The sequence below is a fragment of the Haliaeetus leucocephalus genome, unplaced genomic scaffold, assembly GCF_000737465.1.
Source record: "Haliaeetus leucocephalus isolate CR32 unplaced genomic scaffold, Haliaeetus_leucocephalus-4.0 Scaffold598, whole genome shotgun sequence".
In the NCBI taxonomy this organism is placed as follows: Eukaryota; Metazoa; Chordata; class Aves; order Accipitriformes; family Accipitridae; genus Haliaeetus; species Haliaeetus leucocephalus.
This window is the reverse complement of record NW_010973034.1, coordinates 3,654,466-3,785,345: the sequence shown is the minus strand read 5'-3', so window position 1 is coordinate 3,785,345 and position 130,880 is coordinate 3,654,466. Positions and strand designations below refer to the sequence as shown.

The following is a 130,880-nucleotide window of genomic DNA, read 5'->3' as shown; positions in this document are numbered from 1 at the left end:
CCCGGTTCCGCTGCACAGCAGGAAGGCTGCTCCACCGGGAGAGTGCCCGGCGACCGGAGTCCCGGGGCGGGCAGAGCCGGTGCCCGGCCCGGCGGCGGCTGGCCCTCGGCGGAGGGGACAGCCCTCCTCCGCTTGGCGGACCGGCCGTGAAGAAGCAGTTCCCCTTCACTGGAAGGTGGTGCTGCGGGAATAACTGGGGTCAGCTCCTGGAAAAAAAAAAAAAGGCGCTCTGGTTTAGGGGGGTTGGTTGTTTTTTTTTTGGTTTGTTTTTTTTTTTTTATTTTGCAAGCTTTCATAGGGATACTGCAGGCTGCCAGGAAGAGTGAGCTATTCCGGTTGTGGTTTAACTACCTGTTGGGGAGGCTTTTCCAATCTCCGGTAGCGCCGTAGTCTTTCTCAGCAGAGCCATAAGCTTTATTTTTCTTACATAAAAGCTAAGAAAAATGCTTTCCATGGCATAAGATAACTCATATACCGTGTCATCATTTTGTATTGCATTGCTTTCTACTAAAAAAAAAAAAAAAAAAATTTTTAGCTTTTCCATTTCATACACAAACATAGCTAAAGTAGTGCGCACGTGTTTGGTCCTTTTTAAATTCAGGCAGTCTTGAAACGTGGATTTAAAATGAATTAATATTCTATTTTTTAAAGTATTAGCAGAGAGGCTGTTTTTATAAATAATGGCTAACTGATTTACTGCTCAGCCAATTTAAATTGAAGTTGGTACGTTCAGAGAGAGGAGGCAGTTGAAAAAAAGAAACCGTAAACCTGCAGTTAGGTTTTATTACACTTATCCATCCATTAGGTTAATCGGGACTCCTGCAGTGCTGGTAGTAGAAAGAATCTTGCACTAGAGGCAGACCAGTTCTGTGTTTATGTTGTGTGAAACATAAGATCAGATAATGTTATGTAGAGTTTGTGTAATTAGTAAGTACTCGAAACACAACCTTTGGATTTAACTGTAGAAAGTCTGCAGGCTTATGTAAAGCACTTGCAAGGCTCGTATTAGAACAGAAAATAGCCCTTGAGCAGGTACCATATTCTCCCCCCAAATGAAGTTGCTTCAGAGGATTAAATTGCTTCCATCAGCACCTAGGAGTATGTTGTTCCTTCAGTTACAGTGAGTATAGTCGATAATTTAGGGTTTTGAGGTACAGGGTGGCAGATGTATTCAAGATAGAGGTCAGAAAGTTAATCTGCAAACCCATCTGAATTTGGGTTCCTTTTACGTTCTGTCGTAACTCCACTGTCAGAGAGTTAACTTCTGCACTATTTCTGTACTTCCAAGATTTCAGGAGCCATTGCAGTTGTATGGAGGACATAAAAGGTAACATTATAGGATTTCTTTTAAATTAGTCTCTCTAACCTTGACAGGCTTCCTAGTAATCCTTTATTCTTTTAATTTCTGGACTTGTTGTGGAAGTTTGTAGGCATTAAGGCCTTGTTTTGTGAAGATGGTGTTTGAATAGTCTTAGGCTTGTAGAATTCCCTAATGAGCTAGAAATAGGATTAGGCAGATTTGACAAAGGGTAAGGAGGGAAATAAAATCAAAGTTACTTCTTCAGTATTGGGTGCCAAGTCAGTGAGATACAGAATCCTGCTCTTTGGTTTTCTGTCTGGAAGATCGGACTGCTTCTTCTGTTAGACCCGGCTAAGATCCCCATAGAACTGAGGAAGAAGCCAAAAAGCAAGCTGCTTAATCACCTGTTTGATACTAAATGATTGCTAACACGTCTACAATTCTGAGTGGATTTTGCAGTCAATATTGTCGTGTAAGTCACATGCAAGCATGATGGCTAACTTTCATGAGAGAGGATGTTAGATTTCTGACGAAGAGTACATGCTAGGGGAAGACTGCAGAGGCCCTGATTTTGTTTTGGTTGGCAAGGCTACTTACCTTAGTCAGACAAAGGGGACATTGAAGTTTTTGCAGGACCAGGGCATAGCTCTGTAGTTAAATGTTCTTCTCTTGAAGTTTCTTCAATACAGGAACATCCAAGAAATAAAATAAATTAAAAAAAAAATGAATCAGAAGTTCATACCTCCACATACTTAATCTTTTTCTTTGCAATTTTATCCTTGGTGTGTGACTTTTCCATAAAAAAATTAAGTTGGCTGATTAAAATGATTAGAAGCCTTTTTCCCTTTCATTCATCTCTTATTTATTTTATACAGCATCAGTTTTTACCGTTCTCAGTTAAGTCATTTACATTGGCCATATGTTGATAGTAAATTGTATCCTTTCAGTCCTGCTGTTTTATTTTGGAAGTGCCCTTTCTTTGTAGGCATACCATCTGCTTCTATGGAGTTGAACTCCTGATTGATTATCAAAAACAAAGATCAGTATTATCTACCATCTTATATAAGGAAAGGTCCAATATAACTCTTTAAGAACAGTAATTGATCTTGCAATTTAAACTTGGATTAAATTTCTCCAGTTGAATGTGATTACAAAACTGTTGTTCCATTTGTTTAAATATGACTGCCAGCTCCACCCTTTCCCACTTCCTCCTAATTCATTCAGTTTTTATAGGAGGCATGCAGGGTTGGCTTGATGGATAATTCCACGATTCTGTCAAATGTTTTTTTTGTCTTAATTGCTTACAATATGTTATGCATACATCAGAAAATTGAGAGTGCTCTTCACTCCTGGCCTTGTTTTATGTGATTATAAAATTACTGTTCTCCACTGTAAGAATAAAAAGGCATTATTTCTTTCACAACAGTAACGACTCACTAGGCTTCTTTGCCTTCCCATGGACATGCATTGCATTTCAGGGTTAACTGAGTGGCTGGTTACTTGACTCCAAACAAAAGTGTCTGGTAAAGTTGCTGCTGGTGTTTCCAAGTTCATACTCCAATCTTAGATTAGACTTTTAAGTATAAAGTAAAATGAAGCTTTCTGCATAAACTTAGACCAAATTTATCACCTTTTCATCTCCTAACTTGTTTTGCAAATTAAAAAAAAAAAAAAACCAAAACCAAAACACAAACCAAACAAAATCTGAGTTCCCAGTTTGTAAGTGTTAGGCTGTAAAGGTGTTACAGACGAAACATTTTTTTAAACGTGAGTAGCTCTTAAATACTGTATAGTTGACATTCTGGCATTCACAGTAACTAACCTGAAGAGATGGGAAGTAAAGCAGATGCAAGTTCTGCACTTCCCATCAGGATGCTGTAAATATAGTTTGTTCGGGGTAGTCAGGATGTGTTCATCTCTGCTACCAAGCACCTAATACACTTAATTTCCTCTTCTCTTTTCCATGTACCTAAGGAAAAGGGGAATATGACTTCTCTTGGTGTGTTTTCTTTAATTTTCTAGCAGTGGGAGGAAATTGTTAGCATGTAACAGGTTCTCTTTATTCACAAAATCCCCAAGTAGCCTTGATTTTTGTCTTTGATCCAGAGTGAAACTGACTCAAGGCTTGTCTATTCTGTGTGTGTGTGGTTTTTCATTTTTCTGGAGCACAGCAGTAGCGCGTTTATATTGTAGCTTAATGCTAGATGGGAGGCGCAGGATGCTAGGGGATAAAGTGGGCAACTCCGTGTTTGTTTTGGTCATTTTTTTTTCTGTGCTTTCTGCCCTGTTTGCAAAGCTCGCTAACAGAGGCTGAAATAGGGTAAGGAAATACCTTCGTATTTAATGAATGAATGCTATTTAACTTGGTTGTAAACCAGTGGTATGTGGAATAGTTCAGTTATTTATGTATTTGATTAAAAATCTTAGTTGACAAAATTATTTTAGATCCTAGTGTTCCATTAAGGTGGCAAAAGCAGTTCCACTGTATTCCAGCAAAACTGATATTTTTCTTACAGTGTTTTTTGAGCAGTGGTTATCAGTCTGAAATAGAAATAGTTGAAATCAAAAGCTATCAACCATTCAAAGTGAGACAGGCTGTCAAAATACCGTCTGTTTAAAACAGATCTTACCCAAAGCAGATGTATTCTTACAGCCACTCTTGGTGCCTGTTGAGGCAACATAATAGTGAGAAAAAGAGCTGAAGATAGAGAGATGGATAGAGAAATATTACATAAGCATGGATTGCATGAAAGTAGAATATTTTCCTACCTGAACGTAGTGTGAAGTTCTGTTTTTTTTCACGACTGTCGAAGGTGGCAAGTCCGGTCTTCTGCAGCACTTATTTCAGTAACTCCTGAAAAGGAATTTTTTTCTGAATAATGGCTGCAGGCCCTTTTCCATACTGATGAATGAATCTGTTGCACTGAAAACTGAGGGCAAATAATATTGGCATGTTCAATTAGGTACTGTATAAACAAAAATGAAATGTGGTGTAACTTGATTTTAGTGTATGAGGTTTCTGTTTAGCAGTTAATGTGGTTAGCAGCTAAACTTTTCTAGATAATAAATTTCTTTATTAATTCCTGTTCTCTACAGAAGGGAAACACCTTATTTTTCTAAAGCTGATAGGTAGTGTACGGATTTGGCCACTTACAGAACAGATCTGAATAGAAATCTGGTTTTAGCTCTGGCTGAATGTGTGGTGTTAGAAGTGCTGTCTTAAATGAATGGCTAAAAGCAGCAGAGTAAAATTGTGCCTAACCATATATAGGAAGTGAAGCAGTAAGTAAACGGAGTATGTTAGGTACATACATAAATGAAAGCTTCAGATGAAGAAAACCAGAAGTAGAACAGCATTCGATGCCGGAAAAAGTTTGAGGAGGATTTTTCAGTAGTTCAGTCAATATTTCTTGTTAACATCAGATGATGTAGTTTAGTTTAAACAGTGAATAGAGTCTCTCGATCTGCGCTTTATCTAGTTTTTATTTTGTGTCATATGTTGACTCCCAGAACTTCAGTGTGGGACTTATACACTTCATTTACTGGCCTACCCTATTGCAAAGCATAATATTGTGCCGTATATATTCACCTTCTCTTGTCTTAATGTTTTGTGGCTGGAGAGTGGGGAGGAGCACAAGTTTAATCTGTGGGGCCATGGGTCTCTTCAGTGTTGGACCCTATCTGTTGAGTCAGACATAAATTCTTAGGACTCCTGTAGTAGTTTCCCTGTTGCTCACATATCTTTCTTTCTCCTTTAACAAAACCAAAAAATATCTTGGCATTTGTCTCACTGATAGGTGCAGTAGGAAGGAGGAGAAGGCATTTTGTTTTAACGTTCTTTTTGTGCTGCATGGAAGTATTGCAGCGAAATGATGATGCGTTTCTCTGTGTCCTTCCAGAGCATGGTCAGTACTAATAACATGTTACCAGTGCTTGACAAGTTTTATATACTTGTCCCATTTTATATACTTTTATATATTATATAAAGACTTCAGGCAGTCTTCAGTATTTTTTATTTTTATGTAAAATATCTGCTCTATCACTCTGGAGCAGAAAAAAGTTGAGTCTGTCTTTAAATTATGTTTTGTGTTGAAGGTGGTGAGCAGTAGTCAGCATGGATTTATGAGGGGGAAATCGTGCTTAACCAACCTAACAGCCTTCTACAATGAGGTCATCGGCTCAGGTAGAAAGGAGGAGAGTTTACCTCAACTTTAGTAAGGCTTTCGACACCATCTCCCATAGCCTCCTCATAGACAAGCTGACAGCGTACAGGTTAGATAAATGGGCAGTGAGGTGGATTGAAAACCGGCTGAACAGCCGGGCCCAGAGGGTGGTGATCAGCAGCACAAAGTCCAGGTGGAGGCAAGTCACTGGTGGTGTTCCCCAGGGTGTACCCAAGGGCCAATACTGTTTAACATTTTGATTAATGACCTGGATGCTGGGACAGAGTGCACCCTTAGCAAGTTTGTAGACAATGCAAAACTGAGAGGAGTGGCTGAAACACCAGGTGGGTGTGCTGCCACCCAGAGTGACCTGGACAGGCTGGAAGATGGGGCTGCCAGGGATCTCGTGAAGGTCAACAAAGAAAATGCAAAGCTGTGGCACTGGGGAGGAGTAACCCCAAGCACGTGCTGGGGGCTGACCAGCTGGAAGGCAGCCCTGCAGAGAAGGACGTGGGCATCCCGGTGGGCAGAGCCAGCAATGCACCCTCATGGCAAAGGCAGCTAACAGTATCTTGGGCTGCACTGGGAGGAGCGTTGCCAGCAGCTTGCAGGAGGTGGTCCTTCTCCTCTGCTCAGCACTGGTGAGACACATCTGGAGTGCTGTGCCCAGTGCAGGGCTCGCCAGTACAAGAGAGACATGGACTTACTGAAGTGGGCCCGGGGCAGGACCACCAAGATGATGAAGGAAATGGATCGTCTGTCAGACAAGAAGAGGCTGAGAAAGCTGGGACTGTTCACCCTGGAGAAGAGGCAGCTCGGGTGGGTCTTATCCATGTGTATAAATACCTGATGGGAGGGAATGAAGAAGAGGGGAGCCAGACTGTCCTCTGTGGTGCCCAGTGATAGGGCAAGAGGCAATGGAAACAAATTAAAGAATTTGAAATTCCATCCGAATAAAAAAAAAAAAGAAGCCTTTTTTTATGGTGGGAGTGGTCAAACAGTGGCAGATGTTGCCCAGAGAGGTTGTGGTGTCTCCATCATTGAGGATGTTCATTACCCAAGTGAACATGGCCCTGAGCAACAGCTGTAGCTGGCTCTGCTTTAGCAGGGTGGGGAGAGAAGGTTGGACTAAATGATCCCCAGCAGTCACTTCCAACTTGAGTCAATCTGTATATGTCCAAATATACTATTTATAGTTGAGGATCAGTGTTACAGGACCTATTTGCTGGAAATTGTTACTTGAAGTAGAAAGGAATAATGTCAGAGGCAGTAGCTAATAGGGAAGACTTTAAAGGAAAGGACAAGAAATCCTTAGGATCATAAACAGAATATTTCATTATTTTTTTATGTAGCAGATCTCATAATTTCTGCTGTAAAAGCTCAAGAATTTGCCTGTTGAAAAAAAGAAGTCTTTCTAAGGTAGCTAGCAGTGCTGCTTAAATATTTAATAAATTTGCTTGGAATATCTACCTTTTCCTTCTAAAGTATGTTTTTATTACAATTATTAATGTGTACAAATTAATGTATACAAACTAGTGTTGCTGAATTAAATTGAAAGCTCCAGTCAGTGTTCTGGTAAGTTAGCAGTCTGATTCTTGTGATGATCAGGCCCTAAAAAAGTCATTTTCATCTTCAGTGTTTGGTATTTGCAGCTGCTTCTGAGGCCAACTTCATACCAAATCAATTCTTTTTGTTAGGGTTTTCTCTTTTGTTAAACTGAAATAGCAATAGTTGTTCATCCTCAAGTGCTAATTTTTTTTTCCAAGTATACAGTTTCATCAGGGTTGGAATATATAGAATCATAGAACCATAAAACAGCCCAGGTTGGGAGGGACCTTGAAAGATCATCTAGCCCAGCCTTTTGTGGGAAGGGGAGTGTAGCTGAGATTATCTAGCAGCCTGTCCAGTTGCATCTTGAAAACTTCCAGTGAGGTTTTCCTCCTCCTTGGGGAGGTTGTTCAAGTGAATGATTGTTCTCACTGTAAAAAAAAATTAACTACTGGAATAGTGTGATGAGGTCCCCCTGAGCCTTCTCTTCTTCAGGGAGAAGAGGCCTAACTCAGTCTTTCCTCACAGGGCGGGTTCTCCAGCCCTTTGATCATCTTTGTGGCCCTCCTGCGGACCCTCTCCAGTCTGTCTGCATCTTTCTTGAATTGTGGGGACTGGAACTGGACACAGTACTGAGGGTGCAGCCTGAAAACTGGTAGAGTGGGTTGATCACGTCTCTACCTCTGCTAGCAATGCCCGTGTGGGTGCAGCGCAGGATCTGATCTGCCTTTGCTGCTGTAGTGGCACGCTGCTGACTTCTGATCGTTCTGTTGTCCACCAGGACCCCCAGGTCCCTCTCAGCAAGGCTGCTCCCCGGCCACACGGATCCCAGCCTGGACGGGGCTCTTTGGTTATGTCATCCCCAGTGCGGCACATTGCACTTGTCTTTGTTAAACTTCATACAGCTCTTGCTAGCCCACGCTTCCAGCCTGCCCAGGTCCCTCTGTAGGGTGGCTCTCCCTTCTGACGTGTCTAGCTCACCACCCAGTTTGGTGTCATCAGCAAACTTGGTGAGGGTGCTTTTAATCCCATCATCCAGCTCATTTGTGAAGATGTTGAACAACGTGGGGCCAAGTGTCAATCCCTTGGGGACCCCACTCGTGACAGGCTGCTGGCCAGAGTACAAACCACTGATCACCACGCTCTGAACCCAGCCCGTGAGACAATTTCCTTCCGATCTTGCAGACCACCCATCCAGTCTGTATCTTGCCAGTTTGTCCAGTTAATGTTAGTGTTGAGATGTTAACTGTATGTAATTACATGTGAAGAAGTTGAGTATGTAACTACATGGGACTATTTAAAACATTACAGTTTTCTGTTAAAGATTACTGTCATTGGCTCAGCAGGGGTGGGTATGTGATTTTCTTATTAATAGCTTCTTAAAGATATTTGGACAAGTTCTGTGAACTTCCCCTTGCAAAGTACACTGCTTTCTTTTCTGGAGTAGTTTCCAGAAATCATCTAGGTTTAGCCAGCCTTTGATAATCAGCCCAGGAGTTGTATGGTAATTCTGTGTAGATTTGTGGAAGAAGTTTTTCTCAAGTGTTGGTCTTTTTTTTTTTTTTTTTTTTGATATTAAGATTTTACGTCCACCTTTTGCTTTCCATAAAATTATGCATATGTACATAAATGTTCAGCTGTATGTAGGACAGGCGCAAAAGGATATTCAGTCTGTGGCTTACTCATTGGGTTTTGTATGGTTATTTTACAGATAAATTGCATCATCTTTTTCTATACATAAAATTAAAGAGTAACCATAAATCAATCAATTCCTCTTTTATATTGCCATCTGTTAGAGTAACGTTAGAGACATTACAAGATTCAAGCCCGGATACTTGCTTAATCCAGAAGATTAAGGAATTGCTTGCGTTATCTTGTTGAAACCACACCTTTTCCCCAGAATTTTTCTTGCATAGATTTTTGTGCTTTCTGAGCATCTGTGGAGACATTTTTTTTGTTGCTGTTCTTTCTACTCCTTGGCAATAAAAGGGATGCTAGATAAATTTATTTATTCTTCCAAAAGCAAAATGTTACCAAGCCTCTGTAGTAATCATCCCGTTCTATATTCAAGTATAGAAATAGGTTTTTTTTTCCTGCCTTAGTTGTACACACAGTGTTTTTATGCCACACTGTTGGATCTGTTGTGTGTGGATTGTACTCTCCAGGTTATACTCCCTCACTGTTGTTCCTAGTGCATGTGGGAAGAATTGGATTTAATCCAGGCATTGTATCTGTCTTTGATTCCTAGCGTATAACTGTCAGGGTTTTCTCATTATAGAAACAGTTATCTATCCATGGGTGCGATGCACTTCTTTAGAGAGGCCTTCCAGCTTGCAAGAGGAGGTGAGCATGGAGCACAGAACAAAACCCTATGCTTGGTTAGAGAGGGTGAGGTGAAAGGAGGAGGAGAAGGAAGGTGATGGAGCCTCTGGCACATTTAATGAGGTTAATGGCAGACAAGATGAATGTCTTAGAAATTTCTCAATTATTGCCAAAGAGTATCTGCTGATTTGTGTAGCAGTATTGTTTCTGTAGTAGTTACTCTTAGTTCAAACAGAAAAAGGCATATTTTTTACTTGAGGGCCCAAGTAGGAAGCATGTGAAAATGGTAAGTTTCTTGCTAAAAGCTTTAATGAGTTCCAGAACTCACTTCCTAAGCTGATCCTTCAGGAAGAAAATGCAAGCTGTTTCAAGAGCTATTTTTCGGCCAGTTTAGCTACATTTTACCTGCTTATTGGTGGCTCTTGCAAAAATGAGATAGGCTATCAGTCTTTGTTTCAGTAAATATTTATCAGGTAGCATTGGAAGAGATCTTTTGGCTATGAGGGATATTATGCTGTTGTCACATCTCTGTCTCTTTTAAAGCTTATAGCATTGTTTGTTACAGCAGTTGAAACTTTTAGAACCTTTCTTTCCCTAGTGAAGTCATTTAAATGTATTCCTTTAACTGTATGCTTATCTTGCTCTTTCATCTTTGCATAGTCTTTTTGTTAAGATGTACTGATGTTTTTGGTTAATCTGTTTTGTTTTAGCCCAGAGTTGATGTAAACTGTGCTGCAAGTGTTCTGATGGTTTCTTTTGGGGGTGTGTGTGTCCCATGGTTAACAGGTTGTCACAGCTGCTGTACTGACGAGTGCCTACGGTAGTGACTTTCCACGGTAGTTGGCTGGTTCCTAGTCTTGAAGTGCAGCACGGTTCAGTTTTCCACATGCTGTTTCTAAGAAGTTTTGGAACAGTCAAATGAGAAAAGCAGAATTGTTCTTCATTAGGCTTACATGGGTATGCCTACATGCATTGTACGGCCTCTTAGAAAAATGCATAGGGATGCAAAAGGGATAAAACCCCCTCCCTCCATTCCCTAGAAGAGTATGTAACACTCACATACTTGGCTTCAAGTTAGTTTCAGCTCTTGTTTCATTATCTTAAAGGTGCATCCAGTGTAGTAGTTGATAGGTATTTGCAGAGCTTCTTCTGGCAGGAGGTTCTTTGTGATGTGGAGAACTGCAAAGACTTGGTCAAAAATTGGTAACTACTGAATAGTAACTAATAGGACAGAAGAAGGATGTGAATTTACTAAAGTTTGAGTGAAACTTAATTTAATCTCTACAAATAATGTGCATAAAGGAAGTAGTGCAGCCTTACAAATCTGACAGAGGAGGGGGTAAAGTGTTAGAAGGCAGAGTCTGGATAAAAATGGTAAAACTAAGAATGCTGAGAGAAACTGTAAGACAGAAATCAAAGTTAAACAGTGAATAGGAGCATCCAGTCTTCACATGGAAAGCTTGAGAGGGGGTGGTTGGTGTTAACAGGATAAGAAGAAACAAGTAAGAATAGAGGATATTTTGTTGTTTTTTTTTTTCTCCTCTGTCTTTCTGAAACTGCTTGAGATTCCTGTGTGCCATTTGAAAGTGAGGATTTTCCCAGTTCATGGTAATCGTCTTTGCTCTCTTTTGCCTCAAATGGGAACAGAGCTTGCATAGTCTCAGGGGGTGATAACTAGAATCTGTAATGTGTGAAAGGTACTAAGGCAGTGACTGAATTGATGGAGGGGAGCTCTGACCATGACTGCTAGAAGTTCTCCATTCCTCTTACACGTTTTGTTGAAGCAGCATGGTATGGCTAAGAGCCTTGGGTGAAGTGGATATGGCATTTGATGACCCTTTTTCCTGTACACCATAACTTTTTCTAGACAGAAGTAGAGAGGCCTGCAGCTATTCTCAACATCTACATTTGTACTAAGTTGCTGAAAAACACTTTTACTCCCCTTCAGCACTTTCTCCTGCATTCCCTCCTCCCTAACCTACTGTGTTCCTAACTGAAAATTGCAGCATACTGTAACAGCAGAATCCTTTAGCGGAACAACAAAGCTTCATAATATTTGCTTTTCCCACATGGAAAAAGGAAATATAATAAAAGGATTTGGTTGAACAATGTGACATGCTTCCACACACAATAGCAGCTGCCTCCTTCCAGATGGCAAATTCGCCATCTGCTGCCTCTTTGTGAACAGCCTGTGCCTTGCATGGACCTTGTGTAGTGTCCATGTTGAGGGCCGAAAGTCCCGTTACTGTACCATGAGCTTGCTAAAGGAATGCAGCGTAGTTGCATTCCTGCTCACAGTAAACAGTGCTGGCTGGGCCCAGTGAGGCTGGTGTGACTGGGTGTCTGGTACCCAGCATGTTCCATGGAGTGAAGGAGAATTAAGGAGCTCTTGTTTGCAGGCCAGAGGTAACGGCTCTAACTGCAGTGCAACTCCTTTCACGAGGTTCTTGACTTACAGTTTACGGCTGTCAGCCACACAACGTGGCTGTGGCTGTAGTGTAGGGACCATTCTTCTGCACAGCTGTGTGTTGCTTGTGTGGCTATATAAGCTGTCTGTGATGTTGTGTCTGCATTCTGTCTGTTTGCTGTAATTAAGATTTTGATACATAGGGTTGGAGTTTCGAACATGCTGCTTTCGATTTAAGCTGGCAGATGGGAGTATTTTCTTGCGCAGCTTCTGAGTAGTTTGTGAAACATGGAAGCACATTATTGGTATTCTCTTAGCAGCAAAATAAAGGTTGCAATTTAGGTAACAATTTTACAAGTTTGTTACAGCAGTTAGACAGGTGGTCATGGAAACAACCACCTAAATTGTAATCTCTAGTTAGTAAGACATTTTATGGTTGAATCACTCCATAACATTCTGTTGCAAGGCTACTTGCGCTTTCTCTTTTACTGCATCTCATAATAGCTATTGTATTATCAGGGCACTAGCTGTGATTCAGAATGTCATTTAATTATGTTTGCTCAAAACACTGTGAAAAGAGTGGATTGTCAACATTTAAAAATTTGCAAAGTTAATGTTAGAAATACAGAAGTGTTCATAGGTAGGACTAGGCAAGCAAGCAGAGGAGACTGACTAGAAATGATAGCGATCTTGTCTTTGGCAATGATGGAGGATATAAATCTAAGTTACGGTTTTGAGTGCACACATTTGGTAAGTCACAGCCACAGGGGCAACTTTGTATTTATGAACAGCTAGGCAGGCTTTTTCTTTGATACCTTTCTATCCAAACCTGAATTCCTTTCATGAGACTCCTAGTGCAGTGTAGGTAGGAGTCCCTTCTACATCTGTTCAGAAGCTGTATTTGATATAAATCAAGAGATCTGCTTAAATGTTGCTTCTGACTGTGAACATATAAAACGTCAAGCTGTTATGGTTGCAAAATGCCAAAGCTGTTGATCTTGACCTATAAAACTTTAAACGGTGCAGAGCCTCCAAAAGGGGAAGGGTAGTTTCTTGTAATGTATTTTTGCAGAAACACTGAACTCAAGCTTCATTGAGATACCTGATTGAGGGTTAAAGCCAGAGGATCTGGGATTTATTTTATTTTGGAATTTACGATGGCCTGGTCCTCTCCTTCAGAGTGTTCTGCGCTCTTTATTCTCTTATGAAATTACAACAAGTAGGACAGGTTCTGTAGTTTAGTCATTTCCGTTGTACTTTCTTTGGATAGCATTGAGAATTGGAGGGATCTACCTTTATAACTGATAGTACAGCATAAGTGATCTTAACATTTTTCACTGAATGTGCCTGTATGAATTTTTGCTCAGTACATTAACCAATATTCACAGAAAAATTCATCTATGGCTGTATTTCAAAGCAAAAAAAATCCTACAACCTTTTAACAGAAGTATTAAAAAGATAATGCCACTCCTTAATTGGGCACTTGATATCTTTAAATCAGATCGAGTGCTGCAATTTTGTAAAATAATCTTTACTGTTTGCTATCAAACTACTTGAAGATAACAATGCAACATTGCAGAGTCCATCTTCATATAATATTGAAAAAGGGTGATAGCTGGATGAAATATAAGATGTGCACTTCTAAAAATGAAGTCTTTCAACACTCTTACACTATATATTGCTTGGATGTAGTGGTTCTGTCTAGTCATGAAACTCTGCTCTCTGGAAAAATGCAGATATTTCTCAACAAGCATTTTGCATCCTCTTAATGGTATCTTAAAAGCTTGTTCTTAAGTGTGTATCCTGTTTTTTAAAGATGTGTGCTATCTACAGAGGCTTCCTGAGGATATCACTGGAGCTGTTTTCTGCTACCATTGCCCAATATTGACTACTTTACTGCCATTTGTACCTTCATATCAGTTGGTAGTTAAATTCAGTGTTAATACTTATTTCTGTAGCTAGTGGTATAGAGTAATTTGTGCATTACACTAATGCATAGCGAGCTGTAAAATACAGTGTATTTTCTGTCAGGTGTTAATATTTCAAATATGTGCATAGTGACACTGAATTTAATTGCACTCAGAAGTTAACTAGATATTTTTATTTCAGAAAACAAACCTTTTCTGAAATGGGGGAGCAAATAATTTTTAACCCTGCTTCTACTTTACCAGGTAATAAATGTCTTCCGTTAGGCTTGATATAACACTGTTGAATGAGAGAGAATATGTATAGCCTCTTCAGTGTTAGAGGAGGTGATCTCCAATATGTGGGATATAGCAATATATATATCGCTGTCACTGGCAAGGAGGGTGTCCTCTTTGTTCAAAGGTTCTGGTTGTAAAATTGGAGCATCCAAGTTCATGCTATCATTGTAAGAAATCCCAGTCCCTTACAGAAAAAATAGAATGTCTTGTTTGCAAGTAATCCTGCCTTTTTGTTTTCCTAGTGTATTTTTTATTAGTAGTTTGTATTCTTATTAACACTCCCACCTTCCCTATTTCGAAAGTGTGCCTTTAAGTTTGGCATTGTAAGGCAATGTGTCTCTCAATAGAGTTAAGATTATTCTTCTCAGGTAGATGATAAATAGGAACAAATTAAACAAAGCCTAGTGAACCTGTTGTTAGTTTAAAATAGGCTTCATGGAATGTTAGTTTCAAAGAATTTCTTGGATCAGGAAAGTTTCTTGAGTCTCTGGGGAGTTTCTTACTTCGTGAAAGTCGGTCTATCCAGAGTAGCAAAGCCCATTTGTTGTGACGTGTGCTGTGAATGAACAAACCCGTGTTTCAGCTATGCTGTGCACACTGACAAGCAGAATATTTCGTCCTACGTACTTCAAAACAGACGGTCTTGATTTTGTTTCCTTTCCTAAAGGACCCTCCTGGTAGGAGTAGTGTGATCCACTTTTTTGCAGGCCTTCTTTTAGCGCCAGGTTTCTGTCCACGAGGCTCCGTTGCTCTGCAATGGGATGAGACAGGATCTCACCAATGTAACTCGGCCTGTAGCAGCCTCAAGTGCTATATGTTGTACAGACACAACAGTGCTTTTTCTGGTTTAGCTTGTTTTGACCAGGATGAGGAAGAGAAGTGAAGGAGAGCTATACTAGCAAGCACATAGCTTTGCCAGGGTAAACAGTACCTATGCTGGTGCCGCTTCTGGTATACATGATGTTTATTGGTTTAGTTTATCTGATTTTCAGTCTGATAAAAGCTCTCAAAACTTTTGCTTCCATTTCATATTAAAAAAAAAAAAAACACCTTCCGGTCAGATTTTATGAACAGCCCAGCTATTCATGTTTTTTGGAAGTCTAATCAGTGCAATTTCTGGTATTCTTGCATATATTAGTTCAAAAGGTCATTTACATATCTCTTCCGAAATGCATTTTTGTGATTCTTGCAAGACATATGTGAACTGTTAGAACTCAAAGGCAAATCGTCTGGCATGGTGAAGGATTTAAATTGTCTAAAACAGTGGCTGTATGGAAGCTGATGTTTTCGCAAGTGTAGAAATTAAAGGTTGAATTAAGCATAGTTAGTTGATGGATGAAGAGCTAATAAATTTTTACAGTATGTAGCTCTGGAACATGCTGTGGCTTTGTGAACGTGATGAGAACAATGCTTGGCTTTATATTTGAATGGCACTCTCCCCTGCTGCTTTCTTTTTTTTTTTTTTTTTTTTAAACCTAATACTTGACGATTTCAAGTAGAACGAGTGTTCTCACAAAAGCTGTGTAAACAAACTGAGGTAAGGCGAGTGAATGCTTGAATGGTAACAGTCTAAACTTTCCTTTAGACTGAAGTGTTCCTTTGTCATATTTTGCAGTCTGTGATTTGCCAGGCATCTGCAGTTCTTTTTAATTGATAGGGTACGCATTGTGATGAGGAAAGACTGTTTTGCGGCCAGATGGTGGTCTGGTGACTGCTGTCACTCCAATTCAATGCAGGCTTTGCTACAGCAGTACCTGTGTCAGATAAGAAACAGGTTGTTACAATTCACTTCTCAATTTATGCTTTTGGAAAATCCAGCCTGAACTGAAGCCCATGTAGGCTTAAAACAGTCTTCCAAGTGAGATCAGTTACCTCTGGTTCTGTTTGTTTAAAATAAGCAAATTAGGAAGGAGAGAAAAGCTGATGATACGTATAGAGCCTCTGCCCCTTGAAATGGTTCACTGGGAGAAGCAGGTTATCTGAAAAACTATGCTGTCTTAAAAATATTGTTTATTGGAAATAAGTAAACTGGGAAGTTGAACATGTAAAGGTGTGATAAGTTTGAAACAAGGGTTTGGAGTTACATCAGTTTTGACTGAAAGCTTTTGTTAGTTTCATAGGACTATTCTGTGAAAATAAACAGAAACCTTAAATTCTAAGGACACCCATTGTTGGTTTTTTTTCAGGTGGTATCATGGAAAACTTGACAGAACAATTGCAGAAGAACGTCTTCGACAAGCGGGAAAACCTGGAAGTTACCTTATTCGAGAGAGTGATCGGAGACCAGGTTCATTTGTGCTTTCATTCCTTAGTAAAACAAATGTCAATCATTTTAGGTGAGAATTAAATGTTTTATTTTAAAATACTATAATCTGTTTATTTTTGGTTTTAGAACACAATAGAGTACAAGCAGAAAACAATCATGGTATTATAACTGAATATTTTTGACTCTTTATTCTTGCATTGTACAGCTTTTTACTTGTGTTTAATTGTTTTAAAATATGCTGCTTAAAAATGACTTCATAGGCTAAAGAACAAAAATGTGAGGAAACCAACAACATCTGGATAGAGAAGCCTGTCTAAAGCAGTTGTGAATAGACTTAAAGCAACATGCAGGTTTCATGAGTCAGTCCAGGAGATTGTTTTGAGTCTGTTCCGTAGTAGACATTGTAGGTCACAGGACATACTTAAAGTGCCAGCACATCTGGTTGCTTCCTTAATTTTGAGGGACAGCCTCCCCCCCCCGTAAAAAAAAAAAAAAAAAAAAAAAAAAAAAAAAGAAAAAAACCAATAAGAAACAAAGAGATTATCTGTTTAGTAATCTGAAGGTTTGCTGGAAACAGCTTTCACTATGTGTTAGAATTAGTTGATCAAAATACAAGTAGCTCTTTATCCAAAGTTGTAACTAGAGTTATTTTACCATTGCCAAACTGTGTACGTTAGTGAGTTCATTGTCTTTAGTGTAAATGAGATGTATTCTGAGAAGAGCTTGAAGGTTAGTCAGCAAGTGGAGTCCTGCAGTGTAGTGTTCATCTTTATGAAATAGGAAAGCAAATATTTCTTCAGCAGACGAAAGAAATCTCTGTCAGTTGTCTGGATAGCATCAAACAAATTCAAAGCAAATTCTTCAACTTCTGAAAGTGGGAATTACCCACAATACCAACATATGAGCGACTATGCGCATGGTTTGCAAATGTAGGAAGTTTTTGGTTGCATCTGCTGTGTGATGAAGTATGGCTCACAGGTCCTGATCTACCATTGACATGAAGGCATAATTCTCTTAAGTGCAGATGACATAGCACACAAATAGTATCTCATGTTTTCATCTTGCCATCTGAGCTATCAGTTTCAGCTTCTCATCTGTACTGATACTGGTTTGGGAACTGGTTACTGTGTAGCAATAGCAGAAAAGTAAACTGTGCTAATACTTGCTTTCTAGTGCTGTTTTAGAGTCCTGGATTATTTTTAATAACTTCTCTTTTTTAAGCCAGTAGCAGGCAATTGACTATTGGTTAATGCCCACCATAAGTGTTTCTGGCATCTCAGGTAGAAAAATAGTCTAACGATTTCTGATTCCCTAAGGAAAGGGTCCTTACAATATTCTCAAACCTTAAAGAATTTTTCATTCTGAGGACCATAAAACACACAGAGGTAAATATTCAAAGGGAATTAATTTGTTAATACTGTTCTTCGGAGATCAGACATGTTTTCAGTTTTGTTCTTTGACTGCCAAGTGTATTTTTTTGTTTGTTATTAGATAGGCAAGTGTTACACTCAAGAACATTGTCAACTTAAAGAATGGCAGCCTTAAAGTAATTTCAAGCAAATACAGGGATGGATCTCCTATGCGCCACAAAGTAGAAGTGCTGTTTCCACCAAAGCTTGATCTTTGCCAATTGCAACCTACCAGGAATGGGTGAAACTTCCTTTGTAAAAAATGTCCTTCATATTTTATTTCCTAAAAGGTTATTTTTCACATTAAACTTCTCTTAGAATTCTGTGCAACTGAAATCACAACATTTTAAATGAAAGTTTCTTAAACTCTTTTAATTCTTTTGGTGCCTCTTGAAAATTGCATACAGACATATATGCTCATGTAGCATATGATTGATTTATAGCATATGAATCTGTCAAAACTAAATCTTTTTTCACTGAAGAGTTACCTTTTTTTGGTGAGTCAGAGTGATACAAAATATTTTGAAGGAAAATATTTTATCTTTTAATCATGTCCTTCAGAATTTTCTGTGATTAAAGAAGTCTTTATGTATTTCCTAGCTCAGTATTCTGAAGAAAGGTTTTTAAGCTTGATGAAATAATAATCTGAAACACTGAATTTCATTTAGAACCTAATCCCCATTGAATACTTTACCAAGGAATCTAACCGAAAAGATGCCAAAAGTTCTAGCCTATGTCCTTAAAGTTAGATTGTTTTGTGACACCCCTTGCAGTGCTATATTTTTAAAAACTTTAGATTTCATCTCTGAAGATCCATCTTTGTATACATGTTACATCACTGTTTGGGAGAAATAATTTAGTTCAAAGGACTGGCTGAGAAGGAAGATTTTTGGGCAGGAATGTATGAGAATAGTGACCTGCTAAAGGATAAGAGTAAAAATGGAAGAAACCAATAAACAGTGTACTCATTTGGGATGAAGGATGAAGTTCCTTGTCAACTGAATGTTTCAGTTGGGGTTCCCCCCCCCTCCCCGCTTCTGTTTTTGAGTTGTTCGCAAGCTTTGTGAAGAGCTCAAACATGAAGTAGAATACTAGGAAGATTCAAATATGTTTATTCTTGGTACTGTAATTTATTTTGAAATATCCTTAAGATAACTTGTCTCTCTTCTGGAAACTGGAGAGACAATTAACAAGAGCTTTTAGATTTTTAAATTTTTTTTGTAACAGCAAAATTTGCTTAGCTTGGTAATAATTTGTTTCTCAATTTCTTAACATTTCATAAGAATGCAAGTGAGCTGCTGTTCGGGATTCCTGTCTGATCTCTGTGTTGCTGGAAAAATTCAGGTCTTCTTGATGCCATTGATATGCATAATGTGATAATTTCTTTGGATTGTCTGTTCATCTTAAAGTTTTTTCAGATTAAGTACTATTTGACTTTTCCAAATGACTCTTGAGTGTAACAGGAATGTTTTAAATACTGTTAACTATTTTACCTAAGTAAATTATTTCTGACTGCTTTTAGAATTTGTATTGACTAGCAATGTGGACAGACACGATACTTCCCATTTTTTTATGACAATGCATTAACGAATCTCTGTGCTTTCAGAAAAACACAACCCTTAAAGAACAAAATGAACAGTTTTGTAAGAATTCTTTGTTGTGTTAAACTACTGAAATGGTTTTGCAAGCTTTTTTCCCATTAATTAGCAAACTTCTAAATTGAGTATAAGGAGATATTTTGATTGTTCCAAAGTAATTTCTTAGCTTTTAATATGGATGCTAAAGTAACTGTAAGAAAGTGACTAATTTTTGAAGGTGTTTGTTTTCTGCATTGTATAATCAAGTGCAGTTACTTGTTGTTAAAATATTTTAATATTTTATTAAATTTATATAAGCTTGTCATAAAAGGTGTATATCCTGCCTGATACAAGTAATAATGCTGTTGTGTCTACTAGCGCATTATTTCAGTTTTCCAGGACACTCACAATTACATTTTTCTGTTTAATTTCATTTAGTTCTGACAAATATACTGGCTTTTTTTGTGAATCAGCATTTCCTTTAGAGCCTTAAAATACTGGTGTATCGTGCAATATATATCCGCAATTTTTAATGGAATACTCATTAGCTAAGATTTACTTACATGTTTATAGAGACCTTGTCTACATTCAGCAAAATGCAGTATTACATTGCTTTAAAAATTAAACATTATCTTATTTTTCTTTCTTTTAATAAAAAAAAAAAAGCAGCAGCTTGACAGAAGAAAATTTTTTGCTACCGATTTTTTTTTTAACAGGATTATTGCCATGTGTGGAGACTATTACATTGGTGGACGCCGTTTTGCTTCGCTCTCAGACCTAATTGGTTATTACAGTCATGTGTCATGTTTGCTGAAAGGGGAAAAGCTCTTATTTCCGGTAGCACCTCCAGAGGTGAGTAGTAAAATTTTTAAGTGTCATTTACTTAAATGTTAATAACTTTAATCACCGTTCATAGTTTTCTTTGGACAAAGCATTGTAGAAAGTTTTGTGTAGTTCTACATGGGCTTAGCATATGTTGAAGTATAAGGAATATAAAAATGCATTCCTACTGATACAAAGTAATGATAAAAAAAAAGAAATATTGCTATTTAATGAGAATGTGTAATGAGAAAGCTAGGTGTCAGGTGTTGCAGTTGTCTCCAAATGTAGTAACGGCCTTGTAAACAAACAGAGATAAACAAGAAAATGTGCAGTTCTTGGCTAGTAGAGAGCACCATAGTAACATAACCTCTACTGTTCTGTGATATTGTGTGTATCTAACAACAGTTTCAAAATATGCATCCTGGAAATAACCAAGATTTCTGAAAACGGGGCTTCTTTCACATGCCCATCCTTAAAACAATATAAGTAATTAAAACGAAACAAAACACAGCATAATGCCCCCGCCACCGAAACAAAACCCCAAACCTAAATAAAGATGTTTCTGATTTGTTAAACTGGAAATTTCCACTCTAGGAAATTCTTCTAGGTGGAAGAAAGTTTATGGGAATTATCTTACTAGTAAGTTATTTTGAAGATGGTATACATTATCTGTCATGCTAGAAGATGAAACAAAATGAGAGCTCTTGGAGCTAACAGTATGAATTATGCTTTTCTAGCTCTCAGTGGTTTTGAGCTTTAAAAATTTAAAACTGGCAAGGAGGATATAAGTGGCGGTTAACAGTCCTTTGCTTCAGAATAGCGTAATGCTGGGGAGAAGGATTCTACACTAGAAAGAGGGAAAGTATTATCTTTGTTCTCTTCTCTTAAATTGTAGCCTGTGGAGGACAGAAGGAGAGTTCGAGCAATTCTACCTTACACCAAAGTGCCAGAAACTGATGAAATAAGGTATGTTTTAATAATTGTACCAGTTGTGAAATTCTCAAGAGTATTTATAAATACTGATGATTTAAGTAGTGTTCATACGCAAATACTGTCCATTTGCATCTTAAACGTAACAAGATTAGGTTAAAGGATGATGCCTGTCTGGTTTTTTTGTTGGAAATAGTAAGACTTTTTTGTTCTATTTGTTAGTATTAATTGTAAGGGACATTACATTAGTTTTATAGAATTAAAATTTAGTAATGTTACAGTTTTGAAGTACATTTTATAAAGCCCTACATTTTTCTCCAAGAGGAAGAAATTCTTTGTGTATGAAAGAATTCTGTGCAGAAATGCCTCATGTGAGTGTGTGAAATAAGAGCTAGGCTTTTTTTCCTGAACTGCCACAGAACTAACTTAGAGCAGATAAATAGTTAAACTAAACCAATTCTGACCACTTGAAAGAGAATGTGAACATTGACTACTCCTAAGTGGAAGAATAGAGTATTTAATGCCACCTTTGAAATCAGAAAAAAGGAGCAATGTTAAAAAAAGCTTTACCTTTAATGTTTTAGTATGCTTTTTCTTACCTGTGCTTAGAAACTTGGTGACTAATATTTTTTAAGTTCTCTTTACTTCTCTATCCATAAAATGGAGCAAGAATTATTCTCTCGTCCATTCTCATCCCTCCCTCTTTTTGGAGAGAGTCTGTATTGAACAAATGATACTTTCAAATCTGTAATTTTAAGATCTTAAATTAACAAATTGCAGGCCTATCTCTCATATTCTCATACCCTCACTTCCTTTCTAACATTGGTACCTCAATAATTTCTTAGGGATTGTCTGTACTCCCCACCTTTCCTGCATTTTCATGAGATGCTATGTGGAAAGGAAACAAAACCAGCAGTCCCATATCCAATAGAAGAGCATGTGCTTGTTGCTTAGAATTGATACTGCTTTCTTGAGATGTCAGGGTTTGGAGGGCGGGGGGGGAGATTGTTTGTTTGTTTTTTCGTTGGTTTTTTTTTTTGTTAGAGGGAAAAGTAGGAGGATTTGGAAGAGCTTTGTAGTGATTTCTAATCTCTCTAATGAGACAGTCTCAGTTGCGTAAGTTAATTGGAAATTGGCTTGGGTTTGGAAGTATTAGCCTAAGATACAGAGAAAGGTATATGAGAGCTTTATATCCTCATTGGGATGGAAATTTATCCCAAGGCTCACAGTCCAGTCCTATCTGACCTCTTTAAAGAATGCTGTGAGGGTATTTGTCTTTGAGATTATGTTTTTCTAAGCAGATGAGAAGAGGGTGGTAGGACAGGGAAGGGACTCTCTAATTTTATATTGCAAGTAAGGCTTCCTCCTACGTGTAAGAATAGAAAGATAAGCTGAGTCCATTAAGTGCCTTATTGCACCTACAAACTTAAGAGGAAAAATCATTTTATTACTTTGCTATCATAACAAAAATTGTAGAAAATTATACCTTTTCTCCCTTTTAGGATACAGCTAAAATGCAAAGTTATGTGCTTGGGTGTTGAGATCCACACAGCTAAAATAATTCTGTTTGTGGCATAGCTGGGATGAAGGTTCTCAGTTTGTCTAGGTCATATTAATATGCTCTTGAAGACTTTATGCATTTCAGAGAATCTTGACTTAAAATTTTAGTATCATAGTTAATATTTAGAAAGTTTAAAGTATTACAGGGTTAATTTCAGCCTGTGTTCCACGCAGTAACTTAATCTGTAGTTCTTTTTAATAGAGCTGATAGAGGGTGCTCTTGCTGTCTGTCACCATTCCTTAGGATTTAGGTTCATTAGTAGCTGAATTTATCCTGTTTTCAGTAGTCGTTTGTTGGGGGTTTTTTTCTTTAATTCTTGCTGTTTGCTTTGTGCTCGAGTTAATGCCTTTTCTATTAGCTTACTTCAAATAAGAGAAACGCCGTAGAAATTTGCTGCGTAATTTTGGACTGAAATAGTAGTTAATGAGCATCAATACTTTAGTGCTATTTCCTGTACCCTGATGCATCATCAAACTTGATTGAGAAGTCTTGCTGTGCTACAGTGAAAGGTTTTCATACGATCTGAGTTTGGGATAATACTTGAGCAGTAACATATACTAACCTTCCAGAACTGAAACTCACTTAGACATGTTAATACTCCTTATTTATGCTTTTCTTGTAGCTCATTGCATGGCTTCTCTGGTAACTGTTCTGTACTCTTCTTTGTAGCACTTGTCTTCATATGTGAGAACATAAAGAATACATATTCCACAGGCTTTTATTATACAAGATATAAGGAGTATTATTTTCTTATAGACTATTAAGGGTATCTCTTGTTATTTTACTTGTGTTTAGTATTTGATCCCTCTTGATGAAAGAACAATATTACTATCTTCTAATATTGTTGTGGTTTTAATTTTGTTTTATACATCCTTAGCACACTTGTGAAGTTGACAGAACTGACGTATGTATTAGATACTAAAAGTAAATCAAAAGTATAAATACTCGATATATAGTAGCTGCTTAGTTGTGAGGAAGAATACATGTGATGTTGTGCTTGGGGTATCAACTAATGCATTTTTCACAAACAGGTTTTCTCAAATAATTTGTGGAAATTATACTCAAGATTTCATTGTGTTCATTAATCTTTATATTATGATTGTATCTCTGATTTAAATCTTACTGTAATCCTCTTCAGTTTCCTTAAAGGAGACATGTTTATTGTCCATAATGAATTGGAGGATGGCTGGATGTGGGTTACAAATCTACGGACAGATGAGCAAGGTCTTATTGTAGAAGACCTGGTAGAAGAAGTGGTAAGTCATTTTTATATTAAAATTTCTTAAATGAATGAGATTTTTTGGTAAAATAATATTGAAATAAACCCAAACTAGTGACATTTATTTGCTTCTTTTCTAGGTATGTACTTTTCTAAACCTAGTAATTGGATCTACTAATTTTAAAGTAGTGTAGCAAACCTTTAAGCCTAATTCACTATCAAAAAAGTGCTTATTTACATGTTGTCCAAAGAGAAGTACAAATGAATGGTACTGTGTATTTACAAGGCAGTTTCCTAAACTCGACTGTCCTGGTAAAGAATCTGCTACTCATTTAATTGCTTTTTATTTTTATTTTTTTGTATTTGCCATGAAATGTTCACAAACTGTACAGAATGTAAATTTTGTGGTAGGTCTTTCTCTTTTTTTAAGGATGAAGTGTGGGTTAAAAATGTATTGATGAGTTAATTATACCTGGAAGGGGTTGTGTGGGCTCAGGAAGCTAACCAGTTAACCTGCAGAGAATTCAGTTACTGTAGGGGAACAGATGGTTTAATATACTTCAGAAGGGAAGACAAAAAAAATTTTTTTTTTTTTTTAACAAGCTCAGCATTGCTTTGGAGTCAAATATTATCAAATATTTTTGATAATATTTTCCTGCATGGTACATGTGTTTTGCTGATAGCAGTGTTACCTAGAGATGCTTCTCACAGATCTCTGTCAGGATGTGAATAGCTAAATTGAATTGGCAGTACTAGACTGTTGAACTGTAGACTGATATATCAATGGTTAAGTTAACCTTAGGAAAGCTGAGATTTTACCACCCCTAAAGAAGAACTTGAAACATGACAGAAGCAATCCTCTGAAATAACATATTTTGGCTGAATTTCCACTTAGTGAATGAAGAGGAAAACTTCTTTTCATAGAACTGCAATAAGCCCTTTAGTTCAAAAATGTTTCTGACTTCTTAATGTTTTTTTCTACAGAAGGTCTTAACCTATGAAGTTTATTTTTTTTAAACTGAGCTGTACTGTTGTCATGAACTTAATATGTTAATTTTCTCATTAGGGAAGAGAAGAAGATCCACATGAAGGCAAAATGTAAGGATTTTTGTTTTGTTATTAAAAACAATCATAACTGTTTGTAAACTTCAGCTATGAGATTTCCCAATTTTTGGGAAGGTGAACCAAAGAGATTTATTTTTTCATCTCAAGACTTTTTTCTGTACTAGCTGCTGAAGATGCATGGATAATTAACATGAAAGAGTCCTATAATAGGTATGCCTATTGCTAATGGGTTTTGCAGTGTTAAAATCTTAGATGAGTCCATGTAATATTTCAGCCAAAATATGCACAATGGTGTATTTCTTGAACATAGCATTTGCCTTAGAGGTAACCTTTTTTCAGATCTGCACAACTCTAAATGCTGGAGCAAAGTACCATGAGAACAAATGATAGTGTGATAGTTACAGCTTGTCTCTCTTACTGACATGTAATGACACTTAAGCTTTAAAGAGAAAGCTGGAGGACTGTAAGATTTGTTCTGTTTGCTTAAATACTTTAATTTTTTTAAAGATTGAATACAGTTTAGAATCAACAATGAATTGATATGTCAAGCTGTTGATAGATTATTTTCAGCAGTAGAGATGAGTGGCAAAATAAAGTTCCAAAAAACTTATAGCGGCTTGATTATTTCATCTGTTCTACATTTGCTTGCCATGTTTGCACCTGCTGCTTTTTCTCTGTTGCCCAGTTTGCGGTCTCCAAAAGGCTGATGGCTGAAGTAAGCATTTCTTGTTATCTTAATAGGAGAAAAAAATCACTGGTGTATTTGTTATTTGTTTACTGTTTGCTAGTGTTCTGCTAGTCAATTTGGCAGTAGAGATGCCTTCAAGTGTAGGATTATTTATTTATTTGCAAAGTAGTTTGTAGCAGATGCTTGGAGCTCTGATACTGTCTGTCCACAGTTATTTGTGCCACTCAAAGGAATCCTGGGGAGGCAGTGATTCCTTTGAACATTCCAGTAGCCAGAAATTATGCTCCAAAGGTAGCACAGAAAGATAGAATTAGAGCTCTTTTCTGATACGTAAAAAGGCCGTATCTTTAGCTTTCCTTTAAAGGACAGTATAAGTTGTAGTATATCAAGCTGTTCTGTATAGTCCTAAGTATCAGGCTGAGACTGGACAGAGGCTGCTGAACTTTTTTAGGAAACTGCTCTGACACAGGACTCTGGGAAGGTATAAGGTGAGAGATCAAAGCAGTTTGTATTCAATAGTCTTAACAAAGATAGATTTTATTTCCACAGCTTCTGGCAAAATTCAGTTTGAGTTTTTCTGTACAGTGTTTAACCTCCTTGTTTGAGCTTTGGATTTCACAATTCAAGTAAATTGCTGTATGAGTCTGACTTTAAATAATGCCTATCAAATTATCTACCATTTAGACAACTCATTTTTATCTCTAAACACAGTTTGATTTGAATGTCAGCTCCAAATGTTAGACATTTTTATTGAAATTAATTCATTTTTATACCTGTTAATGTTATTTTTTTTCATGCTGTTGGTAGAACAGAATCATTAAGTAGCATAATCATTGATTATCTCATCTATATATATTAGGTCTTTTTAAATAAAGATCAATTCATAGGTACCAGAGCCTTGGATGTCCCCACAGCCAAAAAAGAGAGCTGGTAGTCTTGCTTTCTAATTTTTCTCTTCATCTTTGTTAAGATGGTTCCATGGGAAGATCTCCAAACAAGAGGCTTACAATTTGCTGATGACAGGTACTTGTATTTCTGATTGAAAGACAGTGGTAGTGAAATGGCACAGTGGTCCTATTTGTATTAAACTGTGGGAAAATTTCCTTTTATGTGTGAACATACATATATGAGTGTCTTAGTCTGACTAGCCCCTGTGGTTGTTACCTTGGTAGAATACTACACTGGAAGAGAACTGTCATGCCTATGAGTATTGAGTATGTTCTCAAGTACAGTTAATGTAATAATTTTTGATTGAAATTTTTTTTTAATTAATACATGTGTAATAAATTATTTCACTTACTGATGGCTTCATCAAAATGCTGTGGAGAATATGCTTTTATATACCTAAAGGAAAATACATTACAAAATCTTTTAGCCCTTTTATAGAGCAAATATTTCTTTAAAGGAAAACATCAAGATTTCTGACCCATATTGTTAAATAGCATACTTTAAATATTAGAACAGAAATTGCTAAGTTTTGAAAACTTGTCAAACTTTTTTTTTTGTATGCTCTTGTAAAGAGGTGGCAAAGATGTGGCTAGGTTGCCAGCTACAGCTTAACCATTTTGCATTAATTTTGGCAGTTAGTACTAGTTCACCTGGTTTGAGATCACTGTTGGAACTTACCTTATAGACTTTGTATTTCTTCAAGTGTGCAATTCTTGCTAATTTATGTGCAAATAGATTTGATAAGGGCTCATATATAACACTAAGAAAAGTAACACTATTGTGATATCTCTTCAGTTGGTCAGGTGTGCAGTTTTCTTGTGAGGCCTTCAGATAATACACCTGGTGATTATTCACTTTATTTTCGGACCAGTGAGAATATTCAGCGTTTTAAAATATGTCCAACATCAAACAATCAGTTTATGATGGGAGGCAGATACTATAATAGGTAAGTTTTAATGGTAAAGGGAATTGTGCATATTTTATGCTTGTGTAAAGAATTTTTATAACTTGTTCCTGATAATTATTTACTGCTATGATTGAAAGACTGTAGTTTTCTTAATAGTATACTAACTGTTTTCCCTAACTTGCTTAGTAGTTACTTGTAACTGAGCAAGTTCTCAAAGCTTGCAGAAGTCTAAGTGTGGCTTGGTTTTTTTGAAGTATTCGTCCTTCTTCTGCAAACCATTTTCTTCATGCTATAAATTGTGGATTGTATTGGATCACGTGGATCCATTAATTGTGGATCTGTAATTAAGAGAATGCTGTGTTGTCTTGGAAGCTACTATTTGTGTTCTTGTCTATTTGAAAAGGGAAAATACAAATGTTAATTTTATCTGAGACATTCAGTAGGGTTTTCAAATAAAATAAATGGGTATTTACCAAAAAAGGGGAAAAATACCTTCATTGTTGGAAAAAGTCATTAAATTGTATTGTAATATGGGCGTGATACTTGGGTCAGAAGTACAGATCACCTCACGTAGAGTGGTGAAACTTGGGAGGCATTTGTTTTGCCATTGGTACAAAAATGTAGTAATTTGTACAAAAAGAAAAAGAAATAACGACATATGTTTCCCCTTCTGTGGGAGAAGCTATCAATACAGCTCCATCCTTGATAATCTTGGTTTTAGAGTTGTTGTAGATGGAAGAGTTCTCAGTAGTGAAAACTCGCCTACCTCTTAACAAGGCTGTTGCCTGCCTCACAAAATCAGCACTTTTCCAGACTTGCTCACTTAGAACCAGGGCATTCTTCATCCCAATAGAGAATTTCTCTCACTTCCAGCTTGGCTTCTGAGTGGGTAGAGATCCAGCAGCTGGTGTGTCTGAGAAAATGTCGAGGTCTCCTAACTAAGAAGTTCATTGGACTTTTTCTTAAGACTTCAAATGGACGATGGTGTGAGGCTAAACAATTGGAACCTTATGAACCTATGCATATCCCACACCCAGGCTGCTTGAATACCTTCTACATTAATCAGTCTGGCCTCCAGGCATCCTCATTGAAAACCAAGCTAGCTGCAGTGTCAGCCTTTCATGAAGGTAAATGCTCTTTTGCCCATTCTCTAGTTACATGGTATATTAGGAGGATGATGGGCTAGGAGCCCCACCTGAGGTGATGTCAAACTAATTAGCAAATTAGTGGAACTCTTACTAGTCTCAAGCGGTTTTGCAGCATTAAATAGTATACCTTCAGAAAGTTACTACATTAAGTTAGTTACTACTTTAGAATACAGTGCTGGATTCACTTGAGGCGTGTGTATAAGTTGCATTTATCTGAAGAAGATTCTTCCTACGGTGTTGAACAGAAAACATGATTGTAAAGTTAAGTAGCACTAAGTTATGACAAAATGCTTTTAGAATTTTTTTAATATTTTAGTACCAAGTTTGCAGAGGTCTTCCTCAATGTGAAAAAGAATGTGCATAGCTTTAAAAGGTTTCGGTTTTGTTGCATGTTTTGGAGAAATACTACTATACTCCTAAGCTCACATTCAGTCTAACTTAGTATGTGCTGCAGGTTGGTAGACTTACTGGAAGTTCAGACACAGAATGAAGTATGCAATGCAAGATAATAAGGCTGCAAAATAAAGATGCTAACTGCCCAAATTCAGTGATGTAATATCTACTCCAGAAGGCAATAAATAAAGACCAGGAAAGAGGGAATAACTTTGTGGGCTTTTTAATTCTTTTATTAGTTCATTTAATGGGGACACTGTAAGAAAGAAACCTTTAAATACATGGTTTTGTTGTATGGAATAATCGGAACTGGCTGAGAAACAACAAACAGGGTATTGAATCCAGAAGAGAAATATACAAAGCATAAATTTATGCAGGATAATGAACCTATTTGTAAGCATTTCTTATTATAGAGAGTTCTGCCTTTGTGGCTTATCTAAAAATGTAGTGTTTGTCTTCAAGGTGAAAACTTCATATTTAAGAAGTGCTGCTTCTTGTTTAAATGCAGCTGTTTGACAGTTCCCATTAACTATAAGCTTTTTGTATATTAAGCTGTTTCCATAAATGCTCTCAAGGTATTTCCTTTGAAATCTGATACTAGTATTAGACTGGATCTTTGCAAAATCATCCTTGGTAGTAGAGTATTTTTAATATTCTCTTGCAGTTTTTTTGATTGTAATTGGGGTAAAAGATAAAATGAAAGCAATCTGCTCTTTGTTTGCAGAGTATTGATTACAGTTATAGTCTCAATAAATTGTAGACCAAGATTTTCCATAAAAAAGTAAGAAGCTGAAGAATACTAAGGAAATAGAAAATGAAAGATGTTTGTTTCATTTCTTGGGTATTTTGAATATCCAGACGTGGGACTGGAATAAGCAACAGTATGTCTGCTTGTATTCCAGAAGAAGTTATTCTGGGTGATCATGGGGAAGGAGGTCCCGGGTACATCTCAGGAATCTCGTATTCTGTGCTGCGTAGGAAGACTTACTTTTTCCACCAACCTGTTCCTTTTGTGTGTGCTCCCACCACTCTGTATGTAAATTGCTTAAAATTTCTGTTGATGAGTTTGACCGACAGGCTGTGTTTGCGGTCAGTCATACAGAGGTCTGCTTTCATTATTTTGTTCTCTTGTATCAGCTCTGCAGAACAGCTAACCTGTAGTCTTTTAGCTGTCCACTTGAAGGTCCCAAAATATAGCACCTATATTGCATACATATTGCAGGAATTACGTTGGTTGTATAACAAAGGAGTATTTTCCCATGGAGTTTAGTAAAGCATTTAACTTTTGTGGATCTTTCTGTTTATTCCATGGATAACAAATTACTCCACTAATCATCTTTTACATTTTCACGTAAAAATTGTCAAAGCCATTTCTTTGTTGTTTTACCAAGTCTGGCTGTGGAGTTAATTTTCTTTACAGCAGCCAGTATGGTGCCGTGATTCAGATTTGCGGCTAAAACTGTGTTGATAACATACAAGTGTTTTGGCTTACACCAGTTTTTTGGCTCTTGCTGAGCAGTGCTTGCACAGTGGTGAGGCTTTCTCTTGTTTTCCGGAGAACCAAATTGACCAAAGAGATGTGCTCAGTGATAAAAAACAGAAGGGATGTTTTGTCTTCCAAGGTAGGTGTTGCTCAGGCTATGTGGGAATCAGTCTGCTTGTGAGAGGTGGTGAGTGATTGCTTTTGCGTCACTGCTGCCCTTCCCCCTCCCTGCCCCCACCTGCTTCGGTTATTATACTGTCTTTATCTTGACCCATGGGTTCTGCAACATTTGCTTTTCCTGTTTTCTCTCCTGTCCGGAGAGCAGGGAATGAGCAAGCACTGCAGGGTGTTTAGCTGCTGGCTGGGGTCACCCCTCCACAGGCCTTTTAACATCCCCCTCTTCCTCCTCCTTTTCTTGAGCTTTTATTGCTCAGTGTGACATGATGGGGCAGGGAATATCCCTTTGGCAGGGAATATCCCTTTGGCTGATTAAGGCCAGCTGTCCTGCTGTGTCTGCTCCCATCTCCTTGTCCACCCTTGTTCTACTTGCGGGGTGGGCAAAGAGGAGCAGAGTGGGAAAAAGGAAAGTCTCAACACTGCAAGTGTGGCTCGGCAATAGTCAAAACACTGGTGTGCTATCAACATGGCATTTCAGTCGCACATCTAAAACGCGGCACTGCATGGGCTGCTGTGAAGAAAATCAACTCCATCCCAGGCAGACCTTGCACAGTCATGATTTTACGGACTGTGTCATGAGATCTCGGTCCAAAAATGTGCAATTACTCCTGTATGGCTCTTACTGTGAGGGTGATCGAACATTGGAACGAGATACCCAGCAAGGTATGGAGTCTCAGGATGTGACTGAACAAGGGCCAGAGCAACCTGCCGTCGTTGATGCTGCTTTGAGTTGAGGGCTTGGGCTTGGTGCTCTCCAGAAGTGCCTTTTGTGCTCAACTGATCAGTGAATAACTTCCATGTGTGTTTCACAGTGTTTTTATGTAAAATAGCATTTAGTAATATTTCATTCTGATTTTTAGAACATGTGGTAGGAAAAGCATACCAGGCCATTTCTCCATCCTTCTGTCCGCCTTCTTTCCAAAATTCAACCTACGTAACAGGTAGCATTCGAAAAACCTGTAAAATTAAGGATTCTTCTTTGCTTCTCATGATTCTGTGTCAAAGGAGAAGACAAAAAACATTGGCCCAGTAGTTTATAGAGTGAGCAAGCTTTTGAGTTATCTTGAATCTGAGACAGCACAATTTGAAAACTTAGACGATTGGAAGATAATTTTGTTTCAACTGGTAGCTTTATCTGTATTGTGATGGGCTGAACAATACGTGTTTAATGTTAATTCTTTGTCTTTATAATTCAACAGTGTATAGAACGGTGTTGCTTAGTTCTGCTTTCTGGATTCTCTTATTTGAAATGTCAGCTGTTAGAATAACTCTTAATTCACTTTTTAAGTATTAAAAAAATGATGCTGCTCATGATGGTGAGATTCTTTGAAAATCATGCAAGTAGCTGAGACCTGGGTAGCCTAACAAGCTCTGTGCTAAGCATTTAAAATTACTAAAGTAACTGTAATGTAGTATTGAGATCCATCTTTATTTCTATATATCAAACCAAGTTTAACCTTTTTTTTAAAAAAAAAATAAATCTATGCTTATTTATATCTTCTTTGGTGCATTTTGTGTAACTAGGATTGTTTTGCGGTCAGACATTGAGGAAGGCTATGTTTTATTTTTGTGTCCCCTAGATACGTTTTGTGGTCAGTCTGATTTCACGCTTGACGTTTTACTTGTTAGATAACTGATCACTATAGAATGTGAATCTGCAAGTGTACTTGTCTGGAGATACCTGGTATCTTTGTTTGCAGTGTTAGTGTGTCAGGCATTTTGGCTCTCGTAGTGGTAAGGCAACATATAAGTGACAATCTGAGTCAAGTTCACTTGCGGGAGGAGAGGGCTGCAGAGCCAAGTGCTTAGTCGCTCCATCAAGGCATAAACTCCTAGTCTATATAATACTCTAACTACAAAAGGAGTTTAGAAATAAAACAGAGTTTATTCTTCAGCCCATTTTACAAAATTGGAAGAAATTGTGCACCAGTTCCTTATATTCAGGAACTCCTGCTGGCATTTTTAACCAAGGAAGGAGAGGAGGCATTAACAGTCAAGGTATTCTTGATTTGATGAGTGAGAAGTTATATGATACTGTTTTACTTTTTTTACTTTTAAAAGTTATATGATACTTTTCAGTAACTGCAAAAATCAGTTAGAGCAACTGAAATGTCTTGAATTTCAGCTTGTATCTGTCACTTGTCTCCTGAGCCTTCCAAACACAATTGCAGTGTGAATCTGGTGATTAGAATGAATGCTACCCTGTAGAGGACTGCTACCGATTGAGTATTTAATTTAATAGGATAGCTCAGTGATATCCAAGTATAATCTGCATAAGCTCTGCTACTTTACAGGATGTTGGCAGCAGCTATTCAACATGCAAAATATAATGACTGAGTCATTATTTTCTGTAGTGCGGCAAAGTTTAAATTTTTATGCAGAAAATGGCATATGCAGATTGCATGTCAGTAAAAATTGAAATTATTTTATTTCAGTAATACTGAAGGAGAAATTCATGTAATTCTACATACCTGAAAAACAAAAATATTTGTGGGAAGATTAATTATTTAATCAAGCATACACTAATTCATAGCTTTAGAATGAGAGAAAGAAAAGTGAACAAAGATGTCTTGCCATAGCTTTATTTAAATGTTTTTGAGATTATTTTTGCAGTATCAGATACTGTTCCTGTGTTGGACACAACTGTATCCAATTGTAACAGATCAAAGATTTCACTGCTGCATGCCTTGTTGATTATCTTTGCATATGTGGCTAAGTATGCATGAAGGGAGAAGACACAGTATGTTTTTGTTTTCTATTTGAGTATTAAGTTCTTTTCTTATGTTGATATTTTGCATACAAATGACTAATTTCTATTGATGTTCATGTTGCTGTTCTTTATTACAGTGTAAATTTCAGTAACTGCAAAAATCAGTTAGAGCAACTGAAATGTCTTGAATTTCAGCTTGTATCTGTCACTTGTCTCCTGAGCCTTCCAAACACAATTGCAGTGTGAATCTGGTGATTAGAATGAATGCTACCCTGTAGAGGACTGCTACCGATTGAGTATTTAATTTAATAGGATAGCTCAGTGATATCCAAGTATAATCTGTATAAGCTCTGCTACAAACCTTTTCTGTTTTCTATTCCTGTCCTCCTAGAAAGAAATTGCTCTGCACTTGCTCTATCTCCCATTCCCTTTCCGTAGTTACTCTAGGACTTTGAAAATTATTGCCAATGAAATAGCAATTTTCAGCCTGGTTGGAGAGCTGGTAATGCACATGTGCTGTTTGAATGTGGAAAAAGCAGTGTCCTCAAGTGGCATTTTAAGCAACTAATTAAAATATTTTGCAGAGTTTAGAATTAATACATTCTGAATACAGTTTTGTGAACTTTCTTGACTTCAGTATATTAGTAAATTCTCATTGCTACAAATGAGATTATGATGTTTAATACTTGATTTTGTTAAAACTTTGTGAGAAAGTTTTCTGTGGTTGTACAGAAAAACAAATTCTCAAGCAGGGGGAAAACTAACCCGTTTTACATTTGAATCTTCTTTTTCTTATTGGAACAGTATTGCTGACATCATTGAGCACTATAGAAAAGAACAGATTGTTGAAGGATATTACCTTAAAGATCCTGTTCCAATGCAGGTAAGATATCATCTCTGAGCATTTGTTGTTGAAGACAGAGACCTCATCATCATTAAAACAATTTATGAACTGAATTACAGCAGAGATAACCAATGGTAGTTAAATGGCATCATCTCCAATTTTAATATTTTCAGCTTATGTGCTTCTTTTTTTTTATCCTCGCATGCATTCACTTACCAAAGGTTGGCTTTGTAGTCAACGGAAAATATAGTAAGCTCTGGCTGTCCTCTGAGGTGTTCATCCTCTGCTGTGTGCCACTGGTTCTGGTCCTTGGCTCAACCATGCTGTGCCTTAGTCTCATGTTAGAGGGAACCAGGCTGCCCTCCTGTCTTCTGTGTCTGGGGTTTTTCTTTTGCCACAGCAAATCTGTAGGCAGCGAAAAGCTTCAGGGATGATTGCAGGGCTGGGATTACAGGGCTTGTTAGGGAGTGCTCTTGACCTGTAGCAGAAGTTCATCCTAAGAGACCACCTGCAATAAGCACACCATATCATGTAGCTTTTCATAAGCTTATAGATAGTTATAAAGTATACGTGTATATTTTGTTCCCTCTCTGTTCCCACACTTTCCTGTTTCAGTGGTTAGAAATTTGCCTTTAATTGCCTCCCTAAATAGAGTTACAGTCAGTTCATACCCCTTTGTGAGATCTGTTGTATTAATATGAGAACATTTCTTGTATTCTCCTAGTCAGCTCACTTAAGCATACCAAAACTGATCCTGCCCCTTTGTAATGTTCTCGTAGTTGCCCTGCTGCCACCAATTTTGGTGCAAGCTCGCCTTTCTTGAATGTGGTGGACCAGAACAGTTTAGAGTACCATGTCATGGGTAATTCCCTTTCTCTTTGGAAAATACTTAACAGAAATATCCTAGAATAGGTGCCATTTTCTGTGGTGGGTTGACCCTAGTGAGCAGGTAAGGACCCATACCTTTGTTTGCTCACTCCCCTCTACTGTGGGATGGAGGTTAAAGCAAAAAAACTCCTGGGTTGAGATAAATACAGTTTAATAAGCAAAGGAAGGGGTGGTGGGGGTGATGCAAAGGAAATCACTTACCACCTCCCACAAGCAGACTAATGACCAGCCGTGGTCACCCAGGAAGACAACCCCCCACCACACACACAGTTTTATTGCTGATCGTGATGTTATATGGCAGGGAATATCCCTTTCATCAGTTGGTGTCAGCTGTCCTGGCTGTGTCCACTCCCAGCATCTTGCCCACCCAAGCCGTCTCATTGAGGAGTGGGGTGGAGCGAGAAATGGAGAAAGTCTTGAGGCTGTGCATGCAAGAGCCAAAACACTGGTGTGTTACCAACACTTCTGGTCACAAAACCAAAACACAGTACCATAGGGGCTGCTGTGACAAAAGTTAACTCCATCCCTGCCAGACCCACTATATTATTGTTGTAGCCACGTTATATCATAGTTTAGTCCTCCTGTGAATGACTCAGCTGTTAAAGTTTCTCATTTTCTGTTTTCTAGTGGTAAGTATCAACAGGTGTAACTTCTATGGTTTACTAGTAGACTTACACCTTGTTATTCTGATCTTCCCTATACTGCTAACTGTGTTGTGTCATCAGTGCTTCCCAGTTGTTTGCTGCTGTTAACTCAGGCTCAGTAATGTGATTGGGACAAAAAGCAAATACAAATCCTGAGACTGTTCCTTGAAAGGCTTCGCTAGTAACTTTCCTCATGCTGCATCATTCCTCTTGAATCATGACAGTAATTGTCTTCATTTTACCTTTTTGCATATGCACTTACAGTTCCTGTATTAATAATCTTCTCTGCATTGACTAATTTTCCACGTGAGACTACTTCAGATTCTTTTAAACTACTCAGATTTATTTGTGACTTTCTTTGTTTAAAAATTTAGAGGTCACTGGTGCAATTTATGTTCAGCTTTCTGTAATCTCCCTTCTACATACTACCATGCTCTAAGTTTTTGAGGGGAAAAAAAAGTCTTGCATACCTTTAGGGTCAGCCTGATTGACTTCCTGTATCTGATATGAAATTTACTTTAAAACATTTGTCACTAGATCTGTTGTTTTGTGCACTGTTCCTTGTGTAGTTATGTTATGGAGATTATCTTGAGCTCATAAAAATCTGGATGTTGTTTCCATTGTAGGTCCTGTAATTCCTGTTAGTATTACCAAAATATTTTTCATCTTGCTTTTGTCATGTTGTTCCAAATCGTAATTCTTGTAGATATATGGGCAAGAAAAAAAGTAGAATATTTAGTATGAGCTAGTTCATATGTCACTTTTCATCTCAATGCTCTTCTCGCTGCTTGACAGTCTTGCTTTTCATGTTTTCTTACGGCTAAAGAACTTTTGCTGATCAGCTTACTTGGTAAGGTTAAACTTGGCTTGCCTTTTGGCCATTCTCATTTATTACTTGCGTTTCCAGATCCTACAGTTTTCTGCGTGAATTTATCCTTTTTCTGTTTCCTGTTCCTGCTTTCTTCTCTTGTCTTGAGTTCTAGTCAATTACGACACGTGAGTTCTAATGAGATTAATGAGGGACTGTGCAACTTTGAGTGAGCTGGTTTTAATTGTGATCTGCACCATTCTTGCTGCTTCAGAGTTTATCCATGAGTACTCAGTCCCAAAAGCTTTGGTAGAAGATGGTTAGAAGCTAGATAAATCTTTAAAGACTTGCATAAATGTAACTGAAATCATGGTGAAGATGCTGCTTTAGATTTAATAAGAAAAAGACACAATGTTACTTTGTAGAAGTTGGTCTGTATTGAAAACTTGTTACTTGTATCATAATTCTAGAAATACGGAAATACCTATATAACATTTCTAACAAAGGTATTGTATCAAAAATTATATTGCTTTATTAAAATGCATGAGAGAGCAATAGTAGTGAGTTAGTAGCATTAAGTAATATGATCCCAGCTGCAGCTTCATAGTATGCAGTTTTTTAATGGTGATTTTTGAGCTTAAAATATGGTTTTTCTTACATGTTTACCAGCACCAAGAACAAGTGCTTAATGATACAGTGGATGGAAAAGAAATCTACAATACAATTCGTCGGAAAACAAAGGATGCTTTTTATAAAAATATTGTCAAAAAAGGTTATCTTCTGAAAAAAAGTGAGTTATGTTTACTTCTGTGGAACTTTCTTCTAAAAAAGAAATGCAGATACGGATCATAGCTTCATAGAATATCTCAAGTTGGAAGGGACCCATAAGCATCATTGAGTCCTTATGGAGAGAGGCTATGATTTTACATATAGGCAAATATAAAAGAGATGTTAAAAAAAAAACAACACCCCAAACTGTAGGTTCTCCAATCAGAATAAGGAAAGTAGCTCTTCTATTGCAAAGGCTGATTCTGAGAGAAGGTCTAAAGGGATGTTGTAGAGTGAGGAATCAAATAAGAATGAATTGAAAACCTTTAGCTGAAAGAGATAATGAGACACTTTAAATGTGCAAACTGGAGAACTGAGTAGGTCTAGAGAGATGCACATGGCTGCATAGAGAACAAATCCAATAAAATCACTCTTCCATCTAGGAGACAGAGTGTAATAAGTAGATGTGAGATTTGTCTCTTCAAAACAGTGCTAGTAGTATTTTGAGGCCCATGGTGTATTTATGATTATCAAAGTATAAAATTAATGCTAAAAGTTTTTTCTAAATGGTACTGTGACATGCATTAATTAGTTGCAGAAAGTTCCTAATCAATTGTAGTTCAGAGAACATTTTCTCTGAAACCAGTGGAACCAGCCAAATTCTTAGATATGGTTGTGTTTAGGATATGGTTCTGATTTAAGTTTGCATATAACTTATTCTCATTTCTTTTCTTCAGCTGTACTGTTTTAAGGTACTGTAATGCAATCTGTTAAACATTGGTCAAGTTTAGGAGTAACTTTCTCATGTCAAGAGTCTATTTGTTAATTAAAAATGTAATTAATGGGATCCACAGCATCATTATTTGCAAACTGTGTAGATACATTCTTAACGCTGACAGGAACCCACTGTCCAGGCAGCTCATATGCCCTTGCTTAATCCTGTTGAAATTAGTGAAAATGTTTAGAGATGCATATGTGATAAAGGGTCTGGTTTTAACCACATGTTGCATAAAATTGAGTATGTATACTGTTCTTATAACTTAATTGTGATTACCTGTATGTTGTTCTTCTATTTGCAATTTGACTAAAACTTTACTGCCCTCTTTTGTTTTCTTCTTTTGCAAAATTCACACATTCTTTTAAACAGTATCATAACTTTTTACTTGACTGTTCTACAGGTAAAGGAAAGAGATGGAAAAACTTGTACTTTATATTAGAGGGAAATGATGCCCAGCTTATTTATTTTGAAAGTGAAAAACGAGCCACAAAACCCAAAGGACTAATAGACCTTAGCGTGTGTTCCGTCTATGGAGTACATGACAGTTTGTTTGGCAGGTAGGACACTGGCTTTTAATTCTTGTTTTTGCAGCAGGATTGTTGACTGATAGTTTGAGGCATGTACAAGATATGGGAAATACATTAGTGGTGAACAAGTAGCCCTGGCTTGCATTGTGGCTCTTGGTTCATACCAAGAGTCTGTAGTCAGTGTAGATTGCAAGAGTGTATGTAGACAGATGCAGCTGATGAATAGTAACTTGCTTAGCAGTGGCAACTCGATTGCTAGCAACTGTACATAAACAACTTCTAGTTAGAAATTTTAGAGTTTAGTATAAAAGTTTTATTTTGAAATAAGATGTGATGATGAGTCGAGCTTTTTTGCATTGCCATTTCTTGAGTGCATTAATTGTTCCATGTTTCGTTTTACAGACGTTAGAGATTATGAACTGAGGGTTTTAATCCTTTTGAACCAAGAATTGACAAGACAAAGAATTTTGTCAATTCCAAAAGATCTACATTCTTTTGATAGGTATTTGAAAGCTAACTTGGTTAGACAAAGTCTGTAAGTGCTTTTCTATTTAAGAACAAGTCCTGTTGTTGGATTAGACCCATTTAGGGGTAAACTAGTTCATATAAGTCAACATCCTCAAATTGTTTTTGCATAATTGCTATATGCAGAGATAATTTTCATATCTAACCATTTATTGTAATATTTTGATATTAAAAATACGCCAACTGCAAGGGATGTGATTATCAGCAAAGAAGCTGAGAATCAAGTCTTTTGGATATCATTGGTAATTAACAAGAAAGAGTTTATATATTTGTTCATTGGAAGTTACAGAAAAACCTCCACCATCCTGTATTATAATGTCATATAGAAGAAATAAATACACTTATTCCTACATGTGTTAGGCACAAATTCTGGTTATCCCATGGATCTTAATATTTATTAAAAAACAATATATAGTCAACTTCTGGGTTTTTTTGTGGGGAAAAAAAAAAAAATAAAAAAGAAAGACAAGTGCTTAAAACTAGTGGTATTTCTTAAACTGCAAAGACTGGTGCTTTTGTCCTAATCTTTTTAATAATTTTGAAAAAATGCATTAAACTAATGGAACGTGGACCATAGACGTAGATGAAGAGTACTGGAACAGTAATAAATTACTAAAATGTTCCTTATGTAAGTTGGCAATTATGCAGGAAGCTTTGGTGTATATTATAAACAAAGAACATTTTGGTTAACAGCAACTGTCTCTTAAACAGCTTTTAAGAAACAGTGTGCTGTGGGTTAAAGTGTAGTTAGACAGTAAGTGGTACTGAATGTGGGTATGAGGAGAGGCATGGTTGCACTAGCTTAGGAAGCTGTTAGTGAGGAACTGTCGCTGAGACAAAGTTCCTCCTGCATTTTAAGTAGCTGTTAAAAACTGCCTTTGCCCTTTTCTTAGAAGTACAGTGAAGTCTGTAGCTTTGCATGGTTCTTCGGTGGCAGTGATTTAACTAGCCCCAGACCTGGCTCCTTGCTGCTCTCCCCCACCCTTCTGCAGCATGGCCACAGAGTGCCGTGTCAGTGTTTCTCCAGGCAGTGAAATGGATGGGGGAAATGAAGACTGAAACTGCTTTGCAAGTGAAGTAGGATCCTTCGTGTAACTCTGGTTTTGGGAGAGCTAAATTTCCCTGAGCACAGTGTGGAAGATCATGAGCGTGCACTTTAAGTAGCTTGTAATTTAACAAAACAAAGCATTTTTGATTGCCATTTTGTGTACCTCCACTCATATGCCAAAAGGTCAAAGACACTATAATTGCCTTTAAGGTTGTAGAGGTTTGTGTCACATACATTAAACGATTAGTATGTGATCCAAAATACATTTTATTGGTCGCAAGGGCTGTGGGACGCATCCAGATGGGGTATTCCATATGATAATATTGTTTCCTGAACTCCTGAAAGAACAAATCCTTAATGTATGATTAATTGGTTGGGAACCAATGGTGAACCTCTGCTGCTTTTAAAGTCTTTAGGAATAGTTCTCATTGACAAGTCTTTTTCCATTACCAGATGGCTTTTTTTTGCCTTGACTGTAAGTCAGCATACGTGCCTGTTCAGTACAGACCATTCTGAAAGTTTCTCAATATTCTGAAACAAACCAGCTGGTGGTTTTCTTAAAATGACATAATACATTCAAATCAAAATGCAATTTTGAAGGACCTGAGAAATTTTCTAGTTGAGTTCTTCCTCTTTCTGTCTGATTATGCTATGTATATACAAACAAAAATTGATGCGATGTTCAATGGTCCTTACAGACAAACAGCAGAAATGTATTAGTTCGGTGTAAACTTTGTTTTGGCACAGATCAACAGGTGAAGGTGTCCATTAATATTATGAAGATTAATAAAACTTACATTTTTTGTTTTGTTTATTTTTAAGGCCAAACTGTTTTCAGATAGTAGTTCAGCACTTTAGTGAAGAGCATTACATCTTTTACTTTGCAGGCGAAACTCCAGAACAAGCACAGGTGAGAGCTTTTGTTGGTAAATATAATTTAAGAAGTACTTTTTTGTCATGCGGTGTTTAATGATATTACCCTTCTGAAACAGGAAGCAAGTGTATTACAAATAGTTAGTGGCTATGTCTATATTAGCAGGTGTTACAATGGAGTAGTAGCGGATCTGTAGGGGGAACGGTTGGTGCTGAGAACCCAGCACCTGCATTACCTGCACTTGGGGGTTTCACTTTGGACAAGTTCCAGTTGGGTCCCATGGATTGAATTTCCATTATTTTCCATTGTCTGTTTCTGGAGAATGTAATTTTTTTGTCATAGTTCAATTCAGAAGAATAATTTACTCTCCAGGACTTTTCCATGTTATAAACCAGAGCATGGTAAGTGGGAGTTTGCCTTCAAAGGCACATTCCTGATATGAGCTAAAATGCTAGTGCACGTATGCATGCCCAGTGACCAAAGTACATTGAACAGCTGCCTTTTGCAGTAACTTGTCATGTCCATAAATCGGTGGTTATTCGTAGTCTTGGGCCCTGATAATGCACAGAAAGTAAGGTTTTCTGGTTTTGGTTGGTATCCTTTAGTTACTAGTTCTCTAGCGGTTATGTTTGCTAATTAAGAATTGTAGGATAAGAGCCTAATTCTCTGAAGTTCACTCACCAGCAGGAGAGCGTATCTAAGATGAGACAATGTGCTTATTTGTTAAGTTTAGAGCTCTGAAGTCCACAGCTCTGAAATATACCTGTTGCAACAAAAGTTAAGCTTTGCATTTGATTTTATTTGAATGGAATTAAAGCTGTTTAGAGCACTCATATTAGATTGCTATTCACCAGAGTATGAAGGCTGTATAAATTTAGTATTCTTCTTCTGCTGTATATAAAGGAAAGCACAAATTTTCCTGTTAACAAATTTATGAAAGTTTCTGAGATGACATCAGAATGATGTAGTGGCATTTGTCACACAACTCTTAATGTACTGTCTTTGAGAAGCAGAGTGCTGTATAGTAATTGAGAAAATATACATTAATTTCCACACTCATTACTGTACATTCATTTTTTGTCACATCAGCAATGTCTTTTGTGTTCTAGAAATTAAAAGAATTAAGAATGTGTAGAAGACAGAATATCCTGTCTTGTTCCATGAACATTTGGTATAATCTGCTTTTGGTTTTGATCTGCTTAACAGGCTGTTCACTGCATTTATACAGAATACAGTTGTGAGGGTTTTTTTTAATAATATGGCTTTGGCCCAGGAAAGTTTAAGATATTTCTCTTTTGAGAAAGTTCAGCTTTCTTACTCTGTAACATTTCGTAGAAGAATAGTTTTATTTGCGTATTAAGGTTCTCTTATAATGTGGTAAATAAATATCAAAGCAGTGCCATCCTATGGACTGCACGTTGTCTTTATGGTTTGTACAAAACAAAAGCAGATATAAAATGTAGCCTTACATGCTACTGCCACTGTGCTTACTGTGGCACATTGCGCATTGTCACTGCTGTAAGATTTGGCATTTAAGGGGAAAGGTTTTTCTGCTGTGAGTAAGTATAGAGGAGTACTATGCATCCAGGAAGTATTTCTGTTAGAGTATTTAGGAGGCATTTGTTCAGTTGCTACTCCTGAGAATAAGGGAAGAAGCTACTGAAACTTGATGGTGCATAGCTGAAAGCTTTTCCTTCTGTAGAAGGTTTTGAAAGCTGACACCTGACTCGCAAACTGGTGTAGCTGAGAATAGCTGCAGTACATGTTCCTGTATTTTTTAAATGTGGAAGATACTGTGAAGGGTAAGATTGAAACAGTGTTGTAGGTTTTTTAATGACACTTTGAAATTGTACTTTAAGAACAGATGGTGGTTCCTTGAGCTACAGACATAAGAAGGCTGTTGGTCAAAACCTAAACTTTGTGCTTTGCAAGAGCTATACAAATTTGATGTTGGGGGACAAAAGCTAGAGAATGAGGCTATAACATACCTTCCACCTTCCAAAGCGCCCTTGCAAAGCTCCTCTCTTAGCAACTTTCTCACGCTGCAGTGACTTTTTCAGAAGTGGCCTGGTGAGTTGGCAGTGCCTCTTAGCAGCTTATTTGTTTAAAAAAAAATACGCACAAAGGTTCTACAGTCAGTTTGGTGTTAGACAACCTCTTTATTTTCTTGATCAAAACGGAATCCATCCATCCACTCTGCTGTACACAGAGCAGACAAAGTGGGGAATGTTGGATATATGCTCTATGTTTCCCTGTTAATGTTGTTTTAGTTTGTTTGAAGTATACACGGTATTATGACTGCCATACAGAAGTACTGGAGAGAATAATCAGAACAGTTTGGCTTGTTAACTGTAATTTTCTCAGAAGCAAACAAGTTTTGCTTCATTTTATGTACCATTTGTAACTTCATGTACTATTACTTGACTGGAAAATTGCTAAAGGTCACGCTGTATATCCATTAGTAATGCTTGATATTTATAAAAGAGAAAATGGTTCAGATCCTTTATTAGGTTTTGCTCAGTAAAGATAAGAATTCTGCTTTAATATTCAAGCTTGCGTACTTTGGCATTACAGAAAACTTAGGTTTTGCCAAACTAAAAGGAAAACTTCAGATACTCCTTTTAGGTATCTCTGTTCCACTGCAAGAAGCTGTATCTGACTGTGTTATTACACTATTTTGCATCTTCTCTCTTAGGACTGGATGAAAGCTCTGCAGATGTTTTGCAGTTTAAGAAAAACCAGTCCAGGAACATCAAATAAACGTCTGCGTCAGGTGAAGCTGATGATACAGGGTTGGCAGTGCATGTGGAGCAGTGTTTGGTCACCTCATTGCAAAACGATAACTGATAAATCTCAGAATTTTCCTTTCAACAGTAGTAAATCCTGCATGTACTTATTTACTTTTTGGAGTTATGCAGTACCCTTGCGAAACCAGGCAGAATGACTTACACTGTTATAATATCTACATATATGTAAAAAACCAAAATGGTTTTAGGCAATTTGCACGTGCTTTGCTAGGTATTGTTTTCTGGCTGCATTTAAGTAGAAGTGTAAAGAAGTCAGCATTTGTGTTGTCTTAACTTTTAAAATTTACCCATATGGGAAACTTTAAAAATTTGACAACCTCATGTGACGTGTAAACAAAACACTTATTTAACTAATATTATTAATTTTCAGTAACAAATACATGCTGAGCCATGCTTGTGACTTAATTTCTCTTGGCCTCGTGAAAGTGCTGTGTTTGCTAGAATTTCTTCAGAGGTAGAGGATAGATAGTCATAAATGGCTAAGTCTGTAATGATTGAAGAATAACAGGAAAATACTTCAAGAATCTCTGATACTTTTAATGTTAGGAACATTTGATGTAGTTGTTTAACAGAAAGGAATAAAATAGGATGTTTTTCAAGGCACACAACTATTCTGTATTTAACATTGAAAATGTTTGGATGCTTCTGAATAAATGAACTAAATTAGGTGAATTCACAAATAAAGTGGCAGGTGAAATTGGGGGCTTCAAGCTGCAAAAGCATAGCAGAAAGTGACAATCTGAAATAATTCTTTACTTCAAAAAAACGAAGAAAAGCTCACCTACGTACAGGAATAGAATGTAATGTGTTGCACAATGTAATCTGTTAAGAAAGCACCAAATAAGCCATTGTGTTCAGAATCTTCCTTGGCTCTAAATCAAGGTGCCAGTCTTTGATTTCAGTAAAATTTTCTGTGCATAGAAAAGTTAGTATTTGGAAATCCTAATGCCTCAAAGATAATTTTAAAAGAAGAAAACACGATGTTTTAAAACCATGGGGCCAGAGATTTGTTTTCAGTAATTATTAGAGTTACTCTTACTTTGTCACTGGTGCCTCTTAAAATGTTGTTCCATTACTTCTGTTCCTTGCTCTTCCTATTAGGAAATTTTAGTTTGTATTCAGTATTCGTGTATTAACATTAAGCCTCCACACAGAGGATAAAAAAATCATTCGTGTGTTTTGTATTTCTATTTTAGCAACAAAAAGTAAATTTTGTGTGGTTTTTTTTCAGGTCAGCAGTCTTATTTTGCATGTAGAAGAAGCTCATACGCTCCCAGTAAAGCATTTTACTAATCCATATTGTAACATCTACCTGAACAGTGTCCAGGTAGCAAAAACACACATCAGGGAAGGGCAGAACCCTGTGTGGTCAGAAGAGTTTGTCTTTGAGTAAGTCTTAATCTTCTTGATTTACTGAATTTCACTTGTAAGCTGCATTGCATTTAAGATTCTTAACACTGTGTACTGTTTTGCATATGCTTTTTAAAAATACTGTATATGTGTTTATACAGCAGCAACGTTTCAGCCAAATTCTGCATGGGCAGAATTTTCTGTAGGCACCTAAATATCTTTGTTAATGTAAGTGTCTTTGGCTGATAATGAGAACTCAGGATTGAAATGAGTTTAGAATAAGCTTAAATGCCAGCCAAGTATAGTATTAATTGAGGCTTTCTGTCTTTTCTCCTAGTGATCTTTCATCTGATATTAATAGATTTGAGATAAGTCTTAGTAACAAAACAAAGAAAAGTAAAGATCCAGATATATGTAAGTATTTTTCTGTAAAAGATGCATATATATTGCAGCAATGGATACTTTGTGTGGTTTTCATTACTCTTGTCAAATGTTGTCACAAGAGAATTAAGTATGTTTTTATGCTCACCATACTGCTGTGTTTGTATGTTTTGGATGTCTGATACTGGATTTCCAGTAATGTTTTTACAGTGAGAACTTGCATGTTTTTTGGTAATAAAATGCACGGTAATCCAGTCCTGTGTATCTGATGGCTCTGCTGTAGAGTAGCCATTGTGTTACACAATGGCTGTGCTTACAAAAAAGCAAGAAGAAAGAGAAGCTGTTAGTATTAGTCTGCTCCATAAAATGCTAAGTTCCATGGAGTTTTAAGTCTGATAGCATGGAATTCCTTTTCAGGTTTTTTTGTTGCTTCCAGTAAGAAAGAGAAAGGGAGGAACGGTGTATTACTTTCATCGTTAAAAAAAAAAAAAATTAAAAAAAATAAATCTTGGCAGTCTCTGAACAAAACTTGGCTTGTTTTCTTTCTGTTTTGCCTCATCTGTCTACTTTTCTTTTACCACTCTTGGGCTTAAACCTAAGTTACCTTAGTATCACTTTGAATGGGAAAGGATCCAAATTTTCTTCTGCCTTTTGCAGAAGTTCCCAGGAATTTATTTTCCTTGTGTTACCCAGGCAGCTGCTTCTTCAACTGTAGTTTTGTTTCTGTTACAGCAAATCAACAGCAAGCTGGTAAGATCTGTCAGCTTTGTAGAAAAGAAAGTGTTTGAAGAACATGGATTCTGAGCTCTTGGATAGGGGAAGAAAATTTTGTTTGTTTGTTTTAGTTTAGTTCATTTCCACACACAATGTGGTTTTGTTTGTTTTTTTTTTTTTTTTCCTCAGGACACTCTTATTCCAGAGTTTCCCACCATATTTGTTCTGGAGCAGCTTCAGCCCCTTGCCTCTTCTTTGCTGCCTGTAGGACAAAATACCCTCCCCACCCCCTTCAAATTTGTCCCAAGATTTTTTTATTTTCCGTTGTGTTCAGAGCTGTCTCTTTGAAAGGCTGTCAGAGTATTTATAACCTATTGCAGTTGTTTTTCAGTTTGCATATTTTGTGTTACTGGCCTGTTACGTATGCCTCAGCGCTAATCTCTTGATTTTTCTTTTTTTTTTTTTTTTTAGATTTGTAGAGAAACCTTGAGCAAAATAGAAGAATTACTACTCATTTTGAATGCTCTTGCAGAACCTAATTAAATTTCAACCCTTTTTCTCCTTCCTCTGACTAGAAAACTTTCTGCATAGCAGGAGGAAAAAAGATATATTCCCTGTGACAGACAAAAGGGCTCTAATTGCAGTTGATATCAAGTTCTTGCACTGTTCCTTTAGTCATTTGAGCTAGAAAACTCATTATCTATGTACAACAAAGCTCTGGTTAGTAAAAGAATCTTTAAAAGGCTAATTCTTGAATGGGGATACTTCAGTAACTTCTTTAAAAGTGTTTTTGTAGTTTTCCTTCTCTCTGTCCAGATTGAGGAAGTTGTGTTGGCTTTGGTTGCATCCAGCTGACGGGAGGAGATGGAAGGTGTTCTTGTCTAGGTCAGGAGCAGGATGGGCTGAGTTCTTGACTGCACTTAGGTATACTCTTACAGCATAACCCAACAGTCCTTTCATTCTGGAATGAGGATTAGACTAAGTCAACTCAAATGAACTCATATCTCTGCTTACATCCTCAGCCCTACCGAATAGGTGAAGTGTGTGGGGGGGAAATGAGCTAAACAAGACCTTATCTTATGAGCTGTGTTGCCTGAATAACCCTTGAACTCTTCAAAAGCAAGAGAATTGGTTCCTTTTCTGAATATTCTAATTTTCAGCCATAGCTGTTAAATGTGGACTGCTATGAAGTGGGAGTCATCTGAAGCTGGTACTGTTCATCTTCCCAGTTAACTAGGTTAAGTCACCTTTTCTGCTTGCTTTTCCCACCATGTAATGCAGATTGAAGGCCCAAAACTCTGTTATTGGTCTCACTGCTTTATTTCTTTCATCATAACTCGGAGAAGTTAAATACCAAAACGATACTAACATGAAGGTTATTTTTTTAGTATTTTAAAATATTTCCTGAGTTTTCAAGTCTTTAACTTTGAAGTTTTCCTATTATGAGTATTCCTTAATTACTGTAGTATTTTTGTTTTTAAAAAGTATTTCAGATAGTCAGAAATTATACTAAACAGTTTAGTATCAATTCAATTTAAATATTTCATTGTTTCTTTAATGGTGAATTGCATAAGGATTTATTCAAATAAATATATATAAAATGGCTTGAAAAAAATAAAGCCCTAAAATGTATTGGTAGACTTCACCTGCTGTTACTGCAGACCGGGGTGCTCGGGTATGATCAGACAGTTGAATTAGTAAATCTCTCAGAACAATATGACACAGTGTTGAACTGGAGTGGAAGTTTTGGGTTGGTTTTGCAGCATGATAGTTGGTTAATTTCAAATTAGTTCATGTTGAAAAAAAACATGTTTATAATGGAGGCAGTCACCTCATACAGGCAAGTCCATAGAGCAAAGTATTAGCCAATGTCTTTCTTTTCAGGCACACTGATTATTGACAGTAGTGCCAAAGCTTGGTTTTGAAACTGATAGCTCAGCGTATAGGAGAATGGGCTGTGCTAACGTGGCAGTGACTCGTGGCTGCGAAAAGCAGGATTTAGTATGTCCATGTATTGAGCAATTTCCTCTTTCTCAAGATTTCAGATGGCTTTTATTCTCAATCTGTAATTAGAATTTTTTTAGGTTTTTCTATTTGCTGGTTCTGTTTTTTTCTGGCAGGGTTAGACAAAGGCTTCATAGTAAATTCAGGTTCATTTCCAGTCTGAGGACTGGAACAAACCTAAGTTTGAACCACTTTTTACTTTGATTCCCAGGTTATAATTGCTAGCAATCAAAATACAATCTTGTTCCTAAATATTATGCCCGAAGTGTCATTAACAGATAAACCATTATGAAACCTCAGAGGTTTTTTGTACTAGTGTTCATCATGTAAAATATTGTGATTCTTTTTGGATCAGGGTTGTTGTCAAGAGAATTCTGATCTGTGTCCAGAGAGAAGAGATCAACTATGTTTGTTTTGATGATTTTCTCTATATTTGTTTCTCTTTTAAAATGTGCTAGATTGCAAAGTATAAATATCCTGAATTTTTGAACTAGTAGCAGTCTCTCACTGAAGGTAGCCTACTAATTCAGTGTAAGCTGCTAAACAGGAAAAAGCCTTGTTCCTTTAAAGTTATTGAATATAAATTACGGTGGCAACTGTTCTGTAGTCCTTGACTTTTTTTTTTAATCAAATCAAGATTATAGTATTTATATTATAGCTATGAAGTGCTACTATAACCACATGGAAAAATTAAATCATCAGATTATTCTAGGTCCTGTATTTCATTCACCGTTCTTCTCACTGAGATACACACGCCTTACATATGCAAGCAAAATAAGAAGATAAACACATTGCTTAGGTGTGGTACAGGAGCTCTGATGTTGGGGAGAAATATTGTAGGAAGGTCAATTGATTATCTGATCTAAAGGCATAGTCCCAGCCACACTGGTGATAAGTAGGAGGTGATGATGATTGTTTTTCACGCCACTTAACTGATTTGAATGCATTAATTTATATCTGTTTATCAGCTCCAGAGAATATGAAGTAGGCAACAGGAATGGCCTGAAGTGAGCATTATAAATGTGATGTTTTTCTATTCCAGTATCAGATGATTTCCTGCTATGTATTGCAACACTGGGGCAATGGGAAGTCAACTGGAACTGTTGACAATTTTTGCAAGGCAGCGTGGTGTATGGGTTTTGCAGAAATGTGGGGGAAAAAAAAACCACTTAATTTGTTTTTGTTTGTTTGTTGTTTAATGCAAGGAATTTAAAAGATGGTCTCATTGAGACGCATGGAAAGAGAGGGTGTTTTCTTGAAAGGTTCAGACTGACAGGCTAAATGTGAAGCTTTAACTGTGGACGCCTCTTGGAGCGTGGTGGGTGTTTCACAGGCACAGCGTTGCCTCTGCAAGTGCCTGGGCCCTTTCTGTGCAAAATAACTCCCTTCAGGAGCGCTTGTTCCTGCTCCAGATGGGCCCGTGCTCCCACTGCTGCAGCTCGCCACTGCACCTGCAGCCCAGGTCCTTGCTGGGCAATTTCGAGGTACCAACACCACTGAAAGGTGAATTAATGATTTGGCTGGTTTTGAGTTGACTTTCATCGTTATCAAGGCAGCAGGTTGCTTGGGAACGCTTTATTACATAGTTTGCATAAACTGTTAACAGCCTTAACCTGGGAGTTAGTATAAAAGAAATATGAATGGCAGTGTTTGAGAAAGCCATAGCAACACTATAATAATAAATAGTAAGAAGTAAAAAAGTGGTCAAGGAGCAGACCTGATGGTGGTATCAGCCCAAAGCTGGAAAAAGGACAGTGAATTCTGAACACTTTTTCTGTTTTTAGTTTCTGACTGCTATGTGGATTTGCAAGGTAGCACGCTTTTTTACTCACTGCTTGGGTGTTAGAAAGAAAACTGTGTCAATATCCATGTGGCATTTTTGAATGTAAGTGTATCCATTCGTTACAGAATGCTTTATATTTCTTCTTCAGTTAACAGGAGTCTGTTAAACCACTGAAGAGAGAATCTGTCAATGTTTTGATGGCAAAAATCTTGATTACTCATATTAATACTCTTTTCCTGAAACAAGATGGCATGCTGAAAATAAACTGTTTTTTTCATTCAACAGTAGCACTGTTTTGCTGGAGATAACTCACTTGAACAATGTTTTTTTTCCTTAAGTGTTTATGCGTTGCCAATTAAGCCGATTACAAAAAGGACATGCAACAGATGAGTGGTTTCAACTCAGTTCCCATGTACCATTAAAGGGTATTGAGCCAGGATCTTTGCGTGTTCGAGCACGATATTCTATGGAGAAGATCATGCCAGAAGAGGAGTACAGTGAGTTTAAAGAGGTATGAAGTTGTTTAACTTACCTTGGTTTATCTGTCAGAAATCATTTTGTTGGTTGTTTGAGTTGGATCTCAGTAACACTGTTTGACATCATTAAATAATATTTATAGTGACATCTGTATATCACTGCAGATGTATATCAGCTTTTCCAAGACTGTTATATGTTAGGAGAAGCTTCTGAATATTTTAAAATTCCGTTTTTCTTTCAGCTTATACTCCAGAAAGAACTTCATGTTGTCTATGCCTTATCACATGTTTGCGGACAGGACAGAACACTGTTGGCTGGCATTTTATTGAAGATTTTTCTTCATGAAAAGCTTGAGTCGTTGTTGTTACGAACACTAAATGACAGGGAGATAAGCATGGAAGGTACTGTGCTAAATTACACTAACATTTATGGGAACTCTGGACAGGTGGAGGGCTCTGGCACCTGCCTTTTTTTCTCCTTGAGTTAAAACATACATCAAAGTGTAAACACAGCACATTTTTCCTTCACTTTTTGTCTCCTTTTCTCAACTTTACTGTCTTTATTTTCCAGACGAAGCTACTACCTTGTTTCGTGCCACCACTTTAGCAAGTACACTTATGGAGCAGTATATGAAAGCCACAGCAACAAGTTTTGTTCACCATGCACTGAAAGACTCTATATTAAAGATAATGGAGAGCAAGCAGTCCTGTGAGGTGGTACCTTGAACTATGTTTTTAAACATTTTGGTTTGTTGACACAATTATCTACTGGTTGTTATGTTTTATGTTTGCATTAAACACTAGCTTCAGAGACATTCATTAATAGCTCAGAACTAAAATTCGCGTACGTGAGAAATACAGAAACTGAATTCATTACAAGATTTTTTGGTTTCCTAGATTTTGGCTTTGAACAATATTCATAGTAGAACTTTTTAAGTTTTTTAATTAAAATTTCTTTAAATTATCTATTTATTCTTAGGTAATTGTAGGCTGTTCTGTAGCAGTTACTGAATGTCCTAACCTAAGTAACTTCTAGTAAACTCAAGATATTGTAGAAGTCAATGTCTGAATGTTAGTTTTAATTTAAAGCTTCTGGGTAGTAAATGATTGTTACTGATCCTGAAACTGTTTTTAAAGTGATCCTGCTAACTTCTGTTTCACTGTAACTTAGTTGTGGAAAGGATGGGAGTTCTCAGAAACTTGGATTGAGAGACAGAAAAAGATTATGCAGATGGATAGTGCTGAATATCTGAGCTGTTAAAAACCTAGTGTATTAGAACTTTAAACCATTGCTTCTTCACATTTCCTGACTAGCCATTGAAACAGACTTGTGAGTTCTGTGAGAGACCTGTACAGCAGCAGAATATTTCATTTACTTTGAAGTAGTATTCAGTGTGTAGTATTATGAAACTATATATGTAGTTCTAGTTAGAAGAAAAAACATATTTTTTTCTCTTTGTTTTAGTTAAATCCCTCAAAGTTAGAAAAAAATGAAGATGTAAACACTAATTTGGCACATCTACTCAGTATACTTTCAGAATTGGTGGAGAAAATATTCATGGCTGCAGAGATACTGCCTCCGTAAGTTTGCACTTTCTGTTCAGATTTGTGTTTGAAAAGTCCTGTTCGTGTGAATTACATTGCACCTTAAAATGATGTTCTTACTGGTTCATCTTCTGCTAATCAGTCATAAGACTAATGTCTTTAGGGTTGCTGTATGCACATAGAGAAATATAGACAGGGGAAAAAAAAAACCCCACTTTCAGGAATTAATAGGGCTTTTTGCAAAAGCCTCTGGCTAGCACACCTGCTTTTCTTTGAAGGAGAAGCTCATAGACCCAAGAGGTCAGGGAAAGAATAAGAATAAAAATAATCAATCTCATATTTCCACAAAAAGGTAGAATACAGTAGTAGTTAGTGGACAATTATATATATTTAAGGTGATTACAAATTCTTTACAGTCCTCCTCCTCCTCTGAGATGGAATTATTAACAGTATATTAAAAATACAAGCAGGTAGCAGTAAAACAATACCGTGCTGTGATTGCTTCTGTCTGCTAGGGAAGTGCAGAGGGTCTGCCCTGCCCCCCAGCCTTTTTTTTTCATTGCTAAAATAATGTGTTTTCATAGTTTAGATTTGAACCATCTAATAAAAAGTGGATAGTACTAACAGTTTCCTTTTTACTGTGTCATTAACTTTTAAAGCATACAAAATCCTCAATTTTGAGATGGCAGAGTAGCACCAAAGTGTTGTGTTAGTGCTGGCAAGGTTAGCATTAAAAGTTGCACTCCTTTTAAGTATATGATGCAGCTCTCAACATTTTCTGAAATAAACCATAATTTTCCCATTTTTTTATGGGAGAGGATTATTGCTGTAGTTGCTTAACTTTTAAACACCTAACACTCACTTATGGAAAGAATAGTTGTTTAGTTAAGAAGAGAAAAATTTAAAAATTAAAAAAAAATAAAAAAATCAAACCATCACAATTGTCTTTTTTAAAAGGAAGTACTACTTAAGAAACAGGAAACAGTTATAAAATGCTTAATGCATGTCTGAATAGTCACTGAATTGCATATAGAATTGTGTATTAATGAAGGATGAAGTTTTTTTCTTTTATCTTGCTATAAATTTATAAATTTAGAAATTGACTTATTATAAATTTATTAACTTAAAAATTAACTCTTGGTTAAAGTTAATTTAAAGCTTATGTCTAAATTATAAATGTAGAATGGATAATAGTTCTGTATGAAGTAAGAGGTTGGTCTAGATCCTTTCTGATGGGCTTTTTTGATTCTGTGAGTTTAATGAAATAAGTAATTAGCTATTATTTTTGCAGGACATTGAGGTATATTTATGGATGCCTACAGAAGTCTGTTCAAAACAAGTGGCCAGCTAATACCACTATGAGAACCAGAGTTGTTAGGTAAGTTACTCGGCACTTTATTCTGAAAATAATCTTTTCAAGTCTTGTTGAAGCCATACTTCAGTGTGCTTATATATGTTTCTTTCAGTGACAGAACTGTATAGTACTTACATAGATTACAGCAATATTTAAGATATTTACAATGCTGAGGCATGATAGCCCAATTAAGGATTATGAGCTTGCTAGATTCTTAATTGTGTTCTTAGACCCTTGCCAGAACAAGATGATGTAATATAGAGGTCAGTATAGCTTTACTTAATAGTTTTACCTTGGAATTTACTTGCGCTTTGTCTAGTTTCACGAACTAATCTAAGATAGCAATTTCTTTTTTCATGCTGGGAAAGAAAAACTTCTCTCAAAGCAATAGTTAATCTTTGTGATACCAGTAGAGAACAGTGATCTCTGAAGATCATGTTCCTGTCATACGCCATCTGGGAGGACTGTGCCTTACCCAGGGACTCTTATGTACCATGTGTTAATTGCTGGAGAAATCTTAGATGGTTTAAGATCCATGCCCTTTAAAACGCAGACCCAGCACTGTAAGGAACCTAGTATCTTCTCATAAAGACAATTGGACTGTTGTTAGATTTTGCTGAGGTGCTGTCTGCATTGGGATATGTAGTTTTCTGCATTGGAGAAGGCTCCTGGTTGCTGGTGTTGGGATGCTGGTTCTGATCACTCTGAATCAACACTCTGTGTTGGTTTCCAAAAACAGGTAACTCTGTGCTGTCCCAATTCGGTTTGATTTCTCTGCTTCACTCCAATCATGTTGAAACATTGCAGAGCTCCTCTGAAAATGCTGCAGGAGGTTACTGAACCTGGCTCCTCTGAACTCACACCAGCCACAAAAGCTCCAATGTACATTCGTAAACCGATGCAATTATGCAAGTTCTTCCTCTAACACTGTCCATTGCCAGTGCAGGTCAAAAAAAAATCTTTGACAAAGATGTGGTCTTGACACTTTTTCTAAACGCTGCTGGGGGTTTTAAGGGTATTGGAGCCACATCTTTCCTTTTTCGCAGTGCCTGGCAGTCATATAATTTGCCGAGGGTAATTTCCCATGCAGGGAGTCTTTGGCTTGTGTTTATCATTTTGACACCAGAAACCTTATGTCATCCAGGGTACCATGCAGGGGCATTGCCTTCAAATGGAGGCTGCTCTTATTGTGAGAGTCCCCCTTACTTTGAGGGGCTAACCTACTGGAAGGCTGTAGAGCTCAGTGTCACAACTGGACAGACCAGGGAGTTGTGTTTAATTCGAAATTCCCCCGGGCTAAATTAAGGTGAAATAACACCAAACGATTGGTTAAAGATTTTATTCATGGCAGAAGTAAATTGAACTGGGGAGGCATGGTAGTAGGTGGCAGGGTTTCTCACAGCAGGAACTGGCATAAGACTACTTCTGTAAAAAGTGTAACCCAGGGTAACCACATACATCAGTTCAGGGAATAAGGAGATCCCTCCTGTTGAGTCAGGACGTTCAGAGCAGACCCCCTCGCTTTCTAGACTCCTTCTCAGAGAAGAGCCTAGGAGCAGCTGGATCCACTCTTAGTCTCAGACTTGGTCAACGGTTTATGTCTTGAAACGGATGAGGTGTAGGGATTGTGGAAAAGGAAAAGGAAAGAGAGAAGAAGACAGAGAGAGAGAAAGATTTCACTGGTCCTGGGTCCAGCGTTAGGTGTTCAGTCAGCCGAGGGGTCCAGTCCCGGTGGGCTTGCGCACCCGGGGCTTCAGTTTGTGTCCTTTTATCATCCTTGCCCCTCCTTCGGGCGGGCAACCGAACTCCTCAGGTTAATGAGCAGTTTGTGAGCCTTTGGGCTTGCGGGTCATTTGTGGAGTAACTTCTCCTTCCCTGCAGACACGGCCATTGTTTGATCTTTGTATCAGAACAGCTTATCAGAACAGGGAGCTGCCACCCTCCAGCACGCCCTCCCCCTCCTGTTGCTGATGTCTGAGCTGATGGGCTTTTCGCCTTGGTTCCTTGCTGTGCAGGGTTTGTCTTTAAGCAGAACTTGCCCCACCACAGTGTTTGAGACATTAACTCTTTCAGTCTCTCACACTCAGCAGTGTATACCATATCTCTTTCTGTTCCTTCCCAGCTCCAGGGAGAGCCATGTGGCTTTCCTTAGTGGACACAGCTCACATTCAGGGTTTTCTAGAGGTCTCCACTGGATGCTATAAATATTGGATCCCTTGCTCTTGTGATGTTAGTCTTCACAAGTGGATACTAGGGATTTCTCTCTAGAGTACAGAGTTTCACAGCCTTCAGTGGTGCCAGAAGGTGCTGCCATTTCTCTCTGGTTGTAAAACCCCCATGTAGATATTGACTCAATTCTTAATTTAAGCAGGTTGAGCAGGGTAAGAAGCACCACATCTTCTGCATCAGCAAGGTCTGTGGTAGATTCACACCTCACTGGCCTTCAACTTCGGGCACTTTGAAAGAGGAATTGGTATATATGCCATGACTTAAAAATTAACTATTTCCTCATAGCTTTAAATTCACACCATAGAAAATATTTAGCTTCACATATGGCCAGAGAGTTGTTGTCTTACCAGCCCATAATTCATGGTTCCTGGAGAAGTAAGAAACATCTATAACAGTATATATTAGGTGTCTTGGTCATATGGAAGGTGCGTTAACCTCACTACTATGTGTGTCATTTTCAAGTAATACAGACATTACCATCACTGTGTACTTATCAACAGGCTAGGTAGTATAAGGCCCCTTCCTTCTTTTGTAAGTGGTCAGGCTTTGGTATCGCTGCAGTGAAAACCAGTCTGCTGGTAGTGTCTGAGCACTCCAAACAAAACCAAAGATGACTTAGATTGCTTTAGTTGGTCCATATGTCACTTCATTGTATAGTAATGAGCTGGAATTGAGGTTAACGTGAGGTGGATGTTTTTTATTTCTGCTATTAGCAGAAAGTTAGATTTTTCTCATGCTACTGAAGGCTATTCTGGGTTTCTGTTGAATGAGTTCCTAGTTCTGCAGTCAAAACAGAGCGCTTTTTTCCTACCTTTCTAGATGGCAGCAATTACTTCGTGGAGGAAAATAGCAGATCTCTTACTATTTTTCTGCTGTTGCATACTGTCATCAGGATATGGATCAGCTTAAGCTGGCTTCAGGCTGTGTTGCTGCCAAAAGAGAGGTTCCCTTTGCCCACCCGCTCCTACGCTACTCCTTACATTGTCTTGGGGGAGCAGGTGGCTGCGGGATGGATGCCTTGCAGTAGCAGACAATGGAAAACGTCTGGGAGGTCAGAGACCAGGGGCTTCTTTTTGAAGCCGGTGTGGTCTGAGATTGGCTTCAGTATGACTTTACAATTAAGTTCTTCCCACGTGGTTTCAACAGTTCACCTTAATTGGGAAATCAATATGCCTATTCTTTCAGCTTTTACCATAGTTGAAGTCATAGCATGATATTCTTAATTTGTTAACATATTCACAGAGCACAGGCTGGTTGGTTGGTGTCTGTCTCAAAGATACCAGGCTAACTTGAATCCTTAAAGACTACACAGTGTTACATTAATTCTCTAATTTTATTGAACAAAATATAATTTTCTTCCAATTTCAGTGGCTTTGTTTTTCTTCGACTGATTTGTCCTGCTATCCTGAACCCAAGGATGTTTAATATCATCTCAGGTGACTATATGCTTCAGTTTCAATTCATACTTTATACAGTAGTAGGCATGAAATTATTGTAGTGTCTAGCATAGCAAAATAAAAAGTTTTTTTGAACGCTGTGTCCAGAGACATGTTATCCACGTCACTTGACTGATTTCTCCAATAAGGCAGCCAACATATGCTTTTCACCCTTAAAGGTTAGATTGTGGTTATCCCCGATGTCATTTTAAAGTCCAGAAAAACATGCATTGTGGTATTTAATAATACAATTTGAGTTAGTCTAGCAGCATGGAATATATTCTAGCTGTGCGAAAAATGTGCGTGATCTTAAGATGTCACTTCGAATACAATGCAATGTGAAAGTTAATGGCTGAAATTCAATAGTATCTCTTAAATGAACAAGATTTATGAAGTTGAAAATGTATCTGCAGAGCTTGGAATACATTTGTGCACCTAGAAAATTATGCTTGAGTAACTTGTTCAAATGTCCTGCTTAGATAGCTTCCAGCCACTAGAGAAGTCTTGTCTTTGACTTCTTAATCACAGTCGATCTCAAATACGGAATGTTAAAGATGAGAGAGAGGGGTGGCGGCATTTAGAAAGGGTGGGTTGTGCAGACTTGAGATGGTAATCTTGGTTACTTAAAGGCCATATATAGGACAGTTCCCATGGCCTTGCCTAAGTGAGTGTTCTCACTGCACAAAGTCTTACCCTGGTTGTTGATGCTGTCTTGGTAGAGTGCCTCTATAGTAGTTAACTAAAACAGCAACAGGGAACATTGCTGTTGGCACGACCAGGGTTGCAGAACTGCTGTACAAGCCTGTTGGCCCAGTGCTGGCCAGTGTCAGACAGCATTCTCCCAAACAGCTGGTAGGGGTGCTTGGGATGGTGGCACACACCAGGGACCACATCTGACATGCTGTTGGCGTGGGCTTTCCTGTTGTGTGAAGCTTTAATGGTGAGGGCATGGATTATCCTATGGCAGTTGCCCTAAGCACCTAAAAATGGGCATTTTTAACTTCTGTGGGAGGAAAAAAGGAAGGGCATAAACTACTGAAAACTTGTATTACTGAAGTTAAAATATTCAGACATCTGAGTTGCTTAGTTTTAAAAGTTTGCGTATGTTTCATCTTTGTTTCTGTTTTTTTGGTTTTGGGTTTTTTTTTCCTGTGGCAAAGATCACCCCAAGCTAGCGGGCATTTAGTTTGCACTAGCCACTGCTCTTCCTCCTTCACTCCCTAGCAGTTTCTTGATTTTTACCAGTAAAATGCAGATTTGGAAATTGGAGGAGGTCAGAAATCTGAGTCAGAAAAGCTTTTTTCTTTATTCATAGACAGTTTTTAAGACAACGTAGCATGTTTTCTATCATCTCTCTTTAAGCTGTCCAAAATGAGAAGGTCTGTGTTGAACAGGAAGTTCCTTTCTCTTAACCCAGTAATCATTTCTATACATGCTTTGGAGAAAGCATTTGACAAACATGGCCTGGTATACAGTGATCCTTTGTTTAGGATTTTATCATCTTCAGGTAACTTGCAAGTTAGGTACCTCCTAACTTGGGTTGCACTCTGTCGACAGGTGTAAAAAGTTACCTATAAATTTGACTAATCCTTTAAGCTTGTCTGTCAGTGTTAAAAGTCCTGCTCATGTACATCCAGCTGATACTCTTGACTGCTGTTAAGGTAAACTTACAGACTCCGTGTAGGGCTTTTAGAGCTGTTTAAAAAAAAAAAAAAAAGGGATGAGGCAGTCCTTTTAGAGCAAAGCTTCCAACATATAGGTACGGCTCAGTATCAGCAGCAATCCTATCACCTCAACAACTGTGACTGGAAAAAAAAAAATCTTTGTTTCAAAACTGAAATCTTTTGTTTCAAGCATCTTTGAGTTTTTTATAGTAATTCACTTCCTTAGATCTGTTCTCCTAACCTGCAGTTCCACATTCCAAGGCTAGTAATGTTCTCCAGCATTGCTGCTTCAACGGCTTGTAGTGTACCAAGCACTAGATATGATGAACAACTGACATTAGTTGCATAGCTCCAGCTATGCAAGAAAAATTAGAACTTGGTTTTCAATGGATTTTTTAGGGGGAGAGGAAGACAGAACAACAAATGATGCAGGTAGACAATGAAGATTGTGTAGCATTCTTATGAAGAATTACAAAATTTAGGCTTATATAATAACCATGTCAATTTTGGAACACTCAAACCTCGCTTTCAACCAGGCCATTTACCATAACTGGAGGGAAAAATAATTATGTAAGATACTACTGGGTAATATCACTTGTTGGAAAAGGAAGTTTTAACTCACTGAATGGTTAATGTAAAGTGCTAAGTGTAATGTTAAGTACAGCAAGTGATACTAATTTCCTGGAAATACAAGCCACGATTGCGTGTAATGTTTACTCTGTTCTTCTGATGCCAGTAACTTAAAAGTATAATTTGCGTAACTTGTCAGAGCCCACTTATGTGGGTATACACAAGTGAGGAAAGAGGTCAACTTGCCTTTTTTTTTGTTTGTTTAATTCTAAAGGTAAATTTGTTTGGTTTTTTTTTATTCTAACAAATAATCCTCCTTTCAACAGAACTGCTTCATTTTTGTGAAAATGGTTCTTGCTTCACCTCTTACTAACACAACTTTATTTTGCATACTTGTTCTGTATGCAACTATTACAGAAAATCAGATGTTCATATTAATAAATTTTGGTGGGCATTACTAAAGCAACTTAAGTTTTACTTCACCAAGTGACATCTTCCACACGCATTTCTATTACAATATTAAAAATATTTTATTCCATGAAAAAATATGAATTGGAGAAAAGCTTTACTTTCATGTGGCTGCTGTTATTTCTAAGTGGAATGGCCAGTAACTCTCTACTCTGTATTCCTGCCAGATTCTCCTTCGCCCACTGCTGCAAGAACACTGACGCTGGTCGCCAAGTCTGTGCAGAATTTAGCAAATCTGGTTGAATTTGGAGCTAAGGTGAATATAATTTAACACACACAGACAGCCTGGAATTATGTTTCTAGTACATTTCAATGTTCCTGTGTAATACTTGCAAAAATCTGTTGCTGTTTTCTTGTGCAAAGCCTGACACATGACCTGTTTGTCCTCATCAGCAAGGAGGCCTTGTTACTGCAATTTCTTCTGTCCCCTTCAATTTAGAGCTAAAGAGGGTGTTGATCTGAGAGCAGTAGCATAAAGTCTGGTCAAATTGGGAAGAGGAGCCATAATCATTTGAGAGGAAGTGACCTAGAAACTCACATTAATGGCTTGGTACATCCCATGAAGATTTTGAATCTGGTAGTAGGAACAGCAGCAATGGTCTGTTACAAAAATTGATAAAACCAGCAGGTATTGCAGAGTGTGATGCAGCCATATATTGATGCTGTGAGAACACAGATGAACTCAGCAGGCATTTGTTCCAAAGACAACAGCGGAAGTATGTGGGGCGTTCTTTTTTCCGCTTGCCACGGAAAAGGTAGCACTCGTACTCCAGTATTTCCTGCATTAGAGGGGAGAAGTGGGAGAGGAAAGGCAGGCAGGCAGCCATCCCACCTGGGTAAAATGGTAAATGGGCACATTTTCTCTGGAATATCTGTATCAAAAAGACAACTGAGAATTGCTAGAGCAGTAATCTGTGATGGGGGAGAATCTGAAGGGTAAATATTCTGCCTTAAATAGATGATGGGAGCTTTTTTTGCATTTCCATTGATTATTAGATGTCAATGGGGAGGCATCTTTCAGTAATACTGATGTGCTTTTGTACGCAACCTTGAAATGCATTCCACACACACGGTCTATCTATACATAGTAATTACCTTTCAGATTGAGACTAATCAGGCCTAAATTGAAACAAATTAAGAGCTGCCAACCTCTGACTCTTCCCCCTCCCCCACTTTCACCCTGCATTTACTTACTCCCTAGATTGGTGTTTTCTGTGGTAAAGCACTTCAAAGCACCCCTTCTGTTTGTGCTCACTTTCATGTTGCTAGACATAATTAATGTTGTAAATCAAGTGTACATACTGCACTAAAAAACCCCAGCTTTCAATAAAGTTTCTATTATAACATATAAGAGAATGCCAGCAACAACTGCTCTGTCTTCAGTTCCCAGGCTGAAATGTGGTTGAAAAATAAATCTGTTGACTTAAGCATAATGAAAGTGACTTCAGGCTAGCATTATAAAGTTATTTCTCTGACACACATAACTTGGAATGTAAGTGTTAATGAAAGAACAAGAAAGAGGGCACTTACTCCCAATCATACCTTTGAAAGTAGAGCATTTGTTCTTTGCAGCTAGGTATTGAGAGCCATTCATCTTAATGCAAATTCATGTCAGTATGCGTGTGTAAGAAAACTTCTGAGTCAGAGATCCTGAATCTTATGAATATAAGAAAACAGCAGATTCTGTAGTCTTTTGACTGGCTGCACACCAGACATTGGAAATTCACTTGAAGAAAATAAAATCACTCCAGATGACATAGTTGTTCTGCAGTGTCATTTGTCTGACTGCACTGTGTTCACTTCAGGTATGACAATTATCTTGGCATTGATTTGTTCTAATGAATACTTTTAAAAATTACTAGGAGCCATACATGGAAGGGGTAAATCCATTCATCAAGAGCAACAAACATCGCATGATCATGTTTTTGGATGAACTTGGGGTAAGTGGTTAAAAAAAATCTTTGCTGGAAGTTACACAGCAACATTGTAAATGAAAATTCTTTATGCTTCTTATTAACTAGCTCAAAAATACATCAGTTACCACACATTTTTGAATGCGCGTTAACTGAATGAATTTTTCTTACGCATGTTTAGAAACTGCAGATTGCTGGCCTGTCGTACAGAATTAAAACTGTCAAATGTCATCTTAGACTTTATTCATTTAGTGTCTCTGTAGATGCGAGAAGCTCAAATAGATTTTATAGCTATGAGGATTAGAAATTTTGGCCCAAAATACAAATCTTTAAAAATATGTTTTACAACAAAAACTCTTAACGTATAATTTGTCATATGGTTTTCACTGGAGATTGACATTATTTTTTACTTTAAAAAATACTAGGTTGAATTTCAGTTATGCATTACCAGATATGACACCGCATGCATTCTAGATACTGTAGTTTGAAAGTGAACTGCAGTTACTGTATTCTTTTAAACTGTTACTGTTTTGTGAATGATAGCTATAACAGGAGTTAGGACCTCATGTTATATATGTGTATTTTTAAACAAAGAGTTAATTGTAAATAACAAGATGAAAAATTGTGCCAAGCTTCCTGAATTGATCCCTTAAAGGTGACCTAGAAGACATCTCAGAATATTTTGATAAGATATAAAAATGAGTGTAGCATTTGGGTAGGTTGCCATACGTCACCTTTTTCTGGTTAAATTGCACCTTCTGCATATGATGATACATCACTTTCCTTTAAATGACAGATTTTGCATGAGATGTCTGAAAACTGTTGGTTTGAAAATAACCGTTGGATTAATCTACTGTTTTAATTACATTATTATGACCAGTTTAATGAGTTACTTGATAGTTACAGATTTTGCTGAATTTTTGTTACTGCTGTTCTCTCATTTAGGTTGGAAAAAAAAGCACCTAATGGATGGATTCCCCCTCATTTAGGGGAAGGTTATGAGTCTATGCAGTAGCTTTCTGGTCAGCGCAGTGTAGTGTAGCAATACCAGATCTTACCAGAAGGGTAAGAACCCTTCTAGCAGGAGTAGAAATTGCAGTATACTCGTAAAACATGTTGCGGAGCTTGTGGAGAGGAGGAAATCCATAATTCACAGTAGAAAGATGGACTGCAGACTTAGCTGGAAAGACTAACATTGCAGCACTTGCTTGTAAAACTACTGCATCGGCAGAGCTGTAGAGCTTAATTCATCTTCCTGTGTGCCCGGGTACTCGGTGTCTTAAATCTGCCCTCATCTTTTTTGTTGAAGAATGTTCCTGAGCTTCCAGACACTACAGAACACTCTAGAACTGACCTATCTCGTGATCTGGCAGCCTTGCATGAGATATGTGTGGCACACTCAGATGAACTCCGGACGCTCAGTAACGAGCGAGGTGTAATGCAGGTAAGCGACAAAAGTTAACAAACAATTTGCAGGTACACACAGTATGTCTCAAGTTACTCCTTAATATCGTGATTCTTGCACAGTATTACTGGCTAGGAGTATGACTGATAAACATTTTAAAATATGTGCATTCCGCCAGGAGGTTATTAGCTGTAAATACTAAGTCCATAGTTTTGTTTCTTCATGCAACAAAACCAAAGAGGTTTGTTGTTTTTTTTAAAGCTTCCCAGAGGATGTTTCAGTTTCTACAGGAAGCCTAAAGCCACAAAATTATTGTCTCCTGACAGGCTCTCCAGGTTGTTAGTTTTAGGATCTTGTTTTTTTCCGGTTGAGAACTAAATTTACTTTTGTTAGCTTTCTATTGATACCTCATTTCTGCTTTCTAATTTGCCAGTACATTCATAAACAAACATGGCAAACTTTTCTACCAAAGCCCACCAGTGTGTTAGCAGTAGTTTTTTAGCCTCTCTGTTAAACAACAAAGTAGCAAAAAGATGGCATGGGCAGAGAGGCAGAGTTCATAAAGCTGTTTTAGACTTCCCCTTTCGAAGGTAATGTCTTATTGACTAGGGGATTAGATGGGTTTTTAGGGGGGTTTGGTTTTTTTAAAATATATTTTAAACTATCTAGTAGCAGGTCTGACAGGCTGATGCTGAAAATGCTTCTCAAGCCAGACTGTTCCGTTTCCAGTAGCTAATGTATGTTTCACTGACTCTCCACAGCATGTTCTTAAGAAGCTTTTGGCTATTACTGAACTGCTTCAACAAAAACAAAATCAGTATTCATTGTCTAATAACATCAGGTAGCAGCCCTCTACCTGAATTCTGCATGGATCCAGCATGCCCAACATGGCGACTCACACCAGTATCACTTTCTTCTTGCTCTTGCCAAAAATAGCACACCCTGTCACATTCCCAGTGATGTGTGAACTATGCAAAAAGAAGACAAAGATTCTGTTGGTGAATGATTGTACCAGCAGCTTTTTAAGCTATCTGTGCAGGACATTTGCACTTTTTTCCACTTGGAAACAGTTTTCACAACCTCTGAGCCTTGGTGTACAGTTCACCTTCCGCAAAGAAAATGCTGTGACTGTGTCTTGAACTTGGAAAATTATTTTCAGCACCTCTGATTGCCAAAGTTATGCTGTCTTGTTGGAAAAGGATGATCAACTGACATGGAAAGAAATGTGTTGTTCTGACAGCTGCATATAACTGGATAACATTTCTTACTGTAATTTCTGACTGGTTACAATAATTATGACTTTTGACTGTTTCAACCACTTTAACTTGTATTTACAGTTTCCAGAATTTGATGTTATGGTAGGAACAATCTTTACTGTACACTTTTTATACCATGCTGTTTCTCTTGCTGGAATCATGTTGAGAGAGAATATGCAGAGTGGGTCTTGTCAGCTTTATTTTTTGATGTGCCACTGATTCAGTCTGAATAGTTCTTCCATCAAGAACTATATAGCCAGATAAATCACAATGCTTTTGTAAAATGTTTACAACAGTAAATAATTTGACTTCAGTAAATTTATTGATCATTGTATCAGACATGCATGCATCCATTAAACCATTTTATAAAATATGTATTGGTTGGTCTTTTGTGTACTGTAAGTCTAGCATAAATACTATTTTTATAAGTGAAAAGTTAAGTTTTTAAATAAATCAAGCTGCAGATCAACTCTTTATGGAAACTGGCTAACTTTGGCTGCTCTGGAAGTTTTTTACAGTGTCTGCACATGATGTACTTTGAAATGTTCATGCAGTGTCATTTTAAGCATGAATCCTCAGAACAGCATTACCTGTCCATATGCCTTAATTTGTACGTATCTCTCACGGGGCGAGAAAGCAGATGTTAAAACTGTTAAAAAAAAATTAAAAGTCAAATACGCAGTTGATTCAGAAGGTTTTTCGGCATCACCATTTGTAACTTTTCTAGGCAGCGATCTAATAAGGAATAAAAGGATGCTGAGATTCACTGAAAAGACTAATAAGATAATCACATAAATAATTGTGTAATACACAGTTGTTATACCACTGAACAACTGCACTGTCCCTCCTGTCTCTTAGAACTGCTTTGTCAATTCACTGTCACGCTAAATTGTATAGACTTTATCTTTGGTGTAACATTAGTGAACGTCTTCTAGGTTTGCAGTTGGCTCTTGCTCCAGATGGGGCAACTTCTGTGCAGGCAGGTGCCCGGTGCTGTAGCTGAGCTCTCCTGAGTGTCACAAGTACTAACTACATGTGGTAGACAGGTGGGGCTCTTAATACAGCCTAGTGAAGGCAGACCTCTGTTTGCAAGACCTTGGTTCTACTGAATTCTTTTTTAGATCGTCTGATAAAACCACGGCTTGACTTACCACTGTCAGGAGCCTGTATTAAACTGCATCTCAGAGGAAAAGGTAATTATCAATCTTTCTTTTTTTCTGCCCTACTTTGTTCTCTCTATATACTGTTAGGTCACACAAGTCACAGCCCCAGTCTGTAACATTTTTTTGTGTGAAGAACTTCTGCTGAGTGCTCTGCTTATAGCTTCCAACCAGTTCAGAACCTCAGTACATGACTTAAACTCTGCTAAGTCACACTTCCTTCACTTGATTTTGAAGGGGGTGTAAATGGTGTCAGGCTTTCTGAAGTGAAATTGCGATAGCTGCTTTTCTTCCCTGACCAGTCAGCTGATGATGCTGGTATAGAAGGATTTGTCAGAACCAGAGTGGATAAGGTGGGTTATTTTGTAGATGCAGGCAGTATAACATGGTAAAACCTAGAAACTTTGGAGAACAGATCTGGCTGGCTATTTACCTATTACATACATGCAAAATGCAGTGGTGAGAATGAAACTAGGAAACTCCTGAAGTTGCATTTAGGTGGGTGTATTGTAGAACTGCTTATGTTCTAAAACACTGTATGAAAAGGAAGTAGACTTTGCTCCAGATTTGGAAGACATCTCACTACTTAGGAAGATTTCAGAAATAATACTCTTTTCAGTTGCCCCCAGATAAGTTAGCCTCAGTAACCTTATCTGAGATCACTGCTGCAGCGTAAGTCACAAAGGTACGATTATTGCTTTCCATGTTGTAAAATACATCACTGCAGCCTCTTAGTACATTTGCAAGGAGCTCACCAAATGTACCAAGTGTAATGGGCACAGCTGTATTCTTCTGGCTGCTTCAATGACAAGCTTGGGAAAAGGGGAGCACGTCTAAAGCACACAGGGGTTGTTACCAGATCCGTCTCCTGGTTGCATTTATCCAGTTCACTAAAGGTCCAGTTTGACATTACCTACTGCCATGCTGTAATCCTACACTTAGTCACATCTCTAACTGTTCCTGAACCAAAACTCTTTCCTGAGTAATGTATGTCTTAAAGTAAACATTTTTTACTAATGTTTGACCTTGAATGGATGAGGGTTTAATGGAACTGCAACTAATTATTTTAGCAAGGTCAAGTGCTTTATTACAAAGATACCAAAAACTGACAGAATAAATACCCCATGACAGAGATTAAGGAACCTGGGGCAGAGAGGTTCACATCTGACACCAAACAGTAGTTTCTACAGTGGTAGAATTCCATCTTCCTTTGAGGTTACAGTGAGTCCGCAAGATCATCATCAGTCCACTCTTCCTAATGGAAGGGAAAAAAGCAATGCCTTGAGCAACAGGTGAATTTGGTGTGTTTTACAGTAAGGTGGGCCAGGCACTACCTAACTGTAGGTACATGGCACTACTGCACCTGCTGTCACAGTAACTTCTGCTATGTATGCCAGGCAAAGAGAATTTAAGTAACACAGATAACTTTTCACATCTCTGAACTGTGTCTGCCATCAGTAATAGACTTAAATAGTAAGTTTAAACTGATTTTAAACACAGTGCTTGTCCACATTATGTGAGAGATGAACATTTCTGCCAGGATGCTCGACCATGCTTATCTTATACACTCCACTCTACTTCTGACAACCAGCAGCAGTTGTCAGACCTGGTTAAATTACAAGGCTAGCTCAAACTGGAAATAAGAATTCATGCCAAGGCCTACACAGCAGTTACTTGACAAAATGCATGTTAAGTTCCCCTTCAGATTCTCATTGCGTGCCTGACCCAAGGTCATGGCCAAGAACTGCTGAACAACATGAAAGAGTATTTCCTTTCCTTAGACTCGCCATGATCTGGACTTCTGCTCAGACCTGCTCCCACTGCTAAACATGAGCACAGTTACAGGAGTTACTTTAGGTATGCCCTAGTCTGTTGTGAGACTCCAATTAAGTTTTGATTCCTGGGTTTACTTGAAATGTTTCTTGCGCGCCCCTCCCAGGTAATATTACCCAGCGTGCTCAGTGTCCTGTGCAGGGAATAAAACAGAAATAACTTAGTCAAGTAAATATATCAAAGGGAAGATTTTTTTATATATATTTATTCTAGCTAATAGGGGCTAATCCCAGAACACAGGATTGAAAGCCTCCTGGGACTCAGCCCTACTTCTTGCTTCTGCAAGCATGCCACAATACCTACCAAGAACACCACCACCCTCCCCCACCAAACCCACACCAAAAAAAGCTGTGGTCTTTACAACCAGGCTTTAGTACCTAACAAACAGAAGTATTCCATGAACAGAAAAAAGACTAAAAAAAATATTTTAACTGGTGGTGACAAAGCGCTTTAACCTTAAAGCTAGTTATCCATGCCTACTCTTAAAGTCATGGAGACAGTAATTTTATCAGCCCCTTTTCAACCTTTCAACCCGTGTTTGAGGTTTAGCTCATGCTTCTTCATTATGGACAACCGTGTAGAGATTTCCACAAGAGCACATAGTGCAACCTTTCATTAATATCTTGTGCTTTTTATGGCTTCATCACTTTGGCAGCTGAGTCATCAGTGCTCAACCAGTACTCTGTGTGTTTCTTCTATCATTTCAAATTGATGAGCTCTCCATACCAGTTATGGCCTTGCTATTGTATTAGCTTCAGCTGTAAACTATTCACTCAAGAAACAAAATCTTACAAATACATTAGAACTGATGGTGCACTTGTATACTACAGCCTGATTACTTTCAGATATAAATATCCTTACTATCAGCTAACTGCGGGATTAATGAAGTCTCAAGGTTTGAGCCATATGCACATACTGTAAGCTTTCAAAAACTTAAAACACCCTTTCTCCCTTATGTCCGGGCAGCTCAGATCTGCTCTTGCGTGTGATAATTACTGAGAAATGAAACTACACAAGTACAAACCCTTGGCAGTTCAGATAAATCAGTATTAAAAAATCCTAAGTTTCAGGAGCTGTTAAAACTGTGCAAGAGCGTATCGTGAAATGTTGTACGCTATGTGAATTCATCGAGTTTATTCATTTGGAAAAAGAACTGTGAATATAATTTAATAAGAAACCCCCAAATCAAAACTGCCTTAAACCATAGCAGCATAACTAAAATAATACCCCCTTCAAATTAAACTGGGGCAGGCAAGAAGCAAGTCTCCAGAGCTTAGTTGGCACTGTTCTCCAAGTCATTTTGTGAGAAAGTGAAAAGTTATGAAAGTGGTAGTTTTACAGAATTGCCAGTTTCAATATGCTTTTTAAGACTGGCATTTGGAGTAAACACTAGTCAAAGTTTTTACAGCATTAAATAGTTACCATAAAATATGCTTGAGGTTCCACATTTTGTTACAGCATACTTTCAATGATGATTTTACCATAATCTTGTTCAAATCATTTAGGGTCTAGTTTGACATTATAACATCATGATAATTTATAATAGCAAGACTCCTTTAATTATAAAAAGACACAGCCTGCATTTTATGTTAAGATTTTGATGGACAACTCTAGCTGTTAGCAAGTTTTTCTAAACACCATACTTCAGGTGTCGTACACTATCAGGATGTACAATGTCTTCAGTATCAAGGAGTCCAGTTAAAAAGGGTTCTTCACAAAGCTATTCTTCCACCAGAATGTATTCTCTCCAACTTCCAGTCACGTTACAAATGAAGCCCTAAAAGGTGTTCAGATTAGGTCTGAAGGATTACCTTAGTTCTATTTTCATTTGTTGAGTCACCCTCCTCAGTCTATCTCTACCTTATATATACTTGGTCTTACAACCTGAGGTACTAGCTACCTGTCTGTAATTTATGCACGCCTTGCTAGCAAATGGGCTGACGTAGAAATTTAGTTCAGCAGCTGACTTCTGGTTTGTGCAAGAAGCTAAAGTAAATGGAAACAGTTTCAGAAACACTGGCCAGCAGAAAAAACACCACATAAAACTTCCGTGAAAAAAGCCTGTTTGAGTATACTTCAGCATCTACTCATTTATTCCATCCTGAGGAGCGAGTTTCCACCTGTAGAGGTTGGATTTCTCCTCAAGTGTTCAGTTCCTGGCCTTCCAAAACCTCCTTACATTGCAGTATTCCAAATTTCAACTTCACAGCTATTTCCCCACACTGGGATCATGGAGTGCTACATGCTGAAAGTACTCAGCTTGACATTGTTCTATGGTTTGTCAAAAGACTTTCAAAGCACAGGAAAGAGCAGGAAGGATGGCCTCTGTGTTCTTCCCCCTCCCCACAAAAGACTGGGGTATTTAAGAACACTCCCAGAAGTCTGTCTCAGTAACTGTGTCACTTTTGTCTTGGCAGTTAGAGTGGAAAGACAAGTACTTGTACAATAGGTTTACTGACCTCATCCGTTTTAGGTTTCTTTGTGACATACTCATCATCTTCATAACCTTTCCTCTTCTTCCTAACACCCATCCAGAGAAAAAGTGAAATTTTTAGTTTTTTTCTAAATCAGAGTCTCCCTATTTGTCACAAAAAACAATATCAAAGCCTCAACTAGCAACTTGCTGGAAGTTCCTAGTGGGTACTAAAGTGAAAGCGGCAGAAAAGAAAAATCAGGAAGTCCTTTGCCATCCACATAAGTCTTAAGAAAACATAAACCCTTTACACAATTCTTGTTTTAATCATGTGACTTTAAAGCCCTTGATTGTCATTACATATGACATCAAGTGGCCAGATCTTAGAAGCCACCCAGGATTCCAGTTCGATGGTACAAAATAATCAGTATTACAGCTTGCAGTGCAAATTGGCACAAAAGGCCATATTTACATATTACTGAAAGCACTACTGAGTCTTGGTACTCAGCTTCGAGTAGAGACTCACATGGTAAGCATGTGAACAGACATCCTTCTGTGTACATTTAGATGTTTTCATTTTCAGTCACTCAGATCACCAAAAAATTATGTTTCTGTAGCAATAAAAAAGGTGAAAGTTTAAAACATCAAAGAGTAAGTATCTACTTACGGGTTTGTATTAAGTGAAAGCTCCAAGCTGTGACACTTCTCTAATTTCTGTTTTAGAGCAGCAACCTCCTCAGGCCTTGGCAGTTCATATTTCTTTATGAGATTTTTCATGCCTACAGTGGAAACAACACAGCACTAAGCACATTAAATAATTTCTACTCTACCTTGTTGTATTGTGTGTGTGTGGTGAGGTTTTGGTAGCGGGGGGAGTTACAGGGGTGGCTTCTGTGAGAAGCTGCTGGAAGCTTCCCCCATGTCCAACAGAGCCAATGCCAGCCAGCTCCAATACAGACCCGCCGCTGGCCAAGGCTGAGCCCATCAGCGATGGTGGCAGCACCTCTGGGAGAATGTATTTAAGAAGGGGGGGGGGGGGGGAAGTTGCACAACAAAAAACTGCAGCCGGAGAGAGGGGTAAGAACATGTGAAAGCAACAACCCTGCAGACCCCAAGGAGGGGAGGAGGTGATCTGGGCACTGGAGCAGAGATTCCCCTGCGGCCCATGGGGAAGACCCAGGGAGGTCCACAGGGCAGCAGGGGAAGAGTGATGAGTCCTGCCCCTGAGGAGGAAGGAGCAGCAGGGACAACATGTGATGAACTGACCCCAACCCACATTCCCTGTCCCCCTGTGCTGCTGGGCAAGGAGAAGATGGAGAAAATGGTGAGTGGAGTTGAGCCCAGGAAGGAGGGAGGGGTGGCAGAAGGTGTTTTAAGATTTGGTTCTATTTCTCATTACCCTACTACAACTGGATTGGTAATAAACTAAAGTCATATCCCCAAGTTGAGTCTGTTTTGCCCATCAGGGTAATCCATTGAGTGATCTCTCCCTATCCTTATCTCAACCGAGCCTTTTGTTATTTTTTCTCTCCCCTGTCCAGCTGAGGAGGGGAGTGATAGAGCAGCTTTGGTTGGCACCTGGCCTCCAGCCAGTCAACCCACCACACTCGTGAATTACACAAGTTTATCAGTCAGTAGTATGGCTTATCCCTCATAGGTAAGCTTGAGCCAACACTTTACCCTCTCTTCCCTCATTGTAACAGGAGCACAGTATACATTTTCAAGCAGCTTCTACTAGGAAAAAAAAACAACAAACCCCACCCTACACCAAAAAAATCAAAATGGTACACAGAGAAAAAGGAGAATCAAGAATTTCCAAGTCCACACCTCTGTGAGGTTTTGAAAGCATTCTATCTAGTTTTTAAACAGACTCAAAAAGGCAACAGGGAACATACTGCTAATAGTTGAGACAGAAAGCTTATCAAGTAAAATCTTTTTCAAGCATTAGACATTCAAAATATTAACTCCTCTCAAACTGCTTGCTTACATAACTTCTCATCCCACATAGCACTCAGTTTTCAGAGGATCAAAGACTGCATATGTAAGACTTAACTACCTTCTTACATCTGAGGATTAATTCTAAACAACATCAAGATACAGGAGAAGCTGAGCACAAAGTACTACACTGAAGCAAGTTTTTATCATTGTTGATTCTGGATTTCCTCAAGGTAAATTATAATAATACAGAGTTCATATTACTCTGCTAACAATCATCAAAATATACAGATATTTTTTTGCATTCAGCATTGTACTTCAGTCTTAAAAAAAGAAAAGATTGGTCCCAGTCTTGTTAAGAATGCAAATTTAATTTACAGCTACACTGCAAGAAACAAGATTTTTTCCTCTACCACCAGTTCTCTATAAAACTAGTAATTTACAGATGCTTCAAAATTTCCTTCCAGCCATCATATGTTTACAGAAGGGCTGCCTTTGGGCTAAAGCTACTGTCCAGAATAACGCAAGTGAAGAATAAGTGATCCCAGCATTCCCTTTGCATCTCAGCAATGAAAACCTGAAGACTGGATTTGTTAGCAGGAAGAGAAAGGGAAGAGCAGCTTAAGTTTTATAAATTCAATTTAAATTGAATTTGTAGACCCCGGTGACTTGTATTATGCATTCACTACTCAAGTCAGCTCAAAGGACTGCATTTTTTATGCTACCACTCTCCCATTTTAAATGTGTGCATTACCTTAAAGCATTAAATAACTGATTACTTACTGATTTTTTAATGAAATGAAAAGGCTGGGATAAGAAAAGGTAATATCAGTGTACTACATTCCCCATTATCTTAGCTAAACCATGCTAGCATTCTTGGTATTTTTAATATGTATATGTGTGTGCATATACATATACACTTCTTACACCAGCAAACCTAAACATCTTTTGAAACACCTTTAAAGCTGCAAAACAGAAGTAAAGAATAAATCCTGGCACATCACTGAACATTAATCATTTAGCTTAGAAAAGGTACCCTCTGGTGGTAGAAGTAGTTATGTGCAGGCTTTTGCCTGAAGCTGTAATTTAAGACACAGTGACTGAAAACCGTAATTTCATCCTGAGTTACAAAAAACATTATCTAGTTCCCAAAATAGATTTCTCACTTTTAAGTCAGTTGCTATCACTTAATTGACTTATGTTCTGAGAAGCATCAGGCCCTTTGCCTTTTAATCTCATTTGTTTGTATCATAGGAAGGTCTCGATGTTTTCTCCCCTTGCATCCACATGCAAGGTACTTCACTCTACTGCCCATGTTTTACTTACCTTACGTATGCCCTGAGGTGAAGAAAACCACTGGAAGCACACCTTTCTGCTTAAAGCTTTTGTTGTTTGGAAAAAGGTGTTTTTCTTCTTTTAGAGATACTGTTTATCATATTTTTCCAGTGTTTACTTACATTTCATGCCATCTAGTAGCTTGGCTAAGGATATTCGGTTTTCTTTCAGCATAAGACTTTCTGACAAATAACTGCAAAGATACAAGGAAGAATAAGTTCTTAAAGTGTCATAATTATTTGTGGCAGCTACCATTAGTTAATAAAACGTATACTATTTATTATCTACATCTGCTAGAGCTTTATGATTAGACTTAATAAGAACACTTCGGTTACATAAGTGCTATAACATGATAAAAAGCTTATCTGTCACTTGCAACGTTCTTCTTCCCTAAGAATGTGACAAAAGTATTCCCTGGCCGTGTAAAGAACCAAAGTTCCAACACTGCAGAATTAAACATTTGTAAATAAGTAAACCTCACTGAGTTAAGTCAACTTACGTTTAAGATTCTATGAAGTGTCATGCTAACATCACACTATTGCACAATATGACTGCAGGAAAAGCGAATACTACAGAAGAGTAGTCTTCAGACAGACCAACAGACAGCAAAGCTTGTAAGATGGGACTGCTGCTTTTGGCAGCTGAAAGCAAATCCTAAATGCTGTCTTGTAAAAGTCTGGCAGGTCCCTTCCTCTTCCCTCAGAGATTCAAACCTCCTTTTAGTAAGAACATTAATACATACACACATCACCTGGTTAAAACCCCAACACACAGGAGCAACAATCCTCACCAAGATCCACAACAACCAAATAGCTTTATCCCTTCCTGGGAAGGGCACTTATGGATAAATTACAAAAATCCAAAGAGTCCAAAGTATATCAATCTGTTCAGTCTGTGTTAACTTCAAACTTACTTCATAGACATACACAGCTGTATCACCTGCAGCTCCCAGACTGAGGCATCAGCCACCATGAAGACAGTAATTGCTATAAGCTGAGAGCGGCTCCGTTCGTTAGCATCACTGCTCTTGCAGAACTCAAACTTAAGAGTATTATTTAACCTTGTGCTGTTACCAGAACTGTTGGAGCCACTAATAGCCAGAGCACTGTGGCACCTCTTTTTTCCTGAAGCTCTTTTTCAAGACTGACCTATACATGGACATCATGGAAGCAACAGGTTTTCAAATCTTCCATGTTCCATCCCTCTTCTGCAGGCACACCTACTCACAGGTCCACAAGACCCGAGCTGCAGCATTAGCTTCTCTCATGTCCACCAGCTCAAACTCACATAAAACAACAAATGACAAGGTTACAGCAACTGTATAGTGCAGACAGGTGATGAAGACTTGAGTTCTTCATGAATACGCAAAGATAAAAGTTCACGTACCTTGATGCACACACTATCTGCAAATTATTGTAGTTCTTTTTGTAAGCATGCTTTTCTGAAATTTGGCACAAGTAGTGCAGAATATAAATTCAGGAATGAGATCAACAAGTTTCAAGTTATAGTCAGCACCTGAACGTTTTTACACTATTCTGAAAGGACAGTGAACCCTGTAGAGGATGCTCCCACACCATCTCGCTCTTTTAGAACAAGAGAGATTTGAGATTCATTTAGAGCAGGCAGAAGGAAAGCTTCTTTAAAAAGAACCGTTTGAATTTAGCATCAGCCCTTGTGCTTGCAAGCTTTACACTCTAGATACAAAATGCTCACACAGAGCATCACATGATTAAAACACTCCAGATAGAGCTACTTACAGCAACTACCTCACTTGCTTTTTGAGGAAGAGTATGTTTTGTCCTTAAAAAGGACCAAACCAAACAAACCATACATTTCAGCAACGATATCAAAGTGTTTGATAATGCCTTTGCAAACACCAGTGGCTAGACCACACAAAGGAAAGAAGGGACTGATTTCAAACAGCACTTTATCATTAGTCCATTTCCACAGAAAGTCAACAGTTGCACCAGCCGAATACACCACTTAGCTGCGCAGGCCTAGCAGCTGTCAGTTCAGTGTAATTTCATTTGACTCTGAAACCTTAGATACCTTAAAAATCTTACTTTTTTTTTTAAGTGATTCTTTAAGTGTTTCATACTCTTAGTTTCTACTGTATTTCCACCTTATTCACTCTAATCTTCAAGGTAAGTCTGAAAATCCTTTGCTGTTCTAATTAGGGCATAGTCATCAGTTTGAATTTTTTTTCCTTCTTCCAAAGGAATATAAAAAGCAGACACCAACTAATGGCATTTATCACCTACTTTTTGAAAATGGAAAAAAACCCCAAACCAGTACCGTCTCAGTTTTGAAACGTACTTAAAGAATATACCACAATGCTAACAATCAGTAAATACACACTTCTACTAGTTAAGAATGTCTAAACCAGAACAAATTTATACATGAAGCAAATAAACTGTTTAAATCATACCTATAGCAAAAAAAAGAGACTACCTTTCCATATTAATTCCTGCTCTTGAACCACTAGATAATATGGCAGTGAGAGCTATCTGAGAGGGAGGAAAGAGCAGGTATGCATCTGTCAGAGCCACTCGATTGAGGAAGTCATCGGCTGCTTTCCGCAAAACTTCAGGATTCTCCAGCATTGGATAGCGAGTCTAAAAAAATAAGTATTTAGGAAAGTAAGTAGCTGTTCCTCATCTTCTGGTTCATGAGCTCAGAACACACAGTTCAACAATATTTGGTAAAGCTAGAAAGTAGCAGGTCATCTTCTTATTCCAAAAATAATCTAAAGTGCTTAAAGACCACAACTAAACTGACTTCCTTTCAGATATTTGCCAGCCACTTTAGAAATGAGATCTTTTCAGATCACAGGCACAAAAGGAAATAAAGTTTTCTAATACAACCCACAACAGATTTATATTATGTTAGTATATAGAGTATGTAGCATATAAAAAAATACTACCTTCAAATCAATTAGAAATCCCTCAAAAGGCCTGTATGGATTGTGGACAATAAGATGGAAGTTCAGTTGCTGAATAAGCAGTAGTTCATATTCCAGTATTTGTTCAAGGGCTTTCTCCTGTCCAAGAGGGCTTTCTCGAAGGTTACCAACAAACTGTGCGCTGGACACATTAAATTCATCTACTTTACAGGCCAAAAACGCACATGTTAGCCTTGAGGAGGGAAAAAAAAGGCAAAGAATTCACATATGCAGCATCCATCTTTTTATCAAGAGTTCTGTTCAGAAAATTTTTATCATCAAAACACCATGTTCTGAACACAGCAAACTTTTCCAAATGGAAACTAAAAGTGACCATACTTTGTCTTTACTCATATTTAAGCTCTCAGATTTCCTTTCTCATTTTTTCAGGTCTTTACAGATATAAAGAGTATACCCACAATGTTCTGCTTGACAGAATAACTCAGGATGTGTTGATAACTCACATGATTATCCGAGGATGATACTCCATCACCGAGTTATTGAGGTAAAAGCGCTTGAAATACATGCTAGCTGTTCCCTAAATTAAAAAAGGAGGGAAAAGTAAGTATAGAAGCCAAAATGGATTAAAAAAAAAAAAAAAAAATTACGAAACAGAACAGGCAAGTTTGAATATATACTATAGACATACAGGACACACTAAGGCACTAAGATGCACACAATGCAATTAATGTCATTAAATATTTCGAAGTCTAATACATTTATGCCTGCAAGAGCCTTGCAAAATGGCAGCTTGATTACCTCTTCCTCCATTTTTAGACATATTTAGGAAGACAATGCTCAAAAAGCCTAACATATCTTCATGAGAAAAATCTGGTATTTAAATGAAACTTAAAAACCAAAGACTGAAAAAATTATCCTGAAAGTTGTGAGTAATCCCAGCCAAGACACGTGCCTTTTCAGATCAGTAAATTTCCCAACATGTTTAACATTTATGCTTCTCTGTGTGTCTAGAAGCACTGCAGTCAATGCCAAATTTCCAAGCTGATCTGAACGCCATAGGCATGAAAGCAGATGTTTTCCAAAACCATTACTTGGTGAGTCTGATCCAGCACACATACTCTACAGGGGCGACTTCTGAAATATAAGGTCTAGCTCCACAGAGCATGTAATCACAGCCTACTGCTATGTGTCAAACGCATCTTCAGACAAGACACTCTTCATCTTTGTTATTCACCACACCTGCCAGAAAACAGGAGGACTGACAGGGGGCAATATAGGTTATACATCTTAATGGCTAGGTAACAAAAGAAGCACAATTTCATTCCCTGCTTCAGCTGTAAGTCCCCACTCTCTCTCTTCTGAAATGCACTCTTCTGCTTTCAAGATAAGTCAGTTCAGAGATAAGGTTGGGTTTTGTTTTGGTTTTTTTTTTTTTCCTTTGTAGGTTAGTTTACAGCCAGTACTGATGCTTGAGCCAGCTTACTTTGTGGTCAGACAAGCACCAATGCTTGAGAAACAACTGGACAACAGCCCAACTTTGGGGCTGCCTCCTTTAGCTACAGCGGGATCATTTCATTGTATCCTCCAGTCCGCGTATTGTTAGGTTTGCTTCTCCTCTTTGCTTAAAGGAGAGGAACGAAAACAGCAGTCATCCAGGCAAGCGTTAACAGCCACAAGAAACGGATGAAACTGAGAAATAACCCTCTGTTTTTGAAACAGCTGCACAGCCCAGAGAACAGAAAGAGATAAAAAGAGGTCTGAAACACAAACTGCGGCACTGGAAGACAAAAAAAAACTTGAAAGCCATCTACGCTCCCAAGAACAAGACAAGCAAGCAGCAAGCGAAGCAACAAGAGTCATGGCGGGGGGGGGTAAGGCCTGGAGCTCCGTCACCCACCACACCGCAGACCCTCAGCGGACCAAAGCCGCACCGAGCAGGCACCGCTGCTTACCACCACGGATCTCGGCATGGCAGGCTTGAAGACGGCGCAGAACTCCAGCAGCCTCTTCTCGTAGTACTTGCATATCGCCAGCTCCTCCTGGGGCTCCAGAAGGACAGGGTCGGTCTGCTGGACCTGGAAGGGGAGCGAAGCTGAGCCTGACTGAGGGGCTGCGCTCCGGCACGAACGCCTTCCCTCCCCCCCGCTTCTCCTCCTCCTCCTCCCCTCAGAGGCGCAGGGAGCGCCGGCCGGGAGGAGGCCGCGGTACCTCTCCCCGCCACCCCCCCAACTCCCCTCAGGCTCCCGCACCTTCCCGCTCGTCACCGCTTTTCCGCGGAACTTGCGGTTGGCCTCGGCCCGGCACCGCGCCAGCTCCTCCTCGCCGCGGAAAGTCCAGTGCCGCCGCTGCGTGCTGCTGTGGTACATGACGGCCGAGGAGGAGGAAGGAGGAGGAGGAAGAACGAGGAGGAGGATGGCGGCGCCCGCGCTTTGTGGCAGCTCGCTTCACGGCGTGCGCGGGGCCTGCCGGGAGTTGTAGTTTTGGCGGGAGGGCCCAAGGAGGCGGCGGGGAGCTGACTGAGGGCTGCCTGGGGCGGGCGTCCGCGGGGGAGGCGGGCAGCCGTGGGCTGAGGGAGCTGGGAGGGCGGGAGGCAGCGCTGAGGGGCGGGGGTGTGAAGGTAAGGAGCCCTGCGGGAGGCGACGGGAAAGGCTCTGGCCGCCGCTGGGGGCAGGGAGCAGCGGGAGTAGGCCGGAGCGAGGGACTTCTCCTGGGAGGCCGAGCTGCGAAACACCCGCACAGAGCCGCCGTTCGTCTGTCACGCCGGGTCGTCTCATGAAGTAAAAAGTCGAGCTTGTACGAGTAAGGGAGGTGGGATGGGGCCCGGGGGGGGGAACGCGGTGGAATGCGTTACAGCGTAGGAAACCCTGACAACGAGGAGTACTTTTTTTGGTGGGGTTTTTTTTTCCCCTCGTGAAAATGGTGTAGCAAGAGGACTTGTTGCCCGGCACGAAAGCTCTGCGTGGCGTGGAGAGCCCTGGCGGTGCCAACAGGGACAAAACCTCCGCTCCCAAAATCCTCTGGGGAGCACCGTGGCCGGCCCTGTCCACGGGGGGTGCGGAGGGTTTAGCTGACAGTGGTCCCGGGTATGTGGGGTTACAATAATGCATGGCTGTAAAACGCTGCTTCACCTTTTTTTTTCAGGCTTTTTAAAAATAGCGCGAAGCATGCTGACATGAAAAAAAGTAATTCACTGTTCAGTTTCCACCCATGTAGCTATGAAACCATGTAATTTGTCAACATCAAATAGTAATACTGTTAGGAGAAAAAAGTAAGCAGGGAATCCTTATGTTACACCAAACAAAATCAATCTTGGTGGGTTTTCAAAGAAATATGTGAGAAAAAACAGTCCTCTAGCCGCTCTTCTAGTCGGTAGTCCTGTCTCGTGTCAGGGTTGATTCAGTTATTGTTCATCATGTCCCGCAAGTTGATGTATGGTTTCCATGAATGTCGCTATGAAGGGGATTTAACAACTTGTCGCGGTAGCTTGTCCCATCACTTCAACAGTGGTGTGGTTCCCCCAGTAATTTGCATATTGTCCCTGTTGCCACTTTCATTTTTGATAATTATTCCACTTCTTTTATATAGGCAGGCCAATGGCATTGACATTTAGATACAGACACTTGAGTTTCTATTCAGTCTTTTTTTCTAAACAGCACATACCCAGCTGTCAGTACTTTCTTTATACCGGTCTTACCTTGCAAACCTTTTGCCATTCTTATTTCTTACTTTTTTTCCCACTATTGTTTAAAAGAGAAAGTTAAAAAATGAGTTACCAGATGACTGTGGTTCTGGCCACACATTCTGCTTCTGCCACAGTGTGGGTTGACCCCATCAAACTGATGTCATTGTGTGTGTTTTCCTCATCTCACGTTCTTTACAGGTGCCTCAGTTTGAATCCAAGGGGCTAATTCTGTTCTCATTCAAATCAATGACACAATTCCTAGAAATTTTAGAGAGTTATATTTCATTTTTCCCTGAGTATAAGGATAATCAAATTCCTATTATTATTATTATTAATTATTATTATGCCTAACTGCAGATACTAACTAGCCTAAAACCATGGTGGTGATACATTCAAAGGGTTAACCTTGTTGATGGTCCTGGAGAGGATTAAAAGCCTTAGAGGGGAAAACACATCAATTTATTACCACATGATTTTAGTATTTGCTGTATTTAATGCTACTGAGGATTTGTCAGTAGTCCCAAATTTAATGTTTGAAATACTGTGTTTTAGTCCTCACTTTGTTGAATATATGAATATAATATCATAGGGACTTCTACTTGACTTTGCAGTGTTTGACTATCAATTTTCCTAACACTGAAGCTAGTTAAAATCAGATTCTTGCCTTTCTTGCTTATGCTGTGTAGTACTTTATTTTTTATTTGGTCTTACTGATACCAGTGAGATTATCTTGTTGAAGGAGCACTATTCTGTATTGGCAAATGTACTGGTCATTCAAACCAGTACAAAATGTATTTGTATATAGCTATAATTCACTTACATTGAATGTGCAATATAGGGACATAAGTGTTAGGATTCTCAGCAAAACCACAGACTTTAAATAAGCGAAAAAGGACCAAAACCAACAGTTTGCAATTCCTGAGCTTTGTATTTTTTAAATATTAAGGAAAACCTTTTGCATTTAATAATGTACAACTTCAAAAGCGTATTAAATGTACAGTGTCAAAGAAATCACAAATCATGGGACCAAAGCTTAAATAAGCTGAGGCAGAGATGTTTGTTTATTCTTAAATTAAAGGCATCACATTCATTCAGCAGTGAGGGCTGAGTTCCTTCAGGGCGATCAGAATTGTATGCTCCTTTTGATACCGTGCAGGGCATCTGTTGAAGTCAGTGGAAGATTTGCCTGAAGACCAAGAGCCAAAGCTGGCTTTTATGGAGGAGAGTGGGTTTTTTTGCTTCTTCACTGACATGTCCTGAATCATTCATGGAGAAAGTTCTGTTGCTTCCATCCCTTGTCTCTTACTTTTCCTTCTCTATTTCTCCCTTCCCCTTCCTGACCTTGCCTTGGTGTTCTTGACCTTCCTTTTTAATTTCTTCACAACTCCATTCTTCCCACCCACTTCATTCCCAATATGTCATCTCATATGAATATAATTAAATTATTTATACTGATGCTGAAAAGTCATCACTGGATTTCTGGACTGATGGTACTCCGAAGTTAAGAAGAAACTGAGGATGTGGACCTCTGAGTCATTCACTGCAACTGTCTTCATATTCAGAAAGCACTGTTGTGGCATGTTTGCAAAGATTTCTTTGGAACCAACTGCACTTGAAATTTACTTTAAAAGTGAGAGCACTTAGACACTGCAGAATAAGCAGATTTCTTGAAGGCCACATAAATAAGACAAGTAGGCCACTTCCAGCCTAGAAGATGTGTGTTGAACACCTCTGGGTTAGGTTTTTCAGCATTTCAAACACTTTCTTTAAGGTTTACAATCATGGAAAGCCAAGATAGTATGTGGATCAGTAATTTTGTGTGTAGTTAGTCCAGGCAGATACCACTTTTGGAAATAAATCCAAGCTACAACATGAGATCCAGGTCTGGACCTGAATTGTACCAGAATGTAGTGCTCGGAGCTGGGGCTTTGGTTCACTTTAACATAAAGGAAAAAAGTTGTTACAAAGGTAAGGTTTGATGTGAACTCCCCTAAATTTCAGTGTTATTTGCTGCTGGAGTTCTTTCCGAGACCTTACTTCAAATTGCTATGTGATTGCATGGTGATTGGAAAGGATAAAGATAGGTTGCTTTTATTAAAGATCTGTCAGTTGTGTTGACCCTGCAGGTACAGCCTGCAGAGATCTATGAGCTCTCTTTCCTGTCCTAAGGCATAAAAGTACTGAAAATTAAATTTACTTTATGTGATTACTTCATGTGCTTCTGGCCATGGCATTCTAAGAAGCCTTTACATGTGAGCACCTCGTATATGAAAGCACGGTGTGCCAGTCTCATCCTTTTCCCCGTGCTTCTGCCATGCTGTGATGTTGTCTCTCGGTGAGGCAGTGGGAAGCCAGACAGATGTGGAGCACACAAGGATTTCGGAGGATATAGTTACCCTGGCAACAATGGCCACGTGGAAGCAGACAAAACTACTTCTGCTCTCATCGTGAGTTTTTGCCCTCTGGTCTAAATGCCGCAGATAATGGAGTTGAATGCTATGCATCTGATTCTGAATCTTTAGTACCTGATGGAATTACAGCAAGCCACAGGAGCTGGAAGCGTCTGAAAATTGACAAATGGCCTTTAGACCACAATAAGAAAAGTTCTCTTTTTCCTGTGAAGAAGTCACTGCTTTCACTATGTTGTTGAGACAAAGCGGACTGAGAGACAAGGTTGAGAATTCATTATCTCTTCTACAGATCATAACAGTGACATGACCAGTAGCAATTATAATGGAGGAAAGATATTCTTTATATCTTTAAATAAATGAAATAAAATTATGTAGAGATGAGAAACTGCTCAATGCTGACAGTGGACCCAGGGGAATCAAAACTCCTTTCTTAAATGCGTATAGTTAATAGAGTTTGGCAGTTTGTATTTTATAGTTTGTGATATTTACTCTTTTTACATTGTTCCTTATTACCTATGTCATCTGTATGTTGTGTGGGAATTGCATAATTTCTATTCATAGCTGTGTTCATAGATGAAAATAGACTTCTAAATTAAAATATTTTCCCGTATTTGTGGTTTTCTGTCTCATCTTACCCAGAGTCCTTTACTGAGAGACTAACCTGACCTGTCCTGTATAGTTGCTTGAACGACTTGATAGTAAAGATCCTCATTTTCTCTACTACTTTAGAGATGTGTTGTGTTGCTTGTTTTCTTGGCTTTCTCCCTCCTTCCTCCTTCTCTTGCATCTTTTTTATTAAAGGGCAGGTGTTTCTGCAAGGGAGAAGGGAGGTGAGATGACTGTCTTTCTACACCGCCCTTTCACTGGAAATAAGACACTTATTAGCCATTGGTCTTTTTTTTTTTCTCTTAAGATGAAGAAAGGGGAATAGAAGTATAACAAGATTTGTAAAATTCAGGACAAGAAATTAAGATATTTGCTCACACCCAGCCCCTCATGGTCCATGAAATAGCAAGGATTAAATAATTTTTTCTCTTCTCCATCTTTGCCATAAGCGTGTTTTAAGTGGGATGTTCTCCCTGTTTCGCTTGGTCACGGTGCCAGAAGAGACAATACCATTTTGAGCAATGGATGGTCCCACGTGCTGGTGCACTATGTCATGTACATTGCCACGTCAGCACCTCCCGTATGCCTCATGGTCTACAGCATTCTGAAAGTTGTTCTTTGCTGGACTTACGGAAGTAGCTCTTCACAGAGCTCAGTGTTGTATAAGTCGGTTTAGCTGGTTTTTTCTTCCATTTAACTTCTTTATTGCATTAAATTTGGCAAGAAAACATTTTCTTCTTGTCTGTAGGATATGCTGAAATGAAGGAACTGGATCCCTGTTAAACTAAAGTGCCTGAAATAACTGTAACATAAAGGAATCTGATGAAGGCTGGCAAATGCTTTTTTAGCTTCATTGTAAAGATATAAAGAAAACGAATGAGGAATTTGAGAAATAGATGCACCAAAATTGTCAAGCAAATTGGATAATATGAAACCTCATATATATAAAGTACTGTTCTGACCCATTAGTCAAAATACACTATGAGCTTAAGCCCATCAGGGAGCAATTTTCTGAGGGCTAAATAACTGCTAGCTGCACGTATGAGGATTCCTGGCCTGATAACCACTGACCTGAGAACATAAGAGGTTGCAAGTAATGGTATAGATCTTCCTTTTTGTTACTCAAAAGCAACTTCCATGCTGGAATAGGGCTTGGGTTGCAGAGATGGGGTGCCTGACTTCTGGAAATCCCTTTGCAAATCTTGAAATTTCACTGTACTGCCTCATGTTCACTGTCACCTTTAGTACTGGCAAGCTCTTCTCTGGGGACAAAGAGGAGTAGAGATTTAAGGGTGCGAGTGGGGCAGAGGGCTTCAGCAGCCTGGACCCTGACATGCCTTGAGAACCCTTGGGTTGCAGTGAATATTTTGGAATAGATTCTCCTCAAACTAGACTTTTCATAGGAAAGAAATCCTTATCTTTCCCAACAGACTGATTGAGAAGAAATATTATTAGAAATATAAGTGGTTCCCAAGAGTACTTACAATTTGGCCATGGAGAAAGAGATAAGTTGGTTGCATGTCTGAATGGCCTTGAATTGCTTGTAGGGCATTATGATGATCACAGACACTAGTCTCTCAAATATTTTCTCTTCTCCTTTATATTAAATAATTAGCAGTTTCAGAATTATTTCTACAAAAACATCTAACATATTCCATATGTTCAGAAAAGGCGGTGTCAAATTAGTTGTCCTATTATTTCCTTGAACATATGCCCTAACATGTGGGATAGGAATACTTTGTGATGTGTGGAAAGCCAGTTTACCACTTGGGATTGACTATGTTCACTCCTGTTTTCTTGTTAACAGGAACAATGAAATTATTTTAATTATCACAATAATGATTTGTGATCAAAAAAGGGAATAACCCATTAGTGGGGTTGAGTAGGCTTCTTTATCAGTCTGTTCTGCATCTTGTATGCTCCAGTAGTTTCACCTTGATGCTGTAGTAAGGGTACAAATATTACATTTGCAGAAAACTGCAGCCTGGGATGCTCTGCAAATGCATTGGAAAAGAGGATTAGGTTTAAAGTGATTTTGAGAACATTTTGTGCAAGTGCAAAATATGGTTATGCAGAGTCAGCTGCACAAATATGTGATGCAAAACATCTGGCTAGATAGTTATTCCTTGGTGGGATAGCTATACCTTGGAAAAGGTGGATATGAACTAATGTCAGGCTGCTGCAAATGGCTGTGTCATTATTAATATTACATTTTTGCTCTGCCTAGCACAGGTAAGGCTGGACCTGTTCCCTGTTTGGGGCACTCCCAATAAAAAAGTGTGGGCTGCTTTAAAAGTCTGAAAGAAAGAAATAAGAAAAGCTGAAAATTCTGATAGTCTGGTAAAGATGGGAGTTCTCTAAAGTAAATAGAAAAGAAATATGAGGAGAAAAATTGTGATAGACTTCTGTCATGACAATTGCATGTCTTTGAAGGAAAGGGCATTGGGCTGAAACGGAAGAAAGGAGAACAGAGTTTAGGTGTTAGCAAAAACAGGTTTGCTGTAGAAGAGATGTTCCCTTGCAAGGTGACAGAGGGCTGAGGTGTCTTGAGGCTGACAAGTTCTTCCAATAATAGGAGATAGTCATAAATTAACTCTAAGCGTGTAATGTATAACTGCTTATTTATAGGAGGAAAAGTGTCACCTACAAGAAAATTTTTCCCAGTAAAATCAGGTGTCAGGCCAATAAAGGCAACCGCTTTCTATTTGTTCAAAACCAGTATCAGATCTCATCAGTAAGTTCTGGATAGGAGTTACCACTTCTGGCAGGCCACAAATTTTGTGCCTAAAGAGCCTCATTTATTACTGGAAAGTAACTTGAAAGTGATCATAAAAAGGATTCTCGGGGGAAAAATATTACAGGTGTCATACTGAAGCCACCCCCAAAACTGTGGGGAATATGACCCATTCTTTATGTGACATAGCTTAATTGGTAGAGCAGGTTGTTCTTCATCTCAGCTGTGGTTCAGAACCAGTCCTCATTTTCATTTACAAAAAAAAGTCATGTTGCTGAATCAAAGAATAGAAACAGCAGGAATTTTTTGTAGAGCTATTTACAGTGGCACAGCAGTCTCAGTGCTGCTAGTGTAAACCGCTGTGGTACTCATGCAAAGCGGTAAAAGGAAAATGATGATGACAGAGAACTTGCACAGCTGAAGATCTTTTTATTCTCACAATAATGTGTTGCTCTTTTCTCTGAAGGAAAACATATCATTCACAAGATTCCATCATTTTTCAATCTGCTGATAGGTATATTATTTTCGATAAATTAAATATAAAACCCTATTGAATTTATTCTTCTTCTTTATTACTTCTGAAGTAATATTTCTGAGAGGTGAGCAGTGTCATCAAATCCAGCAAGAAAAGATTTGGAGATCAGTTTATGCTTGGAGAAGCCCCTCTGAACCCGTTATTCCCTGAGTGCTTTTGGATGTTATCTTCAAGATTCGTATTTCCAAAATACTTCTCAGCTTATTATGTGATGTGTTTCAATTAAAAGAGCTGTAAGTTGTTGACTCTACTGGAAATTACAAGCACAGAGCAGATACACATCTCCAAGTTAACCCTCTTGAACATTTTCTTTTAAGAAAAAAAAGGCATTGCTATTCTGGGGTGTGTCCAGGGATATATTTCAGTTTATTTTTCCTCCCATCACACAGTGAATTCAATAATTAAAGCAGAGAAATTGCACACAACTGGTTTTCCTTCTCTCGCATCTTCCTGACTTAAATCTGTAAATTCAAGATGGTGACAAAAATGTGACAAAGGCTGCAGTATGTGGACCTTTCTGTTAGCTATACAAACCGTGTCAAGCTAGAGCAGTTTAGTTTTCTGAGGTATATTCTAAGTGACCATAGTGTAGAAGGATTAGACAGATAAAGAGAAGTAAAGAGAGAGGTCAGAACCCTAACCAGTCCATCCTAATTCTTCTTTTTAAATGCTGCTCAGCTGTTGCGCATGTGTAAAGCAGCATTGGAAAGCAGAACAGGACCAGTGCTTGTTATCAGGGGTGACTGTAAAATTGTGCCACAAAAATACTTAGTCTCTGGGTGCTGGGAACATCTTCTCTGTCTGTAGCTCTCATTTACTGCTCACAACATCCCATTAAGAACAGTTACTTTATTAGCCAAAGTACTGTACACTTTCTGTGCGCTGCATACTGAAAGCATCCAGTGACAAAATGTCTAAATGTAGCCTGGCAGGCATCTTCCTGTGCTGCTACAGAGGTTAGAGAAGTAAGACTTCTGTAATACATAGATCCTATGGAATGTTGTTATACAGAGTACCTAAAATTTGTGACTAATTGACTTCTACTACCCATCTGAATCCATCCATGCAACAATTCTGATTCTTACAGTGTTACACTGTATTCATTTTCCTCCTCTTATAACAAAGGTGTAAGGGTTGTTTGGCATTTTTTTTTAATAAGGAAAGAATAGATATATTTAATTATAAAGTATTTTACACATTATGCAACACCTTTTATCGGATGATTTCAGAATGCCTTTCAAAAAATTATTTATGGTTCCATCACAGCCCTGAGCCATATCCTGGGAGCTTTATGGTTGCCATTCATAAACCTCATTCATAAGTTTCTCCATCTTAAACTTGGTAGATTGTTTGGACCCAGTATTCTGAGTAGAAGGTAGTCATAGAATATATTGTCCTAGAAGTCATTAACACACTTTTCAGTCTACACGTATTCATGGTCATGTTAAGTATATTGGGTTTTGTAGCAGCACAGTTCATTAGCTTAAGCAGATCTTCTCCTTCACCCTTAGCCCACAATTTGTCAGGCTCAACATTTTTAGTGTCCTGTAAGACAGACTTTCTATTTCTCAGGTCATGCAAACATACTTTCTTTTCACTGAGTCCAGTTCAAATTTGTTTTGATCAGAACTGTATGTCCTGGCAAACATCTTATCATTGCTTTGGGTAATGGCATTAACACTTCCCTGTCTGTGCTAGGAGTATTCCTGATACGTATTTAGATTTTTTTTATTTTTTCTTCTTCTTTTTTTTGTTGGGGGGTGAGGGCTGTTGTTATGGCTTCATTATGTCACAGTCATCCTATGATCAACAAAGGCCTCAAGTGTTGGTTTTGGACTTTGCTTTTGTCTCTTATCGTTTTCAATGTGAACTCAAAATTCCTAGCACAAATTCTGGTTAACAGTGAAACATATGACTTTGTATTTCAAGCTATTAAATGTCATCCTTCCTGTCTTATTCTCTCCCTCAAGGTCACCTGGTTATTCCTGTACGATATTCTGACCCTCTTCAACCTCAACAATGTAACGTCATCCACCTTAGGTGCTAGGTTAAGAAGCTTCATTTTCTCAGACAAATCATGTTAATCATCTCAGACAAGAGATGTTAAAGAACATGTAAGGTGAAATCCCACTCTGGACTGTCTTTTTAAAAATCCTTTCTGATTTCCTCCATTGTCTGTGAACTGATATTAAATCATTGTAATTCTTATGCCGAATGATGTGAATATTCCTCTTCACACTCTAAACCTGTGTCCTTAGCAAGTGTGCTTGACATGCTCTGATTTTTTTGTGACAAGGTCACTAATGGAAATATTAGAAAAGATTAATCCTAAGGAAGTCCACTAATAAATTCATTTCTGACACCCTTTTGTTACTAATCTATGGTTCATTAACTATCTTGGTATTAATCCTCATCTTTTCCATTTTAAGCTCCCATTTGATATCATATCAAATGCTTTACTGAGAAAGAGGTGCTTCACTGGGATCAATTCCTTTGTCTCAGTAACTGATTATTAGGGGAGGAGGTTATTTCACTGTAATATATATTAGATAATCTTATGTTGCATTTTATCCACTTGCCTTCCAGAGGATATAATACATGCACACATATTTTCATAAGTATTTGTGCTAACCTTTCTGTCCTCTTGTCAGGAAGCCTCAGGTTTCTGTCCTTGTCTCAGTAGATTAATTAAAAAAAAATCCTTGCAGCTGAACTTTAAGTTTTATATATCAGTTCTTTTGGGAAAGAGATATATGCAAATTTTAGCATGTAAAGTTATTTTAATTTTACGTCTATTCTATAAGTAGTATCTACTTTCCTGTCTTCGTTCTCATGCTAGACCTCATCAATCTTACTGAAAACTCAAGACTTGTTTAGATTTGGGGTCATACTTAAACTGCCTTCAGTTTCTTTCCCATCTCAAACTTGTATTTGCCTTCATGTAAAATGAGGAAATCTTGAGAAATTTCAGTGGACAGGAAAAATGGTGGATATGCATCTGCATGAGATCATGCTAGTCATGAGATCTAGGATGTCGAGATCTGGTTTACTTCCCTGCTAAGAAAACTTCCTGTAGAGAATGTCTTTCTAAAACTATGTTATAGTACAGGTTTAGCAATTACTTAGACAAGATAGTGCCACAGGCTGAACTATATTCCTAAGAATTTTCTTTTTTAGAAGTGCATGACATCACTAGCAATGATAATGTCAAGAAGGTAATTGCCGGGTCATTTGCTATTTCATTTGCAGTTGCATTTGGTATTTGCAGTGACTGTCCCTATGGATGCCCAGATCAAACAACAGTTGAGAAATTCACAAGTATTAATGAGTTTATCCTCAAAACACTGCAATAAAATTGGGATCTGTTACATCTTTCTATATTAGATAGGAACTAAAGCACTAAGACATGATCATTGAATGGTTTATCCAAGGTCATGTAAAAATCTGTAGATGGTTTCAAGAATTGACCTTAAACTCTGTCCTGTGCGTTAACCCATAGATAATACTTGCTCCATAATCTAAGTAAACAAATAGAACAAAGAGGTATGACACAGACATTTCAGTGTTTGCTAAATTAAAAAAGAAAGTGACATAAATGATAGGGAAATAAAAATGTATGTTATAGATAAGGAGCAAAAACCAATGTAAACCTCTAAAAACTAACCAATGATAGCATTTCTTTAGATAGACTAAGTGCAGAAATGGTAAAACGCAATTCTACCTTGATTGTCTGTGTAAATATTTTGGGCTAAATATCCTTTAGTTGCGGGAGGTATGGAAAAGCAGAAATTCTTATTCTTTATTGTTCCTACAAAGTGGCACCAAATCAAAACTAGTCTAGGAAAAATAATTAAGTATAATAATATAGATACTCCATGGCATTTTTCTAGCTTACACAAATGGATCTAAAGTTTTTTAATAGGTAGTCAGTGACTGCAAAATGTGTGCCATCTCAAAACTACTGATCAGGGCAACAGGAAGCATTACAATTTCTACAACTGAGTTTCATCAGTTTCTAGCTGATATATTTGTCTATAGGTTTTACATAAGTGACATTCTACAGTATTTTCTTAGCAGGCAGAGCTAAATGAGACTTTGCATCTCATGCCAGAGAACAATAAACTATTATTAATATACATAATTTTTTAATGTATATGACAACAGTGATAATGAGTAACCTTGTATTTCCTACATATTTGGTTTTGCCTGTTTGTCAGAGCTTTTGAATTGCTGCTTAAAATTAGGACCAAGCAACTAAAAATGTGTATTATAATGTTTGTACAGCATGTATTACTATTCTCTAGTAGTATACATTTCAGTAGAGTAGTGCTGCCATACATCACGTGCTAAACTATGATAATACAAGTGTAGCAAACTATAAAAGCAATGAGAGGTGATGAGCTATTCACTATGCTCTCAACTGTGTTTAGTAACAGGTATTAATAATTTTTAATAAAGGCCATAGTTGCACTCGGTACTGGGCATGCAGAATGAAGGCTGTCCCCGCCCAGAAGAACTCTCATCCTAAAAAGGTTTGCATCACTACATCACTGGCACTTCCACTACTAAACCTAGGGTTGTAAAGACCTTGCTTTGAGATCCATCTTTGCGTCTGACAGTTCTTCCTTTCTGACGGCCAAGTCTGTACATAAGGGGCATAAAACTAGGATGGTGCAGCTGTACAAGGACAATACTACAAAAGGAAAAAATACAGTAGGAAAGTAGGGGTTTGTGTCTCAGCAGTTTTACAGACTGTTTGATAAAGTGTACATTTGTTCTGGGAGCAGGAGAGCTAGGTGAGGAAGGAAAGGCTAATCCTGTCAAGTCACATCGTGTGGAAATTCAGATTTATAACCCCATCATTTAGATAAAGACTACATCTGATCTTGAGAGACATTGTATAGCTGGAAAAAAATGGTACGTAAAAGAGTGGTTTACTCAAAACTGTACTCTCTAGTTACTTCAAGACCCATCCTTTCCAACTTCAAAAATAACATGCCTTTCCCGCTTTGGTTTCCCATAACATGCAAGGAATATATACAATTCAGTAACTCAGAGAATTAAGTCATGAAAAATTGAATTTGGGCTCTTACTCTTCCGATTTCTTTGTGTATTTTGCATATAGAGGATAATGTTTTTTCTGTTTTCAAAAACACATTATACAAACCTCCAATTGCACAATTTCTTTCACACAGGCAACTAACTGATCCTCATGGCTGACCTCTTAGACACTGAACATTTTGGGCACAGCAGGTATTGTGACCACTGTGTAGGTATATGCACTGTTATAGGGTTAATTTTTTTCAGTGATTATGATTTTCTTGGTAACAATTATCATTACCAAGGGTGTTGGAAGGAAGGAACAATTACTGAATGAAAAAATGCTTTTTAAGGATACTAACATTTCTGTAAACAGGTAGCAAAATTCTAGTGAGAAAAAAACTATTCATTGAGGCAAAGGAAAAGCTTCAGTGGTAGTGCTGTATTTTTTATTTTCCTAAGATTTTATTGCAGTGGTTTTTACCATTTTCACATATTTTTCTCAGGTCACTTAAGCTTCTTTAGTATTAGATAGCAATGAAAAATTAGTATGCCTCTGCTGGCACATTGCTTGTTGCCTTGAGCACGAATCTTACCCAGGGAGTTGCTGTAGGATGGTAACATTAGGATCTCTCCAAAACCCAAGCCTGGGAGCTGGACAGACAGACAGATTTGAAGCTGCAATCTCATTCTTGTGCTTTCTGCTGCTTTTTGGCCACTAAATTTTTGCATTTCATCCAGGTGGGTTTATTTCCCTTTATGTAGTTGTAAGGAATCATGTAGGCAGTATTTAGGCTTATAAGAACATGTGCAAACTATACCAAAGCAGAAGTAACACAACTCTTCCCAGCGCTGAATTAATCTTCGTGCTTCTGCTGTCCAAGAGAGTGATACACTGTACGCCTCAGGTGCAGGTCAGCCCAATGCCTCATCCCTGGCAATGCAGGAACCACTGAATGGTCAAGGAAGTAAATCAGATTTTCTCATTTAATGCACACACATTAAGACACCAGTTTCAAGAATAATTATAGCAAAACCTTATACTATTCAATGTATTTCTCTTTGCCTGTTGTTTACAAATGAATATTTGAAAGACGGATTGTTATGACCTGTGTGCAGATTGCACAAATGAAAGTATTTCACAAATAAAAGAGTATTTTTCCCTTGAAAGCCTAGAAGATGGTTTTACTGTATAGAGGTTAATACCAGTATGTAATGTAAAACTCTCTGCAACCCTGGAACTTCCACAGGTATTTTTTTCCTTTTCATTTTATTGAATGTCCTACAACTACTTTCTATTGTACAGTCTGCAGCTCAGCAGGCAGAAGAAATGTAAAGCAATAGCTAGTAGGTTTTGCCTTTGAATAGAAAGAAAGGTGATGGTACTGTATGTAGATAGGTGGCACTCATCACTTTTGTCTTAGGAACCTCCTTCTGCAAGTTGTGATCTCTGGAAAACTTCATTCAAGAAACAGCAATATTGGCAATACAAAGAAAGTTAAGAAAATAAGAATTAAGTAGAATGCTTTAATTTTGTTCGACATTAAGGTTTCTTACCTAAATCTTTATCCCACTTACCTTTCTTCCCAGGCATTTTTTCTGGAAAGAAGATTTCTGTGTCTGTAAGGATGTGTCTGGATGAAATCCAAATGGGATTTCATCACTGTCACACCCTGTCTTCTGAAAAGTACTTTTTGTAAGGTCTTAAAAGGCTATCGATGCCTGTTGCTGTGAGATCTCTACTCCGTGCAAGGTGCACTAGCTGCAGATACATCTGGTGCTGGTGCATGCAGATTGGTTAAGCTTAGGTTTAGTATTGTATTCTGGAGCCATGAGAGTGATTTCAGAGCCAAGGCTGTTTAATAATTTCTGTTATAACCCTGAGTTCGTCTGCCTAGCTGTTTTGGCGCAGGGGAGGGGGGGAAGAGAAGATCTGAAAGTAGTAGCAGGAAGGGAAACTATTTTCTAGCTGAAATTTACTTTTGATTACTTCAGCACTGGGTATTTTTTCGTTGTTTGCTGTGATTTTTGTCAATTGGACACAAAAATTGTGGTTGAGCAACTGAATTTCAGAGAAGATGGGAAGCAGACAAAGTATAGTGGCAAAAATTTATAGCATAGTGTTCACAGAGAGCTTTCCTTTCTTCAAAACAGGATCTTTAGAAAGAAATGGAAATCAGTAAGGCTTCTGTTGGGATCATACCTACCTTTTAAGATGAGATTTTGAAAGAGGGAAAGATAGTACTTTCATCTTTTTACTCTGGAAATTTTTTTTTTTTTTTTTAATGTGGGTCTTCTGTATGAGGGGTGATAGGCTTGTTTTGCTTGCCTTTGCACAAGCATAATGATTCTGGCAAGAAGGATTGTTTTGATTTCATTTTCTTTCTCTGTATTCAGCACCTATTTGACATTCTCTTTTCCAAGCCCTTTTTTTATTGTACTTGTTTGCCCTGGGAACATGGATTTCCCCTTTAAATACTTAGCATGTGATAGCATATAGTACCTGTTAAAAATATGGTATTTCTTATGCATTTTTTAAAATGCTTAAAATTTAATAAAATTGCTTTACAAATATATTAATCTGTCAGATTTGTCTAGTCTTCTATTGTGTACTGCTCTATATACTGTATTCTGCCTAATGTGCCCTCTTTACACATTTAATGAAAGGCCTGCAGAAATAATATATAACCTGTAGAAAGAGCAGTCCTTAAAAAGACCACTAACTCACAACTGCTTTTCCACATTGTTATATGAAAGAATGACCTGAAGCTTTTGGGAGGCTTAGATGTAAACTAAATTTGGATATCTTTCTCTCAGGTATGAGGAGATCCTCATGTCTCTCCCTCCTCTAGATTAATTCTGGATTTCTGGTTTCCATCAGGATTACTTTATGACACTCTTATTGCATGTGATCTTAAAATGGGCATAATTCATTCAGATTCTGCATGAACATTGATTTACTGTCTTGGAGTGTGTCTTTACTGGAGAAAGGAGAAAACTAAATCCAGTCTTCTTGTAACACAAGATGTGCCACTGCTACCACACCACCACTCATTCTCTCTTACATCATGGCAGCATCATGCTTTGTTATTGCAAGTGAAAGTCAGATGCACTATTTTTAGGCAGCTGGAGGAATGAAAGTTATTTGGCAGCTGTCTTAATCACAAAAGCAGAAAGAAAACAGAAAAAAATGTAGAGAGATGAGACTGAAGTCATAAAACTGGTATTTCTTTCTCCTTTTAATCAAATTATATCATCTTGCAAAAACTAGTGATTTGTTTCTTTTCTAATGGGAAGATATCTGTGATTTGGGTATGGGTTATTAGTAAATTGGCATATGAGTGAGTTTGTCCTTACACTGGAATTTCATAAATTGTGCACTCCTTTTATTGTCTTGGACAAGCACTGTAGACTGATTGATTTAGACTTAGTGGTGGACTTGGCAGTGTTAGGTTTACGGTTGGACTTGATGATCTTAGAGGTCTTTTCCAACCAAAATAATTCTGTGATTCTATGGCCTTAGGAGTATTCTCTCGATCTTCTGCCCTTGCTGCAAAGCTTTTAGTGCATCCACAGAACAGTGAGATAAGATTTTCTCAAAGAGGAAATTGACTTTCCAAAATAGACTTGCTGCAGAAATCTGAGCTGTTAGAGACCTGAGGAGATTCCAGCTGCTGTGTGTTACTGAAAATCAGCAGAAACAGGTTAAGAGGCAGTTACATTACCAAATATGTTGGAGCATATTCACAGATTTCAGAAAATTTCTTTTCATGTTTTCTCATTTGGTTAAAATTCTACTATCTTCCACTCTTCTTATGATCTTTTCAAAAGAAAAACGTGAAAGAGTTAGTCTGTTTCTCACATATAGATATCTGTCACATTGAGGATTTTAAAAAGCTGTGTTCTGCAATGGTTTGTTATGGAATTTATATTTTACTAGTCCTGTTCAACCAAATCCCCTCTCAGTTGTCAATTTTTTTGTGGTTGCGTAATTTAACATGCACTGGCTTCCTTTCATCCCCACCAGTCCATGCTGGTGTCGTCATTTGGAGCGGCTGGAATCAGGAGTATTGATACAATTAATCAGTGTCACATCTCTATTAAGATGCTGTTTGAAAACAAACAAACAAAACACCCTTCAAAAATCCATAAAACAAGAAAAGGGAAGACCTGTTTCTCCCTCGGATAGAAGTGACACCGTCTGAATTGTGTTTATGGCATTAGAGGCTGCTTTTATTGTAGCTACTGTTCCTTATCATAGAATCATAAAACAGACTTATGTGAAATGAAAGCACAGGGTTACTTTTTACACATTGAAAGACAGGACTTCAGTGTTATTGGTCATCCCTCTTCAATGCAGAGTTATGTGCATGTTAATCGATCAGTAATATTCAGGAGATACTCTAAGGAATAACATTCTTTGATAGAGAGCTGTGATAGATGCTGCGCATTTCCATCTCTGTATTCAAAATTAACCCCTGAAACGTGGAACTGGGAAGACTCATTGCCAAAGCAGGTAGTATACTGGATAACCCAGGAGGAATAAATTTTAGTCAGCACAATTATGTTGAATTTATCCTGGAGGAAAAAGCACATGTCCCTGAAGTGCTGTTGGGATCCTCAGGCTGAAAATGACTGTGTTCTGTAATTTTTGCTGGGCTCCTACCATACACTGTTGCCTAAATACCGCCTCGTTCAGCAGCATCAATGGTGGCAGCAGCCAGAAGGGCTTGGTCATGCTTGCCACATTTGTTCTTCCTTCTCAAAGGACCACAAGCACTCTTCTCACTCTGTCCTTACTGCTTTCATGCCTGGTGATAAATCATGAGACTGTGAATATTTAGTAGCTGGGGGAACCTCGCTTATTTACTTGGGAAATTAGAAAGATTTGGCACTGGCAAAATCTAGAAGTAATTTTTAAATTTATTTTGTAATCATAGTTCTCTAGAAGCAGAATTAGTGATCTCTGTAGTCTGAGTTATATATGCTAATACTAACAAGAAATCATGATACCACTTGTTTGCTATCAAATATAGAACAACAAATATCATCTAGCATCCAGTGCCAAAATAATACATTATATCTCAGATTTCTGTGCCCAAGGAATCTAGGATCATGCTCCCATTTCATCTGTTTAGTTTATCTCCCTGGAAATTACCTTAGAAATCATAGAGTAACTTCTGCACCTACCATGGATTTACTCTGATATTTTAAGAGGTAAATTTTATGTCTTTTTTATTGTTGTTACAGCATTGGTGTTACAGCGTCCAAGGATACTTGACCACTTTCCTAAAACATGATTTGAAATAGCCAGTGTTAGGTAAAAAAATATCAGCAGGTTTCAAACAGGATGTTTCTGTACAAAGACATGGAAATAATTTCTTCTCTGTGTTGCAGTGCAAGCAGAGGATGTTATTGTGTTAATGTTGTTTAAATAACAAAATAAACTTCATGTACATATTGTTTGCTCAGAGTATCAAGTCCCTGAAGACTTTTATCCTTGTACTGCACAATTTCTCATTCCATAAAATCCTGGCAGTCTGATTGAAAATATAGATTTCTTCCTGTAATAAACTTAAAAAGGTGTTCCGTTAGTTTATTTGAGAAACTATTGTCTTGTGATCTCAAAGTTCCTAGTCCTAATCTCATTAAAGAAAAAGAAGTATTTTTAGAATTTTACAGTGAACACATAACAGTTGCAACGCTGCCTTTGATCTATAAGTGGCAGTATTTATTTGTTGGAGCTGGTAGAATTTGTAGCAGGAATGTCTGATGTTTGTGAAGTCCTGTGTATCACATTGCTTCATTTCCAGCTATGCTGTATGTAAATCAGCTGCAGCTTCATGCCAGGGAGAAGCACAATTTGCAGAATAATCATTGGCATTTTGCAGTGATTCCATTTTTATGTTACAGCTTAGTATACATTTGAGAGAGAGGTTTTCATAAACAAAAATCCCACAAATATTCTGTAATCACTCTGATTATTTTTGGTGTTTTTGTCTTTCTCCATGTTTAGAAATGCCTTCCCATCGGTTTATTATTCATTCCGTCAATGACTGTGTAGCAAATGGAATACATTATTGTAATGCCAAACCAATCAATGTGGTTTGACCTACCTACATCTTCCAATTTTGGCTAAGCTACAGTGTCTGGATCTAACCGTCCCAAGTCTTAGGGAAGGGCCTGGAATATGAGCCCCAATCCATTCTTCAGCTGCTGTCTCACCAAGTGTTTACTGACTACAACTTTAGCTCAAGTTATGATGCAAGGTTTGTGCTTAATTTGAATTATGTCTGTATACAGAAAATCTCAGAGATGGCAATCCTTTTTGCTTGAGCTAGCTGGATCATCGAGATTCTTAGGTGACAGCTACCAAGTGCTCTCCGGTTGTCTAGCGCTTGTATTTTTTCAGCCTGTTGCTTCGCTACCCCATCTGGGTACCTGAAAGAGCAACATCAGAGACTCCACCATTACCCTGCACTGAGGGCATATCTTTGAGTGGTCCACATAAAATCTCCCAAGACTGTTACTTCTACAAACTTTCTGAAAATGATGGTGTGAAATTGTGCATATATTACCTACCCAGATCCTTTTAGATCACATCACTCCCTAGTGAGTATGGAGGTCATTTTATTGGAGAATTGTTAAGCCCCACACAGCCCCCCACAGAGTCTGCCTGGTAGTAATTACCGTCCTGTTGGATGTCTGCCCCTGAAGTGTATTCCCTGTAACTGTATTCACCAAAAACTGAAAGAGGACCATTGCATAGTATGTGTTAAAGTGTGTCTCTACTAAATGTCATTAATTTAAATGTCTCTGCTCTGTAGTCAACTGTTGCAGCTTTCCAGAGCTACATTGGATACCAGTAAGACCCTTCTGAAAGAACAGAACTTCTCTTTCTAATTTGACAGGTCATAGTGCTTTTCAGCTATGACATTCAGAGCTAGGAATGGTGTTACATTTGAAGACTGAGAGCTGCCCTTCTTGAACCACGATGAGTAAGCTAAACTTGCTGCTCGAGAGATTATTTTCAGAAACACACAAGAAACCCAAATGTTAACTGATTTCCTGAGTAAAGAAAAAAAACATGCTGAAAGACTCTAGGATATCAGCCTGGATTTTAAACCTCTTAAGGGTTACACTGATAATTTTCCTCAAAAAATCCACTCTAGTCACACTCTAGTCAAAACAGAACCTTTACTGTGTTTCTCTTCCTTAGTTCAGCCTCAGCGGGGGATTAAATATCTATGTTGCTTCCTAAAATTGCATAATGTAGTTTGATCTCCTTACTTAATAGTATGTCACTTGGTCCTTTCACAGTCACAATATTATCAGAAAGGTATATATGTTAATCTTTCTGATAATACACATTTAGCTGATAGAGATTTGAGGGGGGGGGGAGGGGAGGAGGGTATATATATAAATATATGCAGGAAACACCAGATGAAGTCTGTAGACAACCATTCCATTCCATGGCATCAGGGATGTTGAGTACTGTATCATTGAAATATAGTAAGATGCCTGTATCAAACAGTTGGTGTCTGAGATTGCCAGACTTGTTTGGTACACCACATTCCTCAGAGACACAAAGTCTTTTCAGAGAGGTCTGAATGCAGAAGGTTCTTCTCTGGAAGAGTCTTTTGAGTGTATCCTGCTTATCATTGGGTTAACAGCATGACCTAATTACAGTACTCTATTCTCTGACTTCATGGCATTGAATGTTTCTTGGTACAGCCCTGAGAGATGAGAATTGACAGAGTAATACAGGCCCTCAGCTCCTTGCTCTGAGGGATTATTGGCATTCCTGGCAACATTGCTCAGATACAACAACCCACACCGTTGCCTACACGTTTCATTATGGGCATTCTGAAACAATCTCTATACTACACATGTAGGAAGGTGGTGATGGAGAGGTACTTGATCTGTAAGTACATGTAGGAAAAACAAGGTATGAACCAGTGTTTTGGAGGGAGATGTTTGGTATCAGAAGTCAGTTATTCAATGAGTGTTGCTCGTCCGTATAGGATTATGGGTCCAACTGCCTCCCACAGTATTTTCTACACCCTAAAACCAGCTCAACAATGGAATTTCTGAGATATTTTCATGTTATAATCCTGGTGTTAATTGCTCAAAAATCAGTGCTGTGGTAAAGTGGAAAAATATTTTTCAAAACCCTTCTTTGCTAGCTGCCACCTTGACCATAAGTTTGCTCTGTTTCTGCCTCTGGTTTATGTGGGATACCTCAGGATTTAATCAAAATGCCCATTATTTTTAAAGGAACATGGATTATTTGAGGTGCAAGTTGTAAATCTGCAGTATTCCAAAAGGTGTTGGTTTTGTTATAATGCATTAAGGAAAAATTGCAATACAGAACAGGAAAACAATTTCCTGCTCACACTAAATGTGTAATTATGCAGCATAAATTATGCTCTGAGCTTAGGTCAAGCAGCAGTTTTATTTAAAGAATGAAAAGTAGAATGATTTCATGTAATGTACCATTCATGTAATATATTATGCATTATATTCATTAATATTGCATAACGTATAATATACAGCATATATGTATGATATATATTTTTGAAATTATATAATGCAAAATTTAAACAAAATAGAAGGAAGTTACTAAATTTTGTATGCAAATATACAAATCCAAGAACAATGTATTTGTGCTATGTGTGCTACTCAACTGCAGAGGGCTGCAGAGTCAACCTCGATGTAGAAAGCTATTTTACATAAATGCTCCTCCTTCTCCTCCTCTTCTTGTCACTCGTAATGCCTGAATTAAATTAGCATTTTAACCCTTGCCTCTGTTTGTGTAATGAACGTGATCTTCTCTAAAACCCTTCCTTTCAGAAGATGGTATATGTGCCTTGATAATAGCTAGTGTAGACGGGTGGAAAGAGGAGCCTTGGCCTAGAAATGTTCTGGTTTTGTTGGAAAGAGTAAGTTTAATTTTTTTTGTATTTCTGTAAGTTTTTAGGTGTCTGCTCCAGCAAATGTCTCTCCCGTAGTTTTAAATATATAACTTCCCTAAAGGTAGCACTACCAAATCTCCCCAGTGCCTTTCTGAATGACTAAAAGGTTCACATACTTTGTTTTGTTTTTATATACTTGCTGCAATATAAATGTTGAAAAATATGTCTGTCCTAGAAGCCAGAAAGTATATTTGTTTTCCATACAGGATATGGCACCTGATTACGCTTATTTTTAACTAGGAAGTGTAGAAGGGCCATATATTTATATATCTCCCCTGCTAAGGTACAGTTCAAGCAGGGTATTTTTAACATCACTGTTTTACCTCTTATTCTGCTTTAGTATACACTTAGTCCTTTGGTAATTTACATAAACATACATAGTCTATGAATAATGCATAAGACTTATTTTAAATGCAGGGCTTCCAGCTCCCACAGTGCAGTAGTGTATACAACAATTTGATTGGCTCTGCTCTGTTTTCATTACTGGCAATTTCTGGGAGCACAAAAGGGGTTGAAAAGGCTGACAGGAATGGACAATATTTATTTTGTGAGAAATATTTGTAGCCTTTTCAAGGCAATTGTATTGCAAAGTTTTGCCTGTGATTGTTGTTCCTGGATTCCCCCCCCCCCCCCCCCGAAGAATGCAATAAAAGGTCTGTGATTGCTCTTTTGTAAATTCAGTCAGATCTGTGATTTTTTTTTTAAAGAGTACTGCTGGATTTCTTCCCTATTTGCATAAATGTGAGCACAAGCCAAAAATAACTAAAGAACCGTCAGCTTTCTTACGGTTTCTCAATTAAAGTAACAAGGCAGTGCTAAGGAACACTTGAAGAAGTTGAAATATGTTGACATACAGAAGTTAAATTATAGAGTTTTTATTTTAAAGTATTTTAGTTTTTTTCAGGAGAATGAAATGGCTTCTAAAATGTACATTCATCTTTTTCATCTGGGTCAGCTGATGCTGTTACAGCATATATGTTATTCTTACCTTAAAAAGTCACATGTATTCTTAATAGAGGACAAAGACACAGTGTTAATTAACCAAGACGCACAAAGGTTTTCATTTCATTTTAGCAATATCTTAGTCATGTCATTATGTTTATGCAGAAAGAAAATTGGTTTTTTGTCTTCCTCTCCCCCGTTTATTAAAAAGGTTGGGGGTCCTGATGCTGCTGATGATTATGATTTGACCAGTAATGTTCCAAGTCCTTCAAGCATGTTCACAAAAGTAAATAGAATTTTTCTTCAAATAAAATGAAGGTCAGTGTGCCAGCCTGACTGTGCACCTGTAATCACCCTTCAGTTTCATCCAGATAGACAAACAAAGGTTTGTTTTAGCAATTTTTATCTCTTTAAATGACTTGAAAAAAACTTTTCTGATTTCTGTCAATATTATGGGGAAGTATCCAAGGTTACTAGAGCAAACAGTTTCACAAGGTGTTTAACTGGCACTGTAGATGATTAGGTCATGTAAAAGTTCTCACAGTTAGCTTTGATTAATATTTTTAATAGCTGAGGATACTGTCATTTCACCATCTGCTGCTCATATTAATCATTCTGTAAATTAATTGTTTTTAGCTGCTGATAGCACATCACATCTAAGCAACGAAAACACAATGCTGAAATGTCTTTTTTTCTCTTTTTAACGACAGCTGAACTTTGTCAAGCAGTTAGTATTTCAAGTCCATGACAGCTTGTTTCTGATATGTTACCTGACCAAAACTATTTTTCTTACTCCTGACCGGACCAAGACAAACAAATGAATGAATGAATGAATAAATAAACACAACTTCTGAGGAGTAAATAACCCATATAAAGGGAAGACAAATTGCAGAGCCTGCTCTTCCACATGTCCTCAGGGGTGTAGAGGTGCACGGGGGGAAAGGTGCGACTGTGGCTGTTTTCCACCTGCACAATGCCCAATTGTGTGAAGGGCACTGAGCATCCTGCACAAGGGCACCTGGTGGGAAGTAGCCGGTCTCTGAAGGACTGCCAGTCTGCAAGGCAAGTGCTGGCTTAAACAAGTATGTTTTCTATATGTGCTCCTGTATTTTGCCATTTTGAAAACCAGTTCCAAAATGTTGCTGATAAACACTTGAAAATATTTAAAAGGAAGTGCTTCTTTCTATTTCTCAGCAAAATCCTAGTGCAGGGTTTTGCTTTGATTCTGTGACACCATCAGCTTTGTTATAAACACATACACAAATGTCCGTAAAAACTATTTACCCAGTTGCTAAAATGTAAAGCACCTTTCAAGTTGCTAATCACCGCAGAAGAGATGCTTTTTCCAGAGACATGCAAATGTCTGGATGGAAATCCCAAGCCAGTGAGGCTGCCAGGTTGCATGATTCATTACAAACAAAAAACTTGTATAATTTTCTCTTACATTCACAAACTCAGGCCCTCTTTTTATTGAACCTTGCACTAAATCAGCTTTTGATGAGATTTTTTTTGTGATTGAACTTGGTGGAAAGGTAGACATTTAAGTTGTGGGGTTTGGGGGTTTTTGTTTGCTTGTTTGCTTTACTTATTATTTTTTCCTGGCTGAGAAGCAAGGGAAGGCTATTCCTGTATATTGAATAATTTTAAACAAAAAAAGAGAGGAAATAAAAGCTGTTTTGCTTCACTTGGCTTTGATCTTCCCACAACTACTGTAAATTTAATACAGTGGAATCCTAATAAAGATGCCCTGGCAGATGGCCCTTTGTCTCTATTAAGAAGAATACTTGATTAACTGAAGACGTTACTTGAATAACAATTTCTTTGGAAAGATACAGTGCCCATGGAATGACTGAGAGGCTCTCAAGTCAGTTCCTCAGTGGGTGCAAGTCAGGAAGGCTCTGCTGGAGCCAGCAGAAACGTCTGAGCCTGCGGCTGTGCTTCCCAAAGTCAGAAACCAGCATATCTGAGTACAAACACAACTACAATCCTAAAAAGTATTTGGGCACCTGGATCCTGTTTACGCAGTGAACTGCAAGTGATTGGCCAAATCACTTGCCAAATCAAGGTTATTGGGGTGACCAAATCAGGTTATCCAGGGTGGCTATGAGATACCTGCCATGGTAACTGGTAATGTGCACCTGAGCTGAAACAAAACACTGAGATGCAGGAATGAATGTTGGACTTACTGTGCACCAAAGAAGATGAGGCAGTGGATGAAAATGCTCATCAAGAAATCAGAAAAGGAATTGGTGAAGTATTGAGACACCAAAAACTCACAGATGCCACTGTGTCATTAGGTCATGCCCCTGACGTAGAAAGCGGTTGTCTTTATTTCACAGTGATCGCTGAGAATAAGAATTTAATTTAAATTTACTCCTTTTTCATAAAAAATGTATGATACAGTAGCAGTAAACAAACTTAGCAAGACAGTTTTCCTTTAAAAACACCTTTTCTTGGCTATTATTCAGCAACTGTACTGTGCAAAACTTTTTCTAGTCCTAATGACTTAAGAAGTGCTCAGCATCCTACCAAAGAGTTCACTCCCATCAGAAGTGGGTCATAACATCATCCTCATCACATCTACCTTTAGTATACCCGATACTGATCTGTCATGCCTCATCTCCATCTTGTCAAGATACAATCAATCATGAAACAAAAAAATGAAAACATCTCATTTTGATGTTAAGTACCTGAAACTGTTTTTCCTCTTTTTCTGTAATTACAAGGATTCTAATTCTTGTGGGCCTTAACCTTCCGAGTAGACTATTCAGTGGGTGTCATTTCAGCAGCTGTGCAATTATTTCCATTGTTGGCATCTTGCACTAGTGTCAAAGTGTTTTTGCACCATTAATATTAGTGCCGGGGTTGGGGGCTGTTGGGTCTGGAGCAGACCCTGACTGCTGAACATCTCTGTGTTGTGTCATGCTGGGATGCAGGACAATGGACCAGGGTGGACGCAGTTTCCGTGCAGAAGAACAAGGTGCATCCAAACTTCCAGAGGCTGGGCAAACTCGTGCTGCAGCAAAACCTCCCGCTCAGAAGGGTCTTTTCATGAGGACACTGGTCCCAAACCCAATCAGTAAAGCTCTATTATCACTAACACAGAAGGAGAGTTAAATCACGAAAATCAAATGCTAATCCTGAATCTGGCTTTACAATGAAGGTACCAGAGATGCGAGAAGTTCCGTGAAGTCCTCAGTAAATTTTGCCAACAATTCAGTGCTGGCGTGCAGCCATTTCCATCATGGTAATTCACCTGAAGGGACACATGGTGTTCTTAATTTTTGAGTTTTCCTCCTGTTTTCTTGTAGATAGTTTGACTTCCTATAATTACTAAAATTTTGAGATCAGGAGAACTGATGGCGTCTGTTTTATAGTGCATGCACCCATGCATGCCTTTCATGTACCTTAAATCAAGCCAAATGGTTATCTGGATGAAATTCAGTAAAGCCAATATCCCAGAAATTCTGATCTGATGTCATACTTCAGGCACTGTTCAACATTATCATTTTTAATTGGGAGTTGAGCTGCTCAAGTACTACGTTACAATTTTGGAGATGCCTTTTGAAGGTTAATTTGAAAGCACTGATGTCAGTATGAGCAGGTTTTTAAACTGTTGTTTTATGCCTTGCCAGTTTCATGAAGGAAAATGGATAAAATCAAGGTAACGCTTGTTCAACTATAAGCAGGAACCCAGTGATCACGTGAAAAACACTCCACTTCAGAGCAACTGAAGAAGACACGTCCGTTGGTCAGTCCTGTTCACATGAGGAGGACTCCATTACTTGCTGTGAGCATGAGAAAGTTTACCTGACCCAAGCAGCACGCACTAGTTTCTTTCTTCTACTATGAAAAAATTGCTTGCCACTTAGGTCAGCATCATGATGTAAATCTTAATTAAAGATTCTGAGATGTCTGAGCAAATCAAGCTGTTTGGCTACCCTGAGGCTCCTTAATCTATCTCCCTGCCTTTTTCTCCTTGTACTTCTTATTTTTGAGGTAAGTAGTAGGGCAAAAACACAGTTTAGTTATAGACCAGTAGCTACTACAACCACCTTAGTCTTTTTCTCTCTTGCAGCTTGGGCAGAACTGGCATCTTGATTATTGTTATCTTTATCAGACTCCTTTCCTTACTGAAGGGGAAGCAAAACTTTAATTTTGAAAATGATTCCTATCAATTTAAATTTTAGTCTTCTGGGGCTGAGTCCTTAAGTCTTGATGCAATCCTTATCAGTCAAAACTCTCACTGCAGGCACTGCAGATTTGCAGAGATTTTCCTGGTCTGCAGGGATTGTATCGCAGTAATTTTCAACATTGAGTCTGCTATCTGTTCTCCTGTGCTCCAAGAAAAGATGCATTTCTTTCCTATTAGGGAAACCCCACCCCCCACCTTTATATGTTACATTTTACTGTAATAGCCATCAAACTTTTGTAGCTGCTTTTCAAAATGCTGGGAGACAGATTTTTAGCTGCTCTGAATCTGGTTGGTGAAGCTGACTTTAATGGAACTACATGTTTTTTACCTTTGCTGATTAAATGCCCTTAGATTTTTTGAAAAGCTACAAGAATTTTAATCTGGAAGGATGTGACATTCTAGAACTTTAGTGGGCATGGTTAATGGTTGGACTCAATGATCTTGAAGGTCTTTTCCAGCCTAAATGATTCTATGATTCTATGAACTTATCCCCCTTTTAGGACCTCTTTGTTCTCTCTTGCTAACCCAAACCTAAATGGATGAGGAGTTACATCTGCATCCAAGAGAGGCTAATCCTTACAGGTTTATCCATTCAACATCCAGTTAAAATTCCCAAATTAATTCAGTTAACCCCAGTTGCCTCAGGTTTCTGAGGTTCCAACTTTTTCTCTTCCTCTTTTTCACAGAAGATTTTCATTTTATAACATCTTGGTTGTCAAGGAGACTTTAGTGGAAAAAGCTGGCATTCCTGGGGATATTTCATGGGACGTGTCTCTGTGAATAAACTATGCTTTGTAAATCCTTTCTGAATTGTAGTGTAAAGGCCAGTATTTCTTGGTTGGTTCATCATTGCCATGGTATGCCTAGTGATGGATGATGTATTTTCAATCAAATATCAATGATATCCTGACACTTGCTACTGCTGCATTAGAAAGAAGTTGTGGATGGATTCTCAAATCCCCCAAAAATTTTTTTAGGCTGAGAAATGCACACGTTTTCTTGAGAAGTGTATCAGGAAAGTATCTAAAAACCATTCTAATCCCAGGAGAAACTCTTATTACCCTGAGAAAACACTGACAAGGATGGAGGTGAAGGTATGAGAAGGAGTCTCAAAAGCATCAAACTTAACAGAGCAATCCCAGAACCCATATGTCCAGGAAAGCATAATTTGGATTTGCATTATTTCTCTTTCAGCTCTTTTTTGGGGGGTTAGCTTTAGATCTGAAACATAAACCCATTTGTGTCATTCAAGAAATAAAGAACCAATAGAAGACTGGGCAACCTTTCAGCATCCACAACAAATGTAAGTTGATTTATCTGGACAACTTTTTATTTTGTTTAGGATGTCCAAATCTTGAATGACACCTGTACATCAGATTTTCATCTATCATCATAATAGCTGTATGGTCAAATAAATATAGGGGTTTCATTGTCCTTGTAGACAAGCAAGAGGGATGACTGTGCATGAAGACTGCCTGCACTCTGTTGAAGTGCTTCTTTAGGTCTGGTTTTGCATGTTGCTGGAGTGGACTTCTGACAGCCTTTGGGCTACATCACAGGAGAAAGCTTCTATGTATTTTACCTCTTGGTGTGGATGGGATGGGTTTGTCCCAGCCACCACTCTGGATTTCATCTGTCCTTGTGCCAATGTGAGGAGGTGGCAAGCACTTTCCTTGGTGGAGCCTGACCTTGTTGGTGTTAATTTGAAAATCTTGCAATGCAGAAAAAGAAAGCTGAAAATGTAGCCAGTGCTAGTTCAGTTATGCTAATGTTAGTTAAAAAATTGAGGCAAGCATGGTAACAAATCCATAACATAGTGATACCAGGGAGAATATTGACCCACAATTGCCAAGATCCTATGTGCCAGCTACATAGGCTGAAGTCCACCTTGACCCGTTTTCATGACTGCTGTAATCTGAACTAGCCAGATTAAGTTAGCTCTCTATCTGCTGGCTGTGTTTTGCTGCAAAAACATGTTCTTGATCTGAATATGATTTCCCATAAAGAGATGATGATAAGGGAGTTCCTTTTGGGTTTAAAATCTGTTCATGTACAGAAGAGCATTTCCTTATAAGCATGCACATTTTCCCTATTTGCCTGGGAGCTATGGCTGAGAAACTTTGAGTAATCCACACCATTCCCATGCTTGCTGTTTTTTTTCACACATCTGATGCAATTATTCACATTCTGTCTCTGCATAGCTTGTAGCACACTGACACAAAGCTGTATGTGAATGTATGTCCTTTATGTCCTCCTGTTAAGGCCCTGCCTACTGTGACCAGTGCTGCTTCTATTCATATGATAAACAGAAAACTGCAGCCACTTCACATTATTATTTAGCCTATTAGTTTTCAAGCAGTGCCCTTGTTGGCTAGGACTGCTGTGGGGAAAAGGAGCCTCGTTACACAAAAGCAATTGCAGATTTTACATTTAAAAAAAGAAAGCAGCTAATCTGCAGAAAAGATAAAGAGAGTTTGAAATGAAGTTTTACAGTTGCTCTGGGCCACTGGAAATCTCAGCAGGTAAATCTGATAGTTCAGAGTCTCCAGCCAGAGATTAGCAAAGAGAGTGAAGTGGGATTAAGATGTGGGAGGTTTTTCACCTGCTGTGTTCCTGCAGGTCATGTCCAACGTAATACCAGAACTTTGGGTTATAAACAAACTACGTCCGATCCTGTTAAAAAATACAAAACAGAGGCTCTCATCATGAGCACCACGGTGATCCTGCCTTCTCAGGCAGATGTGTAGCACAACGTGGGAGAAACCTCTTCAAAACGTCAGGATCATCTGCTTAATGACTAATTTGTTTTCTGTTTGCACATTCTTAAGAAACTGCTGATGTGTTCAGGCTCCCTCCTCTCAGCAGAAGTGAAATTCCTTGGTTACGAAGGCCTTTAATAGCATCATCCAAGCAGAAAGCTGAAAGATTATATGTTAAATCAAGACTCTGTGTTGGCCTGTACTGTGCTTTCCAATATTTGTATCCTATTTCCCTACTCTCTGTGCAAGAATGGGAAGAGGAATGTATTTACTTTACATTTTATCTTTTTGTGGCAGATGTCCTAGACATCCAAGATGCTCTTGGTGTTCACTGTGCAAGACCAAGGAGCTGTTCTTTCTCAAAAACCTCTCCTTGTACAGCCAAAAACTTTCTTTTATTCACAGCCATTACTTGCCCTTAAATCTCAACAGCCTGACTGGAAATTTAGCCCTAGTTTTTGAAGGTAAAGATGTTTCCCCACCAGCCCTTAGTGTTAATGCCTTTTCTTGCTTGCTTGCTTTTCTGCATCCTTTCCTCCAGCCCATTTCCATGTAAATGAAGTGAAAGAGGACTTGGGCTCAAAAAGCACGTGTTTCTCTTGATGCTCTATTTCTAGACAGACTACCAGGACTCAGTGCTGGCAGCTTCTTGCCCTTTGCTTAAAAAATGAGCTCTGAATGCACCCATGAAGAGTTTTTGCATCACATGCAAAAAGTCATCAAAAAAGAACGGTACTTTCCAGGCACACTCCCAAATGAAGAGCTGTTGTGTGTGTGTTGGGGCCATTGGCCAGGAGCTCTACCTGCTTCACCAATACTTGTACCATATTGACTGCCAGCCCTCCCATTCCAAAAGACATTTCCATCTTGTTACTAACTCTTGTCTTTTACAAAAATGCAATTTCTTTCCCCAGTGGGTATGGAATGGGCAAGATTTTAAGAAGGTAGTCACTAAATTCTTCACGAGCTAGAACAGAATTGATTTATCTGAACTAGTCTTCACTCAAAAGCATTTTTTGGGCATAGCAATGCAGGTAAAGCTATCCTAATAGCAAATAAAACCTATTAGCTAAGCCAAAAAAAGCTGATTAGCTTATACCAACTAAAGAACTTGTTTCCATCTTACACCAGTTTCCTGATTAAAACATTAAAACCTGTCATTTCTGACTGTTAGGATTATGGTAATGGTAGGGTTTTTGCTCGTCACCTGGAAATCAGTAGAATCACCAGCTTTTTTGGCGGAGCACTAAAATCAGGCTTGCTTGGTGGAGGTTCGAACAAGCCAAGTGTGCCACAGGCTTCTGCAAGGTAGTGAGAGGTCCTGGCTGCTGCCGAGTGAAGACTGAAGAAGCATACTATTTCATGGGTTTCAGCCTTGTGTTAGAGGGTTTTGGACACTGTTGGTGTAATGATGGACATCAAGTTAGTGAGTGGGAACTAAGAACAAGAAAGAAGAGCTATTTGAGAAACTCACAGCCCAGTGCTTTTCTTCCAAGCACCTTGTGTAATTGCTACCAGCTGTGCAAAGGGTGTGGTGGAGGAAAAACTCTGTTGGTCTGTTCCATCATCATTTTACACCACACTGGCATTGATTAGGCAAGGTGGTGTAAAGTAGTGGAGAATGAAGGGGTTTTTTAATTGCAATAAACACAACATACTCCATCTCAAACTTTTCACTGGGCGTTAAAGGACTATTAGAGGTTTTCTAGGATTCACAGTTTCTGATTAACATTATGGGAATAAAACCACCAGCCCAGGAGCTAGGCTACATTTCACTGTGCGTATTAAAATCTTATTTCAGTCCTTGTTATTGTACTTTTGCTAGCCTGAGGTATTTATCTACTTCAGATCTTGTTGCTGTTATCCTATCATTGTGTGGTCCCATGCTGTTAACAGTGCAGAGGAGTTCGTGTTTGTAAATGTTACAAAAGATATAATGGTTTACTATTAGGAGACTTGCAGTTAAATAAATTACCTGTTGGGAGGGAGAAAAGGATAAGCCTTTCAAAGCAATACTTTAAGAAAATTAACATATTTATTGTGTTTCTTTTTGTGCATCAAGGTAATCTTTGAAATTTTTTCTTTCCGTTAGCTAAGGCCGTACATTGCCTCTGAAAGTTGGGCTAGGGTCACTGTGCCACATAGCAAACATCAATTCAAGAGCGTGAAATCATGTGGCAGGTCTGCAAAAGCTGTTTTTCTCAAAAAAAATAGCTTTGGGTTGAAAAAAATCTGCATGTCAAAATGGAAGAAAATTGTAAGTGCTTGAATGAAGATGGTGGAGAACTCAGACCCAAATCTGCAAAAGTACAGTTTTGCAGAACCATGCTGAGGTTTTAGCTAATAAGCTTTATTTTCACAGTTGGGACAGGGTGACTGTGTGCACCCAGCTAGTTTGTGTGACTCATTTGACAGATGGTAATGTATGAAGTCACCAAAACTCATGTTTTATCCTGTATTTTGAGTGTTGATTTTGCACATAACTGCAGTTATATGCATACTATCAGCCTGACTCTGAGAAAAATGACATATATCTGATCACACTACCTGTCTGTTAGTTTTCACTGAATAATTCTTAAACTTTTGGCCAGTTTGGATGGCCAGCCAGAGGGCTCAGAGATACTAATTTCTTGTGAATGCTGCAAAGAATTGGCAGCTAGTCACAGAAAGGGACCTGTATTCAGCCATGACAAAAGTGGAGACGTGAAGAACTTGGCCATCCTCTTCTAGCTGGCAGTAGCTGCCAAACTGAGGGCAGGGTGGAAAACGCAAGCCCAGATTAGTGCTCCCCAGTGAGGCAAAGGCAGTTATAATTCAGATCCTTGTCTTTTCTAAGAGGTAACAGCCAGCTGGTCAATCAGCATGCACGCTCTGACTGATCCATCAGCTCTCACATAATCATGGCACATGCTGTCAAGCATGGCAAATGGGATAGGATAGGGAGGTGGATAAGCCACAGAAAAAAATGAGGAGGCACAGGACACACGTCCTTAGGAAAATGCTCCTTCTTAGTTCATTTACTACACAGCGAGCAACTTTTTTCCTCCACCGTCACCTCATGTTCAGCCAGGAGGTTGGCCAACAGCATGAGAAAGAATATTTGAAGGAGGAGATGCTCTTCAGCATGCAGCCCTGGCGTGCTTGTCACTGCTTCTCCTTTCAGCAACTAGTTATCTATAACATGATTAGCTATATATAACAGGCAAAAATCATGCACACAAAGGGTGGGGTTTTTTGGTAGGATTTGGGGTTGTCAGGCTGAATGAAATGTCACAAAAGCCAATGATGACTCTGGAAGACCCCATGAGTTTGTTAGAATATTGCTAAATCTGCACTTCGAAATTAATTATTGGCTTTAATCAGACTTGTCCAGGCTTATAAGTTTAATGACTTTGGTGACCTTTAAAAAAAGGTCAGCTTTGTTTGCAAGGTAGAATTTCTGCATTTGAAACTTCTAATTATCATAAAAATGATGAAGAGTGTAGATCTTCCTCAAATTCAGTGGAAGATTATTCTTTATTCTTTGCCTTTAGCAGTAACAGCTGAGGCCAATAAATCCTGTGATTTTATTAATATGCTTTGTTTTGGTAGGCATATTTTGAAAAATATTCAGTAAGGTCATAGTTTCAGAATTATTCTTTTTGTGAGATAATAAACCATTGTCTTTGGATGTCTTATTTCCCTTCTGTAAGAACAGAAAACATGAATCTAAACTTAGACCTCTAATCCATTTGCATTCACATTTCAGCAAGGTGCTTAAGGCTGCTGCTTTATTGATGTTTCAAGAGTTGCTTTGGACAGAAACAAACAAACAAAATGCCCCCCAAACACCATCCCACCCCCAAAACAAACAAACAAACAAACAAAAGGATCCTATACCACTAGTATATTCTGTAAGAAGAGAACAAGGAAAGAGGTGCTCGACTGCCTATTTCAACTGAATTACTTCCTGCTCCTCAAATAAATGCCATTAGAAGGGTTTCTACTGCCCCTGTATGGAGTAGATGTCTGATTGGTACAATGCCGAGCAAACATCCTTGCAAACAGTTTTTATCGGAGTAGCTGACTGCTATTAGATGTGCTGACTGTGGTATGTAGAGGGTGGTTCTCCTCTTTGTTTGGATGTAGAGGGAGTAATTAGAGTTTGGGTACAGGGCTTGCCTTTTTAAAGACCTTACAATTTAGCTGGATGGGAATTTATAAGACCTGGTATAGCAGATCACATGTTGGAGAGGGGGCGGTTGGGGACTCATGATCAAGGGAGGGAGGAACCGTGTGCGGTGAGAAATTCCTGTTGGTTGATCTCAGTTCATCTGCAAAACCAAAGGCTGAAAGGGACGGCCAAAAGTCTATCCCTTTTCCAAGGGCAGGAACGGCTACACCTATGCTGATTGTGATACAAGCTCATCTTAACCATTCATAAAAGTCTCTGGAGATTGAGACTCCATAACAGCCCCAAGAAATCTGTTTCAGGGTTTCATCACCCTTACTCTTTGAGAGTTTTTTCTAATGGTGAATCATCCTTGTTCAGACATGGAGATATTGTTCCCAACCTTTCTTTAGCAGCTCTCACACATTTGAAGGCTCTTACCATGTTCCTCTCAGCTGCCTTTTCTTGGGACGAGATCTCACAAATGATTGAGGATGATCTACTCTGCTCTCATGCTGAAAGAGTTGCCTCCAGCTTTCTACCACCAAAAGCCATATTTCCCTATCCTCTCTAGAAGTTAAGATTTGGGAAGTGTTTTAACCAAAACCTAAGCTTAAGGAATTAAATGCAGCTACATACGGTAGGCTGAAGATCCGCGCAAATTCTGGTGCCATAGCTGAGAGGCCAGACTCAGGGGCAAGGGCAGTTTTGGCAGTAGTGGTGACTTATTTCAGTTTAATCTGATCAAGGAATCACTTCTGTACTAAACAAACCTGTTTTTTTCCCATCCTTTCCTCTTGCACTTTGGTGGTGGTGTTTATTGCTTTGCACTAATTTCCTCAGATTGGTCCATATCTTCCTTTGGGACCAGTGTGTAGAATGAAAAATTATGTGCAAGTGGGGCCACACCAGTACGAGCAAAAGTCCCCTGAGGTTATTGATTGGTGTATAGTATAGATCATACTTCTGTTTACACATCGCCCTATTGCTTTTGCCTTTATTGCCAGTGCTGACACATTCAGCCAGTAGTGTACAGTGGCCACATCCCATGTTGCATGAAAGGTATTGAGATAAGTTCACACATGAAGATTTATTAGGAGGGTCCATAGATGAAGGCATATGTTGACTAATGGTGGAAGTTATCTGGGGGGAAAAATAGCAGAAAAAAATAAATAAGAGAAGACAGAGAGAGAGAAGAAGTAAATTTCCCTGGTGGCCAGCCACAAAGAGAAGGAACAGGGGTCCCCAGATGAGCATCATACGTTGGGTGTCCACTCTGGTGCTGCAGGTGGTTCCTCCCCAGCTGTACTTTCTTTTCCCGTGGTAAAGATACCATTGTCATTAGGTCCTGCTCAAACTCCCTGTTGGTTATTTTCCTCCTTGTGATGCCGTTAGCACCGATTGGAGCACGCATTGATGAGGGGTGGGCGCTGTGCGAAGGTTGGCTGTTGAGCTTTGTCCCTGTACGTTACCAGGTCCTTCACGTGGTCTGTTCTGCCTCGGTGCATCACGTGCCTTGTTACTCCCTCCTGAGGACAGTCCCTTGCGCTTGCATATGTTGAAAAACATCCTATGCTTTCCTGCCATATGTCCAATTTGTTGTCATTTTGAATTCTAATCCTGTCTCCAGTCAACTGGCTGTCCCTCTCAGTTAGCTACTCTCTGAAGATTTATTAGACGTACCTTGTATTCTGTCAACCAAGTCTTTAATGAAAATTAAAAATCAAATGCTATCAGACCACAGGCAGCAACTTGCAGGGTCTCGGTGGTTTCATCTTCCTAGTTTGACAGGAATACATGGATAGCTATTTGTTGAGTACAATTCTTCAGCCATCTGTACGCTCCTTAGGTGTAGCTGTACTGCCCATTCCTACTCACTTACAAGAATGTTAATGTGGATGGTTATTGTGCCAGTTATGCAGTAAGACAGAAAGAATTTCATAGTCAAACTGCTAAAGCACAAGGTGGAAAAAAACCTTAAATGCCTCATCTTGTATAAAAACCTTTTCTTTGCACTGCTTTCTGAGAAACAGATTTGTTCATTAAAAAGGCATTAAGATGCACATTGAATACAACTGAATCTCTTGCACTGTGGCTTAATTACCTCATAATTGGAGTGGGAAAAGAGCATACACCTGACTGGTGATGGTAGTTCAATGAGCATCTGGTAACTCATTACTCTCCCACAACTAATTTTTGGTCCTGTGTGTGCCTCTATCCAGTCATGACTTTTACACACAGCTCTAAGTGCATCACAGGCAGTAGAGCTGGGGTTTTGTCACATTTGAGCTGGATTGACATCCATGTTATTCCATTCATCATGTAGGAATTACTCCTGTTTTTTATCAATCAAACTGGTTAGAAATTTAGTCACTCAGTGTGCAATAATGGCAAGGAAGCAACAGAACTTCTCTAACATCAGCTATGATGTCCATGCCTTATGATGACTGTTGCTACAGGGTGAATATAAATGAAAATTGCAGATAATATTAAGTATGTTCCTAATAACAACATTTTGTAGGGTGGGTAATTGTTAGTGTAACTGAGAAAGGAAAGAGCACAGGTCCAGACATTTTGCCCTCCTGTCTCACAGGGAGTTGCTTGACTGTGGTCTCTCCCTCTGAGAAAGTCAAGTGAGCTCCATCCCTTCTTCCAAAGCATGGGTTCAGCCACATACATAGACATGGACGTGGGCATGGACTTGGACATATGCCACAGAAACAGCAAAAAGATTCATGGCCAAAACTATGAAAGAGCACTGTCATCTGCTGTCAGAGTATTTTTTCCAGGTATTCAGCAAACAGAAGAAAAACTGCTTTGGAATTCCAACAATTTTTCTTTCTTTAAAAATATTACAGATTTTTTTTTTTTAAGCCTTTCAGAGTTAAGAGGGCACAGTTTGCTGTGTTTTTTATGCATGCCCTATTGCAAGCTATTCTCATAAGGAGATCATGCATCTGATACTATGCATTAAAACTGATTTTGAAAGTCAAAATATTAAACTAGCTCAAATGACTGAAATAGTTATGTTCATTCCTAACATAGTGATTTGAATGCATTTCTACTACACCTCCAGGAGTCACTGCAGGGTTGGTATTAGACTTTTGCAAATATTTCTAGCTCTTTTTTAAAGCGATTTGATAGTAAAGTTTAAATATAAATTTATCACCCATCAGTAATATGAAGATGTTCCACGAGGAATAAGAAAAAATGTAAATTTTGAAAAAAAAAATTCTATAAAATGCTATTAATATTTTTTTTTTGCTTCTCAACAGCTATGGTTTAGCAGCGCAAGGGAGAAAGTTGGGGGTTTTTTAGAGTTATGAAACACATTTTTAACTGAATAGCTCCCATTATTCTGAGCAACTCAGTCATCCTTATTCCAGAAGAGTTTCAAAGCATGAAATACACAGTTGTATTTACTTTATTCTTAGGGAAAAAGAAATGAGATCTTATGAAATAAATCATCTGCAAATATATCCTGATGAAACTGAAGGTTGTTTGCACTTGTGTCTGAAACTTACTTACTTATGGGTGATTTTTCAGGGATTCAGAGCACTTATTTTTGTCAAATTTCATTTCATAATAGAAATTGTTTTGATGTTCTTTCATAACATTATAGTTCACAAATACCCAACTGTAGCAGCGTGGATTTTGAACTGTACAGTTCAATAGGTTTGGATCAGGCATTACAGCCTTTTAGATTAGGTCAAGAATAACAAGATTTAATGTGTAAAATTTTTGGAGAGAGAAGGATTTTGATTTTTTTATAGCATTTTCTTAGAGAATATTTGAAACATATTCATTCCCAGTGATGTTTTGTCTAGTAAAAACAGTGAACTTACTAGTTGAAGACACAATATCCAAGTCTAGTCCAGGTTAAAATATGAGCAAGCTGTAATTCACAGGAAAATTTTCCTTACTATTAAAATAATTCTAAAGGTAATAAAGAAAATAAACCACAGTTTTAAATTTAGACAGTGGCCATTCCCAAGTAGTCCAAACTGGGAAGCTTGTGTTTAATTTCCGTTGTATTGGAGTGGAGTCCTGCTATAAAAACAAGCAGTTGGAGGAACAGTTGCAAAGACATAAACCAGAGCAAGAACATTGTCAATTCAGCTGTTCTTGGTTTTAGAGTAGGTAACATATCCCTTAGGTCAGTAACACTGTTACTTTCAGAAAAAAAAGTGATGTGGACTTTGTCTTGGAATTGATATAAGGGGTTTGTTTCATTATGGCTTAGATGAGGAGTTTGCTTTGAAAGACATCTCTCTTGGATAATTTACGTTGCCCTCCATACAGAAGTGTTTGCATGTCCACGCTCATAGTGCCTTTATAGTTGTACTATGAGATACCTATATATACACATATATGCATATGAACTGTTGTCAAATTTCTGGATTTAAAAGGGTGCAGCTGGGAGTCCCTGACGCTGGGATCCAGGCATGCTTCTGCCCAGGTAAGATTCTTTTTGCACTGTAAACATCTCTATCATTTTGAACCACCTTTGAAAGATCTTGGGGATGCTCCACAACTTTACGCCTCACTCTTTCCAAGGCCTTTTACAGGCTGTAACTTTAAGACAGAAATGAGACCTACAGAGAGCATAACTATGAAACAAAAGCAAAAAGGTGCAACAATGAAAAGGCTACTAAGCCTGTTTGCCATCAACAATATCCTTTGAAAAATTATTCAGTTCTTTTTAAATTTCAAATTCAAACATATGCCCTAAAAAGGCAGAGAAATTGCAGCTAAAAATGCTTCTTCTCTAATCAATACTTCTAATTAGCCCCGTTCAATGTTTATCTCCTAGAAAATTAAGTCAGGATAGAACATATACTGAGGAAATGGTGTCACTTAGCTGCAAATCTGACTCCAGTAAGGTTTTCCCCATGAGGTTTACCCAAAACCTGCTAAAATATTAGGTGATGGTCTATGTCCATGTGAATGACAAAATTATTTTAGCATCTTCTATGTAAACGTAAGTCCTAGACTTCATGTTCTAACCTGATCTAATTTTCTAATAAAGGAGGGAACTTTGGCTTCAGATTGTTACGTGAAGTGATATGAATGGTGCCATCAGATTATTTTAATTTGCATTCTAGTAGAAAATTGTAGTTTTGATTTCAGCAACATATTTCAGGAATATCAGACAGTATTCAACTGGGACAGTGTTGTGACTCTAAGCTGTGAAAAAAAAAGAAAAAGGCATTGATAGTGTAAAACCTGGAGGATGCCCAATTTGTCTACTATGTTGTTAAAAGAGTTGGAGAAGTCAATATTCAAAATTATTTGAGATGAACAAAAATATGCACTATAACTTGAACCTGGAAACAATATTTTCAGGTAGTTTTTAGATAATTTAGATAATTCCAGGAGCTAATTGCTTTATTTACTGCTGGGCTGGTTTTGGCTGAGGCAGAGTATTTTTTTCTTTATAGTAGCTGGGATGGGGATACGTTTTGGATTTGCACTGGAAACAGTGTTGGTAACACAGGGATGTTTCCATTACTGCTGAGCAGTGCTTGCACAGAGCCAAGGGCTGTTCTGCTTCTCCCCCCACCCCACCAGGGAGCAGGCTGGGGGGGCACAAGGAGTCGGGAGGGGACGCAGCCGGGACAGCTGACCCCGACTGACCCAAGGGATATCCCATGCCATAGGACATCATGCTCAGCATAGAAAGCTGGGCAAGAAGAAGAAGGAAGGGGGGACGTTCGGAGTGATGGAGTTTGTCTTCCCAAGTCACGGTTAGGCGTGATGGCGCCCTGCTGTCCTGGAGGTGGCTGAACTCCTGCCTGCCCATGGGAAGTGCTGCATGGATTCCTTGTTTTGCCTTGCTTGTGCATGCGCAGCTTTTGCTTCCCCTATTAAACTGTCTTATCTGAACCCAGGAGTTTTCTCACTTTTACCCTTCCGATTGTCTCCCCCATCCCACTGGGGAGGAGTGAGCGAGCAGCTGCGTGGGGCTGAGCTGCTGGCTGGGGTTAAACCATGACAACTGCACACAGATTAATTGCACTGTAATAGCAGAATACAGTAGACAGAAGCTGAAAGTAAAAAAAGTTCAATTAAAAGTAAGGCAAAAATATTTATCACTGATTAGTCAATGAAACACCTTCTCTAGGGATGAGTTCTCCATCATTGGAAATAATGAAAACATGACTTTATCTTTCTAAAATATATGCTATCATTCTATTAGAAATTATGGGTCGGTGTAGAAATTAATGGTTGAGTTTGTGTGACGTGGTACAGAGGAGGTCAGATTTGCTGATCACAATGGATCTGTCAAGGCCTATAATGTACACAACTATTAACATTGATTTTTAGACTTAATACAAAATCAAGCTACTTAGACATTGTTCTGTTTGAAATGATGGACTTTTAAAGGAAGCTGATAGCACAAAATAGATAACACTTTAGCAACACCAGATCGCATTTGAAAGCAATAGTGTTTTACTGGTCTTTTTGTTGAATTAACTATATACCATAGTGAAAAAAAAAAAGTCTTTGTCCTTATTCCCTATCTAAAATAACCTAACTCTAAATACTTTTAATTACTTGAGTTTTAAAAGAATAACTGAATAGAAACTTGTTTCAGCTCCATTTTTTTCCTTTTCTGATACATGCACATTCAGGAATATGTATGTGTGTATGCACTTTAAATGAATTTGGTTTACTCCGAGTTATATTTGATTACATAGATTAGCAGACCTTTATTACAAAGTAAAATCTTTTTCTCTTTCCAGCAATTGGAATATTGTTGCATTTGTAATTGGGCAGTAAGTTTATTAGAGGACAGGTATAAAAATCATAAATCAGTAAACAAGCTCTTATTTTTACAGACTTCATGAGCTCAGAATTGAGATGGCTGATGAACACTACAGTAATAAATTTTTCTATATAGGGAAGAACATTTGTAATATATTAATTCATGGATGCCTGGCAAGGAGTCAGGACAGTCTAGCATGGTAGAAGTGGTTGTGTGAGTTCTGCATGGTGCATTTGTGTTTTGTTTCTGTGTGTGCATGGGTGCATCAATGTTTGCACCTATGTGCATGCACGTTAGATTTAGTGCTCTGTAAAATGCAAGTAACTAAAATAGCAATGTACACATGCAATTATCTCATGTAGACTTCATTTTTTTTCCAAATTTGTAAAATGTTTTCCATATTGAGTAGAGCTCAGTCTTTTAACTTCTACAGTTTGCTATTGTAGTATTTCTTTAGCACAAACACTTTTTTTCTCCTCAGCATGTGATAGTACAAAAATCCTGGTTTACTGTAAAAAAGAAAATTGCTTTTCAAGTATGTACTGCTTGTCCACCTCCCTTCCCCCATCTTAACCAGCTGCCTAAAATGAAGCTTTCCAGAGTATCATGCAGCAGTACCTGCTGGGAGGGATGAACAATTATATGCTACCCAAACATCCCTCCCTGCCACTTCTAATTCCTGACTCAGCGTGATGTGCTGCTACCAAACCAAGGTCTGACTACCCCAGCAGAGCTAGTTTTTTTGGCCAAGGAGAGCAATTCCCAAGTCCACAGAAGTTAAGTCCAAAAAGTGCCATATTTGTGTTTTTACTCTTTAAGCCAGAAGAAAATTGATACTAGTAATGTATGCCCATAAAAGTAATTGTAAATTTTCTCTTAGAATTTAAATAAGGTTTCAAAGTGTAATTAAGCTAAATCACCTGGTCAGCAGATGAAATCTTATCTATAAGCTATGTATATGCTATCTATATACAATATAATATATACTATCTACATTCTATTTCTTTTATGTAGAAAATGGAGTCATCAGAAATTATTTTTTCAAGATAATTTGACAGGCCAATGACAGATGGGACTTCAAAATGCGACGAAGACCCCCAGTTCAATATCTGCTAGGTAACTCTGCACTTTGGAAGTTTTTAGGATCATTTCAACAGAAGGCTTTCAAAAATATTGTTGGCTTAAAATGGCTATTACAGCCCTCAATTCCCTCTTGCCTTGTGTGATGTTCTGTCTGGGATTGGGAAGGTGAAACCTATAAAATTAAATGGCACATTTTCTCCTTAGCTGCTGCAGGAAGCCCATAAACAGAGCTGACCAGAAAGCAGGATACCATTTCAATCAGGGACCTGGCATTCTCATAGCCCAAATAAATGCCCTTAACTACTATGCAAAGTCTTTCTCTTATTAAGTTCAGGACTTCAGAACACTTCTGAATGAAAATACTTCAAAACAGGAATGTCAGTGGAAGTTGGTTTGTTTATTTTTTTTTTCAGGAAGAGTTTTAATCATTTTTTTTTTTTCCCCTCTTTATTTTATTCAATGAATATCCACTCAGCTAAAGAAGGCCATATTTTCAGAAAAAGCTTGGCACCAACAGGTGGACATCAACTGTCAAAAGAACACGTCCCAGTGAGGGACCAAAATTAGTAACCACATTTTCAAGAGAGATCAGCACATTGTAAAGTGTCTTGAAACTCTGGGCCATGTGTGTGACAATGAGAGCTGAGCTCTTGGGTACTAAGCTCTTCTGAAAATCTGACACTCCTTTAGGAGATTAAATTGGAATTGAATCTTTTTGAAAGTTTGTGCTCAATTGTGATTTGTGCTCAAAAAAAAAAAGCTCTATTTTTTTAATGCAGAGATCTGTACCTGCATTTTTGAGAGGGCTATGTTACAAAGAATGCCTGCACTAGACACTAAATCACATGAAATTTTGTATGGAAGGCTTTCTTGTTAGGGAACATTATTAATAAAAGCTGCACACTAAGGTGTAGTGAGAGGAGGATGATTTAGGAAGGCAGAAAGCCCCAACCTTCTTTTCCTTTCCCTTGAGAATCTGCACCAACATGACATTGCTCTTCCATTTTTTACCTGAAGATAGCTTAGTAGTATTCCCCCTGTTTCAGGTCAGTGATTGACACAAAATCTGTGTTTTGAAAAATACCTGCCTGCTGCAGATCTCTTTTACCAAACTAAGAAGTTTTGAAGGATGGGAATTTTTACTAACTTTGATCTAGCTGAACTGTTTTGTAAATGCCCCTAAGGTTGAAAAAGAATAGTGCAAATTTTACCATTGAAAAATTCCAGTTCCTAGGAAATCTTTGTCAGTGTTGTGCTGCAAATATGTTCCAACCTTGGCAGGTAAGTTGTAACCTGACAAAGCAACATGAACAAGCTTCTTGGAGCCTAAAAATGTTAGCTATGCCACAACGAAAGCAGCATTACATTTAACGTGGTTTTATTTTTTGTTCTTTACACATCTTTGGTATTACTACTGTAGATTTCTTGATCGCATGGTAGAAATTAATAGTCTCAATTTCAGGCACAATTTGTTTTGTGCTGAAATGTCAGCCCTATTTTAGTGGGGCTAAAACCATGCAACTGGTCACGTGCAACAGCTTAGGGGAAAATTTCAACTATGGAGATTTCCGTGACAGATTGTCATTTATGGGAGATTTGCACAGCCAGGTATTTCTAGTTAAAATTTTCAAAGATTGCAATGAATAGAATTGTGAAATATGGCTAAAGTAACTGATAATTTTCTTTCTCATCAACATGTATAGATGCTTGTTGGCCACTCTAAGAGGGGATGAATGAATGGGTGTGAACTCTTTAATTACATCAGTGGTATTTATTTCCTTTAACCACATTTTACTAACTTCTTCAGATACTGCACAGCTGCATCTTGGAGTGAATTCATCATGGTGTCATTATCAACCAGCTTTATTCTAATTATACATAATAAGATCTATTGAGCACAAGTGATTATGACAGTTTCTATGGAAAATATCTTCCTAGTCTCATTTCAAGAAAGGAATAAAAAACCAGAAATATCTCTCATTTCCCATTGACATTCATAAGCATGGAGGGCGTTCAACACATTCAGAGGTGTATGCTCTAGGCAACACTTTCAAAATTACTCATCTCAAAATGGCTAGACAAAACCATTGCTGAAGGAACCCCATATTTAGAAGATACTGAGCTTTGGAAAAAGCAGACTTTAGAGACCTGGACGGTTTGCAGCTGAAGAGCCCTGAGTGCCTAACCGTGTCTGAAGATCTGGGTCTAAGTCCACCTGGAGAGTAGGTCTGCATCTGGTGTTGCACTACAGGGACTGTCTGGGCTCATGCTCTGGAAAGGGGTGAGTTTCACACAGATCTAGTGAAATATCATCTGGTTTCACAGCAGACTCAAAGAGTGACAGGTTTTGTGAGGGAAGGGACACAACAAGTCCTCCTTGAGCACCCTGTCAGCACCTGCTCTTCAGGCAAGAAATGCGAATGCATTATCTCATTTTAGCCAGGAGGTATTGCTGCATTATACCAGAGCTTGGGAACTTGCGGTGCTGCAACCTCCTGTTCATGTTTAACTCTTTGTAGAAAATATTGAGCGGAAGGCAATCTGAAAACTACAGTGGATAAGTGCAGTTCTGTTTATCATTGCACGAATATCCCATCTTAAAACCATGTGCTGAAAAACAGTGCTTTTTGTAATAATCATAGAATCATAGAATGGTTTGGGTTGGAAGAGATATAGACCATCTAGTTCCAACCCCCCTGCCATGGGCAGGGATACCTTCCACTACACCAGGTTGCTCAAAGCCCCATCCAACCTGGCCTTGAACACTGCCAGGGATGGGGCATCACAACCTCTCTGGGCAACCTGTTCCAGTGCCTCACCACCCTCACAGGGAAGAACTTCTTCCTGACATCTCATCTAAATCTACCGTCTTCTAGTTTAAAGCCATTACCCCTTGTCCTATCACTACAGGCCCTACTAAAGAGTCCCTCCCCATCTTTCTTATAAACCCCCTTTACAAATTGAAAGGCTGCAACAAGGTCTCCCCGGAGCCTTCTCTTCTCCAGGCTGAACAACCCCAACTCTCAGCCTTTCCTCACAGGAGAGGTGTTCCATCCCTCTGATCATTTTTGTGGCCTCCTCTGGACCAGCTCCAGCAGGTCCATGTCCTTCTTGTGCTGGGGACCCCAGAGCTGGATGCAGTACTGCAGGTGGGGTCTCACCAGAGTGGAGTAGAGGGGCAGGACCACCTCCCTTGACCTGCTGGCCACACTGCTTTTGATGCAGCCCAGAATGTGATCCATGTATTTAATAAGAATTTATTTTAAAATATTCCTGACTTTCTGGTGTGATAATGTATCTGAACCTTGCAGCCCCAGTTTAAACCATATATTCTTTCTATTAGAGAATAATTCTCTTTCATTCAGTGTAGAAGACACTGCTGACCACTGGTAAGTAAAAACAATTGTAATCATCATCTCTTTCTCATTACTGATTTCTACTGTTGGTAAAAAAGCTAAAGCAGAGAAAACTGTTCTCCAATCACATTGTCAAGAGTATCAGATCATGTTCTGATTTTCACACCAAGAATTCAGCTGAGTGAAAAAAGAGCATTAGATTTCCTGCAACACTGAAGCCATATAAAAGCAAGATGGAAGACTATTTGCAGTCTCTCAAACTGGGATGTACTCTTGCAAAGCATCTGGGGTTCTGTTCTTATTTCTCTTAGGGTGATAGAAATTTGAAGCAGCCTCACTCCATCCAGTGGTACCCCTCCAGAGTTAGAGTGAGGAAGGGACAGAGACCCTGCTCTCAATAACTTTTTTTTTTACTACTATTTTGATGTCTATATTAGTTACGCGTTCTTTGTAAATTGTCCCAAGGCTAATCTAGCAAATCTATGACACTTGTTGAAGTTAAAGCCGTGGAGGTGGATTCAGAGTGCCCAGCAAAGTGATAGGAGAAGAATGGTATGGATTAGTGGAAACATTACACTTAAGAATTCAGTGGTGGACATTTGACTCACTGTAGTACTTCACATGTCAAAGATTACAAACTAATCTTAAATGGCTGCGTTTGATCAATGTGCCACCTTCTGCTGGGGGATTTTCTGATTGCCAAAAATTATAGTTTTTGCAAGAAAACCTCCTTGTTCTGCTTCACAAGTGTCCTATGAAATAATATCTGCTGATTTAGTTTGATGTGCTCTGAACAGTTTTAGCATAAGTTCCCAAAATATCCCCAGGAGGATGTTGCTGGACTATTGAAGTCTTTAGGCAGCATTTTAAGAAACTTAAAGTATGGTATGTACAGTTAGGTGTAAATGTTGTTACATGTTAAATCAGCTGGTGCAGAAAAGAATTGTATTTTTACAGATATTTTTGTGTCCAAAGTTGTTGAGAGAAGCACGTTTTCCCATCTCTTAAGGATCATTTTCTGCCAGTGCTCTGTATATATAACAACCACATGTATTCCAGCTATTACTAAAGAATTGGAGAATACATTTTGGTGTGGGAGAAGGACAAATTTTTGTTAAAAATGTAAAAGAACAGTCATCTGAAGTTTAAAAGTTGAGATCTTGCAGCAGGAGTTCACTCACATGAATTCAGTGTAAACATTTGTGACAGCCCCAGAGAGAGCAAGAACAGCTCTAACAGCAATAACAGCAGGCCCTCAAACACTGAAGATTATGAGTAAAACGGGTAGAATATTTAATCAAATTTTAAAGAAATTCAATCCTATTTTGAAGACTTCTGAGCTGCCTTTACCCCTGCTCCTGCAAGCCGAGGTCTCGCCCTTGAATCAGCTACATGTTGGTCACCCTCACTGGGAATACTGTCCTGGGCTTTGGAGAGGTGGTACCTCGTGTGATGGCAGAATATTTTTCTGTTATTCCTCAATCACAAGGCAAAATCAACAATTTACTGAACTTCGAAAGGACACAGAAAACAGACTTGTCCCTCTGCAGTCATTTTGTATGAAGAAGCAGGACATGTGTAGCTCCATCCTGTTGTATCCCTCGTGGTCACATCAGTCACAGAGTCCCTTTCCCTCAGGGGAAGGAGCTGACGAAAGTCCTCAGTGTCAGTTCCTGGAGGTCAATGTCTTTCTTGGGTCAGGAGATCCCACACCTTGAAGCTTCTGGGTATCTGCCAGAGGTTCACTTTTCACCTCACAATGTGCAGTAGCATAGTAGTGGGGAGGCGTTCATGGTAAGTCCACCAGAAATGAAAGAAGCATCTGCACAAATCCCATTTCTGATCCCACCTCTGCTTTGCAGGGTTCTGATTGTATTAATTTTTACATTATTTGAGCATCCTTTTTCTTTGCAACCTGCCTGCTTTTGCCAGGGAACCTGACAAAAATTGGTAAGTTCCAAGTATTTTTGAGATCCAGCATTTTTATAGAGCTCCAGTACATCATTAAGCCACCATCTCCTTCTTACAATGTGGGGCCAATTACACTTACAGTGGTGCTCAGCATAATCCATAAAACAATTAAAGTCCATCCAGACCCTTGGGCTTCAGAGCCTGCTGCATCCCAAGGCCCATCAACCCAGGTCTGTGTTTTGCAGCCTGAAGGTATGTTGCAAAATATACTTGCTCGGGTGGCAATGTGTTTTGGAAAAGACTTGGGATGGGGTTTTGGAAACTGTGTACTATAGTATTGCAAACACTTAGCATGGTCTCTTCTGTGTGGCTTGTGTTGTTTCTGTACTTTTGGGGAACTTTGCATTTTTAAAAGCACACTGTATGGGCATCCTATTAACAATTTACAAATCTCTGTGCAAAATTTTCTCCTCTTCAAACTCCCTTCAGAGTTGCTTAGATCAGAGTCACCACCTCCATGTCTCCCTTTGCAGATATGATGGGCTTTGCACAGGCCAGGTCATTTTCTTATGTTTCTCATCCCACCCAAACCTGCTGTATTTCACACCATTGTGACATCAACATAGTTGGCTGTGTTGGAACACATAGGTGAAACTCAGTGAGTGACTCCTCTCATCTTGTTAGACATAAAAATGTGAGTACGCTGCACTTTTCAACCAGTGAGGTATTATAAATGTGTTATTTCTTCTCTCAGAGCAATTAAAAGTCTACATTGTCCTTAGCACAGGATTGCCATTAAAAAAGAGGATTTCCATAAAAAAAGACTGCCCTCTGCCCTCTCAGCAATCTGCGTTCACACACCTCAGTACCTGCCATGTTTTGTTTTCCAATTTGTAAAACACCCCCTTCCTCAGATCTTTGTTTTATCTTTTTTTTTTTTTTTTTTTTTTTTTCCCTTTAGCTGCCAGTACAGGAAATCTATCATATGTGGAAGCCTTGAGTATAACAGATGACTTTTGGATCTAAAATGACTGCAGCTGAGGTTATGGCAAGAACTGGCTGAAACTCAGTTATGCCAAGTTACTCAGAATGTTAATTGAATTTTCATTTTTACAATTTCTATAATATACCATAAAATAAATGGACTGTCTACAGAAGTCTACAAAATCATGGCCCATATGGAAAGGATTAAACAAAGTGGGATTAGCTGCATAGGAAAGCTGAAGGAGGATATAGCAGTTTTCAGGTTTGTGAAAGCTGATACAGAGCAGCAGAGAACCTCTACGTGTCTATGGAAACAGTAATCTTAAATTGCAGCAGTGAAAAGTTGGGCATTAAGAAAAGATTGCTGGTACTGCTGAAGCCCTGGGACAGCTTGCATGAGGAGGCTGTGAATTCAACATCACTGGACTTGTGAACAAACTAGACAAGAACCTTCTAGGAATGACCTGCACGGTTTCAATACTGAGCAGAGGAATAGGTCAATGATATCTTTTGGTCATTACTGGCTGATGCTTGAGCTGGTTGTGATTGCCCACTTGTGTTCTTGCTGGCCTGGGATGGCTGAGAAAAGTCAGGGCTGACATAGCTTATTGGGATACCATGTGGCAAGGGGTCCACTGGATGTACCTTTGTTGGTACAAGTCTCAATTCTGGGTTGGGATCAGCCTTCTGGCACAAGAACCGAACTACTCCATCAACTCCTCCTCCCTGCCTAAGATGCAGTCTGAGATGCAGTCTCTGACTTTGTTAGGGTTCTGTCTGTTTCTCATCTTCCTCAGACTCTCCAGTAGACAGTAGACAATCAATCTTGTATTCCCAGCTCTTCATGCAGCAACTCTAGCCCTAGTACAAATAACAGGAACAAACAAGTCTATTTATGAAAACTCTGTAGTCGTCATATCACTCATGTCCAGCCTCAGACCTCTTTCACTGCTATATACCTTTTGCATGTGCAAACTTGCCTTCTGTTCCTGTTTTGAGCAAGAAAATCAAGATCTGCAACCCACATTTCTTCCTGTTTATTTGTAATAAATAGGAAAAAATAATAGAGAAACATTAAAAAGATTTTCTAGATCTTATTTCCGTTCTTTTGTCAGTTTGCATTAGCATAACTGTTTATTTATAGGAAGTCACTCTTGATTTAGAATTGTGTGTGTAAGAAATGAAAATCAAGCATTTGTATCACTAATTAGTCTACATTTGTGTGGTGGGAGAAGGACTGCTTTTGCCCACAGGATAAATTTAGCCAGATATTAGATGAGTGTCTCTGTGCATCATTATTAACAGTATAATTGTAGCAATAATTTAATATGCATATCATTTATTCTCTCCCTGCTTTCTGTGCCATATCATCAGACAATGCTTTGTGCCGCTACTTGCTGCTTTTCACGGTGTTATGTTCATCTTGCACTTGCTCGGCAACACTTTGATGTCACTCGTTTGTCCATTTCTCCGTGCTTTTGATTGAAAAGTGCCAAATGTCACAACAAACATTTGAATATGTCCATTCATGTTCCCTCATATTACTTCGATGCATATGATCTACTCCATCAGGGACGTGACCCGAAACACAAACTGAAGACACAGAGGCTGAGACCCTTGAAAGCATTTTTTTTTTTTTTCAGGAATTCAGTACATGACATTCCTCAGATTGTTTGGAAAAAACTTCACAGTTTTCTGTGTTTAGCTCCTTTGGCGATGCAGCAAGTGGCACAGAGAGCCTGGTCTGTGCTGTGCCACAGCAAAATGCAGCCCCGTGGTCCCAACTGCCCAATTGGTTCTGCAGGTAATGAGTGGGTTAAAATACTTTATGGAAATATTTTTTTTATGGTACTTGCTAGCAAAATAGACTGAGTGATGCTGGCACATCTGTGAGATTAATGGTGTCATGCTTCAGTGCTGATGCACGATAAAATCCTGTCAGCTCAGTCACAGAGCAGGCAAACAAAAAAATTAGATGAACATAACTACAGGATCACTAAACACAGGCAATGTTACTGTACCCAAAGGGTCTCCAGTGATGCCTAAAATCATGGCCCTCAGGTAATTTGCACATGGAGACACTTGAAATCACATTGGGACCACAATCTCTGCAACTAATTTAATTATGCCTGGGACCACTGTCATCTAGCCCAGAATAAGATATTAGAATTCACGTTGAAACGTGAATAATGCTGATTTGTCAGGGCTGGGGCTCGGAGCAGGTCAGTGCTGTCAGCTGCAGAGATGGTCTGTGTTGTCCCCTGGTTCTGCTGGCTCCAAGCCTCCAAACCACGGCATGGCCAGCAGCCTCCATCTCCTCCCTGCGTGCCGCAGGGAATGGCACTGCCCTTCTCCTTGGGGGGATGCTGGGGACAGGCGGGAGAAGAGCAGAGGGAGGTTTTCCCTTCCTCGCCCACCGCAAGTGTCATGGTTTAACCCCAGCCAGCAACTAAGCACCACGCAGCCGCTCACTCTCCCCCTTCCCCCCCCAGTGGGATGGGGGAGAAAATCAGGAAAAGAAGTAAAACTCCTGGGTTGAGATAAGAACCGTTTAATAGAACAGAAAAGAAGAAACTAATAATGATAATGATAACACTAATAAAATGACAAGAGTAGTAATAAAAAGATTGAAATGTACAAATGATGCGCAGGGCAATTGCTCACCCCCTGCCGACTGACACCCAGCCAGTCCCAGAGCGGCGAATCCCTGCCCCCCACTTCCCAGTTCCTAAACTAGATGGGACGTCCCATGGTATGGAATACACTGTTGGCCAGTTTGGGTCAGGTGCCCTGGCTGGGCATGAGAAGCTGAAAAATCCTTGATTTTAGTCTAAACACTACTGAGCAACAACTGAAAACATCAGTGTTATCAACATTCTTCTCATACTGAACTCAAAACAGAGCACTGGACCAGCCACTAGGAAGACAGTTAACTCTATCCCAGCTGAAACCAGGACAGCAAGGCATCATGGTGGAGTCGGAGACCGCCAGGGCTCATGGCGTTGGCTCGGCATCAGCTCCCGCACAGCAGGGTCAGCACAGGCACGTTCGTGTGTGTGGCTCCTTTGTGATGGGTATATTGCAGCTTTAAAATAAGTGTCTTATCCATCACTGTAATGGCTGGCAGTACCAGAGTATTGTCAGCTCTTTAGAAGCAGCCCCGTAAAAGTGCTCCATTAGACTATTCGTAGATTAGGTGCCCGAGAACAGGGTTGTCATGTGCCAAGCATCCACAGAGTGGACCACAGTGAATTGCAGTTTTGCCTGCAAAGGCTTTTTTCTACTAATGTGGGACATCTAAAGAGCAGATGGATTCTGAGAAAGAAAACCCGTGCTGATGTGACAACTTGCTAAGGTTGGTAATAGATGTGCGCTAGAGGCAGAGCTTTGCTATGTGGATGTGCACTGATACAGTTTATTTATAGAAATGTTTAGTTGAGCTTTAAACTAAAAAGAAAAAAAAATCTTGAAAGAAAACACTATCAAGGAGCTTGATTACTGAAAATGTTTTAAGCCACAAACAGTTAAGTGCAAGCAGCTGCTGAAGTACGTAGGATTATCATAATAACATTAGCAGCACTGGTTTATATTCTACCTTTCATCATTATAGAAGAATACTGTGCTTGGGGGATACATGTGAAGAATAGACCTATTTATTGCCTTTTAAAATGGGTTAAAATAGTTCAGGGTAGTTATCCTCACAATTTTATTTGCCCCTCTTTTAACACTTCTACTTTAACACCACTTTTATTTTTTTTCTTTTCCCCCAGCAAAGTCTGGCTGTTTACTGGACTTTTCAATTGTAGATAATGAAGTACGTCAGAGGAAGAAGAGACTGAAGGATTAATACTGCCCTCTGATGCAAGAGCTGTCTTGTTAAAAAAGAATATATAACTGCTTGGCAGTAATTATTTGGCTCTTCAGTGTGTTAAAAGTGGTAAAGTACAAGACGCAGGTGTCAAATGCTGCCACCGAGCTGGTTAAACTCAGAGCTAGACTGTTAAATGTGTTTAGGTGCCTGTAGGCTGTAGATGTGGGTGTCTGGGGGGGTTCAGAAGCATCTGAACAAGCTAGCTGACCACAGAGGTCAATAGCCATCAAAGCTAAGCTGCATGCATGAGTGTTAAATAGCTATAGTATCAGATGTCTGCTCTTATAGAGTAATAATGTATGTCAGCCCATCAGTCCCAAAGGATCCTTTGGATCTTACCCTAACATCCCTGTACCAAACAGATATAGCATTTGTAGGTATGGGAATGCATTCATCTCCCTTTTTGAGCCAAGGTTACTATCTGCAGTAGGTGCATGGGAATAGGACCCCAACTAACAAGCAGAATATGAACCTGCCCTGGTCTATTTTGGTAAGCCAAGAAGATCTCCTTACAGCCTTGGTGTCCTTCAGGGTCTTCTGCTCTGGAAATCCCAGATGCCTTCAAATGACTCTGTTGCACCTCTTTACTTAAAAGGATGAACAAGTCATGAAACCATTGTTTTACTTATCATAATAAAAATGAGAATGACTTACAGCCTGGGGATCCTCAGCTGTTTTATATGGCACCGAGTACAAGGGCTCCCCTTCCTTCCACCCACCTCATTGCTGAAAGGGGGAACATAAATCCTGCTGGGAGCTCCTTGCAAGTGTGAGGACTGGTACGGGAGAAAATGCAGAATAATCTGAGTGGTACACAGGGAAGTGGCTTCATGAACTGAGAGTGCGATCCAACTTCCCAAGTCTGTGCAGGGCTTTGAAAGTGGGAAGCAAAACTAATGTTTGGAAAGGGGAGCTAAAACAGGAGGCTGTAGAAAAGAATGACGTGGTCAAAACACTAGAGCAGAAGATGAGGTTTGCAGCAACATTTTACTG

General features: G+C 38.5%; 2 protein-coding genes across 5 annotated transcripts; one reads left to right on the top strand and one right to left on the bottom strand.

The window, feature by feature from the left end:
• Nucleotides 1-9,314: 9,314 nt before the first annotated feature.
• On the top strand, nt 9,315-65,247 carry RASA1 (RAS p21 protein activator (GTPase activating protein) 1). Its single transcript, XM_010578087.1, has 26 exons — nt 9,315-9,354; nt 10,440-10,536; nt 16,131-16,280; nt 19,913-20,048; nt 20,914-20,984; nt 23,648-23,765; nt 24,795-24,826; nt 26,452-26,504; nt 27,225-27,375; nt 34,052-34,130; nt 37,101-37,221; nt 38,378-38,534; nt 40,900-40,987; nt 43,647-43,724; nt 44,990-45,147; nt 45,446-45,522; nt 50,329-50,501; nt 50,709-50,868; nt 51,038-51,180; nt 51,932-52,047; nt 53,303-53,389; nt 56,963-57,030; nt 59,900-59,988; nt 61,595-61,672; nt 62,955-63,089; nt 63,812-65,247. The coding sequence occupies exons 1-26, from the start codon at nt 9,315-9,317 to the stop codon at nt 63,893-63,895; spliced, it is 2,739 nt and encodes a 912-aa protein (XP_010576389.1). The 3' UTR covers nt 63,896-65,247.
• A 595-nt stretch (nt 65,248-65,842) lies between these two features.
• On the bottom strand, nt 65,843-78,275 carry CCNH (cyclin H). Of its 4 annotated transcripts, XM_010578046.1 has the most exons (10): nt 78,134-78,275; nt 77,837-77,959; nt 76,388-76,461; nt 75,906-76,116; nt 75,434-75,597; nt 73,105-73,175; nt 70,380-70,491; nt 69,759-69,819; nt 67,416-67,432; nt 65,843-66,721 (listed from the first exon to the last, which is right to left on the bottom strand). In XM_010578046.1, the coding sequence occupies exons 1-10, from the start codon at nt 78,248-78,250 to the stop codon at nt 66,625-66,627; spliced, it is 1,047 nt and encodes a 348-aa protein (XP_010576348.1). In that variant the 5' UTR covers nt 78,251-78,275; the 3' UTR covers nt 65,843-66,624. The 4 variants fall into 4 exon arrangements, with proteins under 4 accessions (XP_010576348.1, XP_010576350.1, XP_010576352.1 ...); XM_010578048.1 differs by lacking the exon at nt 67,416-67,432; XM_010578050.1 differs by having other exon boundaries at nt 66,629-67,432.
• Between the last annotated feature and the right edge of the window lie 52,605 nt (nt 78,276-130,880).

Bases quoted from the DNA above. Each gene is read 5' to 3' on its own strand.
- RASA1 (XM_010578087.1), top strand. From the start codon at position 9,315: ATGCACTTCTTTAGAGAGGCCTTCCAGCTTGCAAGAGGAG. The intron at 38,535-40,899 runs GTAGGACACTGG...TTTATTTTTAAG, and splicing joins CATGACAGTTTGTTTGGCAG to GCCAAACTGTTTTCAGATAG. The intron at 45,523-50,328 runs GTAAGTATTTTT...TTTTTCCTTAAG, and splicing joins AAGTAAAGATCCAGATATAT to TGTTTATGCGTTGCCAATTA.
- CCNH (XM_010578046.1), bottom strand. From the start codon at position 78,250: ATGTACCACAGCAGCACGCAGCGGCGGCACTGGACTTTCCGCGGCGAG. The intron at 77,960-78,133 runs GTGCGGGAGCCT...CTCCCCTTCCAG, and splicing joins AAGCGGTGACGAGCGGGAAG to GTCCAGCAGACCGACCCTGT. The intron at 75,598-75,905 runs GTAGTATTTTTT...TTATTTTTTTAG, and splicing joins GATTTCTAATTGATTTGAAG to ACTCGCTATCCAATGCTGGA.